At 40.7% G+C, this 144,179-nt stretch overlaps 2 protein-coding genes across 4 annotated transcripts; one reads left to right on the top strand and one right to left on the bottom strand.

Annotated features, from left to right (window-relative positions):
* Positions 1-3,434: 3,434 nt before the first annotated feature.
* Positions 3,435-49,782, top strand: CCDC66 (coiled-coil domain containing 66). The gene is made up of 19 exons (XM_063426889.1): positions 3,435-3,524; positions 6,875-6,939; positions 9,332-9,354; positions 9,487-9,910; positions 12,207-12,300; positions 15,379-15,482; positions 15,697-15,809; positions 16,355-16,534; positions 22,588-22,719; positions 23,983-24,212; positions 25,805-25,889; positions 28,696-28,857; positions 30,084-30,228; positions 38,632-38,775; positions 40,783-41,291; positions 41,674-41,711; positions 46,516-46,799; positions 47,105-47,232; positions 49,647-49,782. Exons 1-19 carry the CDS (start codon positions 3,514-3,516, stop codon positions 49,698-49,700), a joined length of 2,925 nt encoding a protein of 974 aa, XP_063282959.1. The 5' UTR covers positions 3,435-3,513; the 3' UTR covers positions 49,701-49,782.
* Positions 49,783-53,064: 3,282 nt separating this feature from the next.
* On the bottom strand, positions 53,065-129,504 carry TASOR (transcription activation suppressor). Of its 3 annotated transcripts, none has more exons than XM_063426894.1 (24): positions 129,068-129,504; positions 127,474-127,616; positions 126,801-126,893; positions 114,814-114,886; positions 113,514-113,605; positions 111,939-112,088; positions 108,697-108,818; positions 104,658-104,689; positions 104,320-104,425; positions 103,844-103,947; positions 102,782-102,885; positions 102,275-102,347; positions 102,127-102,195; positions 96,471-97,184; positions 92,807-93,210; positions 91,476-91,599; positions 85,009-85,068; positions 82,392-83,311; positions 75,834-75,956; positions 70,564-70,723; positions 56,742-56,850; positions 56,482-56,660; positions 56,224-56,382; positions 53,065-54,126 (listed from the first exon to the last, which is right to left on the bottom strand). In XM_063426894.1, exons 1-24 carry the CDS (start codon positions 129,345-129,347, stop codon positions 53,621-53,623), a joined length of 4,899 nt encoding a protein of 1,632 aa, XP_063282964.1. In that variant the 5' UTR covers positions 129,348-129,504; the 3' UTR covers positions 53,065-53,620. The 3 variants fall into 3 exon arrangements, with proteins under 3 accessions (XP_063282964.1, XP_063282965.1, XP_063282966.1); XM_063426896.1 differs by lacking the exon at positions 53,065-54,126 and adding an exon at positions 54,136-54,254; XM_063426895.1 differs by lacking the exon at positions 85,009-85,068.
* Between the last annotated feature and the right edge of the window lie 14,675 nt (positions 129,505-144,179).

Raw genomic sequence — 144,179 nt, 5'->3', positions numbered from 1 at the left:
CGTAATGCCAAAGCTGACGCTATCTCTCGACAGTATGAACCTCTAGAATCTGTTAACCCGACTCCTGAACCTATTGTACCTGCGTCTCAGATAATAGCTGCTACCCATTTGGTTGTTTCATCTCTTTTTCTTGATAATATTAAGACATACCAAACCCAAGCACCCCCTGAGACGCCGGTTAGTAAACTATACGTTAAAGTAAAGGACAGGAAAAAGTTGTTGACTTTATTTCTTACCACCAAAACTGCTGGTTATCCGGGGGTTACTAAGACTTATAAGGGCCTCCTTCAACAGTTTTGGTGGCCTTCACTCAAACGAGACGTAGTGGATTTTGTGCAGGCTTGTCGGATCTGTACGCAGTGTAAGTCCCCTAATGTGAGACCCCAGGGTCTCCTGATGCCTCTATCGGTACCCAAGAAACCATGGACCCACTTATCCATGGATTTTATTGTGGATCTTCCTCCTTCCGATGGTCAGACAGTGATATTAACTGTGACGGATAGGTTCTCTAAAATGGCGCACTTTATTCTGCTTAGGAAACTGCCTTCTGCGATTCAACTTGCTCAGGTGTTTGCCAAGGAAGTGTTCCGCTTGCATGGGGTACCTCAAGATATAGTATCTGACAGGGGCCCTCAATTTGTCTCTCGGTTTTGGAGGGGCTTTTGTGCTGAGATGGGGGTCTCCTTGTCGTTTACTTCCTCCTATCACCCGCAATCTAATGGTGCAGCCGAACGTGCTAATCAGTCTGTGGAATTGTATTTGCGCTGCTTCACTAATGCACACCAGGACAACTGGTCTCGCCTCCTTCCGTGTGCTGAATTTGCCAGGAATACGGTGTCTCATTCGTCTACTGGCCTAAGTCCTTTTGCTTATGGGTTTCGGCCTTCTGTCCTTCCCGGTGCGTTCTCCGACAAGGGAATGCCCGCTTTGGACCAGAACCTCGCCTCTTTGTGGAAGATGTGGGATCAAGTCCATGTTGCGCTGTCTCGTTCAGCGGCTGCTCAGAAGAAGTTTGCTGATCGCCGTAGGGGTGCGGCCCCTTCTTATGTTCCGGGTGATAGGGTATGGTTGTCCTCCAGGAACCTCTGCCTCAAGGTTCCCTCGATGAAGTTCGCTCCCAGGTTCCTTGGTCCCTACAAGGTGTTACGTAGGGTTAACCCAGTTTCCTACTCCCTGGACTTGCCCTCTTCCATGCGCATTCCGAACACGTTCCACGTCTCGCTTTTGAAGCCCTTGCTTTGTAACCGGTTCTCTCGTCCCCTCGGGCGGCCTGTTTCCCCTCGCGCTGTCCCCAGTGACGTGTACGAAGTGGCTGCCCTTCTCGACTCTCGTGTTTCTAGGGGTCGGCTGCAATATCTGGTGGATTGGAAGGGGTACGGCCCTGAGGAGCTGTCCTGGGTTTCGTGCTCTGATCTGCACGCTCCCTCTTTGGTCCGCTCCTTTCATGCCCGGTTTCCTTTGAAGCCTTCTGCTTCCCGCCCTCCGGGCGGTCTTCGAGGGGGGGGTGATGTCAGGATCCCGCGGACGGCTGCAAGGGGAGGCTGCAGTCCGCTCGCGGCACTCACCCTCCAGCCGTCCGCGGTCCCCTTCTCCACGTGGGCTCGGCGAGCGGCATCCCTCCAGCCTCGGATGCCGCCCGCGTCTTCCTCCATGCCCCCCAGCGGCAGCATGCATGACGCTGCACGCTGGGAGACCGTCCAAGATATGTCACGCCGGGGTCAGTCACCTGACCCGGCATTAAAGGCATAGTGCCTCAATCACAGTGGGAGGTTTAAATATCTCCCACGTGTGATTGTTAATTCTGATTGGAAATTATCCAATTATCCTGATGGTTTAAATACTTACCTTTCCTGTTCCTCCCTGCCCTGTTGTGGTCTTTGCTTTATGTATTGACTCTGAACGTGTGCTTTCTGGTTACGTACTCTCTGGCTTGTTATACTGACTTTGTCCTACCCTTTGACCTCGGCTTGTTTCTCGTTATTCTGTTTTCTGGTTCCCCTTACTCGGCTTGTCTCCTGACTATTCTGTGTGTGTGCTTAGCCCGGCCACTCTAAGGACCGGTACTGCACACTTTCTGTGTGTTTGTCTGTGTGTGTGTTAGCGTGTTGGGTTCCCCGAATCGTGACACACCCTGAGCAATGTGCCTATGTCTTGTGAGGAGGAGGCCATATCATTTCTCTGGAGTTTAGCCTTTTTCCCCATAGCGTCTGTGCTTCTTTTGGGTGGTTACGGGCAGTATTACCAGATATATGCTTTTATAAATCGATGCTCTTGCAGGAGCTCTTAGCCTGTTTTGCGTCTGCTTCGGCCGCTGGTTAGCTCCGCCCCCATGAGCCAGAGTTTGTGTCTGTGTAGCTGCATGTGTGTCTGTGTATCAGTGTGTCTATCTATCTGCATGTGTGTACCTTTGTTTCTGTGTATATGTATGTCTGTGTATCAGTATATCTGTCAGTGTATGTATCTGTGTATGTGTCAATGTATCTGTAGGTGTCAGTGTTTGTTTGTCTTTGTATCTGTATGTGTGTTTTCGTCTGTTTATCTGTGTGTGTGTAGCTTTATGAGTCTGTGCATCTGTATGTGTGTCACAGTGTGTATTTCGTATATTTAGCTATGTGTCTGTGTATCAGTATGTGTGTGTAGCTGTGTGTCCATTAAAATTAACAAATATGTACATCCACAGGCACACTCTCACTGCACTGATGATATACACACACACACACACACACACACACACACACACACACACACACACACACACACACACACACACACACACACACACACACACACACACACACACACACACACACACACACACACCCTCTCACTCTGCTCATTACACACAGTGCAGGGCAGGAGGGGGCCCACACTCACTGTACCCCTGGGTACCCCGGGCACTGCTAGGGGTGATCAGTAGCCGAGCTGGCAGAAAGCTTGGCACAGGAGGCACCCAGCTTTATCCATGCCCCAGCTGTGACCAGTAATAACACGAAATAAGAACCCAATGGGCGAATTTCAATTAAAAAATAATCTTTATTTCTAAGTGTAAAGCGCCCGTCGGGTATTAATGTATGTATGTTTAGTAAAGGGGTGACCACAGCCGATAGAAGGTGTAAGTCCTCCTTGATTACAACAAGCCAGCATGAAATGTACATTTACAGGTATATGTGTGAGTGATAGAAGGTGTCTGCCCGAAACAAACATGGCCGCCGCCGCCCTCTCTCACAATCCTTACATCGAGCAGATCGGTTGATCCTAAGGCTATGTCTATGCTACTAACGGCTGTCTAGTCTATGTGCAAGTAAGGCGCCCTGTGATTGGCTGCTTCCAATAGCGCTCTGTCCAATCGTTCTGACTGTGTTTGAGCTGTGACAGCAACCAGGGTACACATTGGGAGTACGGGAAGTGCTGTGTGTGGGATGCCAGCTGTGCCAGGAGCCTCCAATTCAGCCCAGTGACAGAGCCTCTGTGCCATGTGTTCGTGTCAATGCCAGTAAAGCCACAGCAGCTGCCATGAACCTGGGGTGAGTATAATCCACTGTGTGTCCATGTTATGCATGGTGTGTGACAGCCACTCAGGGCTATTCACCAAGTGAGAATTCACAGTGACTAGATTCACCCCTTAAGGACACAGGACATGTGTGACATGTCATAATTCCTTTTATTCCAGAAGTTTGATCCTTAAGGGGTTAAAGGGACACCATAGTCACCCAGACCACTTCAGCTCAATGTCAGGTCCCTCTAGGGTTAACCCTGCCTGCTGTAAACATAGCAGTTTCAGAGAAACTGCTATGTTTACATTTGGGGTTAAGCCAGCCTCTAGTGGCTGTCTTCCGGACAGCCACTAGAGGCGCATCTGCGATGCTGGAGGCATATTATGCCTCTATCATGCAGAGCGTCCATAGGAAAGCATTCAAAAATGCTTTCCTACGGACACTTTGAATGCACGCGGCAGTGCCGCGCAAGCGCATTCGGCGCCGGTGATGTCAGACAAGGATGCTGACGTCGGCAAGGGAGGAGAGGTAAGAGAGCCCGGCGGGGAAAACGGGTGAGTAGCTGAAGGGGTTTTAACCCCTTCAGCGCCGCGGGAGGGGGACCCTGAGGGTGGGGGCACCATCAGGGTACTATAGTAAACCAAGTGGTTTTCCTGACTCTATAGTGTCCCTTTAAGGCCCGGGTAGCTGAACTGAATGGCTGATTTACACAATATTTCCAGTTTGGCTATTTTTGACCTAAACATTGAAATTCACTTTGAATTCCCTCTTTAGTGAATAAAGCTGTCTATTCTCAATTTTAGTGAATTCAATCTGAATGGTACAATTAAAGCAAAAAAAAATAAAAAATCCCCCAAAACTGGGAAAATGATCTAACTAGGCAATAGCCACAACTGTTTTTTTTTTGTTTTTAAATTAAATTGTTTACAAATTCAGATTTAATTTGCTGGCAAAAATATCCAGACTGGTTTGGAGACTTTTTTTTAAAAACTGCTTTTTTTCCCCTTAGTTTTGCCATTCGGATTTATTTGTACTCGCGCTTTCGACTCTTCTTTACTACTGCGTATTTTCTTCTTCTTAAAATATCAGTCTCTGTCAAGGTCTTTCGCTAAATAATTTTACCAAATGTAATCCAATTGGCAAAATTGAGACTACAATAGCCAAGATGTGACTATGGTGGAGTTAGAATTTTTGTAAATCGGATGTTTAAGCCTCATTCTCTGTAGGTGGCTCTTTCAATGTCCTTTACTTAAAGTAACACTATAGCGTTAGGAATACAAATATTCCTAACGCTATAAAACCCTAGTCACCTTAACGATGACTAGAGCCCCATTCTGTGGCGAATAAATGGTTAATTAACCATTTATTGGCTTACCTTAATCCAGCGCCGGGCTCCCTCAGCACTGGTGACCTCTCCTGCTCCATCAACGTCAGCTTCTGAGTGGAGCCGAATGCGCATGCGCGGCCAGAGACGCACGCACATTCAAACCCGCCCAAAGGAAAGCATTACTCAATGCTTTCCTATGGGGATATTTTTTGACGCTGGAGGTCCGTGAGGACGTCCAGCATGAAATAAGTGCGATTTACTCGGTGTAAATCGCGGAAGCGCCTCTAGTGGTTGTCAGGGAGACAACCACTAGAGGCTGGATTAACCCTGCAGTGTAAACATATGCTATGTTCATATGCAACTGCTATGTTTTCAGCTGCAGGGTTAAAACTAGGGGGACCTAGGACACTGCAGGGTTAAGGGACCTGGGACACTGCACCCAGACCACTTCATTGAGCTGAAGTGGTCTGGGTGCCTATAGTGGTCCTTTAATAGAGCTTTGCCTTGTTTTAAAAGGGAGCTGTACCAAAAAGAATGGCCAGGATCACTGGTTTATTTCTACACCAGCAAGGTCACGGTGATCTATTAAAGTTCACATAGAGCCTTTTTCAAACCTAGAGATGTGAGAAAGTATTTGACTGAGCTGAAACATCACCTTGATATTGCTGGTTTGGGAATAAACAAGCTAAAAGTGAATATCTGCATTGTGAAGTACCTGCATTCTGGCACCTAGCACTCAGACCTAGTCAGTCTTTAGGTAAACACATCTTTGACTGTTTGCCAGAGTTGGTATCCATGTTAACTGTGCCTCACTCTACAGAACTGGTTCGATACAGAGCATATCACTATTTGCTTTTTATGAGTTGGACAGGAACTCAGCTTTAATTCGCATGGACAAACACGACAGACATTTTAGTATCAGTACTCCAATTTCTTCCTTAACTCTTAAGGCTTTGGTCAGGCGCACATTTCCCTTTTGCACCATTATAATTCCTCAGATCTATGGTGGTCTATTAAAGATGTTAATAAACTGCTGCAGGATCATCCTCGCTCTTTCTCATTACACAGCAGGGAAATTGTGTTGGAAGACGTTTTCATTTGCATTTCTGGCACCTTTAAATTCCGTTCTGGATGTATGGATAATCTAGTGGCATCTCTCGCAGGTCCATTGACTATCAATAACCCTGAAAGAAGTAACAATAGGTGCAGTTGATATTTTTGGGCACACAAGTGGAACACATAGTTAAAGGGCCATTCTATGCACCAAAATGACTTCATGTTATCAAAGGCATTTTGGGAAATTAACAGTGTTCTTTCTGAGAGGGACGGCAGTGTTTTCTTTGCAGGGGTAATCTGCCCCTAATAGCTGGCTGTCATGCTGATAGCCACTAGAGGTGCTGCCATAAAGTAGCAGAATAAAACTCTTTCAGTCAGATGGTTTCTTTCCATCTAATTGTCGCACAAGCACAATAGCTTCTCAATGTTTTCCTATCAACATTGGTTATGTCAGCCAAAGAGGCAGAGTTTCACTGAGGAGACCTGTGAGAGAGAAAGGGTAAGTAAAATAACCTTTTTTAAACCTGGTAGTGCTGGTCCGGTCACCTAAACGACTAGGACACTATAGTGTTAGGCTGGGCTGTTTGTCAGCCGAGGCAGCTTCTCTATGATAAGCATTTGAATGGACCTGACAAGGGATGGAGTGATGTCAGTTGGGGCGTGGAGACCAGGACGGCAAGCCTCAATTTGGCACTGGATTCCAGGTAGGTTTTATAGTATTCATGAAGTGTTTTACTGCAAATCGGGAGGGGGAGGAAATGTAGTGAATGATACTCAATTGGCGTAGTTTAGTGAATAACCCTACAAAGGTTAATATATTTGACGGTGTCTCAGTACTATTTGATACTGACAGCATGCTGCCAAGGTAGCAATAAAGCCCAGAAAAATCTAATTCCGGAAAATAGTGAATACATTTCGACCAATATATTTGCTTGCATAATGTATAGATTTTAAACACTTTTTTTAATGTGTTTTTTATATTTTTTTTGTGTTGCAGGGATGGTCTTAAGCTTGAAACTCAAATTCTTGGTGGAAAACCAAAGCTAATTTTGGCTTCATATGGTATGTTGTTGATTATTAATTAATATTTTTATAAACATTTCTATTTGTTTATAAGTAATATATTCCATTCTTCCCCCTGACTTTCATCTGTAACTTTGCTTCATAACGACATTTTCATTTTCTGCTGTCCTTGCTTATATTTTTAGCAGTAACATCCTGGCTCTTTTCTCATTATTATTATTATTATATAATTGTGTGCAGGTTTAAAAACTTCTTCTAAATTGTTTTCTCACTAGCCTTACTGTACAGCAGGCAGAATATAGTTGCACTTAGTAGTGAAACTTCAAATAAAAGAGCAAGAGTGATTAGGTGTTTTCAAGCGGGAAATAGTAATTTTGCATCACTCATACTCACCAGCATCCTAGATCTGGTAAAACCATCCTGATTTCAGGATCCTGTGCTGCTATCCCCGGTTGATTCTCCTTGGGCACTTCAGCTTAAAAGGGAACTCCAGTGCCCAAAAATAGAAAGAAAAAAAACAAAAACACAACCAGTGTTTAGAAGATATACTCCCAGTGAAAATATGGATCCATTTAATAATGCATTATTTCATTGGGTGTATATCTAAAAGCAGCTTGCAAAAGCTGTTTGTCTCTTTTCTGAAACCCTTGTAAGCCATTCTCTTCTAACCATGTCCAAAGTTTCTGTGGCTGTCCAATAACAGACTTCACAATACAGCTCAATGAGAAGTCTTTACAAGGCAGGCACTCTTAGCAATTCTCTGCCTCTTGAATTTAGCTCCACTGACCTAAACCACCAAGAAGTAACAGGACTGGTTCTCTGATATGTAGGGGGATGTAACAAGGTTAAAGGAGCACTATAGGCATCCAGACCACTTCAGCCTTAATGAAGTGGTCTGGGTTCCAGGTCTCTCTAGTTTTAACCCTGCAGCTGTAAACATAGCAGAGAAACTGCTATGTTTTCATTGAGGGTTAATCCAGCCTCTAGTGGCTGTCTCCCTGACAGCCGCTAGAGGCATTTCCGTGATCCTCAATGCGAAAATCACATTGAGGACACGCTGGACATCCATAGGAAAGCATTGAATAATGCTTTCCTATGGGCGGTTTGAATGCGTGCGCGGCTCTGGTCGTGCATGCGCATTCGGAACTGACATTGGCAGGGGGAGGAGAGGTCACCAGTGCCGAGGGAGCCCGGCGCTGGATTAAGGTTAAGTGACTTAAGGGGTATTAACCCCTTCAGCCCAGTGGGAGGGGGGGACCTAATAACCCTATAGTGCCAGGAAAAAAAAGTTTGTTTTCCTGGCACCATAGTGCTCTTTTCAGTTATAAATTTGCTAATTTCTATTGAAATCTGCACTTTTTGTAAAATAAGAAAAAGATACATTTGAGCAAATTTAGCTTTTTCTTTTGTTATCTAACCAACTGTTACTCAGCCTAACTTCAGGTTCAGAGAGCAATCACAACATTGCTACGAAATTAGTAAGGGAGATGAAAACCATTGATGAGGAATGGCTAGAACCACAAAATTGTGTTTTTTCTTTAGAAAAAAGGCGGCTTAAGGACACATGACATGTGTGACATGTCATGATTCCCTTTTATTCCAGAAGTTTGGTCCTTAAGGGGTTAAAGGTTATGTTATAGTACTATACATGTTAATTAGCAGGAATATACAGCAGACAAGGGGTCACCAATTGAGACTGGAAGAAAGGCATTTTCCCTTACAGCAGAGAAAAGGATTCTTTACAGTAAGAACAATATAGATGTGGAATTCAGGTTCTATAGATAAGGGAGGGAGGGAAGGCAAGGCTTGGATACTTTTTTGCTTGAACAGAATATTCAAGGATGCAGTCAAGAAGACTTTTACCCCCTTTTTGTGGCATAATTGGAAATTTCTAAAAAAATTTATTTTATTTTATTTTTTTCTTGGATCATATGCATTAAATAATGGGTTTCAAGGTTGAACTTGATGGACTTAAATCTGTAACTATGTACTGTAGAGGAGGCCGAGAGCAGTGCAAGGCTTATCCCAGGTAGAACGCCAAACTGTTATAAACCCATTTCACTGCATGCTTTAGAGATTATTGTAATTGGAGTGTTGTATACAGTTACACTTCATCCAGATACTGCAGCTCCGTAAAAAAAACTTTACTGAGTTGTTTTGAGGGAAAAAGTCCCTTTAAAAATTATTTTTTTTTTAAAATATTTATTTTTAATGTTACGGTGTTTCATAATTAACAGATTGTTGATTATCTATTGTCTGAGAATAAATCAAATTGGCACTTTGATTTCATTAAGACTATATGGTTATTCTTTACTTTGATCAACAACAGCAAAGTAAATGTGTAGAAGCTGATCCTTATTTTGTTTTTTGCCAACCTGTATACTATGTAACTGCACACTTATTTATTTATTTATTTACTTATTTATTTCAGGTGTTCAGAAGAACAGTAAACAGGTGAGGGTGTTTTTTTTTTTTTTTCTTTTTTCTTTTTTTTTTATAGTTCTAGACCAACATACATATTGTATTACTGGATCATCTTGCTATAAACAATCACATGTTGTACTAAAAGCATTTACTTCTTATCAGGTTGGTCACAGTACAAGAATACAAAAATCCACACAGAGAATTAAACCAACTGGGCAGATCCTCAAATCTGTACAGAGCAATAATGTCAAAACAGAGCAGCCAAGGTGCGAAGCTCGACTGGAGACCGGGCATGTGCTGACTGCCAAACCTCCTGCTAACGTGTTAAAGGAACTTGAAAACAAACACCACCCTACTGATCAAAATGTGCAGCAGGTCAAACAAGATCTGGTGAAAACAAAGCCTGCACCTAAACAGACTCTGGTGTCACAGATATCAAAGCAGAGACCACAACTGAAGAAAACTATTACTGCAGAGGAGCTGAGGGATAGCCTGGTGTGCCTGACAAAGGAACAGTTCCAGCAGATCTTGCAGACCATTAATCAAGGGAACAAAGACGTATCTCAAGAACCTCTAAGAGATGAAGGTGAGAAAGCTCCCTTAAAATAATCACTTCAGATGCTTCATTTAAAGGGACATTGCTCATTGAAGTGGTCTCGGTGCCAACTCCTATCACCCTTAACCCTGCAGTGGTAATTATTACAGTTTTTATAAATTGTACAATGTGCTAGCGAGTGCATAGAAATAAGTTAAACTTTTGTTCCTACATGTTTACATCCTCTGCAAAGTTGCAGAACGCTAACCATTGCAGTTGGATAAAAAATCAATAGAGGAGCCCTTTTTAAAATGTATTAAATATGTTCATCTCAAGTACTATGCCGTAGGAAGATATTCCTAGAAAAGATGAGTTCAATGGATGTGATTGGAAACTTGAAAATCTGAATAAGAAATTGAGTGTTATTACAAATAGTGATAGTGCAAAACACACCAAAAACCTACCTTGGACATCTTCCACAATAATGTCACATAGGAGGTTTGCTTAAAAACAGAGACAAACCCTAATTCTGGTGCATAAAAAAATAGATATCAGAAATGCCAAATGAACCACTCACATGGATTTGCGCTAATAAGCTAGCTCACCTGTTATATGCTTTTAGCACCTTTTAGGTGGGTGCTCCCCTCAATACTACCTATAAGATATGATTTATTTCTTCATCTTCTATCATATATGCTTCCAATAGAGACTACGGTAGCATAACACCATTAAACAAATCAAATACATTTGCACAAATCGTGCACACCAGCGACAACTGCATCAGACAACTCCTCCTTCACAATTAAAAGTGGAGACACCATGTAGTATTAAATCCAGCAAGGCATTATTCAGTAATTCAGATAAAATCATGCAGATACACATTTCACCTTCTATAAGGATTCTTCAAAGGTGAAAAATAGAATACCTAAGATCCAATATACCGCACTCTTGGGTTACTAGTGTCCATGACCAGGCATGGTTTCAGGGCAGAAAGGGAATATAGAAGCATTTGATGCATGCACCATTAGAACAATGCCAAAATGTGGGCAAATGCTGTCACCGGGATGACACGATGCTTGTGTCCTTTTTGGATTAATGAGGACTTTAGGTAGACCGATCCCAGTCAATCCTTATGCTGAAATGCTGCAGTGTGCCACTTTGGTCAGCCTGGAGTTGACTCAAATGTAATGGCTCGCATCAATATTGATGCTGGAGGGATGCATGGCGTTTCACTGACCACTGAACTGAGGTATTACATATTGTTGTAAAAAGCCAAACTGTATTCATTTAACTGCTGCTTAGTTAAAGGGACACTGAATCTGCTTTATCTCATTGAACAGACTTTGGGTCTGGAGTCCCCTGGTGCTATCTTTTCATTCAGCGTTACAGACAACACAACAGTTTTTAATGTTTTTACGTTTTAATAAATCCCCCTCGATGCTGCTTGGGCTAATTAGGAAGTAGATTTGATTGGTTGAGAGTGTCAGCTGAATGCTTTTAGAATACCAGAGCATCCATTGCTACAGAGTAGTGTGTAACAGTGCCATCTTTACAGAATTATAAGCCCCCGGGCAAAGCAGTGCATTGGGACCCTGCCTACACAACCACTCACAGGAATAAAAATGTAAATATTGATAAAATAAAGTTTGTATTTATTGGTAACTTTAAACAAATTCAGTGTTTTAAATACATAACATGAGCCTTGAAGTTGGAAAAACAAGAAATATAACGTAAAAGTGGTAAAGTGGTACTTTGTTGGTAAGTCATACAGACAGAGATGGCACAGTATGAAATTACTATGAATTATTTATTAATAAACAAGTGTTCAACACTTGAAGTCATTGTTCTTCAGGTGGTAATTTGCCATACACATGATTGACAGCCAATATGGCCCCCAGGCAGCTTCCCAGAGTGCCTATGTCTTATGGTGGCTCTAGTGTGTAATCTCTTCCCTAGCCATACCTTACTTTGTATGCAGTCTTACTTTGTGTTAAACCGCTCGAAAATGGTTTAACACTGAATGGAGCGTCAGTGCCAGGGGACTCCAGGTACTATAACCAATTGAAATAGTTATAGTTATAGAAATAATTTAAACTTTTGTTCCTACATGTTTACATCCTCTGCAAAGTTGCAGAACTCTTTAAGCATTACAGTTGGATAACAATTCAATAGAGGAGCCCATTTTTAAATGTATTAAATATGTTCATCTCAAGTACTCTGCCAGGAAGATGTTCCTAGAAAAGATGAGTTCTATGGCTGTGATTGAAAACTTGAAAATCTGAATAAGAAATTGAGTATAGTGCCACTTTAATTCTAAATTCATGCTTATTTTTTCTTTACACTGAAGATGCTGTAGAGGAAAACAATGAAGACCTTGTGAAGACTGAAGATGAGAATACATCTTCATTACATGAGCAAACACCAGAGAAGACAACAGATGTGTATGTTTCTAGTTTTTTTTTTTTTTTTTTTCTTCATATAATTTACAAGATTAGTAGATAATCTTTGAAATTAAATGGTCAAAAACTGAAGACAGGCAGGTGGCCAGTAGGTTTGTATCTGTTGATGATCTTGGTTTCCTATTTTTATTTATTTTCTTCGTTGCCTCCTTAAATCTCTGCAGTAAAGGAGGAGTAAAATAAAAAGTGTATTTATTAGCTCCTCGCCACAGATTGTAAAAAGACTTCTTGAGAGCACTACTCCAAGCAGAATAACTTTGGCTACGTAAGACCAAAATGGCGACCATGTATGTGATGTGGGACATTAAAGACCATGGATTAGCTCCTGGCGCACCATCTGCCATGGGCCCACATTAGTGCTGCATTCTCGCGCATGTGCCAAACTACAGTACTAACGTCTATTGAGGATGCCGCAAGATCCTCCATAGATATTGTTTTTTGACCAGCGATGATTTTATCTTTATGATATACTCTGTTTTGGGTTGGGGGAGCGGGATTGTGACGGAGCTGCGTTAAACGCACCTGAATCAGGAATTCGTTTTTTGATAAGCTTGCATCCATAAATGTTTTTGGCCTGGCAGTGTACGCTAATCAGAATCGATGTCATACTATTGGGATCTGATATGAGCCAGATGAATATATTAACTTTATATAGTTCCAGTGGTTTTATGATGGCCTTCTATCTTATGCGATTGAATCAGTCATCATAGGGTGCATATGCTAAAGAATGAAAACAGAAAGGGGATACTGATGGTGTACTATGTTATCTACTGAGTGGAAAACCAACAACATAAAGTGCGTAAATGCCCACTCACATGTATTAGAACTATCATACAAGCTCTGGTAGTGACAGAGTGTAGTTGTACAATCCCCACCAATGGATATGAATGAAGGTACCGTATGTTCTCTCCCATGGGTCACAATGAAACATGTAAAGACAAAAAAAATTTCCAATAGTGCAATATGTTTAACATAAAGGGACTATAGTGCTAAAATGTAGCACTCACAGGATTTTTTTTTGTTGTTTTTTTTAACTAAAGCTCAAATTTTGCTGGCATAAGGCAATTATAATTTGTACTTCCCTTATAAATACCATTATGCCAGTTACGCCTCTTTCCACTTGATAAATCCTCCAATGCAGGTGAAACTCGTTGTGGACTACTGTTTCTGTTTTTAACTTATCTTGAATAAACTGGACCAGACTGACTTTTTTTTTTTGTATCATTATAATTTTTTTTTTAATCTTTATTTGAACTTGATCTGTTCTTTGCATAACCTTAAAGGACCACTATAGTGCCCTGAGGGTGCCCCCACCCTCAGGGTCCTCCTCCCGCTGGGCTGGATGGAGAGGAAGGGGTTAAACTTACCTCTTTCTCCAGTGCCGGGCGGGGAGCTCTCCGCCTCCTCTCCGGCTGAATGCGCATGCGCGGCAAGAGCCGCGTGCGCACTCAGCCAGTCTCATAGGAAAGCATTTACAATGCTTTCCTATGGACGCTGGCGTCTTCTCACTGTGATTTTCACAGTGAGAAGCACTCAAGCGCCTCTAGCAGCTGTCAATGAGACAGCCACTAGAGGCTGGATTAACCCTAATATAAAGATCGCAGTTTCTCTGAAACTGCTATGTTTATAGAAAAAAGGGTTAATCCTAGAGGGACCAGGCACCCAGACCACTTCATTAAAGGAACACTATAGTCACCTAAATTACTTTAGCTAAATAAAGCAGTTTTAGTGTATAGATCATTCCCCTGCAATTTCACTGCTCAATTCACTGTCATTTAGGAGTTAAATCACTTTGTTTCTGTTTATGCAGCCCTAGCCACACCTCCCCTGGCTATGATTGACAGAGCCTGCATGAAAAAACAAACTGGTTTCACTTTCAAACAGATGTAATTTACCTTAAATAATTGTATCTCAATCTCTAAATTGAACTTTAATCACATACAGGAGGCTCTTGCAGGGTCTAGTAAGCTATTAACATAGCAGGGGATAAGAAAATCTTAATTAAACAGAACTTGCAATAAAGAAAGCCTAAATAGGGCTCTCTTTACAGGAAGTGTTTATGGAAGGCTGTGCAAGTCACATGCAGGGAGGTGTGACTAGAGCTCATAACTCCTAAATGGCAGAGGATTGAGCAGTGAGGCTGCAGGGACATGTTCTATACACCAAAACTGCTTCATTGGTTAAAGTTGTTCAGGTGACTATAGTGTCCCTTTAAGCTGAAGTGGTCAGGGTGCCTATAGTGGTCCTTTAAGGACAACAAATTGGATGCTTCCATTTAATCCACAGTGGGGATTGTACCACCCGCGCTGTCAAAATAGAGCAATTTTACTGCTCCAAAAAGAAACTTGAAGAATTTGTGAACCAGCCATGTCTGAAACCAGCCTTATATGTGCAAGATTTGAGTTTTAGTAAAAGTTCTACGCTTTTGAGTGTAACTCCTTTATTTATTTTTTTAGCACTATAGTCACTTTTCTTGTTAACTAAACTGCACTATTGGATATTGTTTTTGTCTTTTACGTATTTCACTGTTACCACAGGAGGGAACATGTCTTCATCCATATCAATTAGTGGGGATTGTACCACTTCTAGTGTCCCTACCAGAGCTTATATGATAGCTCTACTACATGTGAGTAGGCACACCATCAGTCTTTTGTATATGCACCTTATGAAAAAGGATTCAATACCATAATATTTGAGGTCATCATAAGGACACTGGGACTATATATACATTTTTTTGTTTGTTTTTTACCTTATATCCTATTTCCGGTCTGCCTGTTGGTTGAATATCTTATTGAACTGTGTTTTATGCTTATTTGACTTCTTTAGGCACAACCTGTTTTCCTGTTTCTTTTCATGCCAATTTTTTGGAACATATACTCAGTGTGTGCTGTTTTTTTGGTATATTGGCTTTAGAACTTTTCAGCGCTTATCCATAACCTGTAAACCTTGGTGTACAGTTGTTAACTAACCAAACTTTCTTAAATATCTTCGTCATTCTTTATCCAACAAAACATTATGTAATCAGATTTTTTTATTTATTTATCCTTTTGTTTATTTTAGGCAAATTGTGAGACAGACAGCCGATCTGTTTAGCACGTTGGGAGAACAGGAGAGAGATCGTAGTCTTCAAGAAAAAAAGAGAGAACAATGGAGAAAAGAGCTTGGTGCGTATATTGTTTTGCTCCAATATCTACAGTCCGCTGCCTCCGTAAATAGGAAATGCCATGTTGTAGTTTTTAGGGCCTTTTTGTTTTTACATCAGTTGATGTAAAAGACATTCTGCCTTCGCAGCGGAAAAAATGCTCAAAAATATTGTCGAAATTGATTTTGTTTTTGTTCAAAGTAACCATTTTCTATGTCAATGCTTGTTTCCTAAAGATGAACAAATTGCTTTAAAGAAACAACTAAGAGCAGATAAACCGGATTGGTCAGGTACCAGACAGCATAACAATGCTGCACCTGAGAAGCCACGAGCATCTGACCAACCGAAGGTAAGCATAGTCCTTCGTATTGTGAGCCTAGTTTCTCTAGTGTTAAACCAGTTTTACGTTTTGAATTTCCAACCTAGTCAGCTCCGTATATCATTTAGAGAAACTTTTTGATAAATGTAAAATATATATTTCTTGGTTCCATAATTTTGATCAATCTTTGTACAAAATAGTTTTACGTCTATCTGCCAATAACTACCATATTATATCCACATTGCAGCTTTCTTTTCTGTATGCAGTTCCAATCTCCCGTGATATTCCAATTCCAAACTCTGGCTGTAATTCTTATCTTGCCTTCTTTGTCATCCTCACAAGAAACAGCTTTTGCATTGTGTGAAATGTAATTAGTTAATAGATGATTTTTCTTAATTTCCATTTATACTTTCACAGCAATTTTATCATATTAAAAACAATAATCGGTTCACAGCTGACATTCAAACTTTCTTGTTAGCAGTTGTTATAATACACGCTGGTTTCCAGATAATTTTGGATTACACAGTAAGACACACAATATTCCAAATTAATGTATAGCAATCTTCCACATGCAGGCTGCAGATCCCAGTGTTGCTGGAACACCATTGCAAGACAATCCAATTCCTGCAACATCCACGGGTACTGACACCAGCAACTCTACACCCTATGATTTGAATGGTCCCAGCGGACGGGCTTCTTCCAGTTTCAGCTCTCCTGATCTTCCTGCAGCTATCCGGAGTGCTTTTATTGTAGGGGTAAGATACGGCTTTAAGTCAGCTGATATTCAAAATAAACTATTGGGGCGATCTCTTTCACAAAGCTAGAATGCTTAAATATTGTTTGTCACCAGTACCCTTATACCCCTCTCATCTCCCTAGTTACAGTTACTTTTCTTGTCCCACTTTTAGCCCAAAAGAGGTTTTCTTTATTTCCTAATAATATTCTAAACCTGGAAATGTCAACAAGCCCATATAAGCAAGGTTTTTGTTTTCAATAACTTCATTTTGCTCCCAAGATATACCGTATATACTCGAGTATTAGCCGACCCGAATATAAGCCAAAGCCCCTAATTTTACCCCCCAAAAATGGGAAAACTTATTGACTAGAGTATAAGACTAGGGTGGGAAATGCAGCAGCTACTGGTAAATTTCTAAATAAAATTAGATCCTAAAAAAGTTATATTAATTGAATATTTATTTACAGTGTGTGTGTGTATATAATGAGTGCAGTGTGTGTATATAATGAGTGCAGTGTGTGTATATAATGAGTGCAGTGTGTGTATATAATGAGTGCAGTGTGTGTGTATATGAGTGCAGTGTGTGTAAATGAGTGCAGTGTGTGTAAATGAGTGCAGTGTGTGTAAATGAGTGCAGTGTGTGTAAATGAGTGCAGTGTGTGTAAATGAGTGCAGTGTGTGTAAATGAGTGCAGTGTGTGTATATGAGTGCAGTGTGTGTATATGAGTGCAGTGTGTGTATATGAGTGCAGTGTGTGTGTGTGTGTATATGAGTGCAGTGTGTGTGTGTGTAAATGAGTGCAGTGTGTGTATATGAGTGCAGTGTGTGTGTGTGTATATGAGTGCAGTGTGTGTAAATGAGTGCAGTGTGTGTAAATGAGTGCAGTGTGTGTAAATGAGTGCAGTGTGTGTAAATGAGTGCAGTGTGTGTAAATGAGTGCAGTGTGTGTAAATGAGTGCAGTGTGTGTAAATGAGTGCAGTGTGTGTATATGAGTGCAGTGTGTGTGTGTGTATATGAGTGCAGTGTGTGTGTGTGTATATGAGTGCAGTGTGTGTGTGTGTATATGAGTGCAGTGTGTGTGTGTGTATATGAGTGCAGTGTGTGTGTGTGTATATGAGTGCAGTGTGTGTGTGTGTGTGTATATGAGTGCAGTGTGTGTGTGTGTGTGTATATGAGTGCAGTGTGTGTGTGTATATGAGTGCAGTGTGTGTGTGTATATGAGTGCAGTGTGTGTGTATATGAGTGCAGTGTGTGTATATGAGTGCAGTGTGTGTGTGTTGCAGAGCCTTGGTGGGGGGTGGGTATTTTTATTATTATTATTATTATTATTATTTTAATAATTTTATTTTTGGTTAAATAATTTTTTATTTATTTTTTATGGGAAATGCAACAGCTACTGGTAAATTTCTAAATAAAATTAAAGCCTAAAAAGTTATATTAATTGAATATTTATTTACAGTGTGTGTGTATATAATGAGTGCAGTGTGTGTGTGTGTGTTGCAGAGGGTGGGTATTTTTATTATTATTTTTTTTTTTTTATTATTTTAATTTATTTTTGGTTAAATAATTTTTTATTTTTTTCATTATTATTATTATTATTTATATTTTTATAAAAAAAAAATAGTCCCCCCTCCCTGCTTGATACATGGCAGGGAGGGGGGCTCTCACTCCCTGGTGGTCCAGTGGCATTGGCAGTTCAGTGGGGGGATGAGGGGGGCTGACTGAGAGTTTACTTACCTCTCCTGCAGCTCCTGTCAGCTCCCTTCTCCTCCGGTCCGTGCAGCTCCCTCTGTCAGCTCCCACTGTAAGTCTCGCGAGAGCCGCACTATGACCCCGCGGCTCTCGCGAGACTTACACTGGGAGCTGACAGGGGAGCTGACCGGACCGGCGCGGAGGAGGAGGGAGCTGACAGGAGCTGCAGGAGAAGTAAGTAAACGCTCTGCAGCCCCCACAGCCCCCTGTCTGTATTATGGCAATGTAAATTGCCATAATACAGACAGTGACTCGAGTATAAGCCGAGTTGGGGTTTTTCAGCACAAAAAATGTGCTGAAAAACTCGGCTTATACTAGAGTATATACGGTAGCTTCTCAAACTCTTTCCTACATATGCTATCAAAGAATGTTAACCACCTTACTTATGAATTGGCAGAAATTAAAAAATCCGTCCCCATGTAAAACATGGCCGTTTTTGTTTTTTTTTGTCTACTAGACAGCCACTATAGGCACTTCCCCGAGTTTACCGAACTCTGGGTCCCTTAAATGACGGTAGACCTCATTGAATTGTATATTTTCTTTTCTTTCGTATTTTGATAAGCAGAGAGTTGACTTTTTAGTGATTGGATTCTTTACCAATGTTTCTTTTTTCTTTTTTTTTGTCAATCAATTTTTTATTGAAGTATTATTAGGTTAGACAAAGGAATATAAACAATCACAGCTGAATACAACACACATTACAAGCACCATCTTTTGTTTCATTATAGAAAGGTGTAGGAAGTAATAGGGATAACATGATCATGGGTATTCTGATTAGTAAAAATCAGCACAAAGAGGTACTTGGCTAACTACCAAGTCAGGAATGTCAAGAGTGTCACTATGTACTGTATTACTCCGTGAAAATATTATGAGGATAATCAATTAACTAGTAGCAGGGCTAAACTAGCAGAAAGATTACTTGGGCATAGAATTGTGTCGGTTGAATAAGCCATTGTCGGGAACACAGTTTAGAGGATAGAGCCCAAGATGCAAATAAATGCTAAAGGCAAAGCACCAAGTTCGCAGTACCAAAGGGTCAGATGAAGAGAATAGTCACGTAAGCCAAAGGTCAGGACAGGTGGCACAGGTTTAGAAGCGATGATACAGGCAATGAACAGGATCAGGATACAACAGGAGAGTCTCTGAAGGAGCACAGTACAACTGAGCGAAGAGTGAAAGGTGTGTGCAACTTAAATGGAGGAAGTGGGTCGTCTTGTTAATTGAGGTTCCACCGTGGTCTCCACCTCCTGTACCTTTTAAAAGGTGCGCGCCCTTTTGATTCTTTGGAAGTTTTACTTTCTGTGTGGTTGCACGTGGAAGCAGTGGTATTCTCATGAACAGACTTCTGTTCTTGCTGTATACAAAAAAATTATATATAGTCCCAGTGTGCTTATGTACGAACGTAGTTCTGTCTGCAGTTTAGGTGAGTAGCGTTCGCATGAACAGAGGTGACGTTCGTACGCATGGAGTTCTTCCTTCTGCAACGGTTAAGTGACGTTTGTGCGACAGAGTTGCTGTTCGCATGAACGTAAGTGGTCGGCGTGGGTGATTGAACCAACCGCGCTGCCTGGGGGGTCGCGCTCCAACACTGCATCCGTGTGGAGTGAGAGAGACGCAGCGTGGGAGCGCCGGGTAGGTGAGTGTGGGAGCAAAGTCCTGATGGCCATGTTGCATAAGGCGAGCAAATATTCACCAGAAAGGCAAGTGAGTTATATGGGCAAGATTCCCATGTTTGGAACAAAAAGAAAACCTATATAAAAGCATGCATATAGTACCAACAAATGGAATCCCACATCTGGTGAATCAGACCACTCCCGAGTAATAATTGAACCACGACTCATGGTACACGGAACGCTCTCTGGAGCGTTAGGTTGGAGGGGAGCAGAACGAATCTGCCTGGGGACATCGACTGTGTGGTTGAGAGTGAGCATCTCTCCAAGATTGTTGACGGAGTCCAGAATGAGTACCCCTCTTGGCTCTAGGCCAAGGTAGGACACGATACAACATGACTCTCCCAGAGATATTCCCTGAGGTATTAAGGTCAAGTTACCGCTGGTTGAGATGTTGCCAAAACTTAAGGCATAGTGTATCGAATGCCTCAAGGATGGCCACTCTCTGCTGACCCTGTGTATGCTTTACTATGGGTTGTGAGGACTCAGAGAAAGCCGCCAGCTTAGGTGGGGAGCGCTGACGCCAACTAGTAGTGGATCGAACCCACCATAGCTCCTACTAAGAAGGACCTCTCTGATGAGAACCAGGATAATCCCAGCTGGTCCAAAAGGGGGGAAACCGGGCCCTCCAGTGATGCACAGGCCAAACCAGGCAGGAGATCGGCTATCTCTCCTGTCCTCGGTGCATGCAAGGCCTCGCAGGCCAAACTCTGATGTTCCATGCAGGAGACGCAGGGTTTCCACAAAAATACTGAACAAGAGCATCTGGGACTGCAGAAACAGGTAAGTATGTGATAAGGTTGCAGGGCTAGCCTAAATACATAGCCTCTGAAAGTGGAATGTTTACAAGGAGCTCTCGAAATACATGTCTGGTCTTGCTCTACTTAATGGGACACTATAGTCACCAGAACAACTACAGATTATTGTATTTGTTGTAGTGAATAGAATCATTCCCTTCAGACTTTTTGCAGTAAACACTGTCTTTTCAGAGAAAATTCAGTGTTTATGTTACAGCCTAGTGATAACTCCACTGACCATTCCTCAGATGGCTGCTAGAGGTGCTTCCTGGGCAGTGTTGCACACTGTGCAGTACTGTCATTCAGTGTCTCACCCTCTGCATGCAGACACTGAACTTTCCTCATAAATATGCATTGATTCAATACATTTCTATGCGGAAATGCTGATTGGCCAGGGCTGTGTTTGCCTTGTGCTTGCTCTGCCCCTGATCAGTCTCAGCCAATACTATGGGAAAGCCCTGTGATTCGCTCAGAACAACATTCTGATGTGATTCAAGCAGGCAGACCAGGGACAGAGCCAAGAGCTGCAGACTTGAATACAAGTAATATTTTACTATATTTAGAGAGGCAAGGGGGAGGGGGCAGAAAGGCTAGATGTTTTTTTTTTTTTAACACTGTAGGGTCTGGATACATATTTGTGTTCCTGATCCCATAGTGTTCCTTTAAGCTAACCTGTCTCTCCCCACCAAAATTTTCTCATACCTCAGATCAGAGCAGCTTTATTTCTGAATGCGTTGTAGTGTGTTTGTATGTAAAGCCTCAGTTTTTGTTATTTACCTGTGAAGAGAATGTTGGTCTCTTCTGGGAAAGAGACAAGGGTTTGCAAAGGCTGCAATTTATAAGAACTCCAGCTTTTGCAATCTTTTTCTAAGATATACCTGCAATAAATGCATGAATGAAAAATGCGTTCATGCATACATTGGGGGTATATCTACTAAATGATTTAAACTTTTTTTTATTTTAATTTATTTTTCATCATTTTACCTGTGGTGTGGTCCTTTTTAAGCCACTTGCAGTGCTGTTTTCTAAGACTCTGTGAAGTAGATCCAGTGGTTCCCACTGTCAGACATACAGTTGTAATCAAAACTATTCAACCCTCATTGAAAATCAGGCTTATTGTCACAATTTACAGACTTTCCGCTGTTTGCAATAAACAAATCAAACAAAAGCAATTGCAATAGTTCCACACAACGAATGCTTCAAGTGGTTTCCCCAAATTCAACTGAAAATGCAACGTACAATGACTTCTCCAATCTCAAAATTATTCAACCCCTTCATGGCAAAGGGATACACTAAGCATCAAAGCAACTTTTGTTAGTGATGTGGTTTTGGTGTAGAGATCCTGTCCCTGCAGCTAGTCTTACTGCTGAATTATCTGCCATTTAGGAGTTGAATCACTATATTTATGCAGCCCCAGCCACACCTCGTTTGGCTGTGACTAACACAGTCTCCCTGCATACTTCCTTTATTGCACAGTCTATGTAATCTAGAATTGCCTGCTCTGGTAATTCCTTGCAGTAGCCTCCTGTGTGTAATTAAAGTTCAATTAAGAAAGCAGGGAATACAAATTTCTAAAGTAAACACATTGTGCTGTGGCTTGGTCTACAAAAAAAACCAAAAAACTGATGTAACTCCTAAACAGCAGAAAACTGAACATAAAGACTGCAGGGGTATGATCTGTACACATAAACTGCTTTATTAATCTAAAGTTTTTTTAGTGCTTAGAGTTTAAGGGGAACAGTCATGTCCCAGGATCCAGGATTTCTAATGTATGTAGCTTAAAAAAAAGAACAAGATATCCATTACGTAAAAATATCAATGATTTTATGGGTGCTAATATTTTGTGTTTTAGGAAGCTACTCCAATGGATCATCCTTTCAGTGCAACCAAACGCCAGCAGCAGAAGAAGTGGCTGGATGAGCTGAACAAACAAAGAATGGAAGATGTGCAACGCAAAATGAAGGAAAAGCAAAGGTTTTTAGAGGTAAATAGAATGCCTGTGCATAATCTGTTTTATTTCCTTACAAGGTTGCAGTGATTAAAGCACAGTGGGGTTTGGTCACTAACACCAGACCTTTAAAACATGTAGTCTGTTATCATTCTTTCTGTTATGGCCCTTTTCAGCTTAGATTTTTCTATGCCACTGATGGCTAACTTTCCATTGCCTTTGGGGTTTTAGATTTTATAGACACACTAGCCACCAAAACAACTTTTACTTAATGAAGCAGTTTAGTGTATAGATCATATAACTATAGTCCTACTGCTCAATTCTCTGCCATTTTGGAGTTAAATCACTTTGTTTATGCACCCCTAGGCACACATCCCTGCATGTGACTGACACAACCTTCCTAAACACTTCCTGTAAAGAGTCATCTAATGTTTACACTTTATTGCAATTTCTGTTTAGTTTAGTTTAGAATTCCTGCTCTGTTAATAGCTTGCTAGACCCTTCAGTAGCTTTTTGTGTGTGCTAAAGTTGGTTTAAAATTCCCATTATGCACGGTTAGCTTCATCATTATAAGAATCTATGTTCACAAAACATAGGGTACCATCATTTATCTTAAAGAGAACCTGTTGTCCTAAAAAGAACAATAGTTATTTCGGGACTATAGAAGGGACTATAAGTTCCCTTCTATCTACCTTTGTCCATCCCTCATTGATAATAAAAAATATAAGTAAAATAAAGATTACTCGCCTTCTTTCCAGCTCTAGGACTATTAGGGGTTGTAACCCTTAGCTCTTCCTCTGGTGTTGTCTGCATCTCTTGGAGAAGCAGTGGATTAGAACTGGGCATGGGTGGCCAAACGCTGTGCTCCTCCAATCAAATGATACTGTCAGTAGCATTTGCTTTCCAGACCTATTTTTACTTCATTTGGAGAAGGAAGCGGTCAGGAAACAGCCACTAGAGATATGTATAACCTTGCAATGTAAACAATGTTTTATATTACAGGGTTACAAATTACAGGACAACTGCTCCCAAACCTCTTTATCTAAATTATATTGTCCATATAAATCTTCTGTGAAGGCAGAGCAAAAATCACGGTTTTCTGTCTCATTCTCTGTAGGTCATAAACCCTTTCTCATGGGACGTCACAAAATAAAATCCGTTTGTCTTATTTATCTTTAATTTTCCTATTATAAACAATAAATTGCTGCTGTAACCACATGAAGCCTATCCACATCAAATGCTGTTTAACTGTTATGACATCATGTTCTCTTAAGTTCACCATGATTCTGCTCACTATAGACTGAAGAACATGACCGGTGGGCAATGCATTTTGACTCCTTTAAGAAGCCAATTGACTATCGTCCTATTACAAGAATACCACCATCTGCAAATTTTTTGCTCTCTCCAGAGATAGCAGACTCTTCACCAGTGGAGCTATCTCCATCTCCAGTGCCAAGCTATCTATACCATGCAGAATCAGGCATGCAGAAATCTGTAGATGAAGATAATGCCCAGGATCACAAAACAGGGTAAGTTTATCATTTATAAGGCACAACTCTGGAATTCAGATTTATAAAAGTAAATGGCTTTTAAAGGGATACTATAGACATCAAAACAACTTCAGCTTAATGAAACAATGTGGGTGCCCCTACAGTCTTAATGCTTAAATATCTGCTTAATGTTTCTCTTTATGCAGCCCTAGCTACACCTTCCCTGGCTGTGACTCTTGCAGCCTGTATGAAAATTTTTTTTCTTTTTCAATCAGATGTTAACTTGGTTTACCTCCTGCAGCATCTAGCGGGCTATTCACAGAGCAGGAGATAAGAAATTATAGATTAGACTGTGCAATACAGGAACCTTAAATAAATGGGCTCCTTTTCAGGAAGTGTTTATGGAAGGCTGTGCAAGCCACATGCAGGGAGTTGTAACTAGGGCTGTAAAAACAAAGTGATGTATCTCCTAAATGGCAGAGGATTGAGCATTGAGACTGCAGGGGGCGCGATCTATACACCAAAACTGCTTCATTAAGCTAAAGTTGTTTTGGTTCATATAATGTCCCTTTCAATACATGATCAATAAAGCAGGCTAAGTGTATTTGGCATCCTGTTCAGTTGGGGCAGTCTTACATGGTGCTCCAGGAACCAGCTTTCAAACCTTAAGAGTGCAGGCGAAACAAATTGCTAGATATTGCATGGTGATTATGCATTTCCCATAGGAGTTATTTCAAATAAATGTCTTTTAGCTTGACTTGCTAGAGATTTGTGTTCATATTTGGAGACCGTAAACCTCAGCAGGCTATAAAGGTCATTCAACATTTGCAAATGTAATTGAACTTATATTTAACTATGGTCAAAGCCTGTTGTGAAGCTCCTGATTTTGCTCCTAGAAAGACTGATAGGAATAGGAGTGCAGATAGTAGTACTGTGTTTTAAAATACTGTTTTACTGGGCATTACTGTATTAAAATAAATATAAGATTATGCTGCTGCTCTTTTGTAATTAAAGGAAAACTCTAGACACCTAAAACATGTTAACACGCTAAAGTGCTTCAGGTGTTATTTGCCTATCCCTACAGCAGGGATCAAATTTTCAAGTTCTGAGCTGCTAGCCAGGCCTAAAAATCGCCTCCTCAAAACACATATGAACAGCATTTGGTTTCAATACATCTTCACAGCATGAAGTGCTTGTGGTGTTTTGAATAAGTTCCTTTTTTAAATGTGGGGATGTATTTGTATGGAGTGTCTGTGTGAATGCAGGGGTGCACATTTATCACATCCCTTCTCCTCATCCATGTCCACCACTGTTCACCCTTTTTTATATGCCCTTTCCTCATCTTACCCACATCCATGCCCCATCTTCTGCCCATCTATGCCACCTTAACCTGCCCATCCATACCGTTTTGTATGCCCCTTTTTTACTTTTCTATTTTCCTACTTCTGATATTTCCATTTTTTTTTTCCTCTGAGGTGCCCTCCTGTTTCTTGATGGAGCAGAGAGCCCGCATCCCTGTTACCCATTAGTGCGAGGGATCATATATTTACATATATTTACTTTTTGGGTGGGTTAATTGAAATGTCTCTGTAATGTTCATGCAAAGCTTTTCTGACTTACTATTTTGTTAGGTATCTTCGTACAATGACTGCCTTATTAGATCCTGTGCAGATTGAAGAAAGAGAACGAAAAAGACTTAAACAAATTGAACATCAGGTAACCTGAAGCCCAAATTATAGGTTGTTAGGCACTTATGGAAACCCAGCTAGACCATGCACAAATTTGGTTATATCCTGCATCCTACCGACAATAGATTACATCATCTCTTACACCTGCATCTTGCACAAGCATACACTTTAAAATGACCCTTGGCATTTTTAGAATGAAAATGTATCAAAGCACTGACATGACAGTTCTTTTTGTCAAATTGGCAAAACTTTATAATTAAATTACCAATCAACTGATTCACATGCATTTAATGGACATAAAATATGTTTTAATTGTGGATGGGGGATATATGCATGCTTCCCTTATGCCAGATCATTTTCAAAAATCACACAGTATCTAGTGAGGGGATAAGATAGCATGTATTTATTAAAACACATGGATTTCAAGATCAGAGACAACATGGGTTTACTTCAGGAAGATCATGCCAAACTAATCTTATTGATATTTTTGATTGGGTAACTAAAATAATAGATCAGGGTGGTGCAGTAGACATTGCCCACCTAGATTTCAGTAAGGCTTTTGACACTGTTGCACATAGAAGGCTTATCAATAAACTGCAATCTTTGAGTTTGGATTCCAATATTGTTGAATGGGTAAGGCAGTGGCTGAGTGACAGGCAACAGAGGGTTGTAGTCATTGGAGTATATTCGAAGCTTGGGCTTGTCACCAGTGGGGTACCTCAGGGATCTGTACTTGGACCCATTCTCTTTAATATTTTTATTAGTGATATTGCAGAATGTCTTGATGGTAAGGTATGTCTTTTTGCTGATGTAACAGGGTTGATGTTCCAGGAGGGATAAGCCAAATGGCTAATGATTTAGGTAAACTAGAAAAATGGTCAGAGTTGTGGCAACTGACATTTAATGTGGATAAGTGCAAGATAATGCATCTTGGACGTAAAAACACAAGGGAAGAGTACAGAATATTTGAAAGAGTCCTAACCTCAACATCTGAGGAAAAGGATTTAGGGGTAAGGATTTCAGATGACTTAAAGGTAGGCAGACAATGTAATAGAGCAGCAGGAAATGCTAGCAGAATGCTTGGCTGTATAGGGAGAGGTATTAGCAGTAGAAAGAGGGAAGTGCTCATGCCATTGTACAGAACACTGATGAGGAAGATAAATACAAGGTGTAATGAATAACAAATACTCAAAACTGGCAGCTACATACGTTCACAAGCGTCTGGAATTGAGTGATAGCTCAAAAAATAAAAAAGTATGTGCGCTCAGAAGTAGATACTTTAGAAAATATATATATGGTGTATTTATTGAGATAAAACTCATATACAATAAATGTAATAAAATAAATCAAAACAAACACTAAATAAATAAAAATCACAATAAGTACATGAACCCACTGTTATAAATGGTACACCAATGAACTCTATATCGTAGGTACATGGTGTGAAGTAAAATATCAAAGCAGCTGCCTAAAGGGTAACACAAAATATGTAAAAAAAAAAAAAAAAAAATATATATATATATATATATATATATATATATATATATATATATATATATATATATATATAAAAAAAATGAAAATAAAAAAGAAACAATAATAATAGTACCTGCCTCGGTGTGGGCCCCCCACCGAGATATATGAATGGAAATCGGTACTTGAAGAGAGAACCAAATAAAAAATGGAGAGTGAGAGTTCTGTGCAGCAAGCCTCCGACCCACTCCAAAGGGGATTCGTCAGAAACCGATGATGAGACCTCACTTGGAGTATTGTACGCAGTACTGGAGACCGTACAGGATATTGATACCTTAGAGAGAGTTCAGAGAAGGGCTACTAAACTGGTTCATGGATTGCAGGATAAAACTTACCAGGAAAGGTTAAAGGATCTTAACATGTATAGCTTGGAGGAAAGACGAGACAGGGAGGATATGATAGAAACATATATATATATATATATATATATATATATATATATATATATATATATATATATATATAATCAACACCGTAAAGGAGGAGACTATATTTAAAAGAAGAAAAACTACCACAACAAGAGGACCTAGTCTTAAATTAGAGGGACAAAGGTTTAAAAATAATATCAGGAAGTATTACTTTACTGAGAGGGTAGTGGATGCATGGAATAGCCTTCCAGCTGAAGTGGTAGAGGTTAACACAGTAAAGGAGTTTAAGCATGCGTGGGATAGGCATAAGGCTATCCTAACTATAAGATAAGGCCAGGGACTAATGAAAGTACCGTATTTAGAAAATTGGGCAGACTAGATGGGCCGAATGGTTCTTATCTGCCGTCACATTCTATGTTTCTATTTTGTTGTATGAATTCCCTTCGCTATGAAATACATCAACAGCTTCCATCATTCATAGGCTCTTCATTTATAGATATTCATTTTCATTAACTATATAGTTACATCTCCATTTATTTCTAGCACCAGTGATAAAATAAGAAACCTTTTGAGGTTCAATAGAATTATAGCAGTTTTAATGAAAAAGAGGATATATATTAACCAACAGAGGGCGGTGTGGGTGAATTCGAGTTCGTAGGCTTGTATTTGCTAATCTACTTCCCATTAATTAAATGTGTGTCCCCTTATTAATCATGGGACTGAGAGCACCAGCCTTGTATTCAGCTTTATAATAGCTCTTCCTGGGCCTGGTTATAAAGGTTATATTCAATAAATGATTTATTAAACATGTATCGTATCATGGTACAACAAACAAAGGGATAATCTACAGAACTGAATAAAAGAATCTTACCAATTATATCCAAATGTGGTGTATTTGTTTACTTTATCTCGTTTTCTTTCTTTGTTTACTAGAAAGCCATAACGGCACAGGTTGAGGAAAAACGTAGGCAAAAACAGTTAGAAGAACAACAAAGACAAAGAGAAGAGCGTGAGGAAGAGCAGCGACTACAAAAGGAGAGAGATAAAATGCAAAGGCAGTTTGAAGAAGATTCCTTGCGTCAGAAGCAAAAAGAAGTAAGAGACCACTTATTCCATTACAGCTGACAATTTCTGTCTGCTAACGGTTTGCCATACGTAGCAACACCAAAGCCAATGTGCTCTTCAGGAGTGCACTCAGTTAATAGGTGGGGACTCCTTTATGCTAGGGGCAGTTGTGTATATTCTGTTGAATCGTTCTGTTCTTATCACGGTTAGATTAAGTTAAAGAAGATATTCCATTTGTATCCAATCTTGCTTTAGAATATTGGTTAAAATATATAGTAGATTGCACCCAATGCATTTTCACAACTGGTTTATTGGGTGGAAGCCCATCTAGTGCCTCTCAGGAAGAGGTGCACGTAATCATTCAATGTAAACAGTTCTGTTTCTACAAAATAGCAATGTTTTACATTGCAGGCTTATAACGACAGAATGACAGCACATAGATAACTTTTTTAGATTAAGTTGTTTGGGCGCCTTTAGTGGTCTTTTAAACAAGAATCTTTAAATGATCAGCTCAAAAAAGGTTGTTTTATTAGTTTAGCCATATTTTCTTCCCTTCTCTATTTTACCAATTTTATCAGTGCTTATACGCCTTATAGAATAGTTATCTTTAATATTTATCTCAGATTCTGGTACTCTATTTTTCATTTCAAACCATTTGGGTGTTATAAATGGACACGGTAGGCACCCAGAACACTTCATCTAATTGAAGTAGTTTGGGTGCAGTGTCCCTGTCCCACCTAGTCCTGCAAAGTAAATATTGCAGTTTTGAGAAACTGCAATGATTACCTCACAGGAATAAGACTGCCTATGGTGGCTGTCAATCATATAGCCACTAGAGGCGCTTCTGGTATTCTAACGGGCTCTGAGTCCCTTAAACGACTCCGGATGTCCTCATACTTTACATAAGGACATTGTGTCCGTAAAAACCCCCATAGGAAAGCAGTGAGGCAATGCTTTCCTACGGGGGGACGCTCATACGCATTAGGTTTCCCCGTCGTAGGAGGCAGAGTTCGACCCAGTGTCCAGGGACATCGGCGCTGGAATCTGCATGTGACAAAAGGATTTTTTGACCCTTTATGTGCCGGAGGGGGGACTGCAGGAGGGGGTGGTGGACCATAGGGCACAATAGTGTTAGGAATACAGATTTGTATTCCTAACACTGTACAATCCCTTTAATAGTTGTTTGAGGATATATGTTTAGGCTGAGTTCCCCCATCATTTATTTGTTGTTTATTTGTTTGTATTCTTCATTGTAGGAAGTGTTGAAAATGAAGACAAATGACCTTTACCAAAGTATGCTGAGGGCGCAGGAAGAGGCACAGCGACTAAAACAAGAGCAGAGGATGCGAGATTTACGCCAAAAAGGACATGACGTATCAAAATTGCAGAAACATTTAGCTGGTATTTCATTTACTCATTTGGTGTTGGGTGTTTTTGTTTTGTTTTTTGGTTGGTTATAGTCTTGTACTCACTCTCTTCCAAAGCAAAAACTACACAACATGTGTAGTTTTCATATTTTCGTAAACGAAATGAAATTGATTGCTAAAAATAAACAACAACAAAAAAACTGGCAGCACTTGATCATTCTGTGCCCAAGTAGTAGCTACCAGAAAAAAACCTGTATCGTAGAAAACTATTCATCCGTTTGAGGTTTTTCAAATGCAATTTTAGTTTTCTGTTAGCAGGTGTGCCAAAACATACTTACCAGCATGTTAAAGAATGACTTCACATTCCCAAGAAGCTTCGGCAAGTCATAATCTGTTGGGCATCTACAGAGAAATTCTTAATTTAAAAAAAATAATAATAATAATACTCTACAACATATATTTGTAAGTGCCAACATGACAGACCTGGACTGTCAAAAGCATTTAACCCTAGATTTAATGAAAGAAAAGTATATTCACAGAATGGCCAAAAACAGGATACTGCTACCCACTATTATAATTGCCCATTTATGCGATTTATAATCAGATTATTTAAAGAGAGACAGATGCAATAAAATGCGATATTCACATTTTATCAGCCATGTAACCACTATCCTGCTTGTGTATGTAATAGCGTTCTTTTTAAAAATTATACTTCGGAACCATATGTGGATCACCTTCAGACTTTGTATTGCTGCAAAGTTTTAGAACTGATCCAAAATTACCTCATAGAAACATGATTAAAAAATAATAAATTTCAGTCAATAATCAAAACCCACAAACATTACGTTTTTAAGAGACAACCAAGATTTTAAAGAAGGAAGACTGTATAGGAGGTTCACAAGACGTAACGGAGTTGATTCAGATCAGTTTTCCACTTCTGAATATGATTCAAGCAGTTAAGAAGTGAAATCCACCTCCGAACCTGGATTACCTCAGAGTGGGATCCAACAAGTGTTTTGAAGAAAGGGGTCTTTTTATTTTTTTAGGAAGACCCAAGATGGAAGATTTGGTCAGACCAAGAACTTGCAATAGGGTACGTTCAAATTTAGAAGGAGGTGGTTTAGGCAACAGTCACAACCAAGTTATCAACATCTCTATGCACCATCTGTTCTTAGTAGAGGTCTGTCCTTAATTCCAGTATCGAAGTTTGACATATTTGGCTGGACATATCCTTGTTTGCCTGCAAACTAGCTCTTCATAAAAAAGGAAGTATCATTTTTAAAGGGAGCTTAGCTACTGTATACACATGCAGGATAGTGGTTATATGGCTGATATGTGATTATGTTGCATTTTACAGAACTTGTATATATCTAAGTAATCTGTTTATAATCATATGAAGGGAGAATTACAATACCAGACAGGAGTGTCCTATTTTTTGACAATCTGTGAATATAATTTTCTCTTTTTTTGCTTTCAAATTCTTCAATAGTACTGTACATGGGTAAATGGCACACACGGGTCGAATTCATTTACATAATCTGCCCATACAGCAAGGATTGACTGGGAAAGTCTACTATGTTTGTTCTCATTTTGGTCATAATCTTATGCCACCAGTATTTTTTAATGCACTGCAGTTCTCAAAGGGACACTGTAGTCACCAAAGCAACTTAATGTTCATGATGCAGTTTTTGTGTATAGATCATGCTTCTGAAGTTTCACTGCTCAATTCACTGCCATTTTGGAGTTTGATCACTATAGTTTGTTTGTGTAGCACTAGCCACACCTCCCCTGGCCGTGACTGATGCAGCCTCATGAAACCAAAATGGTTTCATTGTCAATCAGATGTAACTTACTTTGAAGTTCAATTTATAGAGCAGGAGATAAAATCTTTTAACCCCTTAAAACCGGAGGGCGTACTATTACTAGTATTAATAGTACGCCCTCCGTTTTTTTTTTTAACTTGCCCGGTCGCCGGCGAACCCACGCCAGCGATCGCGGTTGGGGGGACTCCCAGGGAGCCCCCCGCGGCACATCCATCTTCTTGCAGCCCCCCCGGCCATGTGAGAGTGAGGTCCTTGCGAGGACCTCACAATCACATGGCCGGGTTAGCTGCCTGGTGCATTGCCAGCAAGGGGACTGCCTGTAATGACAGTTAGTCCCCCTGCTGGCTAAATTTAAATAAAATAAAGTTAAAATAAGTGTAAAAAAAAAAAAATATATATATATATATATATATATATATATATACTTAGATCATCATATATATATATATATATGATCTAAGTGTGTGTGTGTGTGTATATATATATATATATATATATATACACACACACACACACACACACACATATACACTGTCTAGGTGTATTTTACTATTAATATATATATAATTATATATATTAATATCAAATTACACGTAGACTGATACTGATTAAATATATATATATATATATATATATATATATATATAATTATTGTTATATATATTTAAAAATAAAATTTAAATACGTTAAAAAATAAAATTAAAAAAATATATATAGATGTGTTATTTCGTTCTAACTGTATTGTGATATTAAAGGGAATCTCCAGTGCCAAGAAAACGATCCGTTTTCCTGGCACTGGAGGGTCCCTCTCCCTCCCACCCACCAATCCCCAGGTACTGAAGGGGTGAAAACCCCTTCAGTCACTTACCTGAGGCAGCGGCGAGGGACATCTCCTCCTCCTCCTCCTCAACACTCCCCATCTCCATTGCGTCGGCCGGTGGGCGAGACTGATCCCGCCCACCGGCCGAGGAGACCGCATGCGCAGCAATGCCGCGCATGCGCATTAGGTCTCCCCATAGGAAAGCATTGAAAACTAATTTCAATGCTTTCCTATGGGGATTTGAGCGACGCTGGATGTCCTCACACAGCGTGAGGACATCCAGCGACGCTCTAGCACAGGTTTCCTGTGCTATAGAGCAGGAAGTGACCTCTAGTGGCTGTCTAGTAGACAGCCACTAGAGGTGGAGTTAACCCTGCAAGGTAATTATTGCAGTTTATAAAAAAAACTGCAACAATTACACTTGCAGGGTTAGGAGTAGTGGGAGTTGGCACCCAGACCACTCCAATGGGCAGAAGTGCCCATATATATAAATATATATATTTATATACACGCTCTCTCAAACTTAACCTCTCTAAAACTGAACTCCTTGTCTTTCCTCCTCCTAATACTGGTCCTCCTCTCTCACTCTCCCTTCAAGTCAGTGATATCCACATAAGTCCATCCCTACAAGCGCGCTGTCTTGGCGTCATACTTGACTCTGGTCTCACCTTTGAGTCTCACATCCAGTTTGTTGCCAAGTCCTGTAGGTTCCAACTCAAAAACATAGCCCGCATCCGCCCCTTTCTTACGCAAGATGCTACCAAGGAGCTTGTCCATGCTCTAGTAATTTCCCGCATGGATTACTGTAACCCTCTACTGATTGGTCTCCCCAAAAGCCGTACTGCCCCGCTACAGTCTGTAATGAATGCTGCAGCTAGACTGATTTTCCTATCCAGTCGGTCCTCTCACACCTCGCCCCTCTGCCAGTCCTTACATTGGCTCCCTGTATCCTATAGGAGTCAATTCAAAGTGCTAACCCATACATTTAAAGCACTGAACAATTCCAGCCCCTCTTATATCTCTTCACTGATCCAGAGGTATGCCCCTCCTCGTACCCTCCGCTCTGCCCGCGACCACCTCCTGACCGCTGCTCGCACCCGTACGGCCAACTCGCGCTTGCAGGACCTCTCACGGGCGGCTCCTCTCCTTTGGAATAACTTGCCTACTGCCATCAGACTCTCCCCTAGTCTTCAATCATTTAAGAAGGGCCTTAAAACTCATCTCTTCAGGAAAGCGTATGGCCTCCCAGAGTAATCTCTCCCTTACATACCTGTCTCTTGCTCTCTCCTATGGGATAGTGCTTTGCTCTCTCCTCCAGCTCTGCTTCACTCCTACTTGATATTTTCTATCCTAATGTTTCTAATACCCCACCTCCTATAGACTGTAAGCTCATTTGAGCAGGGTCCTCTTCAACCTATTGTTCCTGTAAGTTTTCTTGTAATTGTCTTATTTATTGTTCCATCCCCCCTCTCAAAATATTGTAAAGCGCTACGGAATCTGTTGGCGCTATATAAATGGCAATAATAATAATAATAATAATAATAATATCAAAATACACGTAGAACGAAATAATATATATATCTATATACATAAATATATACGTATATATCACTATATATACCGTATATACTCGAGTATAAGCCGACCCGAATATAAGCCGAGGCCCCTAATTTTACCCCCAAAAACTGGGAAAACGTATTGACTCGAGTATAAGACTAGGGTGGGAAATGCAGCAGCTACTGGTACATTTCTAAATAAAATTAGATCCTAAAAAAATTATATTAATTGAATATTTATTTACAGTGTGTGTATGAGTGCAGCGTGTGTATGAGTGCAGCGTGTGTGTGTGAATGCAGTGTGTGTGTGTGTGTGTGTGTGTGTTGCAGAGCCTTGGTGGGGAGTGGGCAATTTTTTTTTATTATTATTTTAATATTTTTTTATGATAAATTTTTATTTTATTTTTTTTAATTATTTTTTTTAATTATTTTAATATTTATTTATTATTTTATTTGTAGTATTTATTATTTTATTTTTTTTCGTCCCCCCTCCCTGCTTTATACATAGCAGGCAGGGGGGGGCTCCTTCCCTGGTGGTCTAGTGGCATTGGTAGTTACGTGGGGGGGAGGAGGGGGCTGTCAGAGAGTTTACTTACCTCTCCTGCAGCTCCTGTCAGCTCTCTCCTCCTCTGCGCCGGTCCGTTCAGCACCTCTATCAGCTCACACTGTAAGTCTCGCGAGAGAGGGTATCGTATGCCGCACAGCCTAAGCCCAGCAGAGATAGCAACCTGGACATTACGTATACAGCAAAGGTTTTACTTTTTATTACTGACTCATACGTTGACTTTTGATAGTGGAGGGGGAAGGAGCCCCTTATATGGAGAACCCTAAATTCAGAAGCCAGGGGACAAACCTAGAGAGACTTCTGAGGGAACTTAAGATTGCAGAGCAGAGACATCAGACTAACCCGGACGGGGACACACTGGGACTGGTAGAGGCTAGGCGACATGACATACGAGCATTGCTTGTAGAGGACGCAGCACGATCGCTGTCATGGTCTAAACGTACCTTTTATGAAAAAGGGAACAAAATGGATACCCTGTTAGCAAGGACCCTAAGGCCTCGGCAGGGGCGTACACACATCACATCCATACAACACGCGGACGGATCAATAAAAACAAATCCAGGCGACATCGCAGGAGTCTTCCGCGATTTTTATAAAGCGCTGTATAACCACACGCCCACAGACGGACTGGGACAGGACAAAAAGACGGAAAGTATCCACAGATTTTTGAGGGACCTGGGTCTGCTGAAACTCCCCCGGGAAGCGAGGGCCCAATTAGCAGGGGAAATCACAGAAGAGGAAATAGATAAGGCAATTACGGGGCTAAAAGGGAACAAAGCACCGGGTCCGGACGGATTAGACGGATCCTATTACAAGACGTTTCGGGAGGAGCTGGTACCACACTTGCTCAAACTATTTAACAATTTCAGAGAGGGGGGCGCGCCGAACCCGAACATGGCACTGGCATCCATAGTATTGCTTCCCAAGCCGGATAAGGATCCGCTGTTGCCCAGTAGTTACAGACCCATATCTCTCATAAATCAAGACATGAAAATATTGGCCAAGATACAAGCAGATAGACTTTCCCCATACCTGACCTCCTTAATAGACCCCGATCAAGTAGGCTTTATCCCTGGGAGGCAGTTGTTTGAAAACACCCGTCGGAATATTGATCTCATCTGGAAACAGACAGTTACAAACACACCTACCCTAGCGGTTTCGATCGACGCTGAAAAAGCTTTTGACCGCGTCAATTGGCATTATATGTTTACAGTATTGCAACATTTAGGTTTCCCTTTAGAATACATTACAGTTGTAAAAGCTATGTACAGCAATCTTAGAGCACAGGTCCGGATCTCGGGCGCGTCCCCCTCTCCCTTCCCGCTCTATAATGGCACCAGGCAGGGGTGCCCACTCTCCCCGCTGCTTTTTGTTATTTCGCTAGAACCCCTTCTACAGGCACTCCGGAAGCACCCGGAGATACAGGGGGTGAGGGTGGGGGGCCGAGAATTTGTGGCAGCAGCTTACGCTGACGACATACTTCTTACGCTCACGAGACCTCTGGACTCTATGAGGGCGCTGAATGGGGTACTAGCCACATACGGGGAAATCTCAGGCTTTAAAGCCAATATGACAAAATCGAGCGCTCTCCCTATAAATATGCCATCGACAGACATAGATCAGATACGCAGGGCACATCATATCAGGATGGAAACGCACTCCCTCAAATACCTTGGAATTCAGTTAACTGCCAATCCAGATGACCTTTACTCCCACAACTACACGCCCTTATGGCGCACATTGACAAGAGACATAGACAGGTGGACCGACAAGCCAATCTCCTGGGTGGGGAGGATCCACTCGGTAAAGATGAACCTGCTCCCAAGGGCTCTCTTTCTATTCCAGGCCCTTCCGGTACCCCTGACCAAAGCACAACTTACCCCACTCCAAAGAGCGATTAGCGATTTTGTTTGGCATAATAAAAGACATCGCATTTCTAGACACGTCCTGTATCGACCTAAAACGAGGGGGGGCTTGGTCTCCCGAACCTGTATCACTATTATGTGGCGGCTCAACTAGCGCAGGTCGCGTTATGGCATTCACCCCCCGATGAAAGAAAATGGGTTGAAATAGAGTCACACATGATGGGACTGGATCTGCCCCAGTTTACAATGTGGGTCCCCAGGGAACATAGGCCACTGCTACGGGTCACATGCCCGGCAATCCTGAACTCCCTTCGGCTGTGGGATGCCTACAGCCGGAGATATGGGTTAGCATCGTCCCCCTCGCCCCTCATGCCAATATTGCGCAACAGGGAGTTTATCCCGGGTATGGAGGCAAGGAACTTTAGAAATCTAGAGCACGCGGGCCTGCAGAGACTGCATCACCTATACCAGGGCTCTGACATAATTACTTTTGACCAACTTAACCAGGGACGACACCTAACACCTGCGGACTTCTTTCGATATCTGCAGCTGAAAGACTATGCTAGCCAACCCCACATAAAAACAATAGCACAAAAAACACTAACTTTCTTCGAATCCATGTGTGACTCGGGGAGCCTGCCAGGGAGACTGATAACAAGACTATACGCACACTTATGCTCCGAATCCCGGGAATGGGGGGAACTGACATACATAGCACAGTGGGAACGAGACCTGGGAGAGGAGCTTGAAGGAGTAGAGTGGCAAGAAATATGGGAGGCGAGTAGGACGACATCAATATGTGTGACGTTGCAGGAACAGTCCCTAAAAACAATGTTTCGTTGGTATACGACCCCAGTAAAATTATTTAAGATGCGCAAAACCACCACGGATGACTGCTGGAGGGGGTGTGGGGAGAAGGGGACCTACCTACATATGTGGTGGGGGTGCCCGAGGGCCACTGGATTCTGGGGGGCCATACGGAACCTTTTAATGCAGATATTCTCCAGAGCCCCAGACTTAGACCCGTGGGTGTACCTTCTGAATAGGTCTATCGAGGGGTGGATGAGAAGGGAGCAAAAATTGATCCACAAAATTACACTGGCCGCAAGGCGAGCGATCGCCTATACATGGCTGAAGCCAGATATGCCCCACATAGCAAGTGTTATTGCACGAATTAAAGAAGTGCGCCTTATGGATGACCTGACAGCTAGGATCAGGGGGTCCCTGGGATCGTTCGGTAAATTGTGGGAGCCATGGGACGAAAGCCGTTGAGCACATAAATGCGGGACGAGACCTGGGCGGTTCTGGGGGCCGGCCCGGGGGCCCGGCCCCTCTCCCCCCCCCTCCCTCTTCCTCCCCCCTCTCTGCGGCTGCCTCCCTCGCGCTTCCATGCCCCATCTTGCCTCTTCTTTACACTTTTCTTCTCTGTTCTTTCTGTATACTCTATTCTCCTATTGGCACCACTAACCTTCTCCTATAAGGAGTGGGGCTGATACTTCTCAAAGCACAGCGAACCTTATATTTGCAACAGGAGGTAGCATACTCTATGATTTAATCAGAATGTCTAAACAAGAGATTGTGACACATAGGTTCATGTCCAAATGTTGTTGTTAACACAGCTACTTTTTTGATGTAAACGTGTACTACGCTACCACGGGGATATCCCGGTGCTGTACTGAACCACCTAAAATGTGCTTTTTCATGTGTTGGATTGTGATATTATATTGCACAACAAAAATAAAGAATTAAAAAAAAAAAAAAAAAAGTCACAACAAGTTACATATTCAGCACTGAATTATTCTTTTCAGGTGATGTACAATCGGACCTCAGTAGAGCGGTTAGCAGAGTCACTGATTTACCATCAGAGGATCAAGGTAACGCAGTGAACATCACCGCAAAACAGAGTTTTTCCACAATTATCTCCCCTCGGAGAGACACTGGTGTACAAACCGGTAAGGGCATTTCCCATAAATAAAAAACACTCTGAGATTGTGCATTCACTGTTGGTACTAATATGTTTTGTCCTTATAGGATACTTAAAGCATCATAACATTACAGTTGTAGAGGAGGCACATTTTGGCTGCCAGAAAATAACTAAAAACAAAGGTGCTGCACTCAGATTATTTTAACCATAACCACTTAAACAAGCTGTAACAATTATGGTGCTTCGAGTATCCCTTTAACCCCTTAAGGACACATGACATGTGTGACATGTCATGATTCCCTTTTATTCCAAAAGTTTGGTCCTTAAGGAGTTAATGCCACAATTTTTTTCACTGAAGAAATTTGAACTGGGGAAGAATGACAGATCTTCTAAATCATAGTCTTTTACCTCACATGTTAAACATTTCTGTTTTACGTTAATTTTTTTTCTAACAATTTGTGTCTCAATCTTCTTCTTAAAGTCTACATAGATTCTTAAAGTCTACTTGTTAGTGAGCAATTAAAGTGTTAATAACTTAAAGGGAAACTCCAGTGCCAGGAAAACAATCCGTTTTCCTGACACTGCAGGTTCCCTCTCCCTCCCACCCCCCACCCCAAGTTGCTGAAGGGGTTAAAACCCCTTCAGTGACTTACCTGAGGCAGCGACATGTCCCTCGTCGCTGCTTCCTCCTCCGCGCCGCTCCTCCTACTGACTCCGTCGGCCGGTGGACGAGACTGATCCCGCCCACCGGCCGGGGAGACCTAATGCACATGCGCGGCAATGCTGCGCATTAGCGCTCCCCACAGGAAAGCATTGAAAATGCATTCCTATCGGGAAATGAGCGACGCTGGAGATCCCTCTAGTAGACAGCCACTAGAGGTGGAGTTAACCCTGCAAGGTAATTATTGCAGTTTATAAAAAAACTGCAATAATTACACTTGCAGGGTTAAGAGTAGTGGGAGTTGGCACCCAGACCACTCCAATGGGCAGAAATGGTCTGGGTGCCTGGAGTGTCCCTTTAATAAACTAGATGTAAAATAACCTGAATACTGTACTTTTTTTAAATTATGCATTAACACTTCCAGAAATAAACCTTCGTACCAATCCAGCAGCTTGCATTCAATTAAATACCTTTTTGACTTGGGCAAACTAGAGGATTTGATTATTATTATAAAGCTCCCTTTCTTAACTATTAATGACAATGCTTTTAAGTAAAAAAAGGAAAATCTGTTTCATAAAGTTGCATGCACTTGATCTATGAAGGAAATCCAAAAATAGTTTCTGGGTTTGGTACTTTTTTGCCTCAAGTGGACCTTTTTATGTTAGGCTTTTTTCTACCTTACACAGCTTCATTCACCATATCCCCAATAGCATGGAAATCAAACTTAAAGGGACACTGTAGGTACCCAGACCACTTGTCCCAAGTCCCTTAACCCTACAGTGGTAATTATTGCAGTTTCTGAGAAACTGCAATAATACCTTGCAGAGCCACTAGAGGGACTTCCCGTGCTTAGACGGCTTTTGGTTGTCTAAATGACGCTGGACGTCCTCCTGCTATGCTATGAGGACTTCCAGCGTCACCAGAATCCCCATAGCAAAGCTACCTTTTGTAAAATCCTAATGAGAGTGCGGCCATTGCTATGCATGCGCATTAGGTATTCCTCGACGACGTTGGCAGGGGAGGAGCGTGGTGAAGCCTGACCCAGAACAGAGGGACATCGGTGCTGGATTCAGGTAAATGTCTGTCTGAAGGGGTTTTAACCCATTCAGCGCCGTGCGTGAGGGGGGTACTATAGGATTCTATAGTGCCAGGAAAACAATTGTTTTCCTGGCACTATAGAATCTCTTTAATAGTATATAACAGTAATTTGGAAGCTGCTGGTTTTGATGTTAAGTCAAAGCAAGTTGTTTTAAGTGGATATGTGAGGTTTCATACTTTTAGGAGTAACTCAATTTGTAGACCCCCTAGGTACCTTGGAAAGTGGTGCTGAATATTCCTGAAAATGTTCTCAAAAATTCTTTATTCTGTTGATAGATTTCAGAGATGGTGAAATAAATACTGGGCCTCTAAATCACATAGATGACACTGAGTGGAGATCTGCACAAGCCTCATCGCCAGATATACCGATCGAATTTAAAGTACAAACCAAGACTGACATTCATTTAAAAAAACAGAAGACATTCAGAGAGAAAGGGGATTCCCGTAAAGAAAACAAAAATACTGTTAATGACATCTATGAACCATTTGCAAGAACAGATAAAGTTGTCAAGGACCGTTCTAGAAAACCAGACTGGAACAGAAACAACCCTAACAAAAAATATATACCTGCCTCTGAGAGATACCCAAAAGGACTTCAGAAACACAGGGAGGAGAGTAAAGCTCGGAGGCAAACGGAGCTGCTTAATTTGGTGGAAAAAAACACCATAACTAATGTGAAGATGAGACAAGGGAATTCTCCAGTAAAGACTTCCCCTGTGCCTGTTGAAGACTCTAAAGTCTTCCCACCTCCCCAAGAAACTAAAGTAAACCAAATGGTAAAAAGGGTGAGTATTTGGTAACTCGCAGCAAACCCTCAGGTTTCACTTTTGGATTCAGGAAGATTATTCTGATAGATGGAGATGATGAAAGCTAAAGAAAATGTAATTTACAATTATCTAAACCAGCGATACACAAAATCACTTAACTATTAAACAACTATAGTAAATCCTAAAACAATATTTTTTTTGAGCATGTTTTAACTTTGAGTCATTTAGCATTTTCTTATAGCAACCCGAAAGAGGGACCCATACAAAAATAGTAAAAGTAACATTGTATAAATATGTGTACAATTACCTTAAAACTAGAATTATAAGTAGTGACTAAGAAATAAAAAAAAAAAAAAATCCACATTCTTATTTTGTTGTTGTTTTGTTTTCATAATTCTAGGAAGAACATTACCAGAAAACCAATTCAAACTTCAGACGGTAGGTACTCACAATTGCATTTACACAGTTACAGGTTAGGGCTAAAATAGAAGTTAAGAGAAAAAAAAAATACATTTAATTGGCGACATTATAGCATAGGTAGATAGGTGTGTGTGTGTGTGTGTGTGTGTGTGTATATAGTTGTATATATTTATAATTTTTGTATTGAGAAGTTCTAACTATTACATGACATGAATGAAAATGGTTACAATACACTGGGGTGTTTTTGTTTGTCTACTTACTTTGTTGGTTTAATTTTAGATTGGTGGGATTTTAAACAAGAATAAATGAAACATAAAGTTTTAAAACGAATGACACATTCTAAATGTGTCTTTAACATCCAAATAATTAAACAAAATAAAGGCATGCGAGTACCTTTTTATTATCAAATTCTTTTATTTTAAAGTTTTATATATTTAATCATAACATAATATAAATTCTTAAAACATATACAATAAAATTACAAGGGAAAAAAACAAAAGGGAAACAAACAAATATAAATTGTACATAACCATTCTTATAATTCTGTCTAAAAAGCATCATTATTATATAAGATATATATTGGCGGGGGCGGGGCCTGACCGCCGACGGGATCAGACGTGCTCCGTCTGAGCTCCCGCTTCGGGGCCTAGAAATCGGAGCCAACTAGGAGCCAAAAGCAACCATGGTCCCTTACTGGTGCCCACAGCGGCCTCAGCTGCTGGGGCATACAGGGATATCTAACATGACCCTGACTGGTATCCAAAGTAACCCGACGGGGCCTGAAGATCGTTGGAGCTTGAGCTGGGAAGGGACGGCCGCTCTCCCGGGTCTCCAGCCGGCGTCTCGCTTACCTCCCCCCCCCCCCCCTCTGGACCGTGGGGGTTATCCCGGTCTCTACAGGCTGTTACTGTCACACTAATCTGGGCCCAAGCATCTGCCCCGCTGTGGAAGGCTCAACGGGCAGGGCCCTTCAAGATGGCCGCCGCACGACAGCCATGTGCGCGACCCGCAAGCACTGACAAGCGGACCACGGGAGAGCCCATCCAACACCAGCCGACCATCATGACGGCTTGCCACGGGACATGGCCGGCTGGGGACAACGTGCAGACTCAGGTGCAAACAACAAGCAGAGCAAAATGGGGCACAAAAGGGCGAAACCCCACTGGACTGTTCCTCTAGCGCAGACTCACTGCTGCACATGGGGGGCCTGATCAAGCTGCGTTACACCTGAAAGAGGTACCTGGCACAAAAGCTACATACAAGAAGACGCCACCGCCATTGTCTGAACCAACACATCCGGACACCCCACTGCCACCCACCAAAGGGACTCATACCTCTTTGTGAGGGCACATCACCCCACGCCCCAGGAACGGGACTTCTTTATTACCCGAGGACACCGGGACGAGCCACCGGAACACTGCACCCTGCGGACACTTAATCGCTTAAGCCAACCTCCAAGCCGGAGTACAGGACAAGCGGGGACCGGCAGCAGAGCACAACCTGATGGACTACCCCACTTACCTGCCTACATACACAGAATCACCACAACAAAGTACAGACCCACACAGGCACCCACGCGATGACACACATACCTGCCCCGAACTAATCGCACCTCACTGCATGACACCCTGGGAACACCCCTGCCGATAGGTACTGCGACTCCACACACTGCACGAGCTGACACCCGTGGCCCTTTAACTCCCTAGCACAGACACAATCTAACTCTGTCACTCATTATAGGTACCGATAACCTACCGCTCTACCATACTAGTACCACATTAGTATAGCACTGTTCCTCATGACACATGCTTGTTAAAATCATTCTCGATATTAAACGTATGTCTAACTATTCTTACTGTTATTTTGGTACACTCGTTAGTAATGCTATGAAACACCAAATTACAAAAAAAGTTATTTATATACCGCATATATGTTATCACTCTACAAAAACCGCGCTTGTGAGAGCTAATGTGGCTGTGCAAGCACTGTTGTAATAACCTATGCACAAAAAATAAATAAAAAATAGATATATATATTGGCCTAGAGTCAGAGCTAATCCCAGCCACCTAACCTTACCCTAAACTGACCTATATATATTCGTGTAGAGGTATCCACATTTTTAATATAACAAAGCAGGACAATATAATATATATAATCGTATAGAGGTATCCACATTTTTAATATAACAAAGCACGACAATATGCACAGAGACAAAAAGAAGCGATTAGAAAATATAGCAAGAATGAGAATAGAAGGTAGGGGTTATTGCTGTACTCGGGGGGGTCTAGTAGCATATCATTCAATAACATACACACTGCAGTATGTGAAAAATATATTGCCCATTATATGCCCTATTTAGAATTCCTGCTTTTTCTATAAATAAAAAAATATTTTTTATGGAAGTAATTTCAGTTTGCTGGTTGTAAAACTCCAAAATGAGATGCTACAGCGCATTAAGGACTATGGCATTATATGCAGTCTTTGCAACTAATAGGTCAGTTTAGGGTAAGGTTAGGTGGCTTGGATTAGCTCTGACTCTAGGCCAATTAAGGTAACAATTGCAGATGAATGTCTGAGCTAACTAGAAAGATGATCACTTGTTGGTTGCCACTTGGATACAAGAAGTTAGGGTGCCTAAGCCTATAAGAGGGGGAAAGATGCATAGAAGTTTGGAGACAACAAAGAAAATAAGTGGATTGAAGAAAGCAATGCCTTCCCTCCCACCCTACTTTTATTAAAGGGACCTTCTGGACCCCTTAAGCCCTTCAGCTTACTGAAATGCTTTGAAGGTTTTTTTTTTTTTTTTTTGCATTTCTATTTATGTAAGTATGGTTTTATTTAAAGGGTTACTCGAAACTGGTTTCAAACTTGGATTTTTCTTTTTTTTTTTGCTTCTATTGTATTATTGTGCAGTCGCCCCCATTCCTCCTGTCTTTTGAGGTGGAAAATGTTAAAAAGCAGCTTTACAGTTGCCTAAAATCCAGCGCTTGGCCAGGTTCTTTCCGTTCCTTTCCACATATTGTCATGCCACATTATCTTCTTCCTGTCCGCAGTCAAATCAAATGCTTCTCATAGCGAAGCTTTGTTGGACCTTGTACCATGTGCTGTGACCAATGCCTCAATCAGCTTCTTTTGATACAAGCTCGTCTCCAAAGCACAGAGAAGAAGTAGGGACGTAAAAGCGATCATTTGGAGATACTAGGAAGTTGGCAGGCATTAGGTGGAGGAAGGGAACAACTTACAGTTGAGCCTTTTTGTTGAACTGTGTGCATGTAAACTGCACACACACAGTCCTACAGGCTCCTCCTTGCAGCCATGCTCAAGGGAAGAAGCTGATTATGTCCTTCAACAGTGCGCTTTATGTGCGGACGATGGATGTTGTTTTGCACAAGACTCACATAAGTCAGTCCAGAACACCATGGCACAATTTTTTCTGTATATTTCTTTGTATAGTCAGCATTTCAGGCTGAAACACTGCACATATAGATTGCTTGCACCATGACCACTTCTAAAAGCAGAAGTTGTCATGGGGGTTAAAGTAATCATTTAATTATTTATCCGTATTAAACACCATGGCCTTTGCACCAATTAACGCTTGAACTTGTATATGTATTGTGCAGTCTCTTATTTATTGTACCTGCTGCATACAATGCGTATGAGAAATACTGTATATACTCGAGTATAAGCCGAGTTTTTCAGCACATTTTTGTGCTGAAAAACCCCAACTCGGCTTATACTCGAGTCAGAGTCTGTATTATGGCAATTTGCATTGCCATAATACAGACTGGGGGGAGAGGGGTGCTGGCAGAGCTGTACTTACCTCTCCTGCAGCTCCTGTCAGCTCTCTCCTCCTCCGCGCCGTCCGTTCAGCACCTCGGTCAGCTCCCAATGTAAGTCTCGCGAGACTTACACTGGGAGCTGACAGAGGGAGCTGCACAGACCGCGCAGAGGAGGAGAGAGCTGACAGGAGCTGCAGGAATGGTAAGTACAGCTCTGCCAGCCCCCCTCTCCCCCCCACTGAACTACCAATGACACTGGACCACCAGGGAAGGAGCCCCCCTCCGTGGCCAGCTAGCAAGCAGGGAGGGGGGACGAAAAAAAAAAAGATAATAAAAAAAAAATAAAAATAATAATTAAATAATAATAAAAAAATAATATAAAAAAAAAAATAATAATAATTAATAATATATCAAATGCCCACCCCCACCAACACATACACACACTGCATCACACACTCACACTTCATTCATATACACACACTGCACTCACACACTGCATTCATTATATACACACACTGGAAATAAATATTCAATTAATATATACGCACGCACTGCACTCATACACGCACTGCACTCATACGCACACACTGCATTCATTATATACACACACTGTAAATAAATATTCAATTAATATAATTTTTTTAGGATATAATTTTATTTAGAAATTTACCAGTAGCTGCTGCATTTCCCACCCTAGTCTTATACTCGAGTCAATACGTTTTCCCAGTTTTTTGGGGTAAAATTAGGGGCCTCGGCTTATATTCGGGTCGGCTTATACTCGAGTATATACGGTAGGCCGGATTATTTTTTTTAATTCAGGGGCCTGCTGGTAACATGAGCAACTACCAAACAGAACTAAATAAAATGAATTTTCTTTCACCACACTTGGATATCTACCAAAATCATTGAACATTTTATACTGCATTCACTGGGAAATTTTATAATTCTCATCCTAAATCCCTTCTCATATGAACCAGGTCTGTGACTGTAACTTTGATTATATATATTTTAAAGATGACCTGCAATGTCTTTTATTATCACAGGCCAGATTCTCCCCCAGTTCCTGCTGTGAAAAAACGGTTACATCAAGCGCAGAAAAAACTGACTGCACCCTCTAACCAACAAATTTACAATGGGACTTCTGTCCACAGGGCCATTGACAACGCTAAACACAGTAACACTTCTCCAGAAAGCAGTGATCAAGAGTCTGATCGACCCCCTTCTTCACATTTTATTCCATACGTGAGAACGAAAGAGATATACTATCTGGATCCAAATGCACCAATGTCAAGACCCTCAACACATGATCCACAATACAGACGACCTGGTATGAATACTGTAGATCTGGACATATAGTAACCTTGGGTATTTTCTTAAATGGTACTTTCCAACAGTCACAGCGTGCAAGGTTATTGCCAGGGGGGGGGGGGGGAACGTATCCCTGGATCAACCAGCTCTTACTTAAATGACAGGGATAATCCTTTAGTTATATGTATTTTCTGTGTTGCTAAATTAAGCGGCTAGTATTTTTAGTTTATTTTCTTTATTTTTGTAAATATTAATGGCTTACTATAAAGAGAAGGCTAATTTTGGGTATGGCACTACAAATGAAATATTGCCATTTATTCTCAGGTGATGAACAGGAGATGAGACAGATCTTCAGCTCTGACCATGCAAGAGATCCTTTACTAAATCCTAATGTAGTCAAGAATAAAGACAGACAGCAGGCAATACTGAGAGGATTGTCTGAATTAAGAAAGGTATGTTTTATCTTAATGAAGAAAAGTAATCGCATACATAGAGTTGTTTATTTCATTGCCAACACTGCTGCATATTTTCAGGTAGGGAGCGGTCATCATAATCATTCCTGATGTTTTGCATGGTGGGTGATGTGGACAGTACTTATAGTGTACAGACTGCTTTGGTCTCTCTCAACTAAAATTTATTGTGTACATATGTGATGATAGGTCTATTGTTGCTCGTTTTACTCTTACCCTGATTATATTCTTTTTATAAAAAGTGCAACATCCTTGACACGTCAACTGTAATATTCTCTATTCTCCCAGCCTAATTCACTCTTGTTGATTTGTCCTAATGACCTTGTATGTATATCTTTGCACGGCAAAAATAAAGAATGTCAAAAATAAAAGAAAACTGTTTCCCGTAACTACAGCAAAGCTGTTACAAAAGCAGGATAGCTTAAGAATGGTGACCAGGCCGTTTTTCAGTTTTCTTACCGTTTGGGACCAGGGCTCTTTTTACAGTTCTGCGGGTTTGGGTTTAGCTGTAATTTGCCTCTTACTCATTTACTGTACCCACACATATTATATACAGTTTTTCTCGCCATTAAATGGTCTTTCTAAAGCTACCATTATTTTCATCATACCCTATAATTTACTATAAAAAATGATGAAATATGATATCTGTCAGGAATCCCTGAATGTCCCTTTACATGTATATATTGTTTTAAAGAAGACAACCTAATATATTAAACTTTGGGTATTTTGACTCTTTTCATGCAACCATATTACCACCAATCTATGCCAAATAAAAAAAAAATAATAATTTCACACACATAGCAATTTAAGAATACTATTTAATTTTATAACACATTGAGTGTGTCAGCAGAATTGCAAAACGAATTCATACCTCTAGGTATATGAATTTTTAAAGAGCACTCCAACATTAAATTACTTAGTAGCCACTTAGTCACAAACACTAGCCAAAGTTAGCGTTAATAGTTTTTTGTATTTTTAAACACACAAACAAATATAAATGCTAACTTTGGCCAGTAATTGTGACTAAGTGGCTACTAAAAAAAGACTGGACATACTCCATATTGAATACCCTGGGTTGTCTACTTTTCAAAAATATATGGGGGGGGGGGTAGGGGGTAAACTACATTGTCCAGCTTCAAAAATGTCCCAAATAGGACATGGGTACATGATGACCAGCTGTGAAAATTCCAAGTTGTGCACCCTCAAATTAAGGTCTTTTAGCACCCAGAGAACCGGACACCTGTACATGGGTGGTAACACTGTCCTCAGGAGATGTTGCCGAACACATACTGGGGTGTTCTTTGGTAGTAACCCTTTAAGTTCTCAGTACGTATATTCTTAAATTGCTATGTGTGTTGAAAAAAAATCACCAATTTTATTTGGCATAGATTGGTGTTAAAATAGTTGCATGAAAAGAGTCAAAATACCCCAAGTTTAATATATTATGTTGTCTTCTTTAACCACTTAAGGACACAACTTCTAGAATAAAAGGGAATCGTCATCTGTCCTTAAGGGGTTAAAACAATATATACATGTAAAGGGTTATTCAGGGATTCCTGACAGATAACTTTCATTAATTTTGGAAAAAAATGGTTTGGAAATAGCAAAGTGCTACTTGTACGTACTGCCCTTTAAATTTCCATAAAAAGCTAAGAACATGTTAAGATTGGGTATTTCTAAATTCATGTTTTTAGAAACTATTTGGCACGGGTGTTTTTTTGGCAGTTGTAGATGCTTAACAGATTTTGGGGGGCCAAAGTTCACAAAAGTGTTTTTAAAAACTTATTTTTATGAAAACATTTTTTATAGTAAATATATGATGAAAATAATGGTATCTTTAGAAAGACCTTTTTAATATGTATGTGGGTACTGTATATGAGTAAGAGGCAATTTACAGCTAAACACAAAACAAACACTGCAGAAATGTAAAAACAGCCCTGGTTTAACGGTAAGAAAATTGAAAAATGGTCTGGTCACTAAGCGGTTAAGTAACTTTATCCCCACTGGAAATATTCACCTTGAGCCACGTAGCGTAAGAGCGGGCAAACAAGTGATCAGTACTCCCCATTCTATGTGACATTTCTTCACACAAACTTATTTTATAGTTTACAGACATCAATATATGGATTATTGTTGATCTGTCACATTTGTGAAGTTAAATAGGTAGTATATGCAATGCAGTAGGGATTTGGTTTTAAGGTCGTGGCTGACCAGTGTATATTACTAGGGACATGGGCACAATACATATTTGTATTATATCTGTATTCCCAATGGTACAGCCCTGATACTTGTTATCCATTAGGTCACCCTACTGTTTAATTTACATTTTTATTTACTGGTAAATGCCATCTGGTTTTCCATGTAAATTTGAAATATCTTTCTCTCCCTCAATTTAGGGTTTGCTGCAGAAACAGAAAGAACTTGAGACTGTTTTGATGCCAGATGTTTGAAAATTATCTGGACTTGTAATTTGTACTATACGTGTCATCTGTAACTTATTAAACTATATCACTTTTACCCATGTGAATTGCAGGTGGTTGCTGCTCCGTTATATTTATTTGATGTTCTAAGTGACTATGTTGTGTGTATTTTATAAAACGTCATAATCTGTTTCTAATAAACAAATTGTATTAAGCATTGCTACATGCAGTGTAAGACCCAAAACGTGTGTGTATGAATTGCAGAGTCTTACTATGCCATGGATTTAGTGAGGTACTGGAATAATTAGCTAGGTCTGAAAACATGGATGAGCCTCAGTAGTATAGCTTTAATCATAAGAGAAAACTGCAGTAGTGATATGGTATAAAGCAGAGATCCTCAGAACTGAAGAAACCAAATCACTTTCATATTTGCCTCCTTTTAGTTCGAAATCAAATACTGAGATTTGTGAGTGATTTTAACATTTGGGCTTTTCTTACCCTAAAGCAGCAATGCCACCCCCTTGTAAAATTATTTTTTTAATAAATATAATCATTCAGATATACACATCACTATAGCTACCAAGACCACTCATGTCACCGAAGTGGTCAAGGTGCAATATGTGTCCCTGTCCTCTTAACCCTACAGCTAAGTACATTGCCGTCTTAGAATTTGCAATGTTTTCATTGCAGGGTCAAGACTGAAACAGCAGGAAGCATGCAGAGTTGGATATTCAGGGTCTTCTAAATCCTCATAGGAAAGCATTGACTCAATGACTTCCCATGGGGAATGCCCAACATTACATTTCCCTCACATTGACAGATGAGGTGGAGACGGACCCACTGATGTACCTTGGCACTGTGATAAGGAGAGTAATTTTTTATTTTTTTTTAAACCATTTAATTGCCTGGTCGAGGTATGCAGAGGGACAATCCAACTGTGAATATCGAGACTCTAAGGAAATTAAGGGCATAGTGGTAAGATCGGAGGAGTTCATGGTTGCAGCATATACAGATAATCATATTTGATATACACTATGGGAAGGTTTCTGGAAGCAAATCCTGCACGTTGTCCCTCCCTCCATCTGTTGGCTGCCAACACACACTGTACGCTTAAGGAGCGGTTTCTACCTATGAGCACTCGGGGGAAAAGAGGCTTTCTATAATGTAGACAGGACCTTCACACACACACACACACACACACACACACTGAGAAACCTATCTCACAGCTAGGACTCATCCATAGCATCAAAACAAATGTGTTACGGAGATTATTTTTTTTCTGTTAAGCTCTGCCCATATTACTGACCAAAAAGATCTTGAAAACACAGACAAATAGATACATTTATCTGGAACCGACGACAGCATAGGTTAGCTAGAAAAATGTTCTACACACCTAAAACAAGGGCTGCCAAATCTTATGCAGCACAATTAGCCCCAATGGTTGCGACCCTAGGGGAATGACTATGGGTTGCGCTTGAGACACATCTAATGGGATCTGACTAACCCATGTTTATTTGGCCTTCTAAACAACAAGCTTTACTCTGAACAGATTGTCCTTGCATCTCAACCTCTAACCACATGGGACAAAATGCAGTATAATTTCTCTTAGCTCAAACCCCTCACCCATGACACTAATTTTACGTAATAGATATTTCCCAAGAATAGGAAATGACCCGTCAGGGACATGGGAACTTGGACCTTTTGGGAAGGAGATGAAATGGTACAGTTTTAATACTCTGAAAGAGAGGGCTCACCTGCTGTTCCACAATTTCTTCAGTCATTCAAAGTAGGGACTTTGCCAAACAAGAACCGGTAACCAAAACAAAAACACAATCTTGCCTATTTTGAATTGCTCATTCAGTGGGGCACTTACAGAGAAGGCTTTATAACTGATGTCAGACATGTGGTACCCTTGAGATACATTGATCAATAGAAAAATTACCTATGAGATGAAATACTAGGTGACTAATAGGGAGACATCTGGGAATCTGCAGACAAGCTCTGTGTGTGACCTCACAAAAACATGTTCAATATTTTATTTAGATACCACACACCTTTACAGCTATATAGAATAGGAAAAGCACTGACTATGGCTGAGAGTACATGTTTCCACATGTGGTGGACCTGCCCAACCCTTTCCACCTTCTGTTTCAGTGACCGCTCACCCTGGATCCTTGGTTATTCCTGCTTTCCAAACCAATAGAAGCCCTTACTAGTAGAGTGCAAAGGCTTTGCATAAAAGTTGTGCTAGCCAGACAGACAGACTTTTGGCTTCACACTCGATAAATCCAGAGCCCCCTCCCTTCAGAGATTATAATACATAAAGTTGAGGAAAATCACCTTACGGACTAACTGCTACACTTCAACTCCCTCCCATCCTTCATTTGGAAACCCTAGCAAGCTTATTAAAGGGGCATTTTGGATCCCATAAAACAAACTAGACTTGCTTTACACACCGCAGCGGTCACCTTTCCCTTTCTATTCTTTATTTTTATAGAACAAAATTGATGGACAAAAACCTTCGGCTGCATGCCAATCTTTAGCCACACAGAACCAAGAAGTTCTACTGTGCATTCTAGACACACCCTGTTCCAATGTACCTCACTAACGTTGTACACGGAAGGCTTCCTTTTTCTTGTAGAGGTCTATCACTACAAATGTGCACTACCGTACAATGTTATCTGACTTTTGTGTCACAAAGTAAAAAATGTTTCAGAAGTGGTTTTAAAACAGGTAGCCTATGACAGTTTAACCTGGCCTCCGCTCCCACACCACCATCTTATTAGAGAGGTGGGTGTTACACTTCCCTAACATCCATGTCAGTCCAACAGTGATCCTCTTCTGCTATTCATAGATTTGTGCTGCTTGGGGACACTTCCTCTAGCAGGGCAAACCTCACCGACACCAAATGCTGGCTTCATTAACATATTAATGGAATTACATCATATTTGCTAGTATAGTGTATAGATTGAATTTAATGCACTTTAACTGCTTAAGGACACATGACATGTGACATGTCATGATTCTCTTTTATTCCAGAAGTTTGGTCCTTAAGGGGTTAAAGAGCTAAAGTTGTTTTGGGCACTACAGTTGCCCTTTAAAGGTTTGTATCACCTGCTATTTTATATGGATTATAAATGGCATGTATATTTTGCAAATACCTGTCAATGTCTTACTGCTTTTAAAAAAAAAAATAAAAAAAAGTGTTTGATACAAACCTACACTTTATCCTGCACCAAAAATACTTGTGGGCTCATCAGGAATGTGGACAGATACAGTCTTGACTAGGGCTCCTTTAATAGTTCAAATTAGAGATTTGTATATTGACAAAAAACATTGCCAAAAAAAAATTGAGTTGTAAAAGTGTATTAAGGTTCATAAACCAGACACATAGTTAGAGTTTAGCAGTTTATTGCGCTGCTGGTTCAATGTATAAAATCCCTATGCTGGCTGGGTAAAAAAAATTACATACCAGACCTAAGTGCACAACATTTATTATTGTAACGGGAGAATGCACTATTGTTATAGTAGATATATTTAGTCAGTGTGTACAATTTTGTTAAAACAATTTTTTTTGTACCTAGATTTAAAAATAAAAAAAAAAATATATACAAGTATTCAATGTTTCACATATGTACACAAAACATTGACCATAAAAAAAAAATTACATAACTTTGAAGGACTTTGCCACAAAACACTGTTCAAATAGAGAAAAAAAATGCAAACAAATCTTCACTTACAATGACAAATAAAAAAATGCTTGCTTCTGTTCAATTGGACATACAATCATGATTCCAAAATGAGGGCGGAATACCATTTATCTTGTTATCTAGGCAATAAAACTTGTAAATGACCTTGTAAGAAAAATGAAGAATTTTACAAAATGTCTTCTATATAAATATGTATTTACTTTTTATGGTGAAAAAAAAAATATATAATAAAAAAAATAATTATTTCATATTCCACTTTTGATCCCACTCAGAATTTTGTGACGCACCCCGTTCTGCCACTTGACTGTATGAATTCATGTAGTAATTCCCTGATTGAGCTTGGTTTGAAAGGATTGGGTACATTGTTCCAAGAAATGTTTGGTGAGTGAGGACGTTGAAGTGGCTAATCTGATGGGACAATCCAATTTGTGAACTAGTGTAATCTGGGAAATTGTTCAAAATCCCACCCGCTGTTGCAGTATTGTTTTCACCTGCAACTGTTCCTGCTGTAGAGATTGGAGTAACTGTTTGCACGTCATCTGAATCAATGTTAAGAGTAATGTTCTGTTGCAAGTTGGCCACACTTGCTGCAGTAAGTGAAGGGTCAGCATGTTCCGACTGTTTAATAGGTTCTTCATTGTGAGAGTCAGATTTGAGAGAATCTGTGCACAGTTCTATCTGTGGCATTCCGTCTTCAGAATCAAGAGACATATCTTCTTCGTCTTTGACATCGGTTTCTCCAGGAGCTGTATTAAAAATAGAATTTACAGAATTCATGGTACCAGGCAATGCTACTCACTCAATATGTATTTTCAAAGTCAGCATGCATGGGTCAGAGTCACCATCTTCTATCACATGCGTTGCCGTGAATGACCTTTTAAAGTAAAAGTTGGGGATTTTCAGAGAATAAGTATCAAAATAAAACAAAAAAACATAACTACGAAGATATCCCAGCTCAATAACCGGAAGGCAGGGTCAACTAGATTTGTATTTGTTTTTAGTATAAATCCTGAAATAATAATAAAGAAAAACTGCATATACATTTCAAAGACCAGTAAGCACCAAAACAAATTTAGTTTAATGAACCAGTTGTGCATAGATCATGCCCCTGAAGTCTCACTGTTCACTTCTCTGCCATTTAGGAGTTAAATCACTTTGTTTATACAGCTCTAGTCACACCTCTATGGTGACTAGCACAGCCTTACTAAACACTTCCTGTATATAGACATCCAACATTTAAACATCCTTTATTGCACAGTATGTTTAACCCCTTAAGGACACATGACATGTGTGACATGTCATGATTCCCTTTTATTCCAGAAGTTTGGTCCTTAAGGGGTTAAAGGACCACTCTAGGCACCCAGACCACTTCAGCTTAATGAAGTGGTCTGGGTGCCAGGTCCAGCTAGGGTTAACTAATTTTTTTATAAACATAGCAGTTTCAGAGAAACTGCTATGTTTATCAATTAGTTAAGCCTTCCCCTATTTCCTCTAGTGGCTGTCTCACTGACAGCCGCTAGAGGCGCTTGCGTGATTCTCACTGTGAAAATCACAGTGAGAGCACGCAAGCGTCCATAGGAAAGCATTGTAAATGCTGTAAATGCTTTCCTATGCGACCTGCTGAATGCGCGCGCAGCTCTTGCCGCGCGTGCGCATTCAGCCGACGGGGAGGAACGGAGGCGGAGAGGAGGAGGAGAGCTCCCCGCCCAGCGCTGGAAAAAGGTAAGTTTTACCCCTTTTCCCCTTTCCAGAGCCGGGCGGGAGGGGGTCCCTGAGGGTGGGGGCACCCTCAGGGCACTCTAGTGCCAGGAAAACGAGTATGCTTTCCTGGCACTAGAGTGGTCCTTTAAGAATTTCCCCTGCTCTGTTAAGAGCCTTCTAGAACCAACAGGAGCCTCCTGTCAATGACTCAAGTCCAATTTACAGAGCAGTTGATAACATACTTTAATTTACAATCCAATGTTAAAAACTTCTAAACCATTTTTTAAATGCAGACTGTGAGAGTCATAACCAGGGGAGGTGTGGCTAGGGCTGCATAAACAAAACCTCAAGTGATTTAACTCCTAAATGGCAGAGAATTGAGCAGTGAGACAGCAGGGGCATGATGTATAGACAAACTACTTCATTAAGCGGAAGTGGTTTTAAAGCCTATAGTTGTTTCTATAAAAGGTTACTCCAAGCACCATGGCCACTTCAATAATTTCAAGTAGTCATAGTGTCTGGAGTCTGTATGTGCAGCCTTTTGCTAGGAAAACGCCGCACATACAGAGTTAACCCCTCTGCTTCAGTAGGTGTAACTCCAGCAGTGTCACTGGTACACAATTTGTCTTTAATTTGCCCATTTTCAGACACTTCCCAAAAATAGTTAGGCTGTAAGGATATCTTTGTATAAACATAGGGAACATAGGTATAGAAAAGCTTTTCAAATGACCACAAGCTGATCAGTTTGTTTTTTAAAACAATGTATCTACCAACACCATTAAAAGACAACTGTCACATCGAAACTTTATTTTTAAATAATCCTGTCATCAAATAATCACACACACCCCTTCTGCAGGCTATTAACAGGGTGGGGGATATGAAATGCTTAGACACACTGTGCAATAAAGGAAGTTTAAAAATAGATTACTTTTTCAGGATGTGTGTAAGGAGGCTGTGTAAGTCACAGGCATGGAAGGTGGGGCTAGGGTTAAAGGTTTTTTGTGCAGTGTACATTTACATTTAGAAATCGTTATAGCAGGTTACTATATTGTAGTTATGGACAATCACCTATCTACTACAGCACAGTGTAGAGGATATAAAGCAGATGCACTACATTGATACAATAAAAAAAATTAAGATACCTGGTTGGGTCTCTTGGGTTGCCAGCTGCGATAAACCGTTTTCTTCAGAGTTTGCACTGTGGAAACCAACAAGGTTGGCAAAATTATGCATAAAATCCCCAATTCTGGTCACCACAATTCCATTATCCAAGTACTTGGTAAACTGAGATGCATCCTTTTCTGTAAGAAAAAAAATTATATTAAAGCAAAAAAAAAAAAAAAAAAAAATACATTACACAATTGTACAGAAACATAAAGGTCACATAAAAGGCAACATACCTGTTAGGAACACAACATGTCGCTGCTGGATGTTCTGAACCTGAAGTCTAATAAGACATTCCAATTCTGGAGCTTGTCGTGTTTGAGAATCACAATTATGATATGCAAGAATCTCAACCAGGTGCTTCTTTTGATAGTTGTTTAACAGGGTCAATATATTTGACGCATTTGCATTCAATCTGAATGAAGAATAATAATAAGTCAGTCATTTGTTATACATACACACAAGAGTTCAAGATGGAAAGCTAAAGTGTACTTGCCTTCCCATCTCCTTAAGCTTTTTCTGAAATTTACAATGGATTTTCCACTGCCATTTTCCTTCTGAGCTGCTAATTTCTTCAAGGAACATCAGGAATTTTTGCAGTGCATCTGTATCAAAGAGAACAGCATATAAAAAGCCTATACATGCACTTACTGTATATAGAGTGCCATATATATAGATTTGTTAAAATGTCAGGTTACAGCAGGAGTTGATGTTTTGCTGGTTTCACTTTTCTGCTTGTGTAGCTAGAAATCTTCCATTCCCACTAGTGTGCAGAGCTAGCCAACCCAAGCAGATGAGAGTCCAAATTTTGAACTCTATCAATCTTACAGAAGTGTTCTGTTAAACATGAATTAATTCAGAGACTAATGTGTGGAGTAAATCTATAACTCATGCTATCAACAGAAAAAAGCCTAAATCATAGACCAGAAGATAACATATTTCAGAAGTACTCTAGATAGACAATATTTATTACTCACTGTAAATTTATTTTTCCTTAAGATTAGAGGGAGGCAATGCAACAAGTGGGATATCGGCATTTCCATGCAGCAGAAAAGGTAGGCAAAAAATAAAATGAAATAAAAGGAGGTTAAACTCTTCCTAATCCTCCCCTCACCCTAAAAAACCCCCCATACGCACAAGCCAAGCTCATGCAACATCATTTATTTCATAGGGACCACCTCTAATCTGAAGGAAAAAGAAATTATGCAAGTGAAAATATTGTCTTTTCCTTCCAGATAAGGGACAGTGCAACAAGAGGGATGAACAAGCAAACTTTAAGGGCACGGACATCTTCAATTCACGACTGCTTGAAACTCCATTAGAACAGGTGTGACTCAAAGACCATATGCCAGCTTTGCAAATTTATGCAGAGTAACAAAAGCTTTCAATGCCCATGAAGTAAACATGGCTATGGTGGAATGAGCTTTGAGATGTAAAGGTGGTGGTAAATTAGAAGATTTGTAGACCAGAAGGATTTCTTCCTTGACACCAAGGGTCAATTGGAGGCCATAAACCTCTGGCCCTGGTAGTGGGCAAACAAGTGCTCTGAGCATCTGATTCTTTTTTTGTTCTGTCCAAGTAACAGAGGAGAGTTTTTGTTTATTTATTACTGGCATTTATAAAGCACTGACATATTCCGCAGTGCTGTACAATTGAGAAAGACAACACAATAAGAACAGACCAATACAACAGGTAGAGGGCCCTGTCTGGGAGCTTCTTTAACATCCAAACAATTGCATTTTCTTTCCTTCTTGTTTTGTGGATTTTGACAAAAAGGTAGGCAAAATGTTTTCCCGATTTAAATGGTCTACTAAGGCAATCTTTGGCAGAAAAGAAGGACGAAGTTTTAATACCACATTATCCAAATAGAAAGTTGAACAGACAGACAAAGCTTGAAGTTCACACAGATGTTTAGCGGATGTACCGTAATCACAATCAGGAACATGATTTTCTAGGTTAAAACTTTTAATTGGCAATCCTGTAAAAAGTTCAAATGGAGGTTTGCAGAAGGCTGAAAGAACTAAACTAAGATCACAAGGGGTAAAGGAGCTCAAGAATAGGAAAAATCTATTTGGAAACTGCTCTGAAGAATCTGTCCACCAAAAGGGTCTGAAGTCAAATCTCTGATGAAAATAGATTGTTGCGAATTGAACTCTGAGAGAAGCATGATTAATGTAAAGAAGAAAAAAAGAAAAATGGAGCCACAAAAGTTACAACCCCTACTTATTGGGGGATAACCCGGGAGTAAATATACAGGGAAACAAAAGAAGAATGCATGAGGTAGCTGGAACTAGTGAGACAAAACATAAACAAAGTGTATTAAAACTTAGTATTTAACCCCTTAAGACCGCAGCCAAATGTACAAGTTGTGATCCAAAAAAACGTAAACAAAACCTGGCATTTGCGCTATATGTCTGTCCAACCATAATTCACCTCTTTCATATTAAATGCACCCCCCATTATTATATATCATTTTATTCAGGGGAAACGGGGCTTTCGTTTAACATCAAATATTTAGGTATGGAACATAATTTAATATGAAAAAAATATTTAAAAAAATGGGAGAAAACATAAATTTTACTTACCGAAAATTTATTTTTCCTGAAGATTAGAGGCAGTGCTTACACCATAGGGATATCCAATCTGGAGGGAAAAACAGGCAGGCAAATCTCCAAACATTTTAACCCCTCCCCTAATTACTTTCCAATAAGTAGCAGCTCCTCCTGATCATCCCCAGACAATACATAAGCCAAATAGCTGCAAAATTACTTAGTTTATTAGAAAAAGGGGCGGGAATTGTAGCACTGCCTCTAATCTTCAGGAAAAAGAAATTTTCAGTAAGTAAAATTTATGTTTTTCCTTTCAGATTAGAGGCAGTGCTTACACCATAGGGATATAATAAAGAAGATCCTGAGGGCGGGTTACAGTTCACTACTGCTTGAAGCACCCTGCGCCCAAAAGCTACATACTCCGAGGCCAGTATGTCCCACTTGTAGTGTCCTGAGAACGTATGGAGAGAGGACCGATTAGCAGCTGAACAAATTCGAGACGGAGAAGTAGCTGCACGCAGAGCCCCTGACGGCGAAAACAGCTCTAGTAGAATGTTCCTTTATAGGGCCTGCGAATTCCGTGCCACTCTTAGAATAAAATAACAGAATACAATCCTTCAGTCATCTAGCCAGAGAAATTCTGCGAAACCAACATACCTTTCTTTGTGCCTATGAACAAGACAAACATACCGATATCCTAACGGAAGGATTCCGTAGCTTTAGATATTGCCAAAGACCTCTCGTTACGTCTAAGCAGAGAAAATTACTTACCAAGGCATTAGACGGATTCCGACACAAGGTCGGCAAAACCACTTCTCGGTTGACACTGGCAACAGAAAAAACTTTAGTGATACCTGAAGGATCGAGCTTCAGAACCTCCTTGTCCTGATGAAAACCAAAAAGGGAAAATACTCCCGAAGCGCTCGGAGCTCACATACTCTTTTAGCTGACGAATAGCCATCAAAGGAAAACGGTATCCAAAGAAAACATCTTCAGGGAACTTCTTCCAATGGTTCAACAGGCAGTACTCAAAGCGCGGAAAGGACCAAATTCAGATCCCAGGGAGGACAGGTTTCCCTAACAAAGGGCACCCAACGTGTCAGAGCTCTGAAGAACCTTGAAATCAGAAAATTCGAGGTGAAACATCTGAGGGAGAAGAAACCGATAGCAGAAACATGTAAACTAAATGAAGCAGGTTTAAGACCTTTGCAAATCTCATCCGAAGGAAGCATAGAATCTTCTGGATTGACGCGGAAACAGGGTTGACTTCAAACCTACAACATCGCTGAAACTTCCAAATCCTAACGTAGAACCTTGAAGTAGATGCCAACAAAAATTTTTATAACTTCAGGATCCAGACCTTTACACTCTAAATCTGGAGTCCAGAAACCAGGCCGTCAATCGGAATCTCCGAAGGGCCAGAAGAGGCACCATGGCGTCCTCTAGAATTACTCCTGAAAGAGGAAGCTTCCAAAAGGTGGCCCTCGGAAAGTTCAGGAGAACCGAGAACCAACTACGTCTTGGCCACCCTGGACGGATTAGGATAATACTTACATTTCCCGGCCTTACTTTTTTGAAGTATTCTGGGAATAAGCACTACTGGCGGGAAGATATATGCCAGGTTGAACTTCCATGGTAATGACAGGGCCTCTATGAAATCCGGCCTGTCTGCTGGAGTTAGGGATGCAAAACGTCTTGTCTTCCTGTTCACTCTGGGTGCCATCAGGTCTATCTCTGGAACACCGAAGCGGACTGTGCTGAACTTGAAAGTTCTGCATGACAGGGACCAAACTGCTTGATTCAAATGATGCCTGCTCAGGGCATCTGCCGCCACATTGAACTTTCCTAAAATGTGAACTGCAGAGATTGACATAAGGTGCACTTCTGCCCACAGCATGATTATTGAACAAAGGCTTTCTAATCTTGTTGATCTCGTACCTCCCTGTATGTTCAAATATGCCACTGTCGTTCGATTGTCTGAACGAATTTGAATATGTTGAACTTTGATGAGAAACTGAAACGCCAAGAGTGCCATCCATATGGCCTTTAATTCCCTGAAGTTCGAGGAACTTCTCATATCCTTCTCTTGCCAGGACCCCTGCTTCTTTATGTCTTCCAGATGGGCCCCCCAGCCCAGCGCAGAGGCGTCTGTTGATATGATAGTAAAGGACTTCATCCGGAATGACAGACCCTCGTGGAGGAATCGAGAAAATGTCCACCACTGCAGACTTTTCAAAGTTAGATCGTTAAACCTCATCAGCCTATCTAGGCCGAGTTCCTGTCGATACCAGACCTGCAGAATGTAACTTTGTAGAGGTCTCATTCTGGCTATTGCCCAAGCGACTGCCGGGATTGAGGCTGTAAACAGACCCAGCAAGCACCTGGCATCTCTGATTGAAAACATACTTTTTTCTCAGAGATTCCGGATTAACCGCTTGATCTTTTAGTATCTTCCCCTCTGGCAGGAATAACTTCATCGCGATAGAATCCAAAATTAGACCCAAGAACTGGATCCTTTGAACTGGCACTAGTTCCGATATGTTGAAATTTATTAGCCAGCCATGCTTTTCCAGCGATTTGATGGCTGTCCCCAGGTCTAACTGTAGTTGAACTTGGGACTCTGCAAACAACAGCCAGTCGTCCAAATATGGAATGACAGCGATGCCCATACTTCTTAGAAAGCTTGAACTACTACTCGAAGCTATGTGCATACTCTGGGCGCTGATGCCAGGCCGAAAGGTAGTGCTCTGAATTGGTAATGTATGGTTACCAATTGGCAGCACACCGCATCCGTAGAAAACTTTTGCTGGATTCTGCTATGGGTACATGAAGATAGGCATCTTTCAAATCCAGGGAAGCAAACCAATTTTATGGGTGCATAAGCAGAGCAGCCGACTTTACTGTTTCCATGAGGAATTTCTTTATGAGAATCCGCTTGTTTACGGCCTTTAGGTCTAGGATAGGTCCGAACGAACCATCTGGTTTTTGGCACCAAGAAAGTCTTGAATAGGTGCCTTGATGTCTTTCCTTTAGAGGAACTTCTTCCACCACTCTTTTTAGTAACAGAGTCGATACTTCTTCCTATAAACCAAGGCTCTTTCTGTTGACCCTTGAAATAGTTTCTAAGAAAGGAACTTCTAAATGAGGGAAGTGTCTCTGCGTTACGGCTTCTAACTGCTTCCCATACGATACTGGTAAAGCATTCCTTCCTTCCTTTACCTGTTTCAACAACTCATCCAGCTTTGAACCGAAAAGTCTTCCAGGTTCAAAAGAAAGTTCACACAGTGAATTATCCGATGCCGCATCTGCTGACCAATTTCTAAGCCAAAGTGCTCTTCTGGCGACTGTTGAAATACCTATATTCTTGGCCGATAATTTCAGGCTTCTGCAGAGGCATCCACTAAAAATCAGATGCCATACTGATATTTTATAATAGCTTTAACGGGTCTTCCTTAGCTTCTCCCGTATATACCTTTTCTAGTTCTTTCAACCAAAGAAATATGGGCCTTGGCAACGGATGACCCCGAAATCAAAGCTTTAGCTTGAGCTGCCGAAGAGATGAACAACATCTTTAAGGAGGAGTCCATGCGTTTAACCATGACCTCCTTGAGGCCGCTTGAGACTCCAATTGGTAATGTAGTCTTCTTACCTATTTGAGCAATAGGAACGCCCACTACAGGGCAGTATCCAGCATACAGTCTTGTACCGCTTCTATGGAAAGAGAGAATTAAAAACTGTCTAGCCAATAAACAGCATGTGACCTGGGAATTTTCCATTCTTTTAAATCAATACCCCAATCTGTGGGTGAAAAAGAAACCTATAGGACTTTTACCCTGTTTCTTCAAGTTCAAATGCAACTGCACTTCTTTGATCAATTCCCCAAATGGATTCTACTGGGAAATGCAGATTCCTCATTTGATGAGACACTGCTGAATTATCGCCATACTCAGAACCACTAGTTCCAAACTAGAATCGGAACTTCCCAAGATCTTAGGCTTTTTGTTAGCATGTATTACAAGCTGAGAATCCTGGGCACCGAAGCCTGGATTGTCTGTAATGCTGCTGACCACATATCCACAACTGTTTGCTGCATACTTTGTTGCAACCAGCTGATAAAGTGGACATTACTGTTCTTTGTGCTTCCTCTGAAGCTTCTTTGAACACACAGAGCAAAGTTTTCTTTTTACAACCATCTGGCATAAGATGGCCACACACAGAGCAAATTAAATGCTTGGCTAGATGTACATTTCCCCTTCTCAGCAACTTCATCCAACTTTTCAGGATTATATACTGGGAACAGAAAACAAACAAGGGAAAATAAACAAAATTTTTCCCTAAAGATTCAGGCTAGAACCATTTAAATAAAAACTTAATCAGTCTTACCTTAAATGGCCCGAGAGTGTGTTGGAGGGCAGGTGAGAAACACACATTGCAAACCGTTCTGAGAGCTCCTGGCAAACAGAGGTTGCTGCTGGTAATGCTCCTTTTAAGTCCTGTAACCAAACAAAAACGCCCAGTTCAAATTTGGCGCCTGAATCCAGGTTCGCATTGCGCATGTGCATAGCGCTCTGCGACTCCCTGGTGGAACGCAACGCAACCTGTGTGTGCGTTCCACCGACAGGACCTCCCAGCCGACGCACGCCTGCGTCCTTCGTCAGACCGGCACCTGGCACGGCAAGAGACGGAATAAATTCTGAGGGACCACGCCGTCCGGCGTGTTAAACGCTACTTACCCGAACATCAAGGAAGCAGAGCCTCCCGAGCCTCAGCCCTTCTCACCTGCTTCCTGGAGAACCTTCCTGCATAACCTCCCCTGCCGAAGGCAGGCAAAGAACTGGGGATGATCAGGAGGAGCTGCTACTTATTGGAAAGGAGGTAATTAGGGGAGGGGTTAAAATGTTTGGAGATTTGCCTGCCTGTTTTTCCCTCCAGATTGGATATCCCTATGGTGTAAGCACTGCCTCTAATCTGAAAGGAAAAATAAGAATTTTAAAAAAATTTTTAGTTCTACGTGACATTCTAACTGTGAATGTCATAATACTGTTTGCTTTTACTGCAATACAATACACATATTTGTATTCAGCGATGTCTCGCGTGTAAAACAGTACCCCCTATGTACAGGTTTTATGGTGTTTTGGGAAGTTACAGGGTCAAATAGCGTGTTACATATTTCAGTTTTTTTACATTGAAATTCGCCAGATTGGTTACGTTGCCTTTGAGACCATATGGTAGCCCAGAAATAAGAATTACCCCCATGATGGCATACCATTTGCAAAAGTAGACAACCTAAGGTATTGCAAATTGAGTATGTCCAGTCTTTTTTAGTAGCCACTTGGTCACAAACACTGGCCAAAGTTAGTGTTAATATTTGAAAATGCAAAAAACTAATTTGAACGCAAATTTTGGCCAGTGTTTGTGACTAAGTGGCTACTAAAAAAACTGAACATACCCTATTTGCAATACCCTGGGTTGTCTACTATTGCAAATGGTATGCCATCATGGGGATAATTTTCATTCCTGGGCTACCATACGGTCTCAAAGGCAACCTGGCGAATTTTAATGTGAAAAAACTGAAACGCAAACCTTATATTTGACTCTGTAACTTTTGAAAACACCATAAAATCTGTACATGAGGGGTACTGTTATACTCAGGAGACTTCGCTGAACACAAATATTAGTGTTTCAAAACAGTAAAACGTATCACAACAATTATATCGTCAGTGTAAGTGCCATTTGTGTGTGAAAAATGCAAAAAATGTCACTGTCACTGACGATATCGTCGTTGTAATATATTTTACTGTTTTGAAACACTAATATTTGTGTTCAGCGAAGTCTTCCGAGTAAAACAGTACCCCCCATGTACAGGTTTCATGGTGTCTTGGAAAGTTACAGAGTTAAATATAGTGCTAGACAATGTAATTCCCTGAACTTTTGGCCTGGGTTGGCAGGCAGGTCCTGCAAATTGTAATTAATAAAATGACCTAATTATGTAAAATTATTACATAAATATATGCGTAGAATTATTATATATATATGTGTGTATATATATATATGTGTGTACAGTGCAGCATGAAACACCAGCTTCAGGATCACGCTGCACACCAAGAGGCCACACATGAGACACCCTCGCTGACAACTGTAAGAGCTGAAATCGGGCCTAGGATTTTGTCCGACGGGGCCAGCCGTGCTGGTAATCAAGACATTCTCACAAGGGGCATCGGCTGATATGCTTTTCATCCTTCTCCACCGCTGCCGGTATGCCCTCACACCCTGTCTAGTTGGTAACCCATACATCACTGAACTTTTTTGTATCTGGCAAGGGGAGACTTTTGCCATAGTTTTTGTAATAGTTGGTACGTGATCACTGTGACTAACGTTTAGTTTACTTTTTATAGCTTGTTTTATGCCCTGTTCGGATGACTTACATATGGGCGTGATCACTGATAGAAACGGCCCGACAGGGATATACATAAGAGCCTGCTAAAACTATAGTGAGTCTACTCTGAGTACTTTTACTTATCATATTTTATGGGTTACCTTGATCACCCCAAGCAGGTCTCCTTAATTGGCTTCAAACCGTAAATGTATGGGACCGCGGTGGTCTGCCTCTTTAGCGACCCTTATTAAGAACCCAACGACATCCTTTATGTTATGTAACCACTTCACCTGCATTAGCACAGCCTCAAACGTACCATATCTGTATCTCACCGTGTACCTCACTATAATCGTTCAGCGCTGCAGGAAACATTTTTGGGGCAAGCAACATTAAGTTAAATAGATGTAAACGTTTAGACTTACCTTACATATGCTTATGTTTGAATTATCAGAAACTTTAGCATAAAATCATATCTTTTCTTCTGATATAACTTTTAGTTTTTGCCTGTCTTTCATATAAAAATGTGCTGTTTAATCGTATGCCATATTAATTTCATTGTCATTACCCTGCTTGCTATTGCTGTTGTGGCATTGCAAGAAAATGTTCACTGTCTTTTCATGCACAAGAAAAATAAAGAATTATATATATATATATATATATATATATATGTGTGTATATATATGTATATAATTTTTTTTAATTCTTTTTATTTATATATAGGTATATACATAGTGATATATACGTATATACTTATGTATATAGATATATATATTATTTCGTTCTACATGTATTTTGATATCAATATATATATATTAATTTTAAAATACAGTTAGAACGAAATTACGCATGTTTATATATTTTTTTTATTATTTTTTTAATTATTTTTTTATTTATTTTTTTAACGTATTTATATATTTATTTATTTTTTATTATATATAAATATATATATAATGAAAATTATATATATATTTAATCAATATCATTGTACGTGTATTTTGATATTAATATATATATATATATAATTATGTATATATTAATATTAAAATACACGTAGACAGTGTATGCATATTTATGTGTATGTGTGTATATGTGTGTATATATATATACTTAGATCATATATATAATAAATATATATATGATCTAAGTATATATAATCTTATTTTTACACTGTTTTAACATTTTTTTTTTTTTTTTCAGACAGCAGGGGGAGTACCTGTCATTACAGGCACTCCCCCTGCTGGCAATGCCTTGGACGGCTATGCCGTCCATGTGATCGCGGGGTCCTCGCAAGGACCTCGCGATCACATGGCCCTGGGCGGCTGAAGAGGACGCAGGGGGACTCCCTGGGCTCCCAGGTAAGTCCCCCATACCGCGATCGCCGTCGTGGGATCGCCGGCGACCGGGTAAGTACATAAGATCGCAGGACGTACTATGCCGTCCTGCGGCTTTTAGAGCCACCAAAATAAGGACGGCATAGTACGTCCTGCGGTCTTAAGGGGTTAATAAGTAAGCTAAAAAGTCCAATAGTACAAAAAAATATAAAACACAAATGGACCACACACACACACACACAAATACAAATAGTACTATATGTAATACCAATATCTAAGAGAAGAAGGATGTAGACTTTTGCAAAAACCACAGGAGGCAGAGATAAGAGCGGTTACTGGATTAACTTTAATAGCTAAACACCAGTAAGAAAATGTCTTCCAAACTCTAGAGTACACTTTTCGGTTGACTTTTGCTTGGCTGACACCAGATATCTATCACCTCAGGACTTAATCCTTTAGAGCTCAGGATCTGCCGTTCAGACACCAAGCTGTGAGCATGAAAGTTTTCAATGTTTTTAGATCCACTAGACTGTTTTCCGATCGTGTTTATCGACAAAGGAAGGAGTCAGAATTTTCCTTGTGACAGATTCAAAAAAGAGAGATGACTAACTTTGCAAGGGGACAGAAGGGAATTATAGCTATTATTTTTGCTTTGTCATGGACAAGTTCTGTAGAACTCTCTGAATCAGTGGAACTGGTTGAAAGATGCACATCAGACAAAAGATTCCAAGGAATGGCTAGGGGCATCTAGGAAGTCCAGATGGTCTGTACCTTCGAGGCAAACTTCTACACTTCTCTGTTGATTTTTGATGCCATCAGATCTATTTCTGGTTCTCCAAAAAGGTGAACTACTTCCAGAAAGGTCTGAGGTGCAGCCAACAACCATTCTCACGACTTTTAGCAGATTCTGGCTTAAAGCATCCATCAGAACACTGACTTTCCCTTTGATGTGGACATTCTGCCCATAGCATGATTTTTAAAGCAAAGGTTCTCCAGAGAAGAAATGTGTCCCTCCCTGCCTGTTAAAGTAGGCCGCTTTTGTGGCATTGACCGAGTGAAACTTAAGGTAGCCATCCACACCTCCTTTAGCTCTCTAAAAATCTAGAGTCTCAACCCAACAATTGGACTTTTGTAGAAAAGTTTCCAATGTGAGCTCCCCAACCAAAACCTAAAGCATCTGTTGTAATGAGAATGTGGTCTTTAAGCCTGAAAGAGAGGACTTCAGTAAGGGACTTTAAGTGTTCCCACCAACTGAAACTCAATATTGTTAATTGCCAAACATCTGAGGATTTAGAATCAAGCAGTGTGTTTTAAGACACAAAAGCCTTCTGACTATCTTAAAGAAATTGTATGTTTGAGTCTCCCTTCAACAACCAGTCATCCAGATAAGGAACAATAAGAAAATCCTCTTTCTTTACGGCTGCACAAGAACCTTGTTGGAGATGAGCATGTACAGAAATACAACGGTGTTACAACATATTTTAAATTATACATGGTATTGCATGATGTTTCAGTGAAGGTAAAACATATCTAAAGAATATCTTTAGTCTAATCCCCGTGTGGCTCTGCTGCACAATCCCAATTATGTATTTGAATTTAATATAGAAAAAGAGAGACATAAGGAAGAACTTAAATAAGGATAAGAATAGGGTTCCCACAGCTTTGTCCATAGATATTATTGTACTAAAAGAAGAATCGAATGTAGTCATCTTACATAACATTGATATATATATATCTCTTGTCGTAAAGATACTAATATGTGTATTATTTAACTTGAGTCTATGAACGTGTCCATGACACGGGAGCTCCAGGAGGGAGTATGAAAAGAAAGGGCAGGTAGATAAAGAAGTAAAAGTAATAAAAAGTATAGAAGAGTAAAAAGATAGTTTGCGGTTAAGGCTGGTAGTCCTGAACAGTCTGCCTCCCTTTTCTACAGAATGGAAATGCGGATATCCCTTGTTATTAGTACTATTTATAAAGTGCCAACAAATTCAGCAGTGCAGTGTTTGACTGCCTCTAATATAAAAAAAAAAAAAAAAAAAAAAAAAAAAAAAAAAACACAACTGCACCTTATCTTCTAGTTTTATAAAAAAAAACAAAAAACCATCAGTGACAGTAAAAGACCACTGCCAAGTGAGGAGAGTGGGACAGTCAGAATATAAATAAATGTGTTTTTGTTTCCTCCAAAGTCTGCAGATAGTGCAAGAGCAATAGTTACAATGTGATTTGGAAACGGTATATAGGGCAATTGCTTCTCCTGTAGGGATATTACCAGTGGTGTAACTATTTTTCTTCGGTATATATTAATGAGGATCCTATGGCAAGAGATTTGCATATGATTGCTGCAACAAACTTGCAGATAACTTGTGATTGGATAACTCGAGACAAGGTGCTACAGCTATTAAAGAAAATTAATGTAAATAAAGCTCCGGGGCCTGACTGTATCCACCCACGAGTACTTAAGGAGCTAAGTGGGGAAAATAAGTGAACCTCTGTATTTAATTTTTCAAGATTCTTTTGTTTCAGGTATTGTACAGGAGGATTGGAGGAAGGCAGATGTTGTTCCTATATTTAAAAAGGGTTCAAAATCCTTGCCTGGAAATTATAGACCTGTGAGCTTAACTTCTGTGGCTGGGAAATTATTTGAACGGCTATTAAGGGATAATATTCAGGAATTCATTGGGAAGAACTGTGTTATTAGCAATAATCAGCATGGTTTTATGAAACATAGGTCATGTCAAACTAACCTAATTGCATTCTACGAAGGAGTAAGTAGAAGTATAGATCAGGGTGTTGCAGTGGATGTGATCTACTTGGATTTTGCCAAGGCATTTGATACGGTTCCTCACAATAGGTTAGTCTTCAAACTAAAAGAAATTGGTCTAGATGAATATTCTTGTTCTTGGGTAGAACATTGGCTTAAGGATAGAGTACAGCAAATTCATTGCCGGAAGAGGTGGTTTTGTCAGAGTCTATACAGAAGTTTAAATTGCAATTGGATAAATACTTGCAAAAATATAACATACAGGGATACAATTTTATTAGTGGGGTAATAGCTGCTTGATCCAAGGAGACATCTGACTGCTATTTTGGGGTCAAGAAGGAATTATTTCCTAGTTTGTTGCAAAATTGGAAGCACTTCAGACTGGGTTTTTTTGCCTTCTTTTGGATCAACAGCAAAAGCATATGTGAGGAAGGCTGAACTTGAGGGACGCAAGTCTCTTTTCAGCTATGTAACTATGTATTTTGGATCTGTGCTGCCCTAGGCATGACGAAACTCGGGCACCCCCTAATTTACATTTGCCCCACCTTTTCCTGTTAAAGACAAACACACACACTGATTTGACAATCACTCAGACACACACAGTCACGCACAATCTGAGACACACCCACTCACCGGTTCACACACACCCACTCACAGGCATACCCAATCACTCAGACACACAGATTATTTTTTAATTTAAATCCACCCAGCCTCCCTGCCTTTGGGAGAGCTGGGTGGATTTTTACCTGGAGTCCAGTGGGCCTGCTGTGGAAGGCAGGCGTGCAAGCAGTGGGGCGGCCAATTGAGTTCCAGGCGGGTGGCGAGGGAGCGCTGATATGTGACGCTCATATTCCGCCGTCATATTCCGGTTCCTGGCATCAGTCTGCAGCGCGCAAGGGAGCAGAGAGCTCACAAATGGCGCTCACTCACCGCCTGCCTGGAACTAAGCTAGCCGCCTGCCACCAGGCTAGCAAGGTATTTGCCTGGGCATTTGGGGGTAGTGTTTTTTGTCGCTCCCTGGAAAGTGCCACCCAAGGCAAATACAGCACTGGATATAACCCTTCAATCTACTAAGTAATCCAGTTCACCAGCAGAAGAAAATGATTGATACAAGCCCACAAGCAAGGGACCCTACAATATAACATTAAACAATGAATATCCTGTACTACTTACATGCTGGATAAGAAATAATTTAGAATACACAGACACACCCTCCTTAACATGGTTTCATCAGATGCAGTCAACCCTCTAAACACAAATAACTCATTAGGTGCTATTCTATTAGTAAAGACTCTTACCAGTCGTCATCGACTCAGGGTTTAATACTGTTTCATCAGACACAAGAAACCCTCCAGACACAAACAACTCATTGTACGTGTGGTTTTTCAAATCATCCAGTGTATCGACCCCAGCAAAACTGACACAGGAAAGCGTTTTTAATCTTCTTAAATGAGGTATCTAGTAAAGAAAATCACAATATAGTTAAAAGCTGAAGTAGATTAAGGAGAGCACATTGGAAAGTGACAGCAGCTACACAAAACAGACTACAGACAAGGAAACTTACCCATCTCATAAGTTTTAATGAGGCATCCTATGCACCCTAAACACTTTAGTTCATTGTAGTGATTACGGTGCTATTAGAGGCTCTCCTTGGAAATAATAAACCACCCCCCCTCTTCAACTACACCATTAAAAAAAAACAAAAAAAACTAAAAAAAAACACTGCAAGCACGATAGAAATTACATATCACTGTAGCCAATGAGCAAGCCCTGCATTACAGGATTTAGCGCAATATAGTTTACGGAATAACAGAACCCGGTAGTCCTTAGAAATAAAGTCAAATCATCCTTCTGCCTGTCCTGGGCAGAAATAATAGGCTGAGAGCACTGGCCTAACCACCCCCTACATCTGGTCATTGCAGTGCAGGCGAATTGCAGAAGTGCATTTCTCATTCTCAATTGTCAAAAAAGGAGGCAGCTCAGAATGCCACGGAAAGCCTCCGTTTATGCAAATTCATTTAAATTAATAGATTAAAGTAACATTTGTATCCCATATAGATGTATTAGACGTAGAAGTAACAGCTGTATCCCATATTGTTCGATATATGGTTTTATGAAAGGTTACCATCTGGAAGCTGTATAAAAGTTTTTATATATTTTGGTTTTCACTTCACATTGGGTTTTGTGGGTTAAGTTTTTAGATACGGTTCTCATCAGTTTGTCAAAAGTAGAGGTAGCTCAGGAGGCCATGGAGAGCCTCAGTTTATGCTAAATAATTTGATTAAATCGATTAAAAACCCAGGAAATCTCACACTTTGATTCAGTACCATATTCACTACAATGACCTGTAGTGGTTATGGTTCTTTGAATGCTCCTTCAAAATGAAGCAGACATTCTGCACTGCACATCTCAATATATATGGTTTCCAGTCAATTCAAATATACAGGGTTAAAAATGTTGACTCTACACTAGCTATTGGCGGGTGACAATTTTGTCCTGGCATGTAGAATTTCCCCCCTGGTATACCATGACTTGCAGTGGTGAGTAACTCAACTTTTACTTCGCTAGTAGCATAGGACTTCAAATTCTAAGCCCTGACGTGTACATCCTCAAACACTTTGTTTTATACATTTCATTCTATATGGTATCTAATGCTAAATGTATTTTAGATTTGTTTTTATTTCCTCAGTGGTATTTCCAGATTGTGGCAGAGCCTCTTTAGGTGTACTTATTGTGGACTGTCATTTTGTGTGTTTCCTTTTTGAATTAACCCTTTTTTGTCCCTCTTTCTTTTTAAATTCCCCTTAGTTTGTGTTCCTGACCCTGTATTGTTCGTTAAGGAAGTGTAAACATTAGAGGATTCTTTACAGGAAGTGTTTAAGAAGGTACATGCTGGGAAGTGTGCCTAGGGCTGCATAAACAAAGTGATTTAAAAGGGACACTAGTCACCAGAACAACTACAGCTTAATGTAGTTGTTCTGGTGAGTATCATCATTATATGCAGACATTTTCATGCAAACACTGCCTTTTCAGAGAAAATGCTGTATTTTACATTGCCCCTAAGGACAACTCCAAGTGGCCACTAGAGGTGCTTCCTGGCTCAATGCTGCACAGTAGGCAGCAGTGCTGTTCAGCGTCTCCAAGCCCTGCATGGGGAAGCTGAATTTTCCTCAGAGATGCATGGATTCAATGCATATCTATGAGGAGGTGCGGATTGGCCAAAACAGTGTTTGGCCCTGCCCCCTTACCGATTATAGCCAATCCAAGGCTCTTCAAAGCACTAGATTGGCAAACAAAATTTACGAGAAAATATATATATATATATATATATATATATATATATATCCCGTATTTATCGGCGTATAACACGCACCTCATTTTCAGAAGGAAATTCCAGGAAAGTTCCCCCCCCCCCTTCCATAGTATTCTCTCCCCCCCCTAGTGTTCCCCCCTCATCCCAGTGTTCCCCCCTCATCCCAGTGTTCCCCCCTCATCCCAGTGTTCCCCCCTCATCCCAGTGTTCCCCCCTCATCCCAGTGTTCCCCCCTCTTTCCATAGTATTCTTCCCCCCCTCTTTCCATAGTATTCTTCCCCCCCTCTTTCCATAGTATTCTTCCCCCCCTCTTTCCATAGTATTCTTCCCCCCCCTCCCATAGTATTCTTCCCCCCCCTCCCATAGTATTCTTCCCCCCCCTCCCATAGTATTCTCCCCCCCCATAGTATTCTTCCCCCCCCCATAGTATTCTCCCCCCCCCCATAGTATTCTCCCCCCCCCTCCCATAGTATTCTCCCCCCCCCCTCCCATAGTATTCTCCCCCCCCCCTCCCATAGTATTCTCCCCCCCCATAGTATTCTTCCCCCCCCTCCCATAGTATTCTCCCCCCCCCCTCCCATAGTATTCTCCCCCCCCTCCCATAGTATTCTTCCACCCCCCCTTCCATAGTATTCTTCCACCCCCCCTTCCATAGTATTCTTCCACCCCCCCTTCCATAGTATTCTTCCACCCCCCCTTCCATAGTATTCTTCCACCCCCCCTTCCATAGTATTCTTCCACCCCCCCTTCCATAGTATTCTTCCACCCCCCCTTCCATAGTATTCTTCCACCCCCCCCTTCCATAGTATTCTTCCACCCCCCCCTTCCATAGTATTCTTCCACCCCCCCCTTCCATAGTATTCTTCCACCCCCCCCTTCCATAGTATTCTTCCACCCCCCCTTCCATAGTATTCTCCCCCCCCTCCCATAGTATTCTCCCCCCCCCTCCCATAGTATTCCCCCCCCCCATAGTATTCCCCCCCCCATAGTATTCTTCCACCCCCCCTTCCATAGTATTCTTCCACCCCCCCTTCCATAGTATTCTTCCACCCCCCCTTCCATAGTATTCTTCCACCCCCCCTTCCATAGTATTCTTCCACCCCCCCTTCCATAGTATTCTTCCCCCCCCCCCTTCCATAGTATTCTTCCCCCCCCTTCCATAGTATTCTTCCCCCCCCTTCCATAGTATTCTTCCCCCCCCCCTTCCATAGTATTCTCCCCCCCCCCTTCCATAGTATTCTTCCCCCCCCCCCTTCCATAGTATTCTTCCCCCCCCTTCCATAGTATTCTTCCCCCCCCCTTCCATAGTATTCTTCCCCCCCCCCCTTCCATAGTATTCTTCCCCCCCCCCCTTCCATAGTATTCTTCCCCCCCCCCCCCTTCCATAGTATTCTTCCCCCCCCTCCCATAGTTTTCTCCACCCCCTCCCATAGTGTTCCCCCCTTTCCATAGTATTCTTCCCCCCCCCCTCCCATAGTGTCCCCTAGTGCACTTTCCCTCTTGTCCCATAATTACTTACCTGTCTTGAAGCGTGGGCCGGCTTCACAGCGCGCACCGCGGTACTGGAACTAAAATTAAAGGTTCCGGTTTCTGGCGGGACTGAAAGGAAATGTGCACACTTCCTTTCAGTCCCGCCGGAAACCGGAACCTGAAATTGAAGTTTCAGTACCGGCGGGACTGAAAGGAAGTGTGCACACTACTTCCTTTTAGTCCCGCCAGAAACCGGAACCTGAAATTGAAGTTCCAGTACCGCGGTGCATGCTGAACACGCTTCAAGACAGGTAAGTAAATATGGGATATCGGCGTATAACACGCACCCATCATTTTCCCCCTATTTTCAGGGAGAAAAGGTGCGTGTTATACGCCGATAAATACGATATAAATATATATATATATATATATATTTATCGTATTTATCGGCGTATAACACGCACCTTTTCTCCCTGAAAATAGGGGGAAAATGATGGGTGCGTGTTATACGTATATATATTTGTATCTTGTAATGCACTTCAGAAAGATATTTATTACCCTCTGCAAAAATGGTGTCTATTTTCTAACAAACCTGTGTCTTATCTGCACTCATGTCGTTTTAACCCCTGCATCACAACTCAACTTTGAAGCATTTCTGAGTAAGACGACTCATAGAATTCAGACTTGAGAAAGAGAGGTTCTCCCGAATACTTGTCATTAAAAAATTCTTAGTCCAATTAAAAAAAGGTATTACAAGATACAAATGTTCTGTTTTTTACAACAACATCACTGGACTAATACGGCAATCTCTACTTGAAATAATAATAATAATAAAAAAAATTGCAGGTGGTAACCACAGACCACTTCTCAGTTCCTATGCTTTCTGGCTGATGTTCTGGTCACTTTTGAATGCTGGCGGTGCTTTCACTCTAGTGGTAGCATGAGACGGAGTCTACAACCCACACAAGTGGCTCAGGTAGTGAAGCTCATCCAGGATGGCACATCAATGCGAGCTGTGGCAAGAAGGTTTGCTGTGTCTGTCAGCGTAGTGTCCAGAGCATGGAGGCGCTACCAGGAGACAGGCCAGTACATCAGGAGACGTGGAGGAGGCCGTAGGACCGCAACAACCCAGCAGCAGGACCGCTACCTCCGCCTTTGTGCAAGGAGGAACAGGAGGAGCACTGCCAGAGCCCTGCAAAATGACCTCCAGCAAGCCACAAATGTGCATGTGTCTGCTCAAACGGTCAGAAACAGTCTCCATGAGGGTGGTACGAGGGCCAGACATCCACAGGTGTGGGTTGAGCTTACAGCCCAACACCATGCAGGACGTTTGGCATTTGCCAGAGAACACAAAGATTGGCAAATTCGCCACTGGATGTCACCAAGGGGGCGGGGCCAGCACCGGCAGTCCCGCACGGCGCTGGAAATAAGGTGAGTTTTATTAACTTTTAAGGGGGCCAAGCCACCTAAATGGTGGGTTTTGCACTATAGGGTCAGGAATACATGTTTGTATTCCTGACCCTCTAGTGTTCCTTTTACTCCTAAATGGCAGAGACTTCTGCAGTGAGACTGCAAGGGCATGATACATATTATATAATATACACCAAACCTGCCTCATTGAGCTAAAAGATGTTTTAGGGACTATATTGTCCCCATAAAAAATGCAAGTGGCAAAGAGGGGAATATAAGCATTTAGTTACAAGTTGCATAAAGAAATAAAAACTGAAAGAAAGAAAAACAACCCACAAACACAAGAGAGCCACTTAATCAGCACTCAGAACTCACCTTATGAATGCAGCGCTCAATATCCTCATTCTGAATTATTATTAGTAGTTTATCAGATACTGCATTGCAAGACAGAAAATTTTCAGGGTCACATTGAGCATTACCTAGTTTTAAGAGGTACTCCTAAAGAAATGAAAGAGAAAATTGCAGTTAGACATCAACATTGTAAAACACACAGGAAAACTTAAAAAGGAAGGGAAAAAATAAAAAAAATAAAAAAGAAGAAGAAAATAGGATGTAACCTAATTAGCAGTCAAGCAGTGTGTGTTTCAGTGTATATTTCTTTAATAAAAAAAAAAATATGGCTCCAGGTATTATATATACACACACACACACACACACACACACAAATTTATCAGAGAAACTTCCAAATAACTTAAAGCTCAGACAAATAAGGCTGCCAGGAACTGCTTTCATTATTGCTCTAATATAGAATGAGAAAAAAGTTTTTCTCAAAACTGGAAGGAGAGAAAAGGGCTATTTAAAAGTTATCCAACCAATACACAGATATAATGGATAACTCCTAATGGTTATCACCTTCATCCTAGGAGGTAATAAACTCTTCCTCTCAGACAAAATTAATTTGCAACAGTAGTTGCAGGAAACCACCACTTTTTGCATACTGTCTGCTTTCAAGCAAGGGCTGTCTTGCTCCTCTAGTTTGTTTGGAGACATTATTATTGCTATTTATATAGCGCTTTACAATATTATAAGAAGGGGGATTTAACTATAAATAGGACAATTACAAGAAAACTTACAGGAACGATAGGTTGAAGAGGACCCTGCTCAAACGAGCTTACAGTCTATAGGAGGTGGGGTGTAAAACACAACAGGACAGGGAATAGAAAAATATTCGGGAGCGAAGCAGAGCTGGAGGAGAGAGCAAGATACAGGTATGAGAGGTAGAGGTTACTCTGGGAGGCACTTCTTAAACGATTGAAGACAAGGAGAGAGTCTGGTGGCGGTAGGCAGGCTATTCAACCCCGCGAGAAGTCCTGCAAGTGTGAGTTGGCAGTATGGGTGCGAGTAGTGGACAGGAGAAGGTCATGAGTGGAGAGACCAATAAGGGACAAACCTATGGATCTGTGAAGAGATATAAGTGGGGCTAGAATTGGTCAATGCTTTATAGATATGGGTTAGCATTTTGAGTTGACTCCTATAGGATACAGGAAACCAATGTAAGGACTGACAAAGGGGCGAGGTGTGAGAGGACCGACTGGAGAGTAAAATCAGTCTGGCGGCAGCATTCATTACAGACTGTAGTGTGGCAATACGGTTTTTGTGAAGACTAATTAGGAGTGTTACAATAATCCATGCGGGAAATTACTAGAGCATGGACAAGCTCTTTGGTACCATCTTGCGTAAGAAAGGGCGGATGTGGGGAGGGGCGTGGCCAGCAGAGTAAGCGACCAGACGTGTCTTTGCGGAGCTCCTGCTGCAAAGACCGAGAAAACAGCCCGAAAAGCCACAAAAACTGTACTCTCACAACCCTCACCTCCAACTTAATGATGGGACGTAAGCACCGCAAACTAGCCTGCACAGAGGACTCCCATCAGGCAGATATCCGCAGGTCCTTCGAAAGGCCGCGGCCTCATGCCCAGACCAAGATGGCCCCCAGCAGACCACGAGGCTCGAGTACCTCAACTGACTCTGAGGGGGAGGACGACACGATGGCCCCGCAGACAAACAGCGGGATACACCACAAGGCGGACTCAGACACGGACACATCCCCATCCACCAAAGGGGACATTAAACGCCTGCTCCTGGACCTGCGGACGGTATGGAAAGCCGACCTTGCGGGGATACAAACTGAGATCGGCACCCTGACTCAAAGACTGGATGAGGTTGAATCCCGAGAGGGCGACAGAGATGGCCGACTAGCAGAGACCCAAACACAAGTGACTACCATGTCGCTGCAGATTGAGAGACTCAAAAACGGTATCCTCCTTGGAGGCCAGACACCGCAAACGGAACATCAGACTCCGAGGCATACCAGAGTCAGTGAACCCCGAGGCCCTGATGGACTTTGTTATTAAAGTGGCTGAAACATTGGGGATACGGGCAGACAAGGGAGTACAGCCTTTGACATCGGTGTTTCGGGGAAGGCCCCCACCGCCCCGGCGGACGCTCCACGAGACGCCATAGTGGTCACACGAGACATTTCCATCAAGACGGCCCTTTTATCTCGTTCCAGAAACCAGGCCGCTGTGACCGTGGAGAATCACCAAATAAAACTATTCGACGACTTACCTTTTACGGTGCTGGCAGAAAGGCGCAGATTCCAACCGATCACCAGGGCCCTGAGAGACCAAGGCATCCGATACAGATGGGGAGCGTCTGGAACATTGGTGGTGCCCCACGGAGATTCGGTGCTGGCCCTCTCGGCAGGAGAGGATCCCACTAGGCTCCTTCGCACGCTAGGGTTGCCAGCAGTAACGCCACACCCTGGGAGTACAGCGGATCCCGGCCAGACAGGAGCTCCCTCGGGCAGCGCCCAAGACCCTCCATAGACGGACAGCAGAGAACTGTACAGACTACCAACTATGTGGTATTAAACCCATTAACCACAAGTAATAACAATATAGACACTTGAGACTGTATGTTCACAATATACCAACGATAAGACGACATAAATGTATATAATTAGATGTGTATATATACTACTGCAGTCGTGCAATTGGGGGTATAACCTATATTCTCACTTTTTGTTGGGTACCCACTCAGAGACATTGTGCCCTTCTATTGCCATGTCCCTGTCTCAATGGATGCATCCCAGGAAGGTAATGTTTAACCCACTCACCCCTTTGCCCCCACACGCCAAAATGACACAGCCTAATACTGGGAAGCAATTGCCATAGGGAGTGCTACTAATGATGGGTTATACCGTATACCCTGGGGGGCATAAAAGTAAAGGCATCCTCTTAACTACGCCACAAAGGCCAACACACAAGCCCTCTAGGATCGTATCTCCTGTAGATTTTCTGATATATGGCACCTGCATAGTCCCACAAGCCCAGGTTTCTCTCTCTATTATATCTTATTTTCTTTAACATATTGTGGGGAGCAGAGGTCCTTGTATAACTTACTATCCCGTTACCTACTAACCTGGCAAAGAGAAGTCAATGGGCATCAATTAATTCTAGAGACCTCATTTTTAACACATTAACCTGAAAAGTGATAGACATAACGTTATCTAAACTGAAATGTTTTTGGAAATAGGCTCCTAACAAGTCACAAGGGAGGCACCGCATTGTATGGCAAAGCTGCCAGGACCTGGGCGGCCGCTTTATAACTTGTACAGTTCACTATGCATTCATAATGTTGGTGCAGCGTAGACAGCCTGGTAGATTAGCAATCCATATTATGACATAAAAGTCACTGCAAATCCTACTATGTCTATACTACCGTCCTACTATACTATGAAGAATACTCTAGCGTTCACATGCATTATCGTGCTCCGATGGGTCTAGAAAGAACCTTTTTTCAAGTTATAATTTCTCTGCACTCTCTTTAGTCATTAAGGAAGACTATTTTTACGTGATCGGAAGTTTAACCGTTCTGCCCACTTAAGTAATTGCCACAGCAAGGAAAATGTGGGTAAATGTGGGTTACCCCTGATGGTCGGTCCGGGGATCCGAGCCACAGTCTTCGTGATAAGATTAGCATACATATGCAGCATCCATAGAGGTCTTTCCATTCTCAGGCAAGACGCCAGACTATACAACTTAATCATACACATCTTGCTGACTAGAGCAGAATTAATGCATTTGACACTAAAAAGCAGACCTAGCCATATAGAAGAAACGGCATTCCTTCCCCTGATGGGCTCTATTAATGTAACACCCCACAAATCACCATTGTCGCAAAGAGACTAGATAAACTGGAATCTCACACCATAATGTGTTTACCTCCCATGTCTGCAACGTTAATATTGTTTGGTTATACTTTTCTCTTTATTTTTATTTTTTCTCATATCTACCACTTTGACAAAGTGCTCTGTATTTCTCATACTATGTTACTTTATGTTACTGAATGAATGGTCGGCTGCAGCTATTGTGGCGCAGCACACCAGACTGTATTTCCATGCAAAAACAAAAATAAAGAATTATAAAAAAAAGAAAGGGCGGATGTGGGCTATGTTTTTAAGATAGAATCTACATGATTTGGTAACATGGATGTAAGGCTAGAATCAAATATGACACCAAGACCGTGCGCTTGCAAGGATGGACTGATGTGGATACCACTGACTTGAAGGGAGAGCGAAAGAAAAGGATCAGAATTAGGAGGAGGAAAGACAAGGAGTTCAGTTTTAGAGATTTTGTTTCAGACATCCAGTCAGAGATGGAAGAAAGGCAGGACGGCAGGGGATAGATCTGGGGAGGAGATATATAGCTGGGTGTCATCAGCGTACAGGTGGTAGTGGAATCCAGATGAGGCAATAAGTTTGCCAAGAGGCAGCATAAAGAGAAAACAGAAGGGGACAGAGCCTTGGGGGGATTCCAACAGAGACAGGATGAATGGAGGAGGTATCATTAGAAAAGGAGCCACTGAATGAGCATTGGGAGAGATAGGAGGAAAACCAAGAAAGGACAACATCACAGAGACCGAGTGATTGAAGAGTCAAGGATAGCATGATCAACGGTGTCAAAGGCAGCAGAGAGGTCAATAAGTATTGGTATGGAGTAGTAGCCTTTGGATTTAACTGCGATTAGGTCATTAGTAACTTTGATAAGAGCAGTCTCAGTAGAGTGGAGGGGGCAGAAGTCAGACTGAAGATGGTCAAGGAGAGAGTTGGAATGTAGACATGCAGGTAAAGACAAGTCTTTCCAGAAGCTTTGAGGAAAAAGGGAGCAAGGATATGGGACGATGCTTAGAGGGGGAGGACGGGTCTAGAGATATTTTTTTCAGGATAGGTACTACAGTGGCATGTTTAACGTCGGCAGGGACAATGCCAGAAGAGAGAGAGCAGTTGAAGATGTGTGTTAAGGAAGGCATGAGACAAGTGGAGAGAGATCTGATAAGGTGAGATGTGACAGGATCAAGCGGGCAAGTGGCGGGACGAGAGGAAAGGAGAAGCGCAGACACCTCTTGTTCAGTAGCCGGGAAGATAAATGTTAGCCGAGAAGGGTTTGAATAAGCGAATCGAGTGAATTTCGAAGCAGGGGAGAGAGGAAAGGGGGACACCGCCACCTTTACTGTCAGATTAGATTAGTAGACAAGTTCCATCCATCTGAGCAATATTGCAAAGACAAGCGGACATGCCTCCTGGTTAGAGCCATAATTACTATAATGAGGAGGCACTCATTGAGTCAAGTAATAATCCATTTTTTCCTTAGAAAAAAAAACAAATCTCAAAATCAGACATAACCAGAAGATCAAAAAACAATAGTTGGATAACCACTATTTGAATTTCCCATGTCATTGAAACGAGCAGTTGGAAGTAATGTTCTCCCACAAGGCACGGGCACCCTTTATTTCATGTACAGCCACCAAAGAGAGAAAACAAAATAGCACAAAGTAAATTCTATATAAACACACAAAGTAATTACAAAACAGCACCTCATCTTTAATCTGCCTCCTTGGCAGAACACATACTGGTGACATGAGGTGTTTATATAATTGAGGATAGAACATGTCCTTTAGGAGCAAGAATTGTTTTTTTCAATAAAGCCAATCCCTACACTCCATTACCAATTCAGTCTCCATTACATGCACTTTATTGAACTCTCTCCAGCTCCCATTTTCATTACCCCCATTGAAACAACCCGTTTCCTCTATTTCTCCCTTTGATTATTCCACCTACAATTTTTCATTAAACGCCATCTCATCTTTTTCACTCTATAACGCCCTCCATTATTTTTTACCTCCCCTTGCCCATTCTATCCAATTTTATTCTTCTCCCTCCATCCGCATTTTCAAGTGAAATCTTACACTACAATGCCTCATTTCATCTCAACTTACTTCATTCATTTTTCTAACATCCACCTTCCCCTCCCTGTTCTATCCCCCCTCTAAAATTCTTCCATTCACTTTATCCCTCTCTCAATAAATATCACTTCTTCACTATTCCATTTTTCATGTATTATCTTGAATGCTCTGATACTCCAAACACCAGCTCCATCTCAAATGACAAATTTAGCCTTTTTAGTTTAAACATGCGTAAATAGTTTAACACATGTTATACTATATTTGCATCTTGATTTCCATACAACGTCTGTCCCATCCTAAATGACACATTCTTTCTCTTTTTGTCACAGGTCCGTTTCTTGCAGAAGATGCAGTGTGAAGCAAGTAGCAATGACCATTGGCTATGGTACACAGACGTGTTTAATGACCTATCATTTTAGGAAAGAAAACCATTCCAACTGATGAGGTTTGGTAGGATAATAGTGAGATAAAATGGCAGAAAGATGCAGAGAGCAGATTCATTAACCTGCACCAATTAGTTGTATGAGAAAAAATAATTTCTCAATGCGTATGTATGAAGGTGTAATTTTTTTTGCATACATTTATAAAACGGAATAACATAAGAAATGATAAAATCATATAATCACTTACCTTTATTTCTGCACAAATTGTGTTTTCTTCTTCAGCATGAATATAAAATTTGACAATATTTTTGTTGACGTGGGTAAAAATTTTCACTAGGTTGTGAAATACCTCGGGATGCATTTGGTTAATTAAATTGGCCAAGTCGGTATGTGCTGTGGGAGCACTGTCTGGTAAATTGGATGTAGGTGTCTCATGAGGTTTTGTTGGTGGTTCCTCATTCGTGTGGAGTGGGAAATTGTCCTTTGTCTGTTTAACTTCTGAAAGGTCCTGCTGTAGATCTCTGGAAGGATGGTTATCTTCAAAGCCTTTAGAGACACTAGGAAGATGATCTGGCACCGGATGATCATATATCTCATTCTGGAGAGGAATGTCTGCAGAACTTCTATGTGCAGAAATTAAGGCTGCTTCTTTAATTTCAGCAACCAGATGACCAGTTGGTTGGTCTAGAGACGGTGAATTTATGAAAAGAGCAACAACACTGTTTAGTTTTTCACGGAGTTCTTCTACATATTCCTTCACACAGATATCGGAGGCCTGTTCAGATAGCCAGTCTGAAAGTTTGGCAGTCCTCTCATCAGATGAAAGGAGGGGTATTGTTGCATTATTAGCATAGGCTATGTCATTTTGTTTTAAAACTTCATGAAGCCTTTCAGAAAATATGCTATACATTTCCAATACAGTGTTCTCAATTAATCCATTTGGATAGTGCTTAGTTTGAAACAAGTCATGTGCCCTGTTGGGCACAGATGAGGAGTGACTTCCTGAGCCTCTTCTTGTACTTTTAGAGGCCCTGCTTCTCCTTTTCCTGGACTCTTGAAGTGATGAGTAAAAAAGATGACTTCTCCTAATGTGCAGTGCCCTTGGATCCTCTGGATAGGTGTCTTCCGCTGATGCATACATAAGCTGTTCTTCTGTGAGGCTTAAACCTGTAGGTACAGAAAGGAAGATAGACAGAAGTCAGTTCAACAGAAAGTAACCATGTTTGCACATTTAGTCTCAAATTTGTCTAAGAAAGGAAAAACAAAGCAAAACACTAGTTTGAGTAGACTACGAGACTATTCACTAAAAATAGTGCAGAATAAAAATGTTCAGGCAAATATTAATAAATTGTGACAAAAACATATACATATGAAAGTTTTTCTGCCCATTGTAAAATTACACATGCATTGGATTTATAAGTACATCAAAACAGTGCCACCTTTCAGAAAAGATTTCCATATCAGTTATGAACATATCAGTTATGAACATATCAGTTATGAACATATCAGTTATGAACATATCAGTTATGAACATATCAGTTATGAACATATCAGTTATGAACATATCAGTTATGAACATATCAGTTCAATTAATTTCCCAATCCATTCCCAGAATAGGGATATTTGCTCAGCCTCTGCTGCTTGTATTTAACCCTTATTAACATTAAAGGAGACATTTGTCGCTGGGATTCAGATAAGACAAGAAATGGTATTCTTACACCAAATTAATCCTATTTAGAGCCAACATAAAAATGTACTTGCTTCCAATCGTATTCCATATAGAATTCAAACAGCTTTACCATTTAAAATTAAAATATTGCAATGAAATAGAAGAGGAAAGGTTTGCAGGAAAATACACATGGGCAGATTACTAAAATGTGTAAGTATGTCAAACAGGATAGTCTTTGGTCTGTTTTAAGAGTTGGGCTAGGGGTCATCTGACAGTTATTAGAATTCCCGATTATAAGGGGGTGGGGGAGGAAGGGCAGTGTTTTCAGAGATCTTTAGAACTTTGGATCACAAAAAGTGCAACTTGATAAATAAAGTGCAGGGACACTGCATTGGCTCCTTCTGAATCAACTCATCAACACAGTATTCTGCATTAGTTATTGACCACATAACACCACCTGCCAGGCATACAGTTGCGCTTGAAATAAACCAGTCTTGAGGAAATGTGTGTTTAGCAAGGCATGTAATTTACCAGCAGTTATCATCCCTGATATGATCCTTAGATAGAAGAAGAACAAGAACTTATTTGCAGCCGACTCCTACTGCTTTAGTATCAAGATGTAATCATGAAAAACTAAAGATTTCCCACTTGGTCCTTTTTGAGTCTCCAAACTTTATGCCCATAGTAAGATCTATGTGACAGGCCCCAAACACTTATTTTTCTTTTCACAGTAACAGTGTTTTAGAGAAAACCAGCAATCCAACTTACAAAGTGGCAAGGAAGACATTTAAATTTGCAGTTGAACTTTTAATAATTCCTGATACTTTTAGTCAAGCAGAATAATGCATAATTCAAACCACTGCCAGGAATGTCAAAGTGCATTTATCGAAGCCTTCCAACCAGTTGCCTAAAATGCCCGCCTCCCAGAATAGCAAAAATGGCAAGTTCTGTAATAGAACACATACATTTAAAATGTTTCAAAAGAGATTGTACTGCACAATATGACTTATTAGGTGTTCTAGGTGTATAGATAAGAACATTTCCCATACATACAGTGGAAGATGTTATGGAGGACCTGGTATATTAGTGAATATAGAAACACTAAACAGCTGCTGATCGAACAAAAGGTGAACTTTTCTTTCAAGACAGGAATGCTATTACCATTAAAAAAAAAAAATCATAACCCTCCTCTCACCTTGTATTGTTTCATCTCTAATGTTCCCAACATGATCCTCTGGAATTCTTCCTTCCTCTCCTGAGGGAAACCAGTAGTTAGATTTATATAAGTTTTTGATTTTCCTATTCTTTTTCCTTTATGGAGATAAATATGGCTGCTGCAGAAAGTGTTGAGTGTAGGCTAATAATTTTAAATATAAATTACCCTTTGCATAGGAGTATTTTGAAGTAGTAATCAATGGTCAGAGGGAGAAGTGGACATGGATTTTTTTTATTGTACCAGACAATTATGGAAAATTACATGAAATTAGCATGAAGTAACCTTTTTCAGAAGATCGTTGTGATGTCATGGATGGAGATATATATATATATATATATATATATATATATATATATATACACACACACACACACACACACACAAAAGATAAATAAAATATGAAATAGCCAATTTACATATATAAAATATTGACGTTTCAGTTCGTATCTCCAACTTTCATCAGGACATGTCTTGATGAAAGTTTGAGATACGAACTGAAATGTCAATTTTTTTGGGAGCTTTTATTACCATTAAAATTTGAAGTGATCTACCAAGTCCTTGAGTGTAGGCTTTGTGTGTGGATAGGAATAAATCTATATATCTCAGTCTTTCTGTATCTCTTGCAATCTAGCTTGATAGAATTGAAATGAGAGTCATATATAGATTTGACAGATAAAAGTTATGCCTTTAAAAAGGGTGTCAGGAATGCAACCATGTATTCCTGTAAGGAGAGTCCTGAAGTGACTGGCCCCATCCAATAGAGTAAAAATGTGGTTTCTACGTCGCACCGGTCTTGCAGCGGCTGGCATTATATGACTCCGCCTCCATGAGATTTCAATCCTGATTATCTTGGCCAATCCCATTCTTTCACACAGAAAAGCATTGAAGGCTATTGTGCAAGCACAGACAAACAGCACTGTACCAATCTCTCCATCTCCTCATAGAGATGCATTAAATCAATGCATCTCTATGGGGAACGTTTAGCAATTTTATGCAGAGCGTGGAGACGCTGAGCACCAGTGCTGCAGAAGTGTCTAAGTGACTGCCACTAGAGGTGTTACTAGGCACAGATTTAAGCACAGTCTTTTCTCTGAAAACACAGCATTACACTGAAATGCCTGCAGGGAGATGCTGTAGACACCAATACCACTACATTAAGCTGCAGTGGGTTTTTTGACTATAGTGTCCCTTTTAAGATCAATTATGTTAACATGTGTCCTTAAAATACTTTCAAAACTTGTATGCAAAATTTTGTTAGTGAAGTGGTTAAACTTTCATTTAATGGGCAAAGTGAAATTTAGTTCACAAAGCCTCACTCATATTCAACTATACTTCAGGAAAAATCATCAAGTAGAGGAATTTCATTCCACTCACTGAAATGTCTGCAAGAGTGGAAGGTTGGATGTTATTGACATTATCACCAAACTGTAAAGGAAGATTCATACTATGGCAACAGTCAAACACAGTGAGCTCTCATTTCACTGTTAACCCCTTAAGGGGGCCTCTAATCTGGAGGGAAAATTTTATTTTCCAAGTTCTGCATGGCATTTCGACTGTGAATGTCGTAATTCGGTTCGCTTTTACTGCAGTAATACACATATTTGTACAACAATGCCTCCCAGGTACAGGATTTTAGGAGTTTTTGAAAGTTACAGGGTTAAATACAGGGATTGTCAATTTCAGTTCCTAACTTTTGCGAGATTGGTTAGCAGGGCCTATGTTACCTTTGAGACTGTATGGCAGTCCAGGAATGAAAATTACCCCGTCATGGCATACCATTTGCAAAAGTAGGTAACCCAAGGTGTGCATTGAAGATAACATGTATACAGCTCATATTTGTGTACCAAAGCGCCAGCCCTCAATCTTGTGGAAAGCTGAAGACAAGCCTCAACTGTTTCTGCTGCTTGTCAGGGTTGGGGGGAAACAAAACTAATTTTGAAAAAAAAAATAAAAAAAATTATTATCATTAAAATGGAGGAATCGCAACATTTGCTTGTAGTGACCACTCTTCATAACCCCTGGGAAAAGAGGGGTAACCCGGATGTGTTACTTGTGCCAGAAGGACCTGATACTGGTTAGTGCCCAAAAAAATTCACTTCTGCAACATCAGTTTTTGCTACTGTAGTGCAACCCCGGATTTGCTCAACCATCAGCTCAAATATGCTGTCCGACAAAGATTAAAAACGTTCACTGGCTCACAAACCTCTACCATTGGTGTGATGACAGGTGTAGCCATGAATAGGGGTATACAGATTTTAAACACTTAGCACAACTCAAGAACAATCTTCGATCGAAGAGGGGCAGAGACAATGTCTCAGCCAATGTAACAATGTCTCAGCCAATTATTTGTAAACGTGATCACAGCGACTCAATCACGGATCAGTTTGCCAAGCATGTCTGCAGGGGGACTGCCTAGGTCCCCAGGTAGATCCCCAGATGGCAATCAGAGTTCTGTGAAGACAAGAGCCTGAGGGAGGGCTAAATTGTTCTGGTGTGCTATGCTACCCTCCTATTGTAGGATGACATAAGGCCAATCGCAAAAGGATTTAAGAGATACATTAGCATTCAAGAAATTAATAAAGAATGTAATCACACTTTAATACCATTATAAAGATCTGCATTCATATGAAATAAATCCAGATTACTACAGCCCATTCAACAGACACACAAAAAAGTGTAAAAAATAAATAAATAAAAAAGATTGTTATAGTACACAACAGGTTTAATGAGAAATCACAAGTATAGCTTCTTTATAAATGAAGGGGGGGGGGAGGGGGAGACAGATTTCAGCCTCAATAATGGCCTATTAAACTCTAGAATGTTATTTGTGTGCAGAGTACTTCAGAGATAAAAAAAAGCTGGAGAGATTTGTCCTAGGTGCATATTCCCATTTGTAATTTTAAAGGAGCCATATTTGCAAGCGTTTTCAAATACCTTTTATTCAAGGTTACTAAAAGCATACTAAAATGATTTCCTCTTCAGGCTTTGATGTGATAAAGACAATGAATTCCAGAGATATGCCAGAGCAGTTACATACTGCTCCATTAAGGAAATGGCAGAAACCTTGAAAAATATATCAAAGGCTAAAGTATGAGACACTTTCCAGTTTCCAGGACCTCATAGCTCAGCAATGACTGAGCAGCATCCATATTACTCTGAAAGGAATCTAAGGCAAGAAGATACAGTTGGTTTCCTTGGGTAACCTCACAATTCACTTTACTAAACTTCTAAATATGGACCCAAGGGTGCCATGACATACAAAAAAAAAAAAAAAAAATGTAGGAATCCCTTCGGCGGTGGAACTAATGGAAATAGGGACCTGGTGTAAGAAGTTTTTTTTGGCACATTTCTAGACACACACACACACACACACCTTTACAGATAAACAATGACACATCCTGACACATACACATACACACACACACCGTGATACATATACACACATACAAACAAGTCATGTTTCTATTTGCAGCCACCATCCTGTCAGCATACCTTTTGTGTGCAGGAGGGTGGCTTCTTCGAATCCCACTGATTGGCCCTTTCGTTCCTTCTCCCCACTCCTGTGCAGCCGCCTCTCAGACCCGCGAGGACTCTCCTCTATTAGCTGGGAGGAAGGAATCACTACTCACTTCCTTCCAGCATCACCGATGATACAGAGGCCTGGTCGCGTTAATGGACTGCGGCACCTATCAGGCTCCTGTTCAGAAGTACCCATATGGGCCCAATGAGAGCAGTCCACTCAACTGAATCTCTTAAAGCAAACTTTAAGACAACCTTAAAGGATCACTAAAGGGTCAGGAACACAAACATGTATAACTGACCCTATAGTGTTAACACCACCATCTAGCCCCCCTTGGCCCCTCATGCCTCCATAACAAAATATTACTGTATTCAAGCCTGAAGCGGTAACTCTGCATGCTGTTAGACTCAGAAAAACAAGCAGTCTACTGACATCATTAGAAGTGGTAATGTAATAGAGGTCCAGGCACTCCTTGGTTCAAGATAGGTACTTTATTAGGAACCACAACAGCAACGTTTCAACCCCAAAGGTCTTTGTCCAAAAGACCTTTGGGGTCGAACGTTGCTGTTGTGGTTCCTAATAAAGTACCTGTCTTGAACCAAGGAGTGCCTGGACCTCTATTACTTTATTAATTTTTGGAAATCTGGTGTTCGATTCCGGTTTCAGCGTCTGCATGCAGAGGGAGGAGATACTGAATGTTTAGATGCATTTTAGGCAGCCATGACCCAGGAAGGATCTCTAACAGCCTACAGAGTGGCCAGTAAAGTTATCACTAGGCTGTAATGTAAACACTGCCTTTTCTCTGAAAAGACTGTTTACAGCAAAAAGCCTGAAGGTAATGATTCTACTCACCAGAACAAATTCAATAAGCTGTAGTTCTGGTGACTATAGTGTCCCTTTAAGATTGAAGCAGGAGTACAAGCAGTGTGATACTGTAATGTAAAAGAAATCTGTTACAGCCACTTGAGAGTATAAAGGTCTATAGAACCAATAATGTAAAAGTAAAAAAATAAAATAAAAGGAGAATTTCAGAACAAAATGATCCCTTACCCAGTTAGAAGCTGAATATTAAAGTAACATTCTTCAAAAACATTCAAATGTAATCTGCGTGACAATGAGATACGTTCTCAATGTAAAGAGGTGACGTGACGCTGGCAGCCAGTGAATTGACCACTGGTAGAAAAAAAAATAAGTCCCTACCTGAAGGCTTGTGTCTTCCACCCTAAACACCCTTTCATTCTGCTCAAGAAAGGGGAGAAATTGGTGCAAACATGTTACTACTATTCCTGCACATCACTGTTTGGTAGAAGTTCCAGGGCAATGAGTTGGGTATACTAATTACTAATATCTTTCCAGGAAGCCTCTGTTAATTAATGCAATTAAGGAATTATGGGATTATATAACGATCTTGTATCCTTACCCCTTTCAAACCCTTTATGATAGTGGACTAAAAGTGTTGTTACCCTATGATCACTTAATAGAAAATTATTTTGTGTCACTCACGCCTATATAAAATGACCACATAAGAAATGGTAAGCAGCACGTGTAGAGCAAAGGTGCACACATACATACATACATCCACATGAGTTCTAGTGGGTGCACACCCATTGACAAGTACCTAAAGCCAGCGCCGGGAAAAGCTCACAGCGCTACTCAGTATGCTTCCGTCTGACATCACAGGAGCAACGCAGAGGTCCAATCAAAAGCTGAAGACGAGCCTCATAGAGAAGTATTTGATTAAACCATTTAAACCTGCTCAGTGTGCATGTGCGTGCTCTGAGCCAGCAAAGGTAAGGAGAAAGGAAGAAGGGAGGGCTGAATTAAGTCTGTGAGAGAGGGAAGACACGTGCTTCATCTTGCAGAGAGGCTAAGAGTTTGTCGACAGCACGCAGTGCACACTAATGACGGACGTAAAATATGCATAGAAATGACATTAGGCTGTCTAAGTCACATGTGTCAGAGATGTAACTACCTTGCGGCACACAATTAAAAATAACTCTGGATGCAGTGCTTCAAGCTGAAACACTGCACATCCAGACTGCTACCACCATAACATAAACACTTCAAAAAGCAGAAGTGGTCATGGTGGTTGGAGTAACCTTTTAAAGACAGCTTGTATCTGAACAGGATTTCACAGATACATTATTGGTGAGTGTGTATGTTCATTTCTAACAGAATACATATATAAAAAGATAATTCTATACTTACAAAACAATAACACACTAGTATAACACAACTTTTAATAGCACAGCATGTCATTTGTTCCAAAATTCAATCATTTTGAAAGAAAATTAAAGGGACACTATCGTCACCTGAACAACTTTAGCTTAATGAAGCAGTTTTGGTGTATAGAACATGCCCCTGCAGCCTCACTGCTCAATCCTATGCCATTTAGGAGTTAAATCCCTTTGTTTATGAACCCTAGTCACACCTCCCTGCATGTGACTTGCACAGCCTTCCATAAACACTTCCTGTAAAGAGCGCCCTATTTGGGCTTTCTTTATTGCAAGTTCAGTTTAATTAAGATTTTCTTATCCCCTGCTGTGTTAATAGCTTGCTAGACCCTGCAAGAGCCTCCTGTATGTGATTAAAGTTCAATTTAGAGATTGAGATACAATTATTTAAGGTAAATTACATCTGTTTGAAAGGGAAACCTGTTTTTTTTTTCATGCAGGCTCTGTCAATCATAGCCAGGGGAGGTGTGGCTAGGGCTGCATAAACAGAAACAAAGTGATTTAACTACTAAATTACAGTGAATTGAGCAGTGAAATTGCAAGGGAATGATCTATACACTAAAACTGCTTTATTTCGCTACAGTAATTTAGGTGACTATAGAAAATGAAGATTTAAACAAAGCGGAAAGAACAGTTTAATAAACTTACGTCACAACTTATTCAAGTTGAAGATAGAAGGAAATTAATGTTACCTGTTATTGGAATTAGTTTCCAATGCATTTCTGATTCCACACTGCCTAAATTGGAACTCTGACGTTGGTAGACATTTTCAGTTGGTGTACTGGGACAAGGGCTGACGCTTTCTGAACACTGTTCCTAAAACAAAAACAAAATGAATCTAAATAAAAGCTGACAAGTCAGATGGAATTAATTAACAAGAATTTCTAACATGTAAACTACATCTAGTCAAACAATGAAACGAGAACCAAGCCATTAAATTAAATCTACTCCTATTGCTGATTTAGAATATAACAAAATGTGTGTTCCATAGACTGCACAGCCATGTGTTCAATTACATAAAAAAGAAACATTAAGGTAATGCATTTGCAACAGAACATCAGTGAGCAGCAGCACTAATTTCATCTAATAGGGACACCCTGAAACTATTTGATAGGGTATCCTTAGAAAACAAATAAACTAACAATTATCCACTGTAGTAGTGTATGGTCAGGAACTCAAATGTAATTTAGAATTTAAGACCGAACAGAAGATTTAAAAAAATTTTAATTTTAAATTCCAACAATGGACCTTATGTAAAGCATCAGCATGGTCTAAGATTTTGTGATCTGCTACTACAATAAAAAGGAGTTGTAATCTGAAAAGTTTTTTAATCTGTGGATAAATCACTCAGCAGCAGAAGCAGTTGACCAAATATTTCCATTGTTTTGGTTGAAATAAAATGCACCAGGGTAAAAGCTTGTTTACTACCTTGTCACAACGTTGTTGCATTTTCACTTTTCACTGTGCCTGTAACTATTGTTGGCGAAAAGCAATTGTTACAGGACTGAAATATTTCACAAGTAGTAACAGGAAGTTAGCAGATGCCTCAATTGAAAGCCTTTCGCTTAGTGGCCAACAACCTCCGATATTTTCTACTACGGGAACTGCTAACCACTACTTCGCACCTAGTTTCTGATTAGCTTTTAACCCTACTGCTACTCATCACCAGCTGATGGTGTACAAAGTTTAACATCTATAACCCTATTGGGTGACATGCACAGTCTAAGGTGTGTGAGTGATTCACTAGAAGAAGTCACTGATGTGCAGGTGGTTGGTATCTTTAGAAGAAGCAGTTATTGGAAAGAAGCCACAAAACTTTAGCAACAAGGTTAGAAACCTGGTGTTAATTGGAAGCCACTACAAGCAACGAGTTGTTTATAACAACAGCTTTGGCAACTATTTCACAACAATGTTGTAAAGGAGACCAAAGATCAGAAAAAGCAACTTTTGCAAATATATTTAAATTAATGAAAACAGCAGTATTTTCTTCTACTACACTCCTTTGTATCTTGGCATCACTCACAAGATCAACTTTGGCTTTAAGACGGTCATCTGTAGATTGTGCCAAAATGGATGTGTCGCTTTCTGGAAGCTCAACTCTTTGGTGAACTTCATCCTCATAATAGGAATTCCAATCAGGCCTGGAATTTTCCATAACTTCATCTTGTGAAGGCGAAATTATTTCGTGGTTCAGTACATTGTTCTCATTTGTTTTTGGACTTTGAGTAGCTAATATTTTGTTTAAAGATTCCACTAGTGGTGAATTAAAAAAACCAGAGTTGTTCAGGCTTGCTAGAATCATTTGAAGACATTCTGATGATTCCGTCACAGGTGCCTCTGAATTCTCCTGCCTTAAGTCGGTATCTTGTCCACCAAGAGCAGTAATAAAAGAGGACATGGAATGTGCAGCTTCCACAGATTCTTCTCCTTGTGGGGTGAAAAAATAAAATCAAAAATACAAAACAAGCATTCAAAATTACTCTTTAAAATAAAGGGGGAGGGAATTCAACGCCTCAACACAAATGCTAATATATATTTTCTCATCATGTACATTGCAATATTATATATACAGCATCTCACAAAAGTGAGTACACCCCTCACATTTTTGTTAATATTTTATTATATTTTTTCATGTGACAACAATGAAGAAATTACACTCTGTTACAATGTAAAGTAGTAAGTGTACACAGCCTGTATAACAGTGCACATTTGCTGTCCCTTCAAAATAACTCAACACAGCCATTAATGCCTAAACCATTGGGAACAAAAGTGAGTATACCCTTAAGTGGAAATGTCCAAATTGGGCTCAATTAGCCATTTTCCCTCCCCGGTGCCATGTGACTCGTGTTACAAGGTCTCCGGTGTGAAAAGGGAGCAGACATGTTACATTTGGTGTTATCGCTCTCACACTGGTCACTGGAAGTTCAACATGGCACCTCATGGCAAAGAAAAACGATTGTTGCTCTACATAAAGATGGACTAGGCCATGGGTCCTCAAACTCTGGCCCCCAGATGTTGCTGAACTACAACTCCCATGATTCTTTGAATTACATAGATAGCCAGAGAATCATGGGATTTGTTCAGCAACATCTGGGGGGCCGGAGTACAATAGACGTAGACGTACAAGTGCTGCCAGCATTGCTGCAGAGGTTAAAGGGGTGGGGGTCAGCCTGCCAGTGCTCAGACCATACGCCGCACACTGCATCAAATTGGTCTGCATGGCTGTCATCCCAGAAGGAAGCCTCTTCTAAAGATGATGCACAAGAAACCCTGCAGATTGCAGAAGACAAGCAGACTAAGGACATGGATTACTGGAACCATGTCCTGTGGTCCGATGAGACCAAGATAAACTTATTTGGTTCAGATGGTGTCAAGTGTGTGGCAGCAACCAGGTAAGGAATGCAAAGACAAGTGTGTCATGGTCTGGGCCTGCATGATTGCGGCCGGCACTGGGGAGCTACAGTTCATTGAGGAAACCATGAATGCCAACATGTACTGTGACATTAGAGTTAGGACCCACCTAAGAGGTGTGCCTTGACGTGGCAAGTGGGCATACCCTCTCATGGCCATTGGAGGTAACTAAAAACTTGGCTGATGTGTACTATGGTCGTTGCTGCCGCCAAGGAGTAATGGGAGTTTGAGCGCAGGGCTTTTTTCTTTGTATATGTACTGTGACATACTGAAGCACAGCATGATCCCCTAACTTCAGAGACTGTGCCGCAGGGCAGTATTCCAACATGATAACGACCACAAACAAACCTCCAAGACGACCACTGCCTTGCTAAAGAAGCTGAAGGTAAAGGTGATGGAGTGGCCAAGCATGTATCCAGACCTTAACCCTATTGAGCATCCTCAAAGAGAAAGTGGGGGAGCGCAAAGTCTCTAACATCTACCAGCTCCGTGATGTCGTCATGGAGGAGTGGCAACCTGTGAAGTTCTGGTGAACTCCATGCCCATGAGGGTTAAGGCAGTGCTGGAAAATAATGGTGTCAACACAAAATATTGACACTTTGGGCCCAATTTGGACATTTCCTCTTATGGGTGTACTCACTTGTGTTGCCAATGGTTTAGACATTAATGGCTGCATGTTGAGTTATTTAGAGGGGAAAGCAAATTTACACTGTTATACAGGCCTTACACTTACTACTTTACATTGTAGCAGAGTGTCATTTCTTTAGTGTTGTGACATGAAAAGATATAAAAAAATTAGGGGGGTGTACTCTCTTTTTTAAAATACTTTGTGTGTGTATAATATATATACATACACACACACACATATATATATATATATATATATACACACATATATACACACACACACACCAGAATACATTAGTATGTTATCAGGCACGGACTGGCCACTGTGGGCCGCAGTGGCCATGGGCAGAGGCCAGCAGGGAAGATCACAGGTTCTCCCCTTTCGGGGAGCGTGCTGCAGTCCCTGGTGGTCATAGTGGTGAGTGAACTCTAGCCTGCAAGTTCACTCTCGCGAGATCTGGGCATTGCCGTGGTAACCGCAGGTAAGAGCTCCATTGGGTCCTCTCTCCTCTTCCTTCCTCCCCAGCCGGCGAGGGAGATCTTTGATCTCCCCACCGGCCCATGAATGCACATAGTAGGGCCGGCGCACAGATAGAGCAGGATCTGCATGGATAGACATGAAAGTTCCAGTGATGGCCTCAGCCCGTGGCCATCGTGCATTTGTCTGGTATGCCCGATGGCCAGTCTGGAGCGGCACACAGCATACCCAACACACTGCGCCCCTCACACATAAAATACATAAACATACACACACACTCCAGATCCCTTACCCAACTCTGGATTATTTGATATAGATATATATCTATATAGATATATATCTATATATCTATATCCACACACACACAAAGGAAATCTACCTATTTACACAATACCACACCACCATCATCAGCTCACTCTACACACATCCGACAAGCATGCTCCAAACACATGCACCATACGCTTACCTGGCCCTTTTGTCCTCTGGTATCCCACTTATGGAGACACCAGAGACAAGTTAAAAGCAAACTCAGCGCAAGCATGTTATTAAATTTGCTTGAGCTGCACAGGACAATTACAGGGTCTTTTTCTCATGCTACAGCTCTACAGCAGGGCTCTGTGCACTGAACCCGCTCACTTTGAGAGGGGGCGTGCTTGTCATTAGTGATGACAAAACACACCCTCTCTGGCCCCACCCCCTTCCCAGGGGGTCGCTGTGATTGAAAAATTCCTTCCTTTCTCCCAAAAGCTTGTCATTAAAAAATTCTGTTAGTCAAAAAAAGTTATTACAAGATACAAATGTTCTGTTTTTTACATCTACATCACGTGTGTGTGTGTGTGTGTGTGTGTGTGTGTGTGTGTGTACGTTTGTTTGTTTGTTTTACATTGCAGGATTAAAAGGGCAGTGCCACAACACCCAGAACACTTCATTGAGATCAAGTGGTCTAGGTGAATTTAGCACCCCCTTTAATAAGTAGTGGTTTGGGGCCTTGAATCTCCCTTCAACATATTTACATACAGCATGGGTTGTTGCAAGACTTTCTGGTCTGTAACACAAAATGCTTAAGACAATATGCCTACACCAATAAAAGGAAAGCAAGTCACCCTAACACGAACTACATGTGACAAGATGTATTGCAAATAATGAAATTAAGCAGCAAAATTGTACTTACGGTTATGGTTAAGATTTTCACTTTTAAAGTGTTTCCACTGATTTTCAAGCCCACTTTCCAGCTTTCTTTTGACTCCACTAACTGATGCATCTCCTGCAATTTCTGCCCCAGGTTGGCTATTCGCATTTTGCTTCCTGCTCTGAATCAAGTTAATCAAACCATGTATCTTCTCCAACTCATATTCTGAGTGATCTATTGCTCTTAAATCACTATCTCCAGCAGACGACTCCAGCTTAGTAGTTTTCCTGCTAGAATACTTTGGGATTTCGTGGTCCTCTTCAACTGGCTCATAATCAGACACTGGGCTAAACTGCTGAAACCTAAAGCTTTCTCGAATTACTTCCTTTGGTCGGTCTACCAACAGGTTTTCCTGAAGAATTTCTTTTGCTTTGCCCACCACCATTGCGTACATTTCAGGTTCACGTATATAAATACGTAAAGCTGGATCAATGTGGCTTTTCTTTTTGGGGGCCACATAAAGAGATTTGAAATTATCTAAACGACTGTCATATGGCTTTAGAATATATTCTTTGAATTTATAGGCACGCTCAGCCCTTCGTTTTAAATATAGGCGAGCATACTTTTCAACCAGAACACATAAATCAGAAGATGTGTCATCTTGGCACTTAAGTAAGGCATAGTGCAAAGCAGATAAAAAAGTTTTTAGGTCTGGCATTATCTCATTGTCCGTGATAAAAGTGGAAGGTGTTGAAACTGGCGAAAGAAAGGAGAATTAAGATTTATACATTTGTGGTTTAGCAGAGAATGGCAAATATAAACGTAAAACTGGTTAATTTATAGAATAAAAGATATATATATATATATACATACATACATGTACACACACACACACACATATATATATATATATATATATATATTATACACACACACACACACACACATACACATACTCTGCTTGAAACACTACATATACTGGGACATATTTGTAATGGTGTGCTGGGTACTAGTTGCACCGCCTGTTCACATAACATTGTCAATTCTGTGTTTAAGTCTGCTGCAAGCATACATAGCACACTGACAAAGTTATCTTTTTCCACCAACCTTCCCTCCTTCTAGGAACTCCCTCAGCTGCAGAGCATGCGCTCTGAGCTGGTAAACTGGTCTAATCACAGGCTTCTCTATGAAAAGCCTGTGTTTGCCCCATTCGCGGCCACTGTGACATTGGAAGGGGTGCATAAGAACAGCACCGAGAGCTTTGCCCGGCACTAGATTTCAGGTGAGAGAAAATGTTTATTTGCAGGTTGTAGGGCAAACAGAGGGGGAACCTTCTCCATAGTGCCCAATAAGCATTTTACAAAGGTCCCTCCTCCAAAAAGGGTTAGAATAATGCATGCATTGTGTAAGAACTTCCTAGCAGGTATAGTAAGGTATGGACATCATTATGATGTGAGAAAATAGCTTTCTTTGTTGGAAAGAATGAACAGGAAAATTTACACAAGTGCAGTCCTTCCTTTTCTTGTGATTTCCTTCTAATTCGCTTTTACATCCTGCCTGGTAGTGTGCTGGATATACCACTACATTCAGTAGGCCAAGCTAGATTAAGGATAAACCACTTTAAATTCTTCCTAGCAATAACCTTATGTCAAAGCCTTTACCTTCAGAACTTTAAATATATAAAGCCACTGGAAATGGCACAGTTGAAGATGGTAAACTACAACAAGAAAAATGAACTGAAAAATATATTTATATTATATTATATAGAAAAATGGAACAAGGCTCAACTCCTATACTACCAATTAAAAAATAAATGAATAGATAAAATACCGTATTTATCGGCGTATAACACGCACTTTTTCCCCCTGAAAATAGGGGAAAAATCGTGGGTGCGTGTTATACGCCGATATCCCATAATTACTTACCTGTCCTGAAGCGTGGACCGGCTTCACAGCTTGCACCGCGGTACAGGAACTTTAATTTCATGTTCCGGTTTCCGGCGGGACTGAAAGGAAGTGTGCACAATAGTGTGCACACTTCCTTTCAGTCCCGCCGGAAACCGGAACATGAAATTAAAGTTCCTTTACCGCGGTGCAAGCTGTGAAGCCGGCCCACGCTTCAGGACAGGTAAGTAATTATGGGAGGGGAAGTACACTATGGGAGGGGAGGGGAGGGGGGGGGGGAAGTACACTATGGGAGGGGAGGGGAGGGGGGGGAAGTACACTATGGGAGGGGAGGGGGAGAATACTATGGGAGGGGAGGGGAGGGGGGAGAATACTATGGGGGGGGAGAGAATACTATGGGAGGGGAGGGGGGAGAATACTATGGGAGGGGAGGGGGGAGAATACTATGGGAGGGGAGAGAATACTATGGGAGGGGAGGGGGGGGAGAATACTATGGGAGGGGAGGGGGGGAGAATACTATGGGAGGGGAGGGGGGGAGAATACTATGGGAGGGGAGGGGGGGAGAATACTATGGGAGGGGAGGGGGGGAGAATACTATGGGAGGGGAGGGGGGAGAATACTATGGAAAGGGGGGGACACTATGGGATGAGGGGGGAACACTATGGGATGAGGGGGGAACACTATGGGATGAGGGGGGAACACTATGGGATGAGGGGGGGGGGGAATACTATGGGAGGGGGGAAATTTCCTGGAATTTCTTTCTAAAAATGAGGGGCGTGTTATACGCCGATAAATACGGTATATAGACACCAAAACAACTTTAGCTTAGTGAAGTAGTTTTGGTGCATAGACCATGCTCTTGCAAGTCTCATTGCTCAATTCTGTGTCATTTAGGAGTTAAATCCCATTGCTTATGCAGCCCTAGTTGCACAGCCTTTCTTAAAGAGACACTGTAGGCACTGTATCTGCTTCATCTCATTCAACTGGCGAGTGTCGGACGTTCTATGGTGCCATCATTTCATTCAGCACTAAATAGATTTTAAATCTTTTTTTACGGAGTTTGTATGTGCAATATATACGATGTTTCAAATATTTTAGAAAGTAGAGTATACATGATCATGTTAACAACAACAAGCAAGGGTATGAAGTATGAGAATTAAATATAGTACAACAGTATATATCTGTCATTTGCAACAATTGATGCAAAATGTTAACAGGGCGTTAAATGGCCTAACGGCTGAATGTGTCCCGTCAGCAGAAAGGCATCTCATTGCTGTGCAGACCGCTTGAGAAGTGGAAGGACTGAGGTCTGGGGACTTTGAACAGGGATTACTGCCACTTGTCAACAGCAGTAATCCCAGGTACATTATAAGGCCTTTGTTTGCCATGTTCCCTATGCCATCCGATCCTTTGTGAAGAGGTTAAGGCTTCTGCTTGCAATGGGTCTTTCAGAATGTCTCTGGATTGTCAAGCGATGTCAGTGCTAGGCTCTTAACCTCCTTTGTCAGCTAGAAGGGATCCCTTCATTCTCAAACGATATTTTAGTGAGCTGTCTATTAGTCTTCTGGAAACAGATTTCCTCTTTTCTGTCAAGACTGAGAACTGTCTGTCTGCATATATGGACAGTGTGTTGCCCTCACAGTGTATCCTCCAGTGCCCTTGAGTGGTTCATTATCATGGATCTCACCACAACATTTTGAGTTACAGCAATAGCGATTTGCGCACCTGCATCGCTGAGGTGATCTGAGGAGGGTCTGAGCATCCTGTAATGCCCATAGAAGATAGAAGGTTGTGGACGAACAGCAGGAGCTCCTCGCTTCAGACAGTTTCAGGGATTCCTCTGAGGAGTAGATTCCGACACCTATGGCACACCTCTATCGTGATCACCAGCCGACTTAATCTTTATACCCGAGAGGTAAGGCCCTCTCTAATGGACTACTGGCATCTCAAAGTTGCTTGCCTCTGGAGACCTCCCTCACTTCTATCACTTGAACCTTTTAATGGGCGACACCTATTTCTGGACGATTTGAAGATCCTCTCTCCAAACTCTTTGTAAGTCTATGAGGAGTTTTACATCTGTTTGACGAGTGGTATGTGTCTCTGGATCAAGGGGAGGCACTGTGAGCCTTGAGCACCATCTTTGGTTGCTGCTGCTGCACTGGTTTCTTGAAAGAGCAGTATATCTTCCAGACGGGGAGGGGAGCTTCTGGTCAAGAATTTTTTTTTGTTTTTACGCCTCATTGTTTCTTCTTGTGGGGTATTAGTGTCTCTGGCTTTAAAAGCGCTTATATTTGCAGCTAAAGTCATTTTTTTGCTGGGATCCAAACAGACAGACATTTGCTCAGATGCTCTGCCAGCCACATCCCTCAATGTTTTTATGTTTTAACGCTAAATGAGAATCCCAGCAGCCCATCCCCTCTGTGCTGCTTTGGGTAATGAGCCTGAGCAGTAATGGAAAGATGAATGGATGACAGTGTCAGCTGACTGTTTTTGGCTATCAGAGCTCCAACTGCTGGTATGAAGGGTATGACTACAAAGAACTGTCTAATCTCGGTCTTAGCCACAGCTCAATCAGGAGCCAGGCTGTGGGTGGCCAGTGGCCCTTATTTAGTTTTAAACTGGTCTAAAATGGTTTAACGTTGAATGGAAGGGTAGTGCAAAGGGACTCCAGGCACTATAACAAATTCAAAGAAATAAAATGTTTTTTAGTGACAACAGTATTCCTTTACCACTTCCTGTAAAGAAAGCTACAATGTTTCTAAACTTCCTTTGTTGCAGAGATATGAAATTTAGAATTTCATATCTCCAGATCTGTTGCTAGCCTTCTAGACCAGGGGTAGGCAACCTTCGGCTCTCCAGATGTTTTGGACTACATCTCCCATAATGCTTTTACAGCCATATTGCTGGCAAAGCATCAAGGGAGATGTAGTCCACAACAGCTGGAGAGCCGAAGGTTGCCTACCCCTGTTCTAGACTCATAGGATTTCTTCCTGTGTGTGATGGTAACTTCAAAAGCAATTTACCATCTGATTGAAAGTGAAACCATGTTTTTCATGCACTGTGCGAGTCATAGCCAAAGGATGTGTGGCTAGGGCTGCATTAACAGATAGATTTAACACCTATATTGCAGAGAATTCAGCAGGGTGACTGCAGGGCCATGATCTATACACTAAAACTGCTTCATTAAGCCACAGTTGCTTTGATGCCTATAAGCAGCCCTTAAACGTAAATGGCAAATTTTGGTAGGATAGTAAAACAAAAGAAAAAAGCTAAAAATTAGGACCCATGCATAGTGTGCAAAGTGAGAAAGGGGGTATAGTAAGATTTTTCACCATAATTGCACAGTTCTAATAGCAGGGATGGAGACAGTCAAACACAAAGACAGTACAACGAAAAAGGGAGAGACACTCAGGGTTATTCAGTAAACTCATTTTTTGCAAAGTATACATCAAGAAAAAAATGAAAATAAAAGAGGCCAAACTTTGGGATTATAAAGCTGTAGAGTTTTTCCAAATCAACTTTTTTATGCAGATTGACAGCCAGGGAGGTGTTTTGGCATGGACATTAAAAAAAAAAAAAAATTATTTATTTCATGACAAAAATTGCCTTTTTTGGGGGAACCTGCTCAAGAGTATGCTCTTCACAAATCTATACTGGTTTGGCCTTGGATAACAATCTGAGAGCTCTCTAAGGATTATGACTATTAGACAGATGTTCCAATTTAAATAACAAGTATGCAGAGCCTCAAAAAACACTACATTTATAAGTACAAAACAAATTTTCGCCACACATACCAGGTGTTTCTCTGGATTCCTTGTAGATGAAGAGAGCATGGAGTACACGTGATTTCCCACTCCAAGGACCTGCAACATCATCACAGGATTTAGCCAATCCTCAGAATGAAAGCTTAATTTTCAAGGAAAATAATAAAAATATACTTACTGTAAGATGACGTCATTGGCACTGGGAAAAAGAAAAATAGAAATCCTTTATCCGCCAATGGTTTAACCAATGCCTATGGAAGTTAAAACACAGGATTTTAGAAACAAACTTTTTTTATTTCACAAGCTCTGTGAATCTGCAGAAACTATGCAAAAGGAAAAAAATAATAATAATGTATTTATTACTTTTAATACTAATACGGCAGGTTACATTTGTTTAAGTTAATCTGCAAATTAGAAGACCGCCTACTGACATCCTCACATTGCAAGCTATATCAAAGGTCAGTTTCTCAACACATCTATTTTGCAGTTTAGAGAATAACTGGCCCACTTGTTTTAGGGTTATAACATAGTCCAAAGTTAACTTATTAATGCAATGGTGAAATGACGCAAGGAACATTTTCATATTGTCTTTGTATTTTTAAATTTACGAAGTAGGAGGACTTGACCTCAAAAAGAAACAGTTACAAAAATGATTATAGTGTGATTGAACTGGGACTATACTCACCAGATTTTCTCCACTCAGTTTTTGCATTAAACCTTGAAAGTTACTTCCAGTTCTTGTTATTTCAACAACTTCGTAGAGGCGGGCATACATGCCACCAGTAACAACTGTAGTTAAGATATAAAAATAAAATAAAAACTATATAATATATATATATATATATATATATATATATATATATACACATACACACACACACACACACACACATTCTTCAGTCTAGAACACATAGCATTATGGATGCGGACAATAAAGTTACAAGACCCATGGCACAAAGAAATAAAAAACTTCTGGCTTGTTTTCTCCACTAGATCACCAGGTACAAAAGCAGCTACAGATATCAATGTAACTTTTCATGAGCACACTGAAAGTTCTGTTAGTTTACCAATAAGAATGACTTATCAACTTTGATGATTATTACAGAAAGTTGGAAACTGATATGACCATATTTCAATAGGATGCTTGCTGACTGATTTTCTTCCCTCTTCTCACTAGGCCTGGTATGCATTTGTTTTTCATATATAGATTTGTGGGTTATGATGATTTGGCAGCTCATACAATTATTTACTACACTGATATTCAGCTATTCATTTACAATATATTTTGTTTATATGCAATTCTAGAATGTCTGGTAAACTCTCTGTACCATTTGTATGGGAATGTTTGTCTTAGTTTTGATTTATTGATATGTATGAGGAGATATCCATTTTCTGTGGACCCATCTAATAAAGATTTTTGTATATTTATGGTTGTGCTCCTTGACTGGGTAGTACTTGTAACTTTTTGGTCCTTAGGGAATGGGACCTTATGAGAGTGAGCACCCACTATCATTTCTTTAGCTCCTTCTTGAGTTTGTCTATATTAACATTTAGAGCGTGCCTACTCATTTTCAATTATCATCATGACCATATTTCACAACAGAAGACTAAGTAAGACAGTCATAACTTCTTGCATCATGAAGTAGTTTCACAATGTGAAAACCTGTTAAATGTGTTAGACAAATACAAAGGTTACGTTTTGCCCAAATGTATCCCCAGCCCAGCTCTCTTAACCAAGTTTCCATACCTTCTTTTGTTTTGTTGTGTGTCTCCCTATAAAACAATTTTGATGGAATTCTCTTCTTTATCTGATCAATTTTCATTAGAATTTCCAGGTCCAGCTTCTCTGGTCTAGTACATAAAATATTGTGAGCAGATTGTAAAGTTTATGAATTTTACACTTTTACGAATTTCAAATATTTAGCAAACTTGCTTCATATAATTTACTAAAACATGACCAAACAATAAATCTTGTACATTATACAAAAAGTCTGTAGCAAGATTGTTTTTTTAAAAGAGGAATTCTATTCTTGAAAACATTAGGGTCTAATCTAACTGCAATTACAATCTACAAGTTTGTAAAATTAAACAGCAGTGAAGTCATATTGTATCATGTAAAGCACTCCATTTTAGACGGTCTGAGCTAATCCAGTATCTAACATTTGTTTGCCTCGGTTTTGAGTCAAAAAACGAAATTAAACAAAATAGAAAGGGTTTACTCACAATCTGTACGGGAAGAATGGACCATAATTTGTTTTCAGAGATGCAAAGCACAGAGGTATTCCTTTACTGCACAGCTGACCTCTCCATAACGTGAAACTGCTCCTGTCTATAAAATAAAATGAGTTACCTGCCAAGTGAGCAGATGCAAAGTTTCACATTGTTTTACTTCAAAGTGACATGGCAAAATATCAGCTTTTGTGGCTAAAGGAGGTGTTGAAATAATGTATAGTTTACTTTCTATAGATAAAAATGACAAAATCAGATATTTTAGTTATCCAATTCGAGCAGTATTGTCTTACTAAACACTTTAACAAAGTTTTTTAGAAGATCAGACGTACCATTATACCGGTCATTGCTGAAATTAATTGATCTGTGGGAAAAGCACAAAAAAAAAAAAAAAAAAATTTAGAAGACTTTATAATTCAAATAAACTAATATTGCTCTTAAAAAATAATCCACCAACTCTAAAACATAAGAACCACTGTAATACTTAAAACTCAAAATGTAGCCTAAGCCCTACATTAAATATGATGCAGTTATACTTTAGTAATTGTAGCGGAGGCCTGGTATTTCACAGGTTAACTCCACTATAGATCCCAGTGAGGCTCAGGAACAAGTATTATAAATCCATAGAGTAATACTTTCAGCAGGCAAAACAATCCAATAGTATCCCAACAGCACTCCCAATAACTGGACGACACACAGCATCAGGAACAGAACTGACCTTTAATCCACACAGTCTCCTTATAAAGCATTCTCCCATGCAAGGGAGGGATTCACATTAATTAGGACAGTAACCAATAATATAACCGTTACCTCCCACACATCTCCTCCCCTCAGAGTGACTCATAATCCCCTTAACTATACTGTACTTTTACCCCAAACCTGGATGTACCCCTAAACTAGTACATAGCATCAATCTTAGGGTACCGCCAGGTATCCCTGATCTGGGTGAAGAATATATCCAAAATTCACCCAGATCGGACCAGGGGTTCGGTAGTTAGATGGAGGGTGAAGTTTGACCGACCGCACACGAGGTGGTATCCAAAAAGGGTTCCATGCGTTAGGGCCCTGCGGTCGGTCTCCGTTCGGCAGTAAAAACATACAGTAATCCTAGCCATCCATACTTAAATTCACCTGTATTATAGTTCCCTTGTTCGGTACTTTGTTTCTACCGAATGGGAGTTCGTTAGGTCTCTCCGTTCGGTAGTTACGGAGCTCTGGAGGTCTCAGCGGTGTTCGGTTGTTTGAGTGTCCGATTTGGGTTCCAGACACTCGACGACCAAACACCGCTGAGACTTTTATGCGTAATATGGTCGCCGCACGTGGTTCGTATACCGAACAGCGGCCACCCAGGCATTAGCAATTACAGTTTTAAGTTGCGGTTTGCGAGAAGTGTGAACGCCTAACGAGGCGCACACTTCTCACTGGGGTGGTCTAATGGTTCGGTAGTTTCATTCCCATGAAACTACCGAACCCACATACGAAATCATACAGAAATACATGAATACAATAAAACGAATACAGTCACATATGCATGTTATAGGACAGGCTTAATACATTCCGCTACAGTAATGATTAAATATACTTATTACATGTATAAGATACAAGTTCAAGAAGACAAATTACTTCATCATAGAAGACAATATGAATTTTTAAACTTGGAAATTATATTTTGAATGACAAGTATTTTTAATTAGATAGAATTTTCTTTTTCAATAGTAAATAACTGAATCAGTAACACACTGTTATATTACATAGTAACATAGCTTAAAAGAGACTTGCATCCATCAAGCTCAGCCTTCCTCACTTTTTTTTTTTTTTTAAATTCTTTATTTTTGCGTGCAACAAGGTTCACACGGCTCGCAGAGCCACAATATACAGGTCAAACAGTAAATGCATAATTTGTGGGGTAACTTTCTGGCTTATTGTACTCATGCACAGTTTTGTTTTTTGTGGGTCTTGGGTTCTTGCTCAAGTGTCTCTCTATTTTAAGTGTAAGTTTCGCAGGTCTAACGAAAATGCTTTAAAAACGGTTAACAGTGATTTTGGGTACCTATCTCGGTGGCTATCCTGCCTGTTAGTTGGGGGGTTTATTTATACTAGGGCCTCAAGTAGCAGGTATGTGCTGGGGCCAATGTTACACCTCCATCCCTCGATTGTAGCTAGTCTTGTGGGTCGATGGTGGGTGAGGCGGGGGGGGGGGGGGTTTGTCACAGCTTAGGGGCTTGAAACGGAAAAGTCACAGTACAACGGAGGGGGGCTATGGAGTTAGATGGGCCATGTCTAGCTAACTTCAGCCCATTGTATCTTGGCGAGGAGGGTCCTCCACATCAAGGTTGTTCCTCAGGTCGTTGCTGCGGCGGTTGCCGTGGGCACTTTCCCTTTCGGGTAGAATGGTGTTATGGCATTCAGGTTCCAGCGTTGGGTTGGTGGCTTGGTGGTGTGGGTGCCAGGTGGTTGTAGTGAGTCCCCTGGTATGCAGAGCTTGGTGAGGAGTGCTGGTGCTTCAGTGATGTCTGTGACTGAGTATGATGCTTCTCCTTGTTTCAATCGTAGGGTACGTGGTGATCTCCAGTTGTATTCTAGGTTATGATTTCGGAGCAGTAACGTGTGGGGTTGCAGTGTTTTGCGCCAGTGAAGTGTCTCTCCAGTGAGGTCTGCGAAAAATGAGAGGGTCATATTTTCAAAGTTGAGTTGGGTAGACCCCTTTAAGGCTGCGTGTACCAGCGCCTTATCCATTCCACTCCGAAAGACGCCTGTTGGGCTTTGGTATTCTGAAGTGCCCCTCTAGGGTGATATTCCTTGCCTGTTTGGGCTCCAATAGGTGAGTCATGAGCCTCCGGAGGAAGTGTGGGAGCTCAGATGTGAGCATGCTCTCCGGGATTCTCCGGATTTTCAAATTATTATGGCGTCTTGAGTCCTCCTGTGTGGCAAATCGGACGTCGGAGGCAGCCTGACGTTTGGTTAGTGCTTGCACTTCTAGTTGAAGTTGGGCTACTGTTTGGGTTAGGTGCTCCGTGGTGGTTTCCACTGCGCCTATGCGGCCTACCAGGCCTGTGATGTCTGTGCGGAGCAAGGCCACATCCGCTTGTATAGTTTTCTGCAGGGCCCCCAACATGTTCTCCAACATAGATGCTGTCACTGGTCTGGAGTCGTTGGTTGCAGACTTCTGGGGGGGGTTGTATGGGCAGGACTTGCCCCTCTCCCTCTTCATCTGGGGATAGCTCCTCGGAGTCATAGAAGTCACCTATGTCGGCGGCCATCTTGGGACCATGTGCCCCGTATGCTTGGCGGAACAGAATCACCGATACTGGAACCCGGTTTAGGTTTTTCGGGCTTCAGCTTTTTGGATTTTCTGCCCATGGTTGTTAGGGGTGAGTTGGCTGCCGTGTTGCGGCTCAATTAGCAGTTTTCCACCGGGTATCGGGCGTTTTACCCCAGAGCTCGTCGCTCGTGCGGCCGCTCGGATTAGTTGCTTGGCTCCGCCCCCTCACATTTGTTTTTTGCTGTTGATCCAAAAGAAGGCAAAAAAAAACAAACCAACCCAGTTTGAAGCAATTCCAATTTTGCAACAAGCTAGGAAAAACATTCCTTCTTGACCCCAGAATGGCAGTCAGATTTATCCTTGATCAAGCAGTTATTACCCTACAATGAAATATTATATCCTTGAATATTCTGTTTTTGCAAGTATGCATCTAGTAGCTGTTTGAACATCTGTATGGACTCTGATAAAACCACTTCTTCAGGGAGAGAATTCCACATCCCTATTGTTCTTACAGTAAAAAAACCTTTCCTTTGCCTTAGACCAGGCACAGGCAACCTTCGGCACTGCAGATGTTTTGGACTACACCTCCCATGATGCTTTGCCACCATTATGGGTGTAAGAGCATTATGGGGGATGTAGTCCACAACATCTGGAGTGCCGCAGGTTGCCTACCCCTGCCTTAGACTAAATCATAAACGCATGACCTCGTCCAGTTTGTGAATAGATTTCCACACAATGGTTTGTATTGGCCCCGAATATATTGGTATAATGTTATCATATCCCCTCTCAGGTGACGTTTTTCTAAACTAAATAGATTTACATTTGTTAACCTTTCTTCATAGGCATAAGTTCCATTTCTTTTATTAATTTTGTAGCCCGCCTCTGCACTTTTTCTAGAGCCATAATATCCTTTAGAACAGGTGCCCAAAATTGCACAGCATATTCAATGTGGTCTTACCAGTGATTTATAAAGAGGCAAAATGATATTCTCATCCTGAGAATGAATGCCCTTTTTCATGCATGACAATAGCTTACCTTACTGGCCTTAGCCTATATGTTCCAAGACAATGCTGATATGATAGAAATTGGTTTGTGAATCGAACGCTTACCCAGATAAAGACGGTTGCCTGTATATCAGATCTTCCTTGTAAATAAAAGAAACAACTGCATATGGACACACATGGCTTGGTCTCCTAAGGATCTCAGAAAAACGGTACTCATAAAAGTAATACTGCGGATAAAAACAGGAAGATTTGTAAATTATGTGCACTTAGATTGGGCAATAGGAAAGGAAAGAACTAAAAAGAATATAAAAACAATATATTCAATATTTGCTTTAGTATTTGGCATTACCAAATTTGTATGGTATGTGTATGCAATAGATCTAAAACAAGAAGGGAAGATGGTAGTACTCTAAGGATCTTAAAACCCTTTTCAATACCAATACAAAAACAAGCTAGGTTGAAAATATGTGCTGCATCAATGTTTCAGATCTTTATATAGAAAATGGAGCATCTTAAAGGAACACTTTGCTTCATTAAACTAAAGTTGTTTTTGTGACTAGTTTGTGTATAAAATACGCCACTGAATTTTCACTGCCATTTAGGATTGAATCACTTGTTTTGGTTTCTGTAGACCTAGTCCCACCTCCCCTGGCTGTGGCCGACACAGCCTGCATGAAAACAAAATGGCTTCATTTTTAATACGATGCAACTTACTTTAAACGTTTTTTTTTTTTTTTTAAATTCTTTATTTTTCTTGTGCATTAAAATACAAAACAGAGTGGTCTGCAGCGCCACAACAGCGGTTACAGATCCGTCATCGGCTGACATGGTCATGGCATATATAAATTGCACATTTTATTTTTTATATGTGAATATGTCTCGATAAAAACAGAGTTAAACTAAAAAACAAAAACATGGTAAATACTCGTTTATGTCATACTTCTATTTTGTTGGGTCTCGAGTGGGTCGACCGCTTAAATTATGAGTTCTAAGATATTGGTGTCTCATTTAAAAATCAAGTAAACACAGGTAAACAGTGCCTGAATATTTCAGACGTATAGATAGGGTATCTTGGCTTGATTTCACACATTCTGTTGTGTTATCCTGCGTGGTATTTGTATGTTGCGAAGCTGGTTAAATTAGTTATGTCAGTGCATTTTTACTCCTGTCTTATGGAGGTGCCCTTTGTTGTGTAATTTTTTGCTGGGTAGTCTAGTAATTAGCGGAGTAACCCTAGTTTGGGGCTTCGCGTCGGGGTTATGTATTCCGCTTCTAGGAGGTAGTCTCCCTACCAGTAGGCGATGTTAGGTGTTGTCGTGGTGTAGACTAAAAGGTAACAGCGTGCTGCACGTCCTGTGTCTCAGAGTATAGTAATATTTGCGTGCGACTGTGTCGTGCAACTAGTTATAATTAATTCGGGTCGTTTTTAGCTACTGGGTTGCGGAGGTGTTGGTGTGTCATTTCGCTATTCCCTCTTTTGTCACCCTGTGGGTCTTCCGGGCCGACAGGAGGGGGGGGTCTGAGTGTTGCCTAGCGTGGTAACAGAGAGTGGTAGGAGCGGAGAGGAGGCCGCGTGTGCGGTCGCCCTGGCAGAGTAATACGTGCTTCAGTTGCTCATTAGAGATAGTAAAATAGAATAATACTATATAACAATAAAAATAATATAAAACCCAATAATAATAGAAAACAATAATATAACTGAGGCTGAGGAAGGATTAAGTAAGTGGTAAGTCCAAGTGAGGAGTCAAAATGTCAAATAGGCGTATTGTTCCATTGGTGTCGGGAAACAGTTCTTGGGTCTTTCTGGGTCTTTAGGTGCCGGTTCCTTCAGAAGGCTCCTGTCTTGGACGCCGCGGCACAAATATTGTTGCCCGTTCAGGGTCCCAGCTGTGTGGAAGCCTCTTGGTAGTTTGGGATGTCGTGCGGTGCATAGAATCTTGTGGTAGGCCCAAAGCCTGAAGTAAGTCCCGTGCCCCGTGGAGGTCGTGGACCACATGTTTCTCTTCGCCCTTCTGGATTAGAAGGGAGCGGTCGGGGCGCCACCTGTATGGTATGTCCCTTTGTCTGAGCAACGTGGTGAAGGGTTTTAACGACCCCCTCCAGGCCAACGTGCCTCCTGTGAGATCTGCAAAGAAAGACAGGGCATGGCCCTCAAACGTGAGTTGTGCCCGGTTTCTGGTCGCTGCTAGGGTTGCGGCCCTGTCCTTCCTGTGTTGGAAACGTATTATCAGGTCTCGAGTGGCCGTCGCTGGGGCTCTAGCCGGTTTTGGGATCCTAAATGTGCCGTCAAGTTGGATGGCTTTGGCTGCTTTCGGTGAGAGAAGTTCAGCCAGTAGCCTGCGTGTGTAGTGCGGTATCTCCTCGGCAGGTATGTCATCGGGCAGTCCCCTTACTTTTAAGTTAGTCGCTCGGCGTTCATCCTCTACAGCGGCGAACCGCCGTTCAAAGTCCGCATTTTGTTTTTGCAGGTGCGTGATCTCCTTCTGCATGGCGGTGATACTTGTGCTGTGAGCTGCTGAGGAGACTTCCATGGCTCCCAGCCTCGAGTTCATGCCTTGCAGCTCCACCCGGAGGGTGGCTATGTCCCCTTGTAGCGTGGACTGTAGGTTAGCCAGCAGAGACTTTAATACTGAGGTTGTGATCGGCGCCCCGTCTGGGCTGTGGGGTGTGGTAGTAGCAGCCAGTGGTTTCGGCATAACGAGCTCGTCCTCCTCCAGGGAGATTTCATCGGAGAAGTCAGAGTAAGTGTCGGCTAGGGCGGCCATCTTGGGCCCTGGTGCTCCGTTTGCTTTCCTCCACATTACTCCGATATCGTGGTTGTGTCCTTGCTGATCCGGCTTCGGTTTTTTGGATTTCCGACCCATGTCTGGTCAGCCACCACTTGCCGGTTTTTGTGCCGATTTTAAGGGTTTTTGCTGGTCTGATTGTGCTAATTCCGTAAGAATTTCTCTGGAGCTCCGGCGCCATGCGACCTCTCCGCTTCGCAGCTAGGCTCCGCCCCCCTACTTTAAACGTTTTTATCTACTGCTCTGTAATTTTAACTTTAATTACATACAGGAGGCTCCTGCAGAGTCTAGCAAGCTATTAACAGAGCAGGATATAAGACATTTTACATGAATAAGAATTTGCAATAAAGGAAGTGTAAACATTAGAGGACTCTTTACAGGTGTGCCTAGGGCTGTATAAACACAAATAAACGGAAACGAATTCCTAAATGGCAGAGACCTGAGCAGTGAGACTGTAATGGCATGATCTATGCATCAACATGGCTTCATTAAGCTAAATACTTCTGGTGTATATCCCTTTAAAGTATTGATAGGGGAAGGGAGAGAGTGAGTTACCAATACCTGAGTTCGTTCAAATGCTCGATAGCTCAACAGTGATGTGACAGCATTTGGGTTCTTTAAAATGTGGCATTCATGATTAGGTGCTGGATCCAACACACATAACTCAGTCTGATTATTTCTATTGAAATCATGTATGCATTTCATTTTCCCCTGCAATAACGTAAAAAAAAATTTTATGTACAGATACACAAGAAAGGACTTTAAACGGTTTTTAGTTACGCCTCTGGGGAGTCATTATGTATAAACGGACACTCCAGACAGCTAAAAAAGTTGAGCTTAAATTAAACCCAACAAGCTCAAATACCTGTGGTTAGTTTCTTTTAATTCTGTACAGTTTTCCTGCAGTGCTATAAAACGTTATACAGTTTTCAGCCGTGTAACCCAGTCTCCTTAGCCACCCCCTCAAGTTTTAAAGGACCACTCTAGGCACCCAGACCACTTCAGCTTAATGAAGTGGTCTGGGTGCCAGGTCCAGCTAGCTTTTACCCTTTTTTTTTATAAACATAACAGTTTCAGAGAAACTGCTATGTTTATACTGAGGGTTAAGCCAGCCTCCAGAGCCTCTAGTGGCTGTCTCATTGACAGCCGCTAGAGGCGCTTGCGTGCTTCTCACTGTGAAAATCACAGTGAGAGCACGCAAGCGTCCATAGGAAAGCATTATGAATGCTTTCCTATGCGACCGGCTGAATGCGAGCGCGGCTCCTGCCGCGCATGCGCATTCAGCCGATGACGTCGCGAGGAAGAAGAGGAGGAGGAGGAGGAAAGCTCCCCGCCCGGCGCTGAGAAAGAGGTAAGTTTAACCCCTTCCTCCCCCCAGAGCCCGGCGGGAGTGGGTCCCTGAGGGTGGGGGCACCCTCAGGGCACTCTAGTGCCAGGAAAACGAGTATGTTTTCCTGGCACTAGAGTGGTCCTTTAACATGTTCCCGATTCCCAGTCTCTGAAAGAAACATGCCCTTTTCAGCCAATAAAAATAAATAGAGGCATGTCTTCTGTAGTGTAAGGAATGCTCACAGACTACACTACAGAGACATGGCTATAACTCATACATGATCCTTTTTCTCTCTCCCTGTAATGCAAGTAATACATACTCCTCTAGCTCCTGTCAGCCAAACTCTCTACCCACTGTTAAGCCCTTCCTTGACAGGCCCTGCCAGCCAACCTCACTACCCACTGTTAACCCCTTTTCTGCAAGCCAACCTCTCTACCCCTTTTAACCCATAACCCTTTTAATCAGAGATATAAAAACAGAGATAGTCATACAGAAAGAGATAAACATACAGATAGGTAGAGAGAGATATAGCCAGAAAGATCTCAAATCGGTAGTCATACAGATAAATTGAGCGATATAACACAAAGCTCTATTGGTAATTACGAGTTTTTCTTAAGTATAAAGAGCAACATATGACACGGATACTCAATGTGGTGAGGAAAGGTTTGGGTGTGATGTGGTATGCAGGTTCTAGAGTAACTTGGGTTGATTACTTCTTGGACAGGTTTTTATTCATACACTGTAGTTAATGCCAATATAGATTTATTGATTGCAAAGTTATGAAGACATGAGAAATGTAAAGTTACCTTGATTACTTTAAATATTAATATGTCACCAGTTGCCCCAGGTTCTAACGGATTAGTCTGCAATAAGTCTGCAAACTTTGACAGATAGACACCTGTGGGAAAAATGCATATTAAAAATGATCAGCAAAGACAAACCTCTTTTAAAAAAAAGTAACAAATAAATAAATCAAACAAAATTAATTAAAAAAATCCATTTTGCATGTAGGTAAAAAAAAAAAATCTCACTTTATCAAGATAATCTGCAATTAAAACCTCACGAGGTTATATAAATTTATATAAAATGAAAGGAGATTAAAATTCTAACGTGTTAAAAAGAAATGCATAAGAAAATAGAGAATGGATTGGACAATGGCAAAATGTGGCGCTTAAAATGGACACAAGCACCAGAACAACTTTAGCTGAAAGGAACACTATAGTGTCAGGAATACAACAAACATGTATTCTTGACACTATAGTTGTAAAAACTGGCCCCACTTACCTCCCTTTAAAAAAAAAAAAAAAAAAAATTACTTTACTAATTTACTAAAGTCTAAAGTATACATCCTGTGCTGTCAGATCTGATTGAAAACGAAACCATTTTTACATGCAGGTTGTGTTTCACAGCAAGGGGATGCGTGGCTAGCCCTGCATAAACAGAACAAAAAAAGTGATTGAACAGTGAGACTGCAGGAGCATAATCTATATATTAAAAATGCTTTACCGCCCAAATACAAAAAATAAAATAAAAATATATCCCAAACAAAAAACCCTACACGCATTTATGTTTGTTTTTTCCATTGTGGTTATATCTAAAAACAGCTTGCAAATGCCACAGATCTCGTCTGAAGCATTTGCAAGCCCTCACCTTCTCCAGCCCACCCTTTCTGTGGCTGTCTAATCAAAGTCTTTGCAGCGCAGCTGCTCTGTCCAATTGTCTGCCTCAAGACTTTAGCTCTACTGAGCTAAACAACCAGGAGGTTTCAGGACCAGTTGTCCGACAGCCAGGGGATTGTAACAAATGACATTTATAAAAAGTGTCTATTGAAATCTGCACGTTTAAGATGACACATGAGACAAAAAGGATGTCAACAAGCTAAAATTTACATAGATGTGTGAAGTTAAGCTAACGTTGTTTTGGTGATTAGAGTATCTCTTTCACAAGCTTTTGTTCGCTTGACTTGTGATTCTGAATAAATGTTAATAGTGATAGCAGATCGTGAAAAGGCATCTACACAGCAGCATTCAAGTGCATTAACCATGTTAAGTGGAGTTTTGCCTACAATAAGCAAAACCGACCTCTACTGTACAATGTATTTCTTACCCAAGGAAGACTTCCCAAGAGTAGTTAAGGTGGAATGCCCTGTGAGCAGCCCCTTCTCACAGATGCCGTACATCTGAAACAGGTAACAAATATATCTCATTTAGCAAAATAGCAGTATCTAGCAACAAACAAAACCACGTCAGATTTAAAATGCTTTTTACAGTACGTTAGTTAAAGCACAAGTGATTCTCCAAAGAACATCTGTAAGATAAGTTACAACAGACAAAAATCGTGACAAGCCATGATAAGTGTGTCATGAATGCTCCCATGCTTGCAGTACAGAGAACGCCTGGTTAATAGTGTAGGACTTGACATTTTAAGCATTTTAAGGATGCAGGAAGAGTTCTCATAATAGGAACATTATCATATATATATCACCAACCAGAGCTTTACAATATTAAAAGGAGAAACCGTAAGTAAGTGACCAACAACAAGGAGGTGAACAAAGAAAATACCCGAACAAGTTTACGGTGTTAGCACTGAACAAACGGCCATCATATTTTTACAAAGGTCTTCAAAAGCAGATACATACGTGTTAAAACATATGTTTAAATGTCGAATGGGGAAAAAAAATAAAAAATCCAGGAAAAGCCATGCCCTTTCTAGGTTTGGTATACAATTAAAAGAGTAAGGAAAGTGCCCAAAGTGTATAAGCCATATACGTCTTTCGCCCACAAGATTGTGCTGCAATTTCAGGATATGCACAAATTCACATACTTTTCAACATGGAGGGGCAAAGGGAAAACAAAAGGAAAAAGTAAATTAAGTCGACCAGTTAGTTGTGGTTTTATTAAGACTTATTTATAACCAAATCTTTTTTTTTTTTTTTTTAATTCTTTATTTTTGTTGTGCATATATATATCACAGGCAAGTCGGAGGTGCCCCAAAAGCAGTCCTCCAGCTATTCCCACGCTCAACATGCGGGGCACAAGATGAATAAGCACATTTTATAATAACAATAATAACTCGTAAAAACAGTCGCTTGTATAGACAGCTATATGTTAAATGTAGGCTAGTTCTATGCGTAGCTATGCTTCTAACTACTTAACAGTGTTGGCTTACAGTATATATTGTGAAAATAATCTATAGCAGTGTGATTAGGCATTAACAATTCTGGTATACAACGTTAGGAGTAGGCAGTAATCATGCTTTGATTAGCAGTAGGTCAGAGTTAATCACATCGCTTTAGTGCTGGTAATGCGTCGGCTATACACCATATGTCTAAATAGTTGTCTCTTTAACTAATTCTTTGGTTCGTGGGTATAACTCCTCGCTATTCTTTAAATATGTGTTAGGTTAATAGTTAGCATAAGTTATGGTTACAAGTAACTTCAGAGTGGTGAGAGAGAAGTGAAAACATAACTGGTATAATTACTTTAGCAAGATTGTATAATAAGTACATGTTGAACTGAGTAGGGTTTGGGTACTTCTTGTCTGGCGAGGCAATGCCTTTTGCAGTAGCATGAGTGTGTTAAGTGTCAAGGAGGCAAAGCTTGAAAGTTCAACAGGACTTCGTGAGCGGTGTAGCAGTCCAGGCCGCTGCGCGAGTCAATGAGAATCAGCCGACTCCTATGGTCGGAACCGGCCGGTCACGTACCGGAATGTCCCGTGTCCCCACGAGTGTCCCGCTGTGAAACTGAAGTCCCGGGGTACCTTTTCCGGCGGGTTGTGAGTGGAGTCCTTGTCGGCTTATTCCTCCAGTTGGCCGCCTTGCTGCGTCCTGTGTGCTGTCGCCGGAGGTTTGGAGTGTTCCCCTGTTCAAGCTCATGCCCTGCCGGTTAGCTGCTGCTTGGGCCGTTGTGTGGTCGGCTGATCGGGTCTTGCTTGGCGTGCTGCGCGGCCTGGGAGCATGAATGACGCCTTTTGGATGGCGCGGTGATGTTTCCCGCTCTGCTGGTTCGCGGCTCCGGCGAGGGGCTGCTCTGCGTCCGCATGAGAAAGTGCCCCGCAGGTATCGCCGGGTGGTCGGACGGATCCACGCCTCCACTTCCCTCATGGCTTGCCTGAAGAGCTGCTTCTGGGCATTCAGCTTCTTCCAGAGATGAGCGCTGAGCCGTCTGTAGAACTCCTGGATGTGTTTTGGTGGTCTGTACGCATATCGGGTCTTAATCCGATGCTGGGCCGCCATTTTAGCTGAGCGTCCAGTGTGGACCGGGATATCCCCCGCCGGTCCAAAGGGGGGGGGGGGTAGGTTGAGGAGAAGTCGCTAAGTGTTAGTGGCTTTTGTGCCGAGGAGAGCGGCCGCCTCTCCCCGGCTTCGGCCTCAGTAGGCCGCGGCCGTGTCTCCGTGTTTCCGGGCCCCGGGGTGGCATCGTTGGGTTCAGGAGGGCACCCCCAACGTGGGTGGTGCACCCCCGAGTGGCTTTGGGTGAAGTGGTCTCTGTTTTTGCCCCGGGTCGTGCCCGCTCGGCAGGAGCCCATGTCAGATGCGTCTGCACGGCTCGGTGGTCAGGCTCCGCCCCCCTTTTATAACCAAATCTTATGTCCCGAAATGTTTTATTTTATTCAGCTTTAGAAATGGAAGTAACCTTTTAACCCCTTAACGCCGTTACGGCGTTCTATGCCGTCCCGGCTTTAAAGGGCTTTAAAGCCGTTGCGGCGGCATAGAACGCCGTAACGGCTTGCAGCCCCAGGAGGAGAGATGTACTCACCTCCGCCGCGATCCTCTTCTGGAGGGCTGCCTCACAGCCCAGGCAGCTCTCCCCCAGCAAATCAGGCCCCCGGTGGCCATGTGATCGCTCTCAAAGAGCGATCACATGGCCCCCTATAGCTGGCTGTGGATCTGCCAGCAGGGGGACTGTCAGAAATGTCAGACAGTCCCCCTGCTGGTGGGATCTGTAAAAAAAAATAAAAAAATAGACAAGTGTAAATTAACGCTTTAATCAACAATACTCATCTGTTCAGGTAATTCAGAGCTCCACTTATATTTTGTTCTTATCACGTATTGTACTGTGAAGGTTAAGGGAATCCTTCACTTAAGTGTAGAGCCTGTTTTCACCTTATTGCACTTGTTTGTATACACAAGTGTAAAATTAAATTAAAAGTATTTATTATAATAAATATAATATATATTATATATATGTAACGTCATACAAAGTGTACTTTAATATTAATACTAGTATATATATTAATATTAAAATACACTTAGAATAACGTTACATATATTATATATATATATATATATATATATATATATATATATATAAAATTACAATAAAATAAAAAATATTGAAAAAAGTAATATAAATTATATATTCATATGTAATTTCAGTCTAACTGTATTTTGTTACCAATATATATATATATGTAACAAATACACTTAGAATTACATTCTCTCTCTCTCTATATATATATATATATATATATATATATATATATATATATATATATATATATATATATATATATATATATATATATATATATATATATATATATATATATAAAAAATACAAATAACCGCAAATATACATATATAGATAAATACATATAATTACATGAAAGATTACATTCGTATACATGTAGAATTTAAATACCTATATATTAAAATTCTACGTGTATATTTAAATAATATTTTAACATAATTATGTGATTTTATTAATTAAAATTTAATTGACATGCCTGACAACACAGAGAGAAAGTGCAGAAAATTTAATTTGCAAGCACTATATTTGACCCTATAACTCTCCAAGACACCATAAAACCTGTACATAGGGGGTACTGTTTTACTCGGGAGACTTCGCTGAACTCAAATATTAGTGTTTAAAACTGGTAAATTGTATTACAACGATGATATTTTAAGTAAAAGTGAAGTTTTTTGCATTTTTACAAACGAACTGCACTTTTATGGACTATATTATTGTTGTAATATGTTTTACGGTTTTAAAACACTACTTTGTGTTTAGTGAAGTCTCCCGAGAATAACAGTACCCCCCATGTACAGGTTTTATGGTGTTTTGGAAAGTTAGAGAGTCACATATAAGGCTTGCATTTCATTTTTTTGACATTGACATTTGCCAGATTAGTTATGTTGCCTTTGAGACCGTATGGTAGCCCAGGAATAAGAATTACCCCCATGATGGCATACCATTTGCAAAAGTAGACAACCCAAGGTATTGCAAATGGGGTATGTCCAGTCTTTCTTAGTAGCCACTTAGTCACAAACACTGGCCAAATATTAGTTGTTTGCTTTTTTCACACAAAAACAAATATGAACGCTAACTTTGGCCAGTGTTTGTGACTAAGTGGCTACTAAACAAGACTAAACATACCCCACGTTCAATACCTTGGGTTGTCTACTTTTTCAAATGGTATGCCATTATGGGGGTAATTCTCATTCCTGGGCTACCACACCGTCTCAAAGGTAACATTACTAATCTGGCAAATTTCAATTTGAAAATGGAACATTCTATATTTGACCCTGTAACTTTCCAAAACACCATAAAACCTGTTAATGGGGGGTACTGTTGTACTCGTGAGACATAGCTGATTGCAAATATGTGCATTTTTTGCAGTATTATGACATTTACAGCTAAACTGTGAGGCGGAACTACAAATTTAAAAAAATAAACACTTCTCAGTTTTTTTTAAATTTTATTCATAATAAATGTATGTTTCATATATAAATATTTGATATGAAATGAAAGCCCTGTTTCTCCTGAACAAAATTATATATAATAAGTGTGGGTGCACATAATATGAAAGAGGGGAACTACGGGTGAACAGACATAGCACAAATTCCAGTTTTAGTTTACGTTTTGTTTTGATCAGAACGTGTACTATTGACTCCGTCCTGAAGGGGTTAAAACTTCAGTAAGCAAAAAGTATACAAAGAGGTAAACTGGATAGAAGACACAGCAAGCTACAGACCATCTGATAAAAAGTGATAGCTGGTTATTGAGTGTTACAACAAGGCAAGCTACTATGCTGAGGAAGGATAGCATTCATGTATTCCCACATCTTGTTCTTGTATAAGCAATGCATTGAAAAACAGGAAGCATTGCTTTACGTACTTGCCTGTATTCAATTTATTTTCTTCACGTTTATACATTTTTGTATTCGATTTTGCAGGTGCAATTTCTTTGCTTTAACCACGCCATTGCTGGGTGAAATCCATTTATATTAGGACAGGAATAGTGAAGCAAGTGTCTTATTAACTTTAGGGAACACAAACATGTAATCCTAACACTAGAGTTTTATAATACAACATCAGCCCCCATAAATATGAAAAATAAAGCAGCTTACTTACCTTATTTACACTTGCTGGCCAGCCTGACCCCTCCTCTAACTAAGATCATCAACAATTGTGATATCAGTCAACCAAATGCTTTCCAATAGGAAAGCATTGGGAGGGAAACGCAAGCGCAGCAGTCACCACTCTGAACAAGCCTCTTTTCATAGAGATATGTTGACTCAATGGATATCTCTGCAGAGCATGGAGACACTGAACAATAGTCCTGCAATCTTTGTAGGACCACATCCAGGTGGTATCCCTACTGGCAGTCCAAATTGCATTTAATTATAACCAGGTAATGGGGCAAACCATTTAGCCACGGTGTTTACGCTGGGCTCTGATGCTCCTTGGTGGTTCAGTGATGTGCTTGTGCTTATGCAGAGTTGTAGAAATCGTAGCATTGCCATTCGTTGGCTGAGTGTCAGCTGGCCACTCAGCCAATTAATGCAATTATGTGAAACAAAAGTTGCATAGAATTTACATTAGCTAACTAGTTTCATACTGAAACACTGCAAAAATCACTGAAGTGGTCATGGTGATTGGCGTAACCCTTTAAGCTTCAGCAATTCTGGTGCCTTAAGTGGTCCTTTAACCCCTTAAGGACCGGCCTGTTTTTGCGATGTTTGTACGTTAAGGACCAGAGCAGTTTTAACACTTTTGTGGTGTTTGTGTTTAGCTGTAATTTTCCGCTCTCTCATTTACGGTTCCCATACAAGTTATTTATTGTTTTTTTTCAAGACAAGAAGGGCTTTCTTTACATACCATTATTTGGATTGTCATATATTGTATTTAAAAGAAAATAATAAAATATGGTGAAAAATAAAAAAAAACAAAAAAAAACAACATGTTTTTGGACTTTTACTTGAAAAATCTTTTACTTATCTACAAAAGCTAATGAAAAAAACTGCTACATAGATTCAAAATTTTGTCCCGATTTTAAAAACACCCAGTGTTTACATGCTTTATTGCTTTTTTTTTGCAAGTTATAGGCCTATAAATACAAGTAGGAAATTGCTGTTTCAATATATATATATTTTAAATGTATCAATAGTGACATTGTTACACCGTTATCTGTCATAAATCCCCGAAACACACCTAACATGTACATATTTTTTTTTAAAGTAGACAACCCAGGGTATTCAAAATGGGGTATGTCCAGTCTTTTTTAGTAGCCACCTAGTCACAAACACTGGCCAAAGTTAGCATTTATATTTGTTTGAGTGTTAAAAATGCAAAAAACGCTAACTTTGGCCGGTGTTTGTGACTAAGTGGCTACTAAAAAAGGCTGAACATACCCCATTTGCAATACCTTGGGTTGTCTTCTTTTGCAAATGGTATGCCATCATGGGGCTAATACTCATTCCTTGGCTACCATACGCTCTCAAAGGCAACCTAACCAATCTGACAAATTTCAATAAAAAAAATAAATAAAAAAAAAAAAGTAAAATCAAGCCTTATATTTGACCCTGTAACTTTCACAAACACTATAAAACCTCTACATGTGGGGTACTGTTATACTCAGGAGACTTCGCTGAACACAAATATTAGTGTATCAGAACAGTAAAATGTATCACAGCAATAATATCCTCAGTGAAAGTGCGGTTTGTGTGTGAAAAGTGCAAAAAACCTTCACTTTCACTGACAATATCATCGCTGTGATATGTTTTACTGTTTTGAAACACTAATATTTGTGTTCAGCGAAGTCTCCCGAGTAAAACAGTACCCCCATGTACAGGTTTTAGGGTGTCATAGAACGTTACAGGGTTAAACACAGTGCTAGCAAATTAAATTCTCTGGACTTTCGGCCTGGGTTGGCAGGCAGGTCCCTCAAATTGCAATCATTAAAATTACTTAATTAGGTAAAAATATTACATAAATACGCACGTAGAATTTTAATATATATACATATTTATATATTTGACGTCTACGTGTATATTTATGAAATTATGTAATTATGTATTTGGAGATATGTATATTTCGTATTATTTTTATTTATTTATTTATACATAGATATATATCATTACATTCTAAGTGTATTTTGATATATATATATATATCAATATCAAAATACTGTTAGAATAAAATTGCATATATATAATATTTTTTTAATTATTAAATTTTTCTCATTTTTTTATGAACATATTATTTGTATTTTATAATATATATATACCATATATAGTAATTATATATATATATTCGTGTGTAATTTAAATATAAGTGTATTTTTATATTAATATACGTATAAATATAAAAATACACTTAGTATGACATTATATATATGATACATATACATATACATATATTATATATAGATATAATACATGTATATATATCATAAATATATATACATATTATTATGTTTTTACACCGATTGCTTTATTTTTTATTTTCCACTTGCAGGGAGACTGCCTGTCAGCACAGACAGTCCCCCTGCACGCAAACACATGGACACCTATTGCGGTCATGTGATCGAGTGATCACGTGGCCGTGGGGTCTTGATCTGCCGAGGGGAGACTGCCCGGGCAGAGAGGCAGTCCCCCTGGACCGGGAGGAGCGCTGATCGCCGCCGGGGGACCGACGGCGATCAGGTAAGCAGCCCCAGACCGTTATGACGGTGCAGGACCGTCAGCGGTCCAAACGCACGTTTTACGGTTGTCAGCGGTCCTGAAGGGGTTAATGCTAAAACAGTGTTTAAATACACATAGAAAACAGTGATGCAACACTAACCTGATTAACCTACAAATTATATTATTGCAACATTCTTTGCATTTGTTTTTTAAAAGGAAGCTGTACGGTATTTTTTTTTTTTTTAACAGGGCTGGACAATAGCATTTAATTTTATCAACAATAATGAAAGGGAATCATGGAATTGAACAGCGGGGTTCAGTCACAAAGACATAGAAATGTATCTGCAGTTAAAAATGGTAATGCACTCAGACAGTTATCCTGCTGCAGTCATAATTTGTGAGGTTCTACATAAAAGCACAGCAAAGTGAAGAGAATACATGGACTAAAAGGTTCACATTAGAAGTAGGTGCAAATAGTACCACCTCCTATAGACTAAGCTTGTTTGAGCAGGGTCCTTCAACCTATGGTTCCTGTAAGTTTTCTTGTAATTGTTCTATTTATAGTTAAATCCCCCCTCTCATAATATTGTAAAGAGCTACGAAATCTGTTGGCGCTATAAAATGGCAATAATATGCAAAACTTAGAAGTGTTTCTCATGTTAAAAAAATATACCATAAGGAATATTTGTGTTTTATTCCCATCTAGAATGGTTTTATAGAAGGTTGTTCACAGACCAATAAAATCACAAAAGATGTGTCATGACTGAAATGAGACATTGTGATGTTCTTTGTGTTTGAGATAAATACGTCTCATTTATTGTCCCCTTTGAAAGTTGTCAATCATTTTAAACCATGCAATTTTATGTTCAATAAACAGAGTAAGGGGGGGGGGGGGGTCATTCTATGCAAACATTATTTTCTCAAACTATGATACTTATGCACAAACAATATCCAGACAGTTCAACAGGATTTTCTTTTAGGTTATACTGCTTCTGGTGGGTTACAGTAGTGCTGTACTACTGTACAATAATGTTATTAAAATATTGCTTATCCCCTTCAGGACGGAGTCAATAGTACACGTTCTGATCAAAACAAAAAGTAAACAAAAACTGGAATTTGCGCTATATGTCTGTTCAACCGTAATTCACCTCTTTCATATTAAATGCACCCACACTTATTATATATAATTTTGTTCAGGAGAAACAGGGCTTTCATTTCATATCAAATATTTATATATGAAACATACATTTATTATGAATAAAATTTAAAAAAAACTGAGAAGTGTTTATTTTTTTAAATTTGTAGTTCCGCCTCACAGTTTAGCTGTAAATGTCATAATACTGCAAAAAATGCACATATTTGCAATCAGCTATGTCTCACGAGTACAACAGTACCCCCCATTAACAGGTTTTATGGTGTTTTGGAAAGTTACAGGGTCAAATATAGAATGTTCCATTTTCAAATTGAAATTTGCCAGATTAGTAATGTTACCTTTGAGACGGTGTGGTAGCCCAGGAATGAGAATTACCCCCATAATGGCATACCATTTGAAAAAGTAGACAACCCAAGGTATTGAACGTGGGGTATGTTTAGTCTTGTTTAGTAGCCACTTAGTCACAAACACTGGCCAAAGTTAGCGTTCATATTTGTTTTTGTGTGAAAAAAGCAAACAACTAATATTTGGCCAGTGTTTGTGACTAAGTGGCTACTAAGAAAGACTGGACATACCCCATTTGCAATACCTTGGGTTGTCTACTTTTGCAAATGGTATGCCATCATGGGGGTAATTCTTATTCCTGGGCTACCATACGGTCTCAAAGGCAACATAACTAATCTGGCAAATGTCAATGTCAAAAAAATGAAATGCAAGCCTTATATGTGACTCTCTAACTTTCCAAAACACCATAAAATCTGTACATGGGGGGTACTGTTATTCTCGGGAGACTTCACTAAACACAAAGTAGTGTTTTAAAACCGTAAAACATATTACAACAATAATATAGTCCATAAAAGTGCCGTTCGTTTGTAAAAATGCAAAAAAACGTCACTTTTACTTAAAATATCGTTGTAATACAATTTACCAGTTTTAAACACTAATATTTGAGTTCAGCGAAGTCTCCCGAGTAAAACAGTACCCCCTATGTACAGGTTTTACGGTGTCTTGGAGAGTTACAGGGTCAAATATAGTGCTTGCGAATTACATTCTATGCACTTTCTCCCTGTGTTGTCAGGCATGTCAATCAAATTTTAATTAATCCAATGACATAATTATGACAAAAAATTACTTAAATATACACAGAGAATTTTAATATATATGCATTTATAGGTATTTAAATTCTACGTGTATACTAATGTAATCTTTTATGTAATTATATATATGCGGTTATTTGTATTTTTTATATAGATAGATATATATAGAATGTCATTCTAAGTGTATTTTGTTACACACATATATATATATATATATAAAATTTAAATTAAAAGTATTTTTATATATAATATATGTATATACATATAATATATACATATATATGTAACGTCATTCTAAGTATTTTAATACTAATATATAATAATATTAAAATACATTACGTATGACGTTACATATATATTTACATATATTATATATATAAAAATACTTTTAATTTAAATTTTACACTTGTCTAATATATTTTTTTTACAATACCTACCAGCAGGGGGACTGTCTAATATTTTAGACAGTCCCCCTGCTGGCAGATCCACAGCCAGCTATAGGGGGCCATGTGATCGCTCTTTGAGATCGATCACATGGCCCCCGGGGGCCTGATTTGCCCGGGGAGGGCTGCCAGGCAGCCCTCCAGAAGAGGATCGCGGTGGAGGTGAGTAGATCTCTTCTCCAGGGGCTGCAAGCCGTTACGGCGTTCTATGCCGCCGCAACGGCTTTAACCCCTTAAGGACACATGACATGTCTGACACGTCATGATTCCCTTTTATTCCAGAAGTTTGGTCCTTAAGGGGTTAAAGCCGCGGCGGCATAGAACGCCGTAACAGCGTTAAGGGGTTAAAGTCATAATAGAATAACAAAAGAAGGATGAGCAGCATTGATGTAGGGAAAACTTGTTCGCTTGCATACGCCAACATTAACAGACCAACACGTGCCACACATACCAGAAGGATAGCTATATTATATATAAAAAAAAAAGTACAGAGCAGGTACACTGGATGCCATAATAGAACCATCTTTGTTGAAACCAGCATTCAAATCCAGAGGGAAAGTAAAACATAATGGTGAATGTATCCTGTGCCTTTAATAAGGCAGGACACATAAAGGGAGGTGGAATCTCTTCAGGAGTACACTCAAAAGGCTCTTTGCACCCTACATCCACAAACTAGGTAAACTTAGAATACAGCATTAGCGGTCTGAAAAATAACCTTCATTGGTTTTGGAAAGTGAAATAACGGAGATGGAGGGACTAAACCTTGCTCTTCAGTTTTAGTTTGTCTTACGAAAAAAATGTCGTTTTAGCAGACTTCAGGTTTGCATGTCCAAAGTCCCAGCCTCACTTATAGTTCAATCATTCATCCAGAGACTACTTATATTAAATGTTTACTAGATGAAACTAAAACCATTTTTCCACTCTTTATGGAGTATGTGACATACTAGCAGTAACGTTCAAAGGCAGTTTGATTCAGAGAAGATATGGCTATATGAATACATAAATCAACTTTTATTTTTCAAAAAGGTGTGTAAAAGCACCGTTTATTTGACGTAGAAGTTACTCAAGTCAGACAATACAACTCCATGTCACCAATTTACTAGTGAAGGAGCCAGTTGATAGTTCTCAAAATGAGATTTCCAGAAGAAAAATATTCTTGCACATGATAATGTTGGGCATTTCTAGGGAAACATTTCAAACAGATACAGGGCTGTTCCATGTATACTCAACTAAACTTCTCTTCATGTTTCATGCCAAGATTTTTGGAAGTGCTCCAAATGCAGAGTGTAAAAGGAAGACTAAAATTGGAAATTTCATACTAGTAATTCAAAGAGGAGGAAAAAGTAAAGGGTATTCAAACATAAAATTGACCCATGAGAAAAAGCTTTTTGTGCAACAAAAACTGCCCTTTTTATGCAAGTTCATCAAATAAGGGAAAACAGAATTGATTGACACAATGGCAGCTTTTATGCAACGATACTAGGTTTGTCTTACCTGCTCTTGGCCAACCAATAGAAAAGCATAAGACTCGACAAGCTCTTTATCTAGACGACCTTCACATTTCAACTGCCTTCGTTTCTCAGTAAACTACAGAATGGGTGAAACAAGGAGGGGAGAAAGACAAAAGGAACTTTGAATATCAGTGGGTAGCATATTTCCTTGTCTTTCATATAGCAGCTTTTAGCTCAGGAAAAGAGTGAAAGCCAACCTGTACATTTTAATCAAGCAAGGCTACAATCAACCAATTACTGTATTTTTCCGGACTCCATCTTGTTTTAATGACCAATTTATAGGAAAAATGAAAAAGGGGAAAATAAACGCACATGAACCGTTTTAATATTAGTCTTGTTCAACAGCACTCGACGCAAAAAGAGGTTTTTCATTTTGAACTCTAAAAAAGTTCACTTTAACGGTTGATGGCAGCTGAAGAAGCATATACTCCAGTGTTCCATCCTTCTACCATCTGTGCTTCATGGGCAACAGAGATCAGGTTCAAAACTATAGAGTAACATTTTGGCATTTTGGATGTGGAGCATTAGAGGATGAGAAAGAAAACTGACAAAACATGTCAGGTTTGGAAGTGGAGAACATTTTTAAGATAGAATCCATAAAATGACAGCTGTTCAAAGCAAACTGCTGCAATGATCTGTGGTCTAAGTTCACTAACCTCTTTTTCCAAGAATTCATTATGAATCAGTCGGACGGAATTGTAAGTGAAATTTGTCTTAGAGTTTGTATCCAAGAATGACGAATGTAGAATTTTCAAAATCTCTTCAAACTCCCGAGAATCAGAACTAATTAGCTGAAGAGCTAAAATTAGGAAAAATTAAAAAAAAAGAAAACGTTACTACGATGGCACCAGTTTGTTTGTTTTTAGAACATGTTGAGAGTTGAAAGGGAAAGTCCTGAGCGTTCATTCATGCCATACGTTATCAAACACAAATCCACACAATGAAATTGTAAGACAAAGAGGAATGCATCCAAAAAATATATTTTTTATTTTACCTTCAGCACATATACAATTGACAAACGTTCATATAAAGTAGTAATTGAAAACTAGTGTGCCTGATTTTCATGAACTATTAAAAAACAAAATTGGAACAAATAAAATAAAAAGCACACTGCAATTGAAACCATGAACAAGTAAACTTTCTGAGATTTACTATACATGTATTTTTTTCCCCATTAATCCATATTAATTGTTCCTACAGTGGAAGCAAGTGCTTAAACTTATGTTGCATTACTCCACAAGAGTTATAACATCTTACTACTGAGGAAGTAGCAATTAGATTAATGCCAACATTTTTGAACCTCATGGGAGGAGCTTTAAAGATCAGCGTTTACATTATAAAAAAGGATGTATAATGGTTTGAAATAAGCCAAATAAAGATGTAGAAAGCCAAAAGGACTGCTTTTGTTATACAATACTTGATATAAGAACTGGCTGAACAGGGGGGAAAAAGCTATTCAAAAGAATGAATTCCCAATGACACACCATAGTCCCAAGAGACACTTTTAAAAGTGTATGACATACACAATTAATTTGTTGTTTTTTTTGTGTGTTTTTAACAATGGCATTTATCAAATCCCAAACCATTTATTTCACTAAATTGTCCCTTAATCACTTAAAATTACAGAGCCAGTGAATTCTTCTGGGCTTAGACATATGCACGGAAAGCATTTTCGAAAATGGCAAATCGTTATGTGACGAGTACAATGTCACTTCGCCCTGTAACCAACTACTGGTTCCACCACATGAAAAAATATATATATCTATAAATAAATAAAAACTGTAAATAGTGGTCACTAGTTTAAAAAAAAAAAATTAAAAAAAATGGTTTAAATAAATATTTTCCTATAATGAAAATATGAAATCCTACATTGATGTTCTAAGAGTCAGGGGCGAAGCCTTCTTTTAAAAATGAAATTTGGTTCTCTTTAGTGAATTACTTTATCCCTATAATTTATTTTTGGAATGGGGGTGGGTGTCACCATTCCCAGTGGTGTCCAGACCTACCTGGAGCCCCCCCCAATCAGTGCATTATAAGGTTACCAGGAGAAGCCATTGCTCGCAGGCTATGTGGGTGGTGGTCTCCCTGGTCAGAGCCCACCCCCGAGCAGCCGTACGAGCAGGGATCACATGGCGGCTCCGCCTCGTGTTATTGCACTCAGGTCGCTCACATGGCGGCTGCTCGCCCTAGTGGCCCTGACAGCCTGCGCTCGGTTTATTATTATTGCGGCTGATAAGACGCCATGACAACCTTTCTTTTCCCTGCTCTTCCGCGGGATCTGAAAGCGTTTCCTGGGGGCTTCCTCGGGGGGTCTGTGCCCCCAGCCGCCCACGTGGCTCTCGCCGCTGCTGCTCCGTCTGAGGGGGAGATCGCTGCGGCCGCTCTCTTGCTCGGGCGCTCCGCCGCCATTTTGTGCTGCAGCGTTCGCTGCGCTCCTGTCAGGGCCGCCCGGGCTGCCGCCTCCCGCAGCGTCTTCTCCGGCCGGGGCGGCTCTCTCCTCCTTCATGGCGTCCGAGCAGCCGCTCGCCATCTCCCGCCGGCCGCACGGGTTCTTCTCGGTCGGTATTCGGGACGGTTCGCGAGCCGCCGTGGTGTGGGGGTAGTCGGAGAGGGATTCAGTGAGTGTCGTCCTCGCTCAGCCTCTGCAGTCACATCATCCCCGCCGCCATCTCGCAGCTCTGCCTCTCACCGCCTCGCTCTTATTTGTAAAAAAAACTGCCAGCGGTGACGTATATAAAAACGGGCGGAATCTAATGCGCTCTGACCAATGGGAGGCGGCGCGCTGGGCGGGTCGGCCAATGGCAACCGAGGAGGTGGAATTCAGTCAGGGACGGCCGCCATGTCAGGTCTGAGAGCACGCAGTTGGTGATTCCGTGCTGGCCGTCGTTCTCCTAGCCGGGCGCTCTGTGTAGGCGATCGCCCTATTAATAAACACGCTGGGTATTGAAGGTGACCAGGTATCGGTGACATTGTATTGTTGGCTTGGAGGGAGGTGCAGCAGTGAGGGGATAGGTGGCGGTTTCTGATATATTTGGGAGGGTTAATGGGTGTACCCAGTGACCCATGATTCCCACTCAATACATGTTAGTGGATGCCAAGCAGTGGCAGCTCCCACCCTAAAACGTTTCTGGAGCACAGTGTCAGCTCCTCATTCCCCCCAAAAAGGGGCCAGGAAAAGAGAGGAAGACCCTACTAACTCCCCCCATCACCAAAAAATGCCCAGGAATAGAGAGGAAGGGCCTATCCCACCCAAAAATGGGAGTCAGAATCGCAGTGGCAACTCCCACCAAAAATAGAAAGGTGGAAGTTCTCTCGTTCAATGGGAGATGGGCGCATTGACTTTGCCCACTCCTAAATGGGTCGGCAGTACGTTTGCTGCCATCTTTTCCCTGGGTCGTCGCCACACTAAATGTTTTGGGGTGGGCTAGCAATACCCACACTAAGTGGTTCTGAGGTGCAACGGCTGTAATATTGTGTCAGAATCCATGGGAATCGAGTCAGAGTTAAAGCACCGACCGTTTTGTTAAAACAGCCAGCACAAATTGGTCTGGGGTACGGTGACAGTGCGGCCATCTAAGTGTCTTCACAGCGTCAATCTCTTCGGCCGCGTATGAGAAGTAGATTGAGGCGAACAGTTGAGATTGTCTCCTTGGGGGAAGAGGTAATGGGCGATTTAGGCAGAACAAGAGATACGACTTCACTTGGTGTGGAGTCTATAACATGTGAAATGTATGCGGTTGCACACGAAGAAGTCACAGGAGGTTTCGGCGACCAAGGAGTTTACGTGCAATTTGAGTTATCGCTGTAGGTTAGTGTCAGAAGTCTAGGTGTAATGATATGAGAAGACCATGTAAGAAGACCAATGGAGAATGTGTTGAACTCAAGACTGGTAAAAATTAGAGTATAAAGAATCCTTGATTGTAGCTCGTATTAGATACAGGCAAATAAAGCATTGTGTTAAGATGACCATGGCCGGGTTTGAAGACTTAATGATTGAAAAAGGAAAGGTGCTCAGGTAAGGAAAGCTGGAGTTTCAAGAAATAGGCAGTCAAGTTAGAAACAGAAAAGTTTCCTTCAGAGAGGTCATGTATAGAAATATATATCTGTATGTCATTGGCATATACATGGGTTTTGGAATTCAAATAAAAGAAAAGGAGTTATATAGAGCGTGAACACACAGACTCCCTAAACCAAACTTTAGGGTACTTTGAGCTTTGACAACCATAGTAAATGGATCTGGGATGCCGTGGGATCTATCCTAAACAGAGCAAATAGATCTAGAATGAAGTGCCAACCATCTTGTGATAGGAGCCATTAAGGTTAGTTAGGAATCTGTTACCTAATTGTATTTCTACTTTGATCACATGCACTTTGTCACTGTAGTTTCTGAAGATGTCCAGTAATTAAGATGCACCGTAATTACACTAACTGTATTTCACAGCACGATAAAATATATCAAATACATTTCCATGGACTTTCTTAAATTATGTAAAAAAAATTAAAATACAGATGTAGAGAGTATGAATGACCGTTTGCATGTTTTGTAAATTGTAATCTAAAAAGCTTTTTTACCTTTTTTCCATTTGGAATTAATGAAAAATCACCATCTATATTTCATTTTATCTATACATTTCCTTACTGTTAAATTTGGGTTGGTGACCTAGTCTGTCTTTGAAGGTGTCCATTATGTAACATTCCCATTATTGCATTTGAGTGTGTGATGATGAAAGCTGGATATCTATCTATAATATTCCACAGTTACTAGTTTGACTAAAATAGTGTACAGTAAGTAAAAATAGACTAGCCACTGATGTAAGAGCCACAACATGTAGCAGTGGTTTAATACTGTCTCAACGTCGAGTCCTGGGCTATTTCAGTGGATTCCCAATATTTGTAACACACATAATTTTGATCAGATCTCGGGTAACTGCCCACGTTACATTTTCATCTAACAGGACTGGCATAAATGCAATGCATATGACACTAGGAAGAGTATAATCAGTGTGTTTTGCTGAATAAAACATGCAGAATATACTCGAAGAATGAGCAACTGTGTTAATTTTATTTATTTTTTTAAAAAATTTAATTGGCTGTGTTTATACAGTTATGCGTTTTAATTCTAACAGGTGTAAAATAATGCGTTATTTTGGTATGCTAAAGCAAAGGATAAATTAGAAGTCTAAACTTGTTTTCTGTTTACCACTGTTCTTAACTAGCTGATATACTGGTACGTAAATGCAATCGGTTAATATCTGGAATATGGAGGACATGAAATCCTAAATATTCTTTTTTGTTTTGGTAAAAAACAACTGACATTTTCCCAGGTCTGGAAATATTATATTAAAGTACACGACACAGTTGCTGGAAACTAGATGAAGGTAAGTTATCACACTGTCACCAAAGATATAAAGCCGGTACACCATTCCACAGGATGTTTGATTGCACTGAATCATGTCCGAAGAAAAGCAGTCTACATTTAGAATTCTGAATTCTGAATACTGTAATTGGCTACACCTATTTTCAGGTAAGTCCCATGATATGATAAGATTTTTGAAGACATGGAAATGTTTAAACATCTCAGCGATTCCCACATATTTTATAGCTGCTGACTTCATCTGCAATCAAAACAAATTACTGCAGGTGGTAAGAGTTACTTTAATAAACAATTGAACTACTTCTGGTCTTCAAGTTCCTACAACTCATTCACCTTGGTTGAGTTCTTCAGAAGCATATTTCTCATTTTTTTTAGATTAGGTGTGCTGAGTAAAGAAAGCATAGGTTCTCTAGCTACTCTAAGTACAAATATTCATATGATGCTGTAAAAAATGAGATCATAACCTCTAGCAACAACTTCTTAGTTGTTGCCTTGAAAAAAAGAAAAATAAGATGGCAAGTGTAATTCCACACCTTTACTAAAACAAATTAGCAGTACTCCAACATGCAGATTAAGAAAATTTCTTACATGGCCTGTTAACACAGTACAAAAAATGAGATTCTTAATTTGAGTACCTTGTGTTGAACTCTTGCATGACTTTCTCATGACTTCGTCTTCAAACATATATTCTATTTATATACATACTGAAGAGTCCCTTTTTTCATGTGATGTTCTATCTGCTTTTGTATTTTAGTACAGATTTAGCACTTAATATCACAATCCAGTCAAGTCGGCAATAAACAAATGTTATTGTTTTTCCAGTGTTTCCCTATGCTAGGTGCAAAGCAGTCTCATAACAGTGACTCACGGAGCCAAGTTAGAGATCCCTCTTTCAAAAATACAAGTAAATATTTCACAGAATTTCTAAATTTTCATTTTATTTTTCAGAATTTGCAGACATATTTTTTAAAGATAGAGTAAATAAACATAACGACTGGGAGTGATGACCTCAAGCTTGTGCTTTGCAGTGCAATTTTTTTTTAAAGATATGAAGTCTTGGGCATTTCTTTCCCCATTCTAGCATTATCTCTATTATCAGATTTATTTTTTATTTTTACTATTCTTAGAATTGAAAAAACAAAATACCAATGATTATATTTTACTTAACGACTGGTGACATCAACCTCTGAATTGCATATATATACAAAGTTTTATACCCTGTATTGTGAGCAGGGAAAAATCTGTTTTTCAGTTACCTGTGTTTGGATTTTCATCTTTAGCTGAACATGTAAATAAAGCCGCTTAAAGCTTGGACAACTCTCATCCTTTAGTTGCATTCACAACATATTTTAGTTGCTTCTTGCACTTTATACATTCCTAATACATTTCTTGCTAATCTTTACAAAAATAGCTGGTGTTAAGTTTGAGTTTGATGCTTGCCAGCCTAAGGTGAACAGTTGGTCCACTTAGACGTTTTGAGAAGGTTAACAATGCACTCCTGAAACGGATCACACAGTTTATCCACGGCCTGAACTCAAATATTCAGTACGGGAAAATCCACACAGTCTAATACCAATTGTAACTTTGCACCTAAAATGCTTACATTTTCTGGACTCATCGTATCTGAATGTCCCCCACATTTGTTAATGAAGTATTTGACTGAATTCCTCTTTACTACTGCTCAAGTTCCAGCCTCAAGTAGATTATTCTCTCCAAGAAATCTGGACCTACATCATCTGTATACATGTGGAAAGTATCAAGATTCTTAACAGACATACTGAGCATCCTCAAATGGTAAAAACGGAGACATAAAGTACATGCTACAATCAAAACACTAAAATCAAACGAACATCACTAGGAGGGGCCACACTTGGTCAAAACTCTTATTTTATTAGGCAAATAAAAGTGAAACCATGCAAGGTTAGTAACTTAAAATGCACAATAAAACCAAACCCACCTAAGCAATCACCACAGGGTCAGGACAGGGAATGACCCCATACAGCAGTGACAGTGTTTTGACTGATTACTACACTTGCCTGTATATGCACTCCCACAATAATTTGCCAGAAATTATGTTGCTTTAACCCCTTAAGGACCAAACTTCTGGAATAAAAGGGAATCATGACGTGTCAGACACGTCATGTGTCCTTAAGGGGTTAAAGGACTCTGGAATTTTTGTACTCCTGACTGGAGTTTATCTCCAATACATTAAGAGACTAGTTTTAAGTGACTGTCAAGAAATAAACATGCCTGTAACTGGAACAGGGTGCGACTGGTATCCAAACCTGTCCCGCTACTTTGTCCTTCCCTCCGGCACGGGGACCCAACAGTCTTCCTGGCTTGGGATCCAGATCTGTTCTGCCACGTTGTTGATCCCTCTTCTAGCACCGGGGACCCCAACCGTCTTCCAGGTACGAAGCGATCTGTCTGTCCACTGAGGCAGCTGTTTTTGCCTGCTGCTGGCACAGTCCTTTTTATGAAGATGTTTATTGGCTTTGAGTCCTAGCTCGTATATCCACTGGTCTAACTACTCCGTAGCCGATCCCTAACACCAAGGAACGGTGCAGCCAGAAGACAGGACCTTAGACTCTGCCACTGGACTACTGGAAAGGTCCACACTTAGACACTGTTCCTAAAGGAACTGGATGATTTCTTTATTTATAAACAGACTAACCTTCAAAAGTGCTACATTTTGCTTAAAACATAAAGTCACAATAAAATACATGATTGTCGCACAACTTGTAAATTCCAAATTCCAGATCATTCTGCTTGTATTTTATGTATATGCAAATCAGTCAATGTCCATAACCAATATGTAACGAACAGATGGCACTACACTGGAGTCCATGATCTTTAAAATCTAGGTCTCTTAACGGTAAAGTGCAGTGTAGTCTTTAGCATTAGATGTTGTACAGTTACAATACCATTCTTACTGTACTTCTATTATGCAGCACATTTAACCAAGTTAAAAGTCTTGAAATTGATCTGAAGGGGCTTGACATCACACAATTTTAGGTAGTTAGCTAGACATCCGAGACCCTTGCTTCATATTAAATAACCATTGATTTGTAACTTGTTGGCTTCATAGGATGAATGCCACAAGATTCCCCTGTCTTCACCGCCTTCCCCATTGTCCCCAATTCTACAAAACAAGGAACTTCCTATCTGTCTGAGAAGTTAGGTCTGTCGCAGGCAAGATCATATAGAGCTGAAGGGAATGAAATAATCTTGTTTGGTAACATGGCCTCTAGGGCCCCGTTGACTCTAGAGGAATTTGTGAGGTGATGTAGTGGTATGGAACACCAGGTCCTTCCTGTTGATAGACTGCACACCTATTTGCATATGTGGCATGAGTGCCCAAGGATTGAAGAGCTTTGAAGGCGGGTAGGACAACTAGTTTGAATGTATCTGGAAGATCCGCTGATTTAAGTCCTCAGTCCTTTCTCTTGTTTAAAACATAACCTTTATAGAAAAATTACACTTGCAGTCTAATGAGCAATGGCAGAAGCATATATGGATGAAACTGGGTCAGAGCATCTCCAAAACGGTCTTTTGGGGGTGTTACTGATATACAGTGGTTAGTACCTACCAAAAGTATTGCAAGGAAGGACAACCGCGTCAGGATCATGAGCGTCCAAGGCTCTCACTGATGCATGGCAGGAGCAAAGACCATGTGAAAGGGGGTTGTTTAAGAAAAGCTAGGAGCATTAGTTCACTAAACCTCAATGTAACTTTACACTGTAAAAAATAGAAGTGTTGCAAGTAATACTTTCACTGTTGAAATACTGAAAACCATTGTTGGTTTGTTCTAAATCATATTTGTACTTATACTGATTAGCCACAACATTTAAACCACTAACACGTGGAGTGAATAACATTGATTATGTTGTTAAATTGGCACCGGTCAAGGGATGGGCAATACTAGACAGCAATTGAACAATCTTTTCTTGAATTTCATGTTCTGGAAGCAGGAAACATGGGCAAGTGAAAAGATCTGAGTGAATTTGACAATGGGCAAATAGTAATGGTGTACAAACTTACCTGTGCATGCACCGCATGGGCGCACTACTGCATTTCTACTGATTTCTGGTATCCTGACTTGGCTTTGTATTTGACTCGTGATTTTCTTTTACCCTAACCCAGCTTTGCATTTACTCTTTATTTCTGTATTCTTGACCTTGGCTTGCCCTAACCTTGTCTTTGCTGTATTAATACGTTAAGTCCGGCCATTCTAAGGCTCCGTAATACGTCTTTCAGGTCCACCTTTTATGAGTTTCAACTTTCCTGCGTGTTGGGGTAAGACTCCCGTGACAAATGGTTAGTCAACTGGGTCAGAGCATCTCCAAAACGGTCTTTTGGGGGTGTTACTGATATACAGTGGTTAGTACCTACCAAAAGTATTGCAAGGAAGGACAACCGCGTCAGGATCATGAGCGTCCAAGGCTCTCACTGATGCATGGCAGGAGCAAAGACCAGTCCGTCGGATCACACAGAAGAACTAGTGTAGCTGGAATTTCAAAAAAACCTACCCTTAAATTTAGCCGTGATAGAAAGGCGTCAGATCACACAATGTAACTGAGCTTGATGTGCATGGGGCTTCATAGCTGCAGAGTGGTCAGAGTGCCCGTGATGACCCATGTCCACTGCCGAAAGCACCTTTAATGGGAACATGAGCCAAGGAGAAATAGAAAATGGTTGTCTGGTATGATGAGTCATGTCTTCTTGTAGATCAGCTTGATGGCCAGGTGCATGTACGTCGTTTATCTGGAAAGAGATTGCAGCAGGATCCACTATGGGAAATTGTATTATCTGGGAAATGTTCTACTGGGAAACCTTGCTTCTCTGCATTTATATGGGTGTTTCTTTGACACACACTAGCTACCCAAAGATTGTTGCAGACCATGTACATCCCTTTGTGGCATTGATGTTCCTTGATGGCAGTGGCCTCTTTCAGCAAGATAATGCACCCTGCTACAAAAACCTACACAATATTATGCTGGTGCTTTTAATATTGTTGCTTATCAGTGTATGCTCTGTTATCCGATGATAAAGAATACAAAAAAAACAAGCAGAGTGGTGTAATGGAGAAACCACATGTCTAAAAAATCTTAATAGGGAATAACTCCAGAATTAAGAAAGAACACACAGTGAAATATGTATGGCTCAATCTTCTAGGTGAAGTACTGCAAGTTGTATGCTCCATGGTATGGGGTAGCAGCCTTTGTTTACAAAACCGGATTATCTAAACAAGCACTCAAGTTTATAAACAATGGGAATTGATCCTATCAGGTCTTTCATATGAAGAAAAAGTGCTTTAAATCTCAACCTTTGCAATCCACAGCAATCAAGCCTTTCTGCAATATAAAATGTCAAATTAGCAGGGTGTGAATTTAAGTAAAGCACTAGACCCAGTGTTCCAGGGTTGTAAGCAGACATAGAACATGTTGCAAATAACCAGAAAGCAGATTTATGGATACAATTATAACACCAGAATAAAAGTAGGAGGCAGAATACAGAGGTTTTATGAACAGTGGATGTTCTTTTCCCCTTCTCTGCTGCGAAGACTTCAGTGATTACAGCTGCTGAGTGATGATTATAACTTTCCTCCACAGACATTAGCTGACACTTAATGCTGAAAGTTAACTGGTTCAATGGGGCATGGTACACGAAATTTATACACAGACCCCCAGCAGGGAATCTCCATACAGTTCAATACAGACTCCTCCCCGGGAGATAATTGAATCAAAGACCAGTAACTCAATTATCTCTCAGTTACAGGGACTCTCACAGAAAATACCCCAAAACATATATATTTTGTCCAAGAACCCCCATAAGTCTTATAACCCCGTATCTGAGCGCCAAAGTTGTCCAAATAGCACTCTGATCCATTCGGTAGAATGAAATCGCCATCTGGGTAAAGTTTTCACCAACCGGCCACGAGTCTGTAGCCAAAAACAGATCCAGAGTGAAAGGGACTGTGGACGGTCTCTGTTCGGGAGTTCCTGTGTTCTTATGAATGAAGGGATTCTCTTAATTCCAGGAATGATCTTTTAGTTTGTGCGTACCATTTGCCTGAAGACCGCTGTCCTAGGTCATTTGGAAAAGAAGCAGGCAATGATATAAGTTCAGCGGTGTTCGCGAGTTAGTTTGTCCGATTTTAGTTCCATGCACTCGACAACCAAACACCGCTGCCTGCTTTCTTTTCTGCGACAAGATTGACGCCAACTCATTTCTCACGTGTTCGTTCATGCGAATGGAGACCACCCAGAAGAACACTTGAAATAACTAGGTGCGAACAGATGATTGAGGTGTGCTGGGTACGGGGGTATAATAGGGGAAAATCTGGACTTTGTTCGGTAACTGAACTAAAAAGGGAAAAACGTACGAGCAGATTATTTTCAGTGAAGGGGTGTTCTGTCAAAAGTGGGTCTAGGCCAAAATAAATATGTGTGCTAAACACCATAAATAATAGCTACAGAATAAGATTTGCAAGAAATCTTTCAGCTCATTGTCTTTGTTCCAGAACTACAAATCTGCTCAGGGAACAGGAATTGCTCACAGAATCTTTAAAGCTCCAACAGAAAGGAATAATAGATCAAGTTCCTTACAACAAGCAACTTCAAGAAGTATACTCCAGATAATTTTGGTAGAACAGCCAAAAAAAATCCTCCCAGTTTTGAATCTGAAAATCAATTGTAAAGCAGATTAGAGATTCCAAATGTAAAAAATATTATCGATAACAGTCTTCAAAAGAAGGATTCTATGGCAACCTTGATTTATAGGATGCCTCTATGCATGTACTCATGGTGGTGTTGTCAAGAAGCTTTCTCAATTTTGCACTTATTTCTGGGGGAAAAAATGTACATTTCCAGTTCAATGCTCTACCGTTCTGGATGTCAACATCACTAAGACTTTTTACAAAGCTTTTGGTTCCTCTAGCTGCACACAGAAGAAAACAGAGTAGATTTGGCCACATATTTAGACGATTGATACCTGAATGTGGGTTCTACAGAAGAGCTGCAAAAAAAATTCAGTGCTTCCAACACGTGGTTGGATAATAACCAAATATAGAAAATTTTCTCCATACTTACCGTAATTTTCTTTTCCTGGCTATAATTCATGGCAGCATCACTAATGGGTTAGCTCCGCCCCTAACAGGAACAGGACAGGAAACAATTAACCAATTAATCAACCAGACTATAGGTATAAAAGGTCCCTCCTCCTTCCTACCCACAGTCTAGTATAAAGCTAAAAAATTATTTGGGAGGGTCGCTGATGCTGCCATGAATTATAGCCAGGAAAAGAAAATTACGGTAAGTATGTAGAAAATTTTCTATATTCCTGGCCATTCATGGCAGCATCACTAATGGGTAATACCCAAGCTCCATAAACAAGGGAGGGTGAATAAAAAAGAAACGAGACTCCAACATAATGCTGCAAGGAGATTTATTCACGAGATATTCACCGAGGACAAAACCTCTCTACCGAAGGATGATAAGGAAGGAACCACATCTAGTTTGTAATGTTTGATGAAGGTTATAGGTGACGACCAGGTGGCTGCCCTGCATATGTCGTCTGAAGGAACCTCTGCCCAATTAGCCCAGGAGGTGGCCAATGCTCTCGTAGAATGGGCCTTTATCTTTTCCGGAGGAGATATTTTCTTGAGTTTATATGCCATTTTTATGATATTAGAAATCCAACGCCTTAAAGTAGCTGTAGCTGCCGCCTCCCCTTGTCTGTATCCAGACGGGATAATAAACAATTGCTGCGATTTTCTAAACCTGTTAGAGACCTCTAAATATCTCATGACACATTCCTTCACATCCAACTGATGTAGTTTAACTTCTTCCGTAGAAGAGGGGTTCTGGACTTCTGGTAAAAGGATGGTAGAACCACTTCTTGAGCCAAGTGAAAACTAGAAACCACCTTAGGTAGGAATTCCATTCTAGGCCTTAGGATAATTCTATCATGGAACACCTGAACGTGACTAGGATCACTGGAGAAGGCTTGAATCTCAGATATTATTTTTGCTGTAGTGATTGCCACCAAGAACAAGGTCTTGTATGTCAGATTAATAATACCCAACTCATGACATAAAAAGACAAAAAGCAGGGGGGCCGGGCCGGGCCGCCGAGCAGGGCGGTCGCAAGATGGCTGAGCTCCTGCAAATGAAGACATCTTAAAGCTTAGGAAATAGGACATTAAGCACCCAACTCACCAACTGCCGCGGCCCTCGACAGAAACGGGCTACCGGAACCAGGGAGAGGCTTGCTCCCTGAGTTTTAGTCCCCTGGAGGGGAGATCTCTGCAGCAACAGGCGGGACCTCCCCTGGCGGTGAGTGGAGTGGACGGCCGCCGCTCCACTATCCCGCCTAACGGAGCTCGACAGCAAAACTACTCCCACGCGGCCCCGGTCCCGTTCCCCCCCCCTCTGGACCGGGGGGGTGATCCCGGTCCACACCCGGTGACCGCGACTGTGAGACTGAGGGGCCCGATTGCTGCCTCCAAAATGGCGGGCGCCATGTGCGCAGACAGCAAGAGGTACATCTTATCCCTCCCCACTCAAAACGGCTCCTACCACCTGATCCCAGCCCTCGCAGCCACTTAAGCCGGCACTGAGAGGCACAGATGACCCGAACAAGCGGGAAACAGCGGCTGCATGGGGGAGACGGAGCAGTGGGCAGCAACCCTCCCTGCCAGGAGCGAGTGTGCCGGTTGCCGGTGCGACATCTGTATTGGAGGACCGATCAGGCGCTCACACACCACCCAGCCTGCAACAAGACAGCTCGAACTGCGGACTCTCACGGAGATCCTTGCTACAGCCCAGACAATGGACGCCACAGCCGACGAGTACATGCATGTGCAGGGCCCAACACCGGCAGAAGATTCATCCGACGGCGAAGGGGATCACAGCTACACCTCCCGCATGCCAGAGGCTCCTGCCTAAAGCCGGAGTCGGGTGAACCCCCAGGACTGAGGGCCCAGAGGCTGTAAGCACCATTGTGGACACACGATACGACCCACCAATAACACTACCTTCCTCTTTGCCCTTTAGCCTAGGTTGTATTACCCTCTAATCTTGCCATTTACCAACCAGCTACTGTCATACTGCAACACACGCTAACATGCTATACCACCCTAGTATTGTCAAGCTTCAATCATTTTAGTCACGCACTTAGCCTGTATACCCTCATGCAAGTACAAAAAATGTTTTCTTAGCGCTAGAAATACGCCTGCAGCCTATATAAACTACAGGACCAAACTTATGAGACCAGTATAGCGAGGGAACAGAATTATTCCACAACACTTATGTTATTATCTAAGTATTGCATTGTTATTTTGCGTTAATCAGTCAGCAACCTGTTGCTTGATTTATTTTACTCCCTCTTCCATGACAAGTCTTCCCTTTATCATTTTATTCTTTGTTATTATAAAAAGTGCAGTATTTTGACATTTCTCAACCCTATTAAGCCTACTCTTGTACATTCTTGTATACTCCCATGTGTAATGTCACAGCAAGCTTGTCTGTTATACTCTGCACTCACAAACTCTTGCGACTAAACTAGTATAAATGCGGACTGTATAGATGAGATAAGCTACATATCCAACCATATAGCGACTACATAAACGACTACAAAAACTAATCCACTAGCTTGTAACTCAGCTTGTAGACACAAATATAACTACTAGACCACTGTTTTCTTTTTATGTGCAACGCTGGGGCCCAACGCAGATATAATCGTTTGTCAAATCGATTGCTAACGTATACACAAAATTGCCTAGGCTAGCATGTTCAACAAAAATAAAATTTGTGCAAGTTTCTCATGCCACTGTTTAACTCATATGTAACTTTATGTAAATTAACGCTGTTGTGGCGTATGACAATGCCCTGTAATCTACTGCACAACAAAAATAAAGAATTAAAAAAAAAAAAAAAAATAATACCCAACTCATCCAATGGAGCAAAGGGGGTTTCTGACAACACATCCAGAACCAAAGGCAGATCCCAAGGAGGAGCATAGTTTCTAGAAGGAGGCCTTATGCGTATAGCTGCCTTAAAGAACCTCGCAATGATAGGGTCTAATGCCCAGGAGGTGTTACACAGGGCCGATAGAGCTGATGACTGCACCTTCAGAGTGCTTAAGCTTAAGCCCTTTTCTAGACTCTCGTTTAGGAATTCTAGAACATCTATATTCGAAGGCTGTAGGAAATTCTTGGATTTCTTTTCTGCCCACAATCGAAACAATTCCCATATCCTGTGGTAACATGCAGAGGTGGATTTTTTTCTGGATTTCAGCAGAGTATTCACCACTGGCTCTGGTACCCCTTGTTCTAACAGTCTCTGCTTTTCAAGAGCCAGGCCGCCAATTTCCATTGGTCCGGATTGGGATGCATCGCTGGACCTTGTAATAACAGATCCAATCTTGGAGGAAGAGGCCATGGAGGACCCAAGCACATTTTGATCAGGAGTGGGAACCATGGTCTTCTCGGCCAACTCGTAAGTATAGCAATCACCGTCTTCCTTTCCTTCCGAATTTTCCTCAACAACCTGTGAATCATAGGCAGGGGAGGGAATGCATACCCCAGATCGAAGTCCCAAGGACGGGAAAAGGCATCTTGTCCTGCAGACTGATATTCTGCCTTCAGAGAAAAAAACTTCGGGACTTGAGCATTCCGATACAAAGCCATCAAATCGACCTGGGGTGTGCCCCACCTTGACGCTATCTGCTGAAAAACCTCTGGGTTTAATTGCCATTCTCCCGCTAGAACTCTTGTTCTGCTCAAATAGTCTGCCAGAACATTTTCTTTCCCTGGGAGATATACTGCTTTCAGGCCCTGTAGTTTGTCTTAAGCGAATTCCATCAATGGAAATATCTCTCGTAATAGAGCCTTGCTTTTGGTTCCGCCTTGTCTGTTTACATATGAGGCCACTGCCCTGTTGTCCGTTTGGATCCTCACCCAGGAATTCGATATTGCTTGTTGAAAGCCTTGCAGGGCATATAATATTGCTCTCAGTTCCCTTAGGTTTGAGTGTAATCTGCTCTCTCTCTGTGTCCATGACCCTTGAATCCAATCCATTTCCAAGTGTGCACCCCAACCACGTATACTTGCGTCTGTAGTTACTGTTATCCATGTTGGATCCTCCAGGGGAAACCCCATGGATAGGTTCTTGGTATTCTCCCACCAACTCAGGTCGTTTATTGTTCCTTGAGAAATAGGAATGTTTTGCTCCCAGTTGTCCTCTTGTGTCTTGAATTCTTGTAGAAACTGCAACTGTATAGGACGCATCTTCCACTGGGCCCATTTCACCAGGCCTATAGTCGACGTAAGGGAACCGATAAGGCTCATAAATTCCCGTACTGTAAGGCATCTCTTGTGGTGAAGATTCTTTATCTTCATCTGAATCCTCTTCATTCTTTCCACCGACAGATTCACTTGCCCGATCACCGTATTTATGGTAGCCCCCAGGAAAATAATCTTCTGAGAGGGAACCATCATACTCTTTTCCCAGTTTAGTTTCCAACCATGGTTCGCAAGGATATTCACGACCCACTCGGTGTGGAGTGCTACCGTCTGGCTGGATGGTCCTATAATCAGAAAATCGTCCAAGTAAGGGTATATCTCTATCCCTTTCTTTCTGATTACAGCGACTAATGCGATGAGCACTTTTGAGAAGGTTCTCGGAGCCAGGCTTAATCCAAATGGGAGTCCCCGGAACTAGAAGTGACTTCCGAATACACAAAACCTGAGGAATTTTCGGTGCCCTATGTTGATTGGGATCTGGTGGTACGCATCTTTTAAATCGATAGACGTCATCCAATTCCCCACACTGATGTTTGGAATAATAGTTGAAATAGATTCCATCTTGAATGATTTTCTTTAGTTTTAAATTCAACTTCTTCAAGTCCAGGGTAAGTCTCCACTTCGTTTGTGGTTTTGGGGCTAGAAACACAGTAGAGTAGTGACCCCTTTTTTGTTCTCTTTTTG

Source organism: Pelobates fuscus, chromosome 7 (assembly GCF_036172605.1).
Source record: "Pelobates fuscus isolate aPelFus1 chromosome 7, aPelFus1.pri, whole genome shotgun sequence".
Taxonomy (NCBI): Eukaryota; Metazoa; Chordata; class Amphibia; order Anura; family Pelobatidae; genus Pelobates; species Pelobates fuscus.
Note: the sequence above shows the minus strand (reverse complement) of the source record. Positions and strands in the feature narration are given on the sequence as shown.

Coding starts and splice junctions, on each gene's coding strand:
- TASOR (XM_063426894.1), bottom strand. CDS start 129,347: ATGGCGAGCGGCTGCTCGGACGCCATGAAGGAGGAGAGAGCCGCCCCG. Junction 83,312..85,008: donor TAGAGATGAAACAATACAAG/GTGAGAGGAGGG, acceptor CTGTACCTACAG/GTTTAAGCCTCACAGAAGAA. Junction 56,661..56,741: donor AAGCTTAAGGAGATGGGAAG/GCAAGTACACTT, acceptor TTCTTCATTCAG/ATTGAATGCAAATGCGTCAA.
- CCDC66 (XM_063426889.1), top strand. Junction 15,483..15,696: donor ACAATGGAGAAAAGAGCTTG/GTGCGTATATTG, acceptor TGTTTCCTAAAG/ATGAACAAATTGCTTTAAAG. Junction 25,890..28,695: donor TTAAACAAATTGAACATCAG/GTAACCTGAAGC, acceptor TTTGTTTACTAG/AAAGCCATAACGGCACAGGT.